General features: G+C 44.1%; 1 protein-coding gene across 2 annotated transcripts; it reads right to left on the reverse strand.

The window, feature by feature from the left end:
• Window positions 1–6,402: 6,402 nt before the first annotated feature.
• Window positions 6,403–78,565, reverse strand: C6H16orf89 (chromosome 6 C16orf89 homolog). 2 transcript variants are annotated; one of them, XR_012849668.1, is made up of 6 exons: window positions 78,424–78,565; window positions 60,800–60,868; window positions 34,536–34,640; window positions 23,145–23,220; window positions 7,237–7,323; window positions 6,403–6,544 (listed from the first exon to the last, which is right to left on the reverse strand). XR_012849668.1 is itself a non-coding variant. In XM_075831305.1 (5 exons), exons 1-5 carry the CDS (start codon window positions 53,259–53,261, stop codon window positions 6,538–6,540), a joined length of 309 nt encoding a protein of 102 aa, XP_075687420.1. In that variant the 5' UTR covers window positions 53,262–53,925; the 3' UTR covers window positions 6,403–6,537. The 2 variants fall into 2 exon arrangements, 1 of the variants encoding a protein (XP_075687420.1); XM_075831305.1 differs by lacking the exons at window positions 60,800–60,868; window positions 78,424–78,565 and adding an exon at window positions 53,228–53,925.
• Window positions 78,566–144,179: the final 65,614 nt, after the last annotated feature.

Raw genomic sequence — 144,179 nt, forward strand, 5'->3', positions numbered from 1 at the left:
ACAAAGTACCAAAAATAGAAAAGAGTGCTGTGAAAAGTGAAAATGAACCAACGAAGACTAAAGAGAGTAAATAAATAGAGATGCACAATCGTGGGGGTGCAAAGAGAAAAAAGGGAAGAATATCAAAAGATAAATAAATATAGATAAAGGAAAAATTTGTTAATATACAAGTAATAAACAAACACATGCAAAACATATATATGCTAAGATAAATAAAAATGTGTAAGTGTGTTAAGGTCTTATGGTTGAGAAAATTATACCGCTGCAGCTAACTAGCCACCAGCTGAATATGTGAATTTATATATATATAATTACGTGTGGTAATGGTGGAAATAGAAAAATATAAAAATATATATATTAACAGTGACAATATAATGAAGTCATTATGTAAATGGTGATGAATGGAAGTGAATAAGAAAAGCTGATGACAATGATGTCACAAGCCAATAAATGAATGTAAAACTAATATGTTGAAATATAACAATAGCTCTTAATGAAGAGGGAGAGGACAGAGGCCAATCATATCTTCAATTACTTATAATAAAGTTAAATGGATAAGTGAAAAACTTAAAGCGCCATATCCTCAATGTGTCTAGAAAAACCACTGGCGTCCTGCAACCAGTATTGTTAATACACAAGATGGCGCAGTGCCGGAAATGCGTCACTGGAATGCATAAACAGCCATAATGGAAAGATTGCGCATACGCAGGAAGAACATAATCACCGCGCATGTGTAACAACGTCACTGTCAAGAAAACAGTGCATACAAACTGCTGGACAATAGATGCTTTAGCCGCGCTTGCGGACACATAGCAAGTCTCCGAACATATATGGGAATCAGCAGTGTAATTAATTAATAGCATCATGAATCTCAACATTAAAACATTATATGGAGCAAGCCCATTTTAATGTCTAGGTGAAAAGCATGGTAAACTTGGAAGTATTCAAGCAACTGCACCAGATACAGGCATCTTGTAAAGGATCAGCCAGGCACAACTTCTGTGTATACGCCCATAGGTAATCAGTCTGCACCTGAGTCTATGTCTCTGAGACTGACTCCATCTTCCACCACTCAGGATGGCAGGCTTAGAAGTGGGAGAGGCTATCGCAGCCTGGCCAGACGGAGCTAGCTCCCGCCCCCTGTCTATTTATACCTGCCTTTCCTGTTCCTCCTTTGCTTGTGATTCTTCCCGTGTGGTTTCCTGGCCCTGCTACAGCTTCTAACTATTTGATCCTGCTCCATACTGACCCTGGCTTACTGACTACTCTCCTGCTCTGCGTTTGGTACCTCGTACACTCCTGGTTTGACTCGGCTCGTTCACCACTCTTGTTGCTCACGGTGTTGCCGTGGGCAACTGCCCCATTTCCCTTAGCTTTGTGTACCCTTGTCTGTTTGTCTCGTGCACTTACTGAGCGTAGGGACCGTCGCCCAGTTGTACCCCGTCGCCTAGGTCGGGTCGTTGCAAGTAGGCAGTGACAGAGTGGCGGGTAGATTAGGGCTCACTTGTCCGTTTCCCTACCCCCATCATTACATAATCACAAGCCCATATACCTAGTCTACCCTGGTCCCTGACACTACTATGGACCCCCTTGAGACCCTGGCTCAGCAAATGCAGGGTCTCTCGCTACAGATCCAGGCCCTGGCTCAGAGGGTCAACCAGCCTGAAGCTACCATGGTAGTGCCCCTCACCTCACCTCTTGAACCCCACCTCAAGTTGCCTGACCGGTTCTCAGGGGACCGGAGGACTTTTCTCTCCTTTCGGGAAAGTTGTAGGCTCTACTATTGCTTAAAGCCTCACTCCTCAGGTTCTGAGAGCCAGCGGGTGGGTATAATTATGTCCCGGCTCCAGGAAGGGCCCCAAGAGTGGGCCTTCTCCTTGGCTCCTGACGCCCCTGAACTTTCCTCCGTTGATCTGTTCTTTTCTGCTCTCGGACTCATTTATGACGAGACTGACAGGACTGCCTTTGCTGAGAGTCAGCTGGTGACCCTACGTCAGGGTAAGAGACCTGTTGAGGAGTATTTTTCTGACTTTAGGAAGTGGTGCGTAGCTTCTCGGTGGAATGACCCTGCCTTAAGGTGCCAGTTTAGGTTGGGTCTGTCGAACGCCCTGAAAGACCTGCTAGTTATCTATCCCTCTTCTGACTCCCTAGACCAGGTTATGGCTTTAGCGGTACGACTTGACCGACGTCTCAGGGAACGACAACTTGAACGTTTTTGTGTTTTCCCCTCTGACTCCCCCATGATGCCTCCCGAGGTCCCGTTGCTTCACTCTTCCACGGAAGACTCAGAGGTACCTATGCAACTCGGGGCCTCCGTGTCCCCCCGACAACGTAGAGAGTTCCGCAGGAAGAATGGTCTCTGCTTCTATTGTGGGGATGACAAGCATCAAGTGAACACCTGTCCTAGGTGTAAGAATAAGCAGCCGGAAAACTTCCGCGCCTAAGTGATCATCGGGGAGGTCACTTGGGCGCACAGGTATTTCCCGTAAATATGAAACGTAATAAAATCTTGCTTCCCTTTCAGGTCTCTTTTGGTGGTAGGTCTGCTACCGGCAGTGCCTTCGTGGATTCAGGGTCTTCTGCTAATATCATGTCTGTGGAATTTGCTATGTCTCTAGCTATGCCTTTGATTGATTTGCCTAAACCTGTCCCGTTAGTGGGTATCGACTCCACTCCTCTTGCTAATGGTTGTTTTACACAGCATACCCCTGTTTTTGAACTCCTTGTTGGCTCCATGCATTTGGAGCAGTGCTCTGTACTGTTGATGCAGGGATTATCGTCCGATTTGGTTTTAGGCCTTTCCCGGTTGCAGTTGCATAATCCCACGTTTGACTGGAATACTGGGGAGCTTACCAAATGGGGTAATGAATGCTTGACGTCATGTTTTTCTGTTAATTCTATTTCTCCCCCTGAGGAGGTGAACACGCTACCTGAGTTTGTTCAGGACTTCGCTGATGTTTTCTCTAAGGAGGCCTCCGAAGTGTTACCTCCTCATAGAGAGTACAATTGCGCTATCGAATTGGTACCAGGAGCTAAGCTCCCTAAGGGTAGGATATTTTATCTTTCTTGTCCCGAACGTGAAGCCATGAGAGAGTATATCCAGGAATGCCTGGCCAAGGGTTACATTCGCCCCTCTACTTCTCCGGTAGGTGCTGGTATCTTCTTCGTAGGGAAGAAGGATGGTGGTCTTTGGCCATGCATTGACTACCGTAACTTGAATAAGGTCACTGTAAGGAACCAATATCCCCTTCCTTTGATTCCTGATCTCTTTAATCAGGTTCAGGGGGCCCAATGGTTCTCTAAGTTTGATCTACGGGGGGCGTATAACCTTATCCGCATCAAAGAGGGGGATGAGTGGAAGACTGCGTTCAACACGCCCGAAGGTCATTTCGAATACCTCATCATGCCCTTTGGGTTGTGTAATGCTCCCGCGGTCTTCCAGAATTTCATAAATGAGATTTTAAGAGATTACCTGGGGGTATTTCTTGTAGTGTACCTTGATGACATACTGGTGTTTTCCAAGGACCTGTCCTCCCACATTGAGCATGTCAGGAAGGTGCTCCAGGTCCTTCGGGAGAACAAACTGTTTGCGAAAACCGAAAAATGTGTGTTTGGGGTCCAGGAGATAAAATTTTTGGGTCAAATCCTCACTCAGCCAAGGTCCAGGCTGTGGCAGAATGGGTCCAACCTGCCTCCCTGAAGGCATTACAGTGTTTTTTGGGGTTCGCTAATTATTACAGGAGATTTATTGCTAACTTCTCGGTCATCGCTAAGCCTCTTACGGACCTCACTCGCAAAGGTGCTGATCTCCTCCACTGGCCTCCTGAGGCTGTCCAGGCTTTTGAGGTCCTTAAGAAGTGCTTTATCTCGGCCCCGGTGCTGGTTCAGCCCAACCAAATGGAGCCATTTATCGTGGAGGTTGACGCATTCGAGGTGGGAGTGGGGGCTGTCTTGTCCAAGGGTACCAGGTCCCTCACCCATCTCCGTCCCTGTGCCTACTTCTCCAGGAAGTTTTCGCCCACTGAGAGTAACTATGATATTGGCAGCCGCGAACTCTTAGCCATTAAATGGGCATTTGAAGAGTGGCGCCACTTCCTGGAGGGGGCTAGGCACCAGGTAACGGTCCTTACCGACCACAATAATCTGGTTTTCCTAGAATCTGCCCGGAGGCTAAACCCGAGACAAGCTCGATGGGCGCTATTTTTTACCAGATTCAACTTTTTGGTTACCTATAGGGTTGGGTCTAAAAATATTAATGCCGATGCACTGTCGCGTAGCTTCATGGCCAGCCCTCCTTCGTAGGAAGATCCTGCTTGTATTTTGCCTCCTGGTATAGTCATTTCTTCTATTGATTCTGATTTAGTCTCGGAAATTGCGGCTGATCAAGGTTTAGCTCCCGGGAACCTTCCTGAGGACAAGCTGTTTGTTCCCCTGCAATTCCGGCTAAGGGTACTTAGGGAAAATCATGACTCCGCACTATCTGGTCATCCAGGCGTCCTGGGTACTAAACACCTCATTGCCAGAAACTATTGGTGGCCTGGGTTACCTAAAGACGTTAAGGCCTATGTCGCCACTTTTGAGGTTTGTGCTAGGTCCAAGACTCCCAGGTCCCGACCAGCGGGCTTACTACGTTCTTTGCCCATTCCCCAGAGACCTTGGACCCATATCTCCATGGATTTTATCACCGATTTGCCTCCATCTCAAGGCAAGTCGGTGGTGTGGGTTGTAGTAGACCGCTTCAGTAAGATGTGCCACTTTGTGCCCCTCAAGAAACTACCCAATGCCAAGACGTTAGCTACCTTGTTTGTCAAACACATCCTGCGTCTCCATGGGTCCCTGTAAATATTGTTTCGGACAGAGGGGTACAATTTGTTTCATTGTTTTGGAGAGCCTTCTGTAAAAAGTTGGAGATTGATCTGTCCTTCTCCTCTGCCTTCCATCCTGAAACTAATGGCCAAACCGAGAGGACTAATCAATCTCTAGAACAATATTTATGGTGTTTTATCTCTGACTGTCAATATGATTGGGTCTCATTCATTCCCCTCGCCGAATTTTCCCTTAATAACCGGGTCAGTAACTCGTCAGGGGTCTCCCCCTTTTTCTGTAATTTTGGGTTTAATCCACGGTTCTCCTCCGTTTCACCTGGTAGTTCCAACAATCCCGAGGTAGAGGTCGTTCATCAGGAACTGTGCACAGTCTGGGCCCAGGTTCAGAAGAACCTAGAGGCGTCCCAGAGCGTACAAAAAACTCAGGCTGATAGGAGACGTTCTGCTAACCCCTTGTTTATGGTCGGGGATCTGGTGTGGTTATCGTCTAGGAACTTGCGCCTTAAGGTCCCGTCTAAGAAGTTTGCTCCCCTGTTTATAGGGCCGTATAAGGTCATTGAAGTCCTCAATCCTGTCTCCTTCCGACTGGAGTTGCCTCCATCTTTTCGAATACACGATACGATGTGTTTCATGCCTCCCTCCTTAAACGCTGCTCCCCGTCCTTGGCTCCCTCGAGGGAACCTCCTGTTCCCATTCTCACCCCTGAGGGGGTGGAATTCGAGGTGGCCAAGATTGTGGACAGCAAGATGGTCCAACGTTCCCTCCAGTACCTGGTCCATTGGAGAGGATACGGGCCTGAGGAGAGGACTTTGGTACCTGCCCGGGATGTTCACGCTGGGGTATTGGTCAGGAAGTTCCACCTTCGTTTCCCCAATAAACCAGGTCCACTTAGAAAGGGTCCGGTGGCCCCTCATAAAAGGGGGGGTACTGTAAAGGATCTGCCAGGCACAACTTCTGTGTATACGCCCATAGGTAATCAGTCTGCACCTGAGTCTATGTCTCTGAGACTGACTCCATCTTCCACCACTCAGGATGGCAGGCTTAGGAGTGGGAGAGCCTATCGCAGCCTGGCCAGACGGAGCTAGCTCCCGCCCTCTGTCTATTTATACCTGCCTTTCCTGTTCCTCCTTTGCTTGTGATTCTTCCCGTGTGGTTTCCTGGCCCTGCTACAGCTTCTAACTATTTGATCCTGCTCCATACTGACTCTGGCTTACTCATTACTCTCCTGCTCTGCGTTTGGTACCTCGTACACTCCTGGTTTGACTCGGCTCGTTCACCACTCTTGTTGCTCACGGTGTTGCCGTGGGCAACTGCCCCATTTCCCTTAGCTTGTGTACACTTGTCTGTTTGTCTCGTGCACTTACTGAGCGTAGGGACCGTCGCCCAGTTGTACCCCGTCGCCTAGGGCGGGTCGTTGCAAGTAGGCAGGGACAGAGTGGCGGGTAGATTAGGGCTCACTTGTCCGTTTCCCTACCCCCATCATTACACATCTACTTCTCACAATAAATTTATCAAGACAAAACAGGCATATCTAATATCTTTCTTTTTTTTCTATAAGTTTTTCATTATGGTTCATTCCAAACACATTTGATAGGAAGGCACAGGACAAATAAATCCTTTTATATATATTTTTTTTACATGCATAACAATATTTGGATGATATTTTCCAACGACTCTTCTCTCACAATAAAGGATCTCTTCATATAGAGAATCAATATCTGAAACAAGACAAAACACACATATGTATAAGAGACAATTACAACAATATTTATATAAATTTCATGTATATATAAAAACAAGTAAATATACAAATCCAGCAAATACCCAGGAGGTCCATATAGATTCACCTGAAATCATGGCAAGCCGCTTATAGTATATGAGAAAATCAAATATGTGGGATATAGGCATAGTCTACATAAAGTCCCTTTGGGGACATTGTTTCTAAAGTGAAGATACACTCTAGTTCTTTTCTTTTAAGAGCCAATTCTCTGTCACCTCCCCGTCTGTTATAGGGCACTGAGTCAATTACTTTCAAACTTAATTGTTATGTATTGTGTCTGCACTCCAAAGTGTCTAGACACAGATAGATCACATCTTTTGGTATTAATATTGGACTTGTGGTTCCTCATCCTGAGGGTTACTTCAGTGGTGGTCTCTCCCACATATTGAAGGCCACAAGGACAACTCAATAGATAAATAGCAAACGAGGTCTTACAAGTGTAAAAACTTTTGATTTTAAAAGTTTTGCCTGTCTGCGGATGGCAAAAACGGTCACCCTTAATCATGTTGTTACACATATTGCATCCAAGGCAGGGATAACATTCCTGTTTAGGAGGGGCTAGAACGGTCTGAGGTCTCATAACCCTAGAACCAATATCTGCTTTCACCAGAATGTTTCTTAAGGTTTTACCTTTCCGATATGCTAACATCGATGGTTGTCGAAATTCCTGGAATGAAAAGGCACCAATCGCTTCGTAGAATATTTCCAATCTCCGAACTGGAGGTAGAGAAGGTACAGACAAAAGGTATTTGTATGCTCTTTTTTTTTTTGTTATCGCTTTGTTCCAACAGCAGTTGAGGTCTATCAAATTTTTTAGTTTGATCTTTGTAAATATCTAACATCTTTTTAGGACATCCTCTATTTAAGAATTTCATGCACATCTCATCTAGTCTAAGAGATAATTGATCTTCATTACTCACAATTCTTCTAAGCCTAAGGAGTTGGCTAAATGGCAATGACTTAACCATCGCTCTAGGGTGTCCACTATCATAGTGTAACAAACTGTTTCTATCAGTTTGTTTTTTTTAGAAAAGATGTCTGTAGTGAGAGTGCCATCAGATAATTGAATCCATGTGTCCAAGAATTCAATAGAAGAACTAGAAAAAGACATGGTAAATTGTATACCTGGACATATATTATTCAAAAAGACATGAAAACTTTTTAGTTCCTCAACAGAATCGGTCCAGATGAGGAAGACATCGTCTATGTACCGCCACCACCGGAAACCTTGACCAAAGTGGGGGAATACATAGATGAGGTCCTTCTCAATCAGCCGCATACATATGTTTGCATATGTGGGGACCATGTTGGACCCCATAGCCATACCCCACTTCTGCAAATAAAATGTATCGCCCACCACAAAAAAAATTTTGGAGTATACATTCCAGTAGTGCTCTTACAAAGTACATTTTTCTGTTTGAAAAGTCAAGTCCCATAAGGTAGTGAAGTATAGCTTCAACCATTATCTATAAAGGTATAGAGACTTCCCACATCAAGGACAGCAAGGATCGACTGGTCAGGGACCTGAAGAGAGCCAATCCTGGCCAGAATATCGGCGGTATCCTTGATGTAGGAGTCAGCCCCCATGGCAAATTGCCTCCAAATTTTGTCTAAAAACATGGCTGCTAGGACAAATAAGGAGTCACTACCTGACATGGTCGGGCATCCAGGTTTTTTTCCAGATCCTTGTGAATCTTGGGTAATAGGTATAACACCGGGGTAACCGGATGTTTAACCTTTCAAAAATTCACAAAGATCCTTGTCAATAACATTTTCCAATGTTCCAGTGAAACAGATAGTAATACCACACAAGATAGTTACTAGTTTACATTTCCCATATGTCTACTTTATGTTTGCATCGTTTCTTGAATGTCCTTTTATTTTTCTAGGACGTTACAAGGCTTAGAACTTTAGCAGTAATTTCTCACATTTTTAAGAAATTTTCAAATGGCTATTTTTTCAGGGACCTGTTCAGTTCTGAAGTGGCTTTGAGGGCCTTATATATTAGAGAGTCTTCATAAATCCCAGTTTTAAAAACTACACCCATCAAAGTATTCAAAACAGCATTCAGAAAGTGTCTTAACCCTTTAGTCGTTTCACAGGAATTAAAGCAAAGTGGAGGTGAAATTTATAAATGTCATTTTTTTTGCTGAAATTCATTAGTAATAATTTTTTTTCCTGTGACACAGATGGTTTTAACAGAGAAACACAACTTAGTATTTATTCCTCAGATTCTGCAGTTTTTTTTAGAAATATCCTACATATGACCCTAGTGTGCTAATGAACTGAAACACAGGCCTTCGAAGCAAAGGAGCACCTAGTGGATTTTCAGGCCTTTCTATTAAAAAATATTTTAGGTGCCATGTCAGGTTTGAAAAGGTCTTGTGGTGCCAAAACATAGGAAAAACTCTCAAAAAGACACCATTTTGGAAACTAAACCCCCTAAGGAATAAATCTAGGGGTATAGTGAGCATTTTTAAACCATAGTTTTTTTTTTGCAAAATGTCTTCGATTTAAGCCATAAAAATGAAAATCTGCCTTTTTCCAATAAAACATACAAGGTTTTTATTTTTACAAGGAATAAAGGAGAAAAAACACCCCAACATTTGTAAAGCAATTTCTCCCGATTACGGAAATATCCCATATGTGGTCATAAACTTATGTTTGAACACACGGCAGCCCTCAGAATGGAAGGAGCGCCATTTCGCTTTTGGAGCTCATATTTTGCTGGAATCGTTTTCGGTGCCATGTCGCATTTGCAAAGCACTTGAAGGACAAAAACAATGGAAACCCCTCAAAAGTTAAGCCATTTTGGAAGCTACGCCCCTTATGGAATTTATCTAGGGGTATAATGAGTATTTTGACCCCACTGATTTTTTCGCAGAATTAATTGGAAGAAGGCCGTGAAAATGAAAATCGAAATTTTTTCCCATAAAATGTAGTTTTAGCTTAATTTTTTAGGGGCTAAAGAAGAAAAAGCATTCCAATATTTGTGAAGCAATTTTACCTGAGCACGGCATTTCCCCATATGTGGTCATAAATTGCTGTTCGAACCCACAGCAGGGCTTAGAAGGGAAGGAGCGTTATTTGGCTTTTGAAGCCCATATTTTGCTGCAATGGTTTGCAATGTCACATTTGCAAAGCCCCTGCAGCCCCAAATCAGTGGAAACCCCCCAAAAGTGACCCCATTTGGGAAACTACACCACTGAAGGAATTTATTGATGGTTATAGTCAGCATTTTAACCCGACTGTGTTTTTGCAGAATTTAGTGTAATTATGCCGTGAAATTGAAAATGACATTTTTTCTGATAATGCGTGGAAATTTTCAATTTTTACTAGGAATAAAGGAGAAAATGCACACTAACATTTGAAAAAAATTCTCCCGATTACGGCAATACCCCATATGTGGTAATAAACTGCTGTTTGGACAAACGGCAGGGCTCAGGAGGGAAGGAGCGACATTTGGCTTTTGAAGCACAAGTTTTGCTAGAATAGTTTTTGGATGTCATGTCACATTTGCAAAGCTCCTGAGGAAACAAAACCCCCAAAAGTGGAAAAAAAAACAAAAGTGACCCCCATTTTGGAAGCTGAAGCCTTCAAGGATTTTATCGAGGGGTATAGTGAGCATTTAGAACCCATGTATTTTTGCTGCATTTAGTGGAATGAGGTAGTGAAAATGAATATCACATTTTTTTACACTAAAATGTTGAAATTTTTCATTTCCGCAAGGGATAAAAGAGAAAAAGCACCCCAATATTTGTAAAGCAATTTCTCCCGAGTATGTCAATACCCCACATGTGGTCATGAACTGCTCATTGGTCACACAGCAGGGATTAGAAAGGCAGGAGCGCAATTTGGCATGCAGATCTTGCTGATTTGATTTTTGGGTGTCATGTTGCATTTGAAAAACCCTGAGGTATCATCGTACAGTGGAAGCCCCCATTAAGTGACCCCATTTTAGAAACTACACCCCTCAAAGCATTTATCATTTGCCTGGACAAATGACAGGGCTCAGAATTGAAGATGCGCATTGGAGGTCTATTTTGGTAATTTTCACAGCATTGGCTCAAAATTGCAGGGCTCTGAGGTCAAATAGTAAAACAAACCCACAAGTAATGACCCATATCTTGGAAACTACACCCCGTAGGGCATATTAAAGGGGTGTAGTGAGCATTTTGACCCCAAGTGTTTTTTTATTAGAAATTAATGCGTAGCGGATGGTGCAAAGTAAAAATTGCAATTTTCAACTGATATGCCATTTTAGTGCACAATATGTTGTGCCCAGTTTGTGCCACTGAAAATAAATATCTCAAAAAAAGTTGAGAGGGTTCTCCCGGGTATCGTGATGCCACATATGTGGACATAAACTGCTATTTGGGCACTCTGTAGGGCTTTGCAGATTTTGCTTGGTAGTTTTTCTGCTTGGGGTATTGCTGGTATTTCAGTTTATAATGTGGGGGCATATGTTGGCTGTGCACAGTACATCAGGGCATAATAAGAGGGTTGAATAATGCGGTAAATAAATAATAATCTGCGGATGTGTGGCCAATGTCGCACTGATAAATGGTGCTCAATCTTATCCGCTTTTGAAACACTTTGCACATTTTGAGTTGCCATATTCTGAAATCCAGAACTTCTTTACTTTTTCTCCACCAAAGCTGTGTGAGGGCTTATTTGTTGCGGGACAATCTGTAGTTTTCAATGGTACCATTTTGGCTTACATGCAATTTTTCGATCAATTTTATTCCATTTTTTGGCAAGCAAGGTCACCAAAAACAAGCAATTTTGACAACATTTTTTACTCTTTTTTTTTTTTACAGTAATCACTGTGGGCTATAAATGACATTTTACTTTGTTCTGCGGGTCGATACGACTACGGTGATACCATATGTACACTACCGTTCAAAAGTTTGGGGTCACCCAGACAATTTTGTGTTTTCCATGAAAACTCACACTTATAATTATCAAATGAGTTGCAAAATGACTAGAAAATATAGTCAAGACATTGACAAGATTAGAAATAATGATTTTTATTTGAAATAATAAATGTATCCTTCAAACTTTGCTTTCGTCAAAGAATGCTCCATTTGCAGGAATTACAGCATTTCAGACCTTTGGCATTCTAGCTGTTAATTTGCTGAGGTAACCGGGAGAAATTTCACCCCATGCTTCCAGAAGCCCCTCCCACAAGTTGGATTGGCTTGATGGGCACTTCTTGCGTACCATACGGTCAAGCTGCTCCCACAACAGCTCTATGGGGTTGAGATCTGGTGACTGCACTGGCCACTCCATTACAGATAGAACACCAGCTGCCTGCTTCTTCCCTAAATAGTTCTTGCATAATTTGGAGGTGTGCTTTGGGTCATTGTCCTGTTGTAGGATGAAATTGGCTCCAATCAAGGGCTGTCCACAGGGTATGGCATGGCGTTGCAAAATGGAGTGATAGCCTTCCTTATTCAAAATCCCTTTTACCTTGTACAAATCTCCCACTTTACCAGCACCAAAGCAAACCCCAGACCATCACATTACCTCCACCATGCTTGACAGATGGCGTCAGGCACTCTTGCAGCATCTTTTCAGTTGTTCTGCGTCTCACAAATGTTCTTCTGTGTGATTCCAATCTTCCTCTGTCCAATGTCTGTGTGCTTTTGCCCATATTAATCTTTTCAGTTATGAGCCAGTCTCAGATATGGCTTTTTCTTTGCCACTCTGCCCTGAAGGCCAGCATCCCGGAGTCGCCTCTTCACTGTAGACATTGACACTGGCGTTTTGCGGGTACTATTTAATGAAGCTGCCAGTTGAGGACCTGTGAGGCATCTATTTCTCAAACTAGAGACTCTAATGTACTTGTCTTGTCTCTCAGTTGTGCAGCGGGGCCTCCCACTTCTCTTTCTACTCTGGTTAGAGCCTGTGTGTGCTGTCCTCTGAAGGGAGTAGTATACACCGTTGTAGGAAATCTTCAGTTTCTTGGCAATTTCTCGCATTGGAATAGCCTTCATTTCTAAGAACAAGAATAGACTGTCGAGTTTCACATAAAAGCTCTCTTTTTCTAGCCATTTTGAGAGAGTTTAATCGAACCAACAAATGTAATGCTCCAGATTCTCAACTAGCTCAAAGGAAGGTCAGTTTTATAGCTCCTCTAAACAGCAAAACTGTTTACAGCGGTGCTAACATAATTGCACAAGGGTTTTCAAGTGTTTTTTAATCATCCATTAGCCTTCTAACATAGTTAGCAAACACAATGTACCATTAGAACACTGGAGTGTTGGTTGCTGGAAATGGGCCTCTATACACCTATGTAGATATTGCATTAAAAAAACAGACGTTTGCAGCTAGAATAGTCATTTAGCACATTACCAATGTATAGAGTGTATTTCTGATTAATTTAATGTTATCCTCATTGAAAAAAATTGTGCTTTTCTTTCAAAAATAAGGAAATTTCTAAGTGACCCTTAACTTTTGAATGGTAGTGTATATAGTTTTTTTTATGTTTGGCAGCGTTTGCACAATAAAATCACTTTTTTATTAAATGATTTATTTTTTGTGTCACTATATTATGAGAGCCATAACTTTTTTATTTTTCATCAAAAAAGCTGTTTAAGGGTTTGTTTTTTGCTGGACAGGTTGTAGTTTTTATTAGTACTATTTTGAAGTACATGCGACTTTTTGATCACTTTATATTCTTTGTTTTGTGAGGAGTGGTGACCAAAAAAATATATCTTATTTTATTGTTTTGCGGTGTTCACCGTACCGGAAAAATAAGATTATAGATTTACTGTTTGGGTCGTTACGGACGCGGTGATCCAAATATGTGCACTTTTTTTAACGTTTTCATTTTTTTCCTATAATAAAAGACTTATTATAGAAAAAAAAGGCAGTGTTTGTTTTTTTTTAAAGAGGCTCTGTCACCAGATTTTGCAACCCCTATCTGCTATTGCAGCAGATAGGCGCTGCAATGTAGATTACAGTAACGTTTTTATTTTTAAAAAACGAGCATTTTTGGCCAAGTTATGACCATTTTTGTATTTATGCAAATAAGGCTTGCAAAAGTCCAAGTAGGCGTGTATTATGTGCGTACAACAGGGTGTTTTTACTACTTTTACTAGCTGGGCGTTCTGACGAGAAGTATCATCCACTTCTCTTCAGAACGCACAGCTTCTGACAGTGCAGACACAGCAGTGTTCTCGAGAGATCACGCTGTGTCGTCACTCGCAGGTCCTGCATCGTGTCGGATGAGCGAGGACACATCGGCACCAAAGGCTACAGTTGATTCTGCAGCAGCATCAGCGTTTGCAGGTAAGTCGATGTAGCTACTTACCTGCAAACGCTGATGCTGCTGCAGAATCAACTGTTGCCTCTGCTGCCGATGTGGCCGACACGATGCAGGACCTGGGGCAGGAAGTGAGTGAAGTCACAGCGTGATCTGCCAGAAGCTGGGCGTTCTGAAGAGAAGTGGATGATACTTCTCGTCAGAACGCCCAGCTAGTAAAAGTAGTAAAAACGCCCCGATGTACGCACATAATACACGCCCACTTGGACTTTTACTTTAAACACGCCCACTTGGACTTTTGCAAGCCTCATTTGCATAAATACAAAAATGGTCATAACTTGGCCAAAAATGCTTGTTTTTAAAAAATAAAAATGTTACTGTAATCTACATTGCAGCGCCTATCTGCTGCAATAGCAGATAGGGGTTGCAAAATCTGGTGACAGAGACTCTTTAATTTGAAACGTTTATTTTTACAGTTTTATTCCACTTTTTTAATGAACTTTTTATTAAACTTTTTGTTTTGTCCCACTAGGGGACTTGAAGGCCTGCACTTCTGATCTTTACTCTAATACATTGCACTACCCACGTAGTGCAATGCATTAAAGCTGTCAGTTATTCACTGACAGCAAGCCTATTAGGCCCCCAACTCTGCATAATGGTGTTCCATACGTGGCAGACCGGGAGGCAATTGTTAGGCCTCCGGTTACCATAGCAACGATCGGTAACCCTGCGATCACATCGCAGTGATACTGATCGGCCTGAAACCACTGAGATGCCGCGATCGCTTTTGATCGTGGCACCTAAGGGGTTAATGGCAGGGATTGGAGCTAGCTTTGTTCCCTGCCGTTACAGCACGGTGTCAGCTGTATCATACAGCTGACACCTGCGGCTGATGTCACAGGCTCAGCTTCTGAGCCTGCGCCATCCGGTTTCTGGGGACGGAAGCCTTTTAGGCCCTGCCTCCGAGAGGGATCTAACAGGTTTCGGTACGTGGCAGACAGGAGGCGATTGTTAGGCCCCTGGTCTGCCAAAGCAGCTATCGGAAACCCCACGATTACATTGCTGGGTTACGATCTGCTGGTAAACCCCATAGATGCAGCACTCGATTTGAGCGCGCATTTAAGGGGTTAATTGGCCGGATCAGAGGTTATTTACGGTCCTGGCCATGCAGCATAGTGTCAGCTGTAATATACAGCCAACACACGCTGGCGATGGTGTGGGCTCAGCTTCTGAGTTCGCACCAGCAACACAACATACAGTTACGTTGTGTTGCCTTAAGACCTTGGCGACAATAACGTAATAGTACGTTGTATGTCGCCAAGGGGTTAGGGATATTTATTTTTCTTTTAAATAATTTTTATTAGAAAATGCATAAGCAATTACAATGAGTCCGGATTCACACGAGTGTGCTCAGTCTGTGATATACAGTCTGCATGTCGACCGCATTTCCCGAACTGAACACATTGAAGTAAGCCGGGCTCCTAGCATCCTAGTTATCTATAACGCTAGGAGACCCTGCATCGCTGTGGAAAAACTGTCCCGTACTGTATTCATGTTTTCAGTACGGGACAGTTTACTGCAGCGAGGCAGGGACTCGTAGCGTCATAGATAACTATGACGCTAGGAGCCTGGCTCCCTGCACTGTGTTCGATCCGGGAAATGCGGCCAACATACGGACCATATATGACGGACTGAACACGCTCGTGTGAATCAGGCCTAAGTCAAAACATCAGTTAGCAACTTTTCCAGTTGGGAGACCATCCAACAAAGATAAATGACCACTATAACATTACAATGACAAGTCAGAACATACAGTGAAGGAAATAAGTATTTGATCCCTTGCTGATTTTGTAAGTTTGCCCACTGTCAAAGTCATGAACAGTCTAGAATTTTTAGGGTAGCTTAATTTTACCAGTGAGAGATAGATTATATATAAAAAAAAAAACAGAAAGTCTCATAGTCAAATTTATATATATTTATTTGCATTGTGCACAGAGAAATAAGTATTTGATCCCCTACCAACCATTAAGAGTTCAGCCTCCTCCAGACCAGTTACACGCTCCAAATCAACTTGGTGCCTGCATTAAAGACAGCTGTCTTACATGGTCACCTGTATAAAAGACTCCTTTCCACAGACTCAATTAATCAGTCTGACTCTAACCTCTACAACATGGGCAAGACCAAAGAGCTTTCTAAGGATGTCAGGGACAAGATCATAGACCTGCACAAGGCTGGAATGGGCTACAAAACCATAAGTAAGATGCTGGGTGAGAAGGAGACAACTGTTGGTGCAATAGTAAGAAAATGGGAGACATACAAAATGACTGTCAATCGACATCGATCTGGGGCTCCATGCAAAATCTCACCTCGTGGTGTATCCTTGATCCTGAGGAAGGTGAGAGCTCAGCCGAAAACTACACGGGGGGGAACTTGTTAATGATCTCAAGGCAGCTGGGACCACAGTCACCAAGAAAACCATTGGTAACACATTACGCCGTAATGGATTAAAATCCTGCAGTGCCCGCAAGGTCCCCCTGCTCAAGAAGGCACATGTACAGGTCCATCCATATGTAGTGCAGTGTATTAGAATAGCGATCAGAGCCTCCTGCCCTCATGTCCCCTAGTGGGACAAAGTAAAAAAAGTGTGAAAAAGTAAAAAAAAGTTGTGTAAAAATAAGAAAATAAAAGATTTAAAAGTAATAAAAGTAAAAGTCCCCCTTTTTCCCTTATCAGTTCTTTATTATTAATAAAAATATATAAATAAACAAATAAACTATACATAATTGGTATCGCCGCGTCCGTAACGTCCTGAACTACAAAACAATGTCGTCATTTATCCCGCGCGGTGAACGCCGTAAGAGAAAATAATAATAAACCGTACCACAATCACAATTCTTTGGTCACTTCACCTCCCAAAAAATGGAATAAAAAGAGATCAAAAAGTCGCATGTACCTAAAAATGGTACTGATCGAAACTACAGTTCGTTACGCAAAAAATAAGTCCTCGCACGACTTTCCTGATGGAAAAATAAAACAGTTATGGCTCTTAGAATAAGGTAACACAAAAAATTAATTATATTTTACAAAATGTATTTTATTGTGCAAACGCCATAAGACATAAAATAAAACTATAAACATCTGGTATCACCATAATCGTATCGCCAAGCAGAATAAAGTGAATATGTCATTTATAGCGCACGGTGAACGCTGTAAAAAAAATTGAATAAAAAACAATAGTAAAATTGCTGTTTTTTTAGTCACCACGCCACCTAAAATTAGAATAAAAACTGATCAAAAAGTTGCATGCACCCCAAGAAAACTACAATGGATTCCTCAAGGTCTCTAGTTTCCAAAAAGGGGTCACTTTTGGGGGGTTTCCACTGTTTTAGCACCACAAGACCTCTTCAAACCGGACATGGTGCCTAATAAATTAAATTAAATTAATTAAATGTCACCTCTACTTTGCTCTAAATTCCTGTGAAACACCTAAAGGGTTAATAAACTTTTTAAATGCTGTTGTGAATACTTTGAGGGGTCTAGTTTCTGAAATGGGGTGTTTGATAAGGGTGTCTAATATATGGGCCTTTCAAAGCAACTTCAGAACTGAACTGTAACCTAAAAAATTAAATAAAAATGAGGCAATACTTCGCTTCTTACATTATGCTGATAATGAGCAGCGCCCACCCCGAGATGACCCCAGTTTTGACCGTTTGTATAAACGGAGACCCCTATTAGACCATTTCAGTGCCCGGTTTTCACAGCATTGACCCCCGAGAAGTGTATTTCTATAGATGAATCCCTGGTACATTTGAAAGGGAGGCTTCAATTCCGCGAGTACCTGCCGGGTAAGAGGGCACGGTATGGCGTGAAGATGTATAAGCTGTGCGAGAGTGCATCAGGGTACACCTACAAATTTAGGATATATAAAGGGAAGGACACCAGTACTCAGCCCCCAGAATGCCCCCCTTACTGGGAGTTAATACAAAAATTGTGTGGGATTTGGTGCACCCACTGCTGGACCAGGGTTACCACCTCTACCTGGATAATTTTTATACCAGCGTCCCACTCTTCAACTGCCTCGCTTCCAGAAGTCCTGCGGCATGCGGCACTGCTAGAAGAAACCTGAGAGGCCTCCCTAAGACTCTGCTTGGGCAAACTCTCAGAAGGGGTGAGAGCAGGGCACAATCTAGCAGCAACATATTGTGTGTCAAGTACAAGACCAGGGAGATGCCACACCAGTACCCATGTACCTGTACGAGGTACCAGTACAGGGACCCCAAAACTAGACTGCATCCTGGACTACAATAGGTACATGGGAGGGGTGGACTTGTCAGATCAAGTCCTGAAGCCTTACAGTACTTCTGGAAGCGGGGCCACAGGCATCGTACCAGGGCAACACTTTTTAGGAGAAGTTCCTCAAACTGGCAAGAAGGGAAAAAGTCAAGAGGTGCAGAGTCTGCTATAAGAGGGGGATAAGGAAGGACACAATATATCAATGTGACGCGTGTCCCGAAAAACCAGAGCTCTGTATGAAAGAGTGTTTTAAAATTTAGCATCCATCCCTTTATTTTTAATTTACCCCAGTTTTACTCGCTCTGATCCACTTCGCACAGCTTACCCCTCCTCATCTTTCCCCTCTGAGCCCTGCTGTGTGCCCAGGCAGCTGATAACAGCCACATGTAGGGTATTACCGTACCCGGGAGAGCCAACATTACAGCTCCGGTGGCGCATGCTGGGCACAATATATCGGACACTGAATTGGCATATATGTATAGAAAATTGCAAATTTCACTCTGCACCAACTGCTGCACATTATCTTTTACACAATACCTGTGGGGTCAAAATGCTCACTACACCTCTAGATGAATTCCTTAAGGGGTGTAGATTTTAAAACAGGGTCACTTCTTGGGGGTTTCAACTGTACTGGTACCTTAGGGGCTTCTGCGTACAAGACTTAGCACCAGAAAAGCTCCAGTAGGCCAAATGGTGGTCCTATCCTTCTGAGCCCTGCCGGGTGCCCAGGCAGCTAATAACAGCCACATGTAGGGTATTGCCGTACCCGGGAGAGCCCACATTACAGTTTATGGGGTGTATGTCTCCGGTGGCACATGCTGGGCACAATATATCGGACACTGACATGGCATATATATAGAAAATTGCAAATCTCACTCTGCACCATCTGCTGCGCATTATCTTTTACACAATACCTGTGGGGTCAAAATGCTCACTACACCTCTAGATGAATTCCTTAAGGGGTGTCGTTTTTAAAACGGGGTCACTTCTCGGGGGTTTCAACTGTACTGATACCTCAGGGGCTTCTACACACACGACTTAGCACCAGAGAATTCCCAGTAGGCCACATGGTGGTCCTTTCCTTCTGAGCCCTCCCATGGGCCCAAACTGCAGTTTATCACCACAAATAGGGTATTGCCACACTCAGGACAAATTGGGCAACAAAATGCGGTATTTTATTCCTTGTGAAAATAAGAAATTTTGAGCCAAAACTACCTCTTATTGGAAAAAAAAATTTTTTTTTAATTCACAGCCCAATTCAAATAAATTCTGTGAAAAAACTGTGGGGTCTAAATGGTCACAACACCCATAAATAAATTATTTGAGGGGTGTAGTTTCCAAAATGGGGTGACTTCTGGTGGGTTTCCATTGCTTTGATACCTTTGGGGCTCTGCAAATGCGACATGGCACCCGAAAACCAATCCAGCAAAATCTGGGCTCCAAAGAACACATAGCGCTCCTTTCCTTCTGAGGCCTCCCATGGGCCCAAACGGCAGTTTATCACCACAAATGGGGTATTGCCGCACTCAGGACAAATTGGGCAACAAATTGGGGTATTTTATTCCTTGTGAAAATAAGAAATTTTGAGCCGAAACTACCTCTTATTGGAAAAAATTAAATTTTTTTGAATTCACAGCCCAATTCAAATAAATTCTGTGAAAAAACTGTGGAGTCTAAATGGTCACAACACCCATAAATGAATTCCTTGAGGGGTGTAGTTTCCAAAATGGGGTCACTTCTGGTGGGTTTCCATTGCTTTGATACCTTTGGGGCTCTGCAAATGCGACATGGCACCCGAAAACCAATCCAGCAAAATCTGGGCTCCAAAGAACACATAGCGCTCCTTTCCTTCTAATACCTCCCATGGGCCCAAACGGCAGTTTATGGCCACAAATAGGGTATTGCCGCACTCAGGACAAATTTGGCAACAAAATGGGGTATTTTATTCGTTGTGAAAATAAGACATTTTGAGCCAAAACTACATCTTATTGGAAAAAAGTTTTTTTTTTTAAATTCACAGCCCAATTCAAATAAGTTCTGTGAAAAAACTGTGGGGTCTAAATGGTCACAACACCCATAAATAAATTCCTTGAGGGGTTTTGTTTCCAAAATGGGGTCACTTTTGGTGGGTTTCCATTGCTTTGATACCTCTGAGGCTCTGCAAATGCGACATGGCACCCGAAAACCAATCCAGCAAAATCTGGACTCCTAAGAACACATAGCGCTCCTTTCCTTCTGAGGCCTCCCATGGGCCCAAACAGCAGTTTATCACCACAAATGGGGTATTGCCGCACTCAGGACAAATTGGGCAACAAAATGGGGCATTTTGTTCCCTGTGAAAATAAGAAATTCTGATCAAAAATGACATCTTATTGGAAAAATTGTCATTCTTTTAATTTCACAGCCCAATTCAAATACGCGCTGTGAAAAAACTACGGGGTCAAAATGGTAACAATAACCATAAATTAATTCCTTGAGGGGTGCAGTTTCCAAAATGGGGTCAGTTTTGGGGGATTCCTACTGTTTTGGCACCTCAACACCTCTCCAAACCTGGCATGCTGCCTAAAATATATGCTAATAAAAAAGCACCACCAAAATGCACTAGGTGCTTCTTTGCTTCTGGGGCTTGTGCTTTAGTCCACGAGCGCAGTAGAGCCACATGTGGGACATTTCTAAAAACGGAAGAATCTGGACAATACATATTTAGTTGTGTTTCTCTGGTAAAACCTTCTTTGTTACAGAAAAAAATTGAATAAAATTGAAATTCAGAAAGAAAAATGAAATTTGCAAATTTCACCTCCACTTTGCTTTAATTCCTGTGAAATGCCTAAAGGGTTAAAAAACTTTCTAAATGCTGTTTTGAATACTTTGAGGGGTCTAGTTTTTAAAATGGGGTGCTTTATGGGGGCTTTTAATACATAGGCCCCTCAAAGCCTCTTCAGAACTGAACAGGTACCTTAAAAAAAAGGCTTTTGAAATTTTCTTAAAAATATGAGAAATTGCTGTTTATGTTCTAAGCCTTGTAACGTCCAAGAAAAATAAAATAATGTTCAAAAAATGATGCCAATCTAAAGTAGACATATGGGAAATGTGTACTAGTAACTATTTTGGGTGGTATAACCATCTGTTTTTCAAGCAGATGCATTTAAATTCTGAAAAATGCTATTTTTTCTAAATTTTCTCTAAATTTTGCAATTTTTCTCAAATAAAGACTGAATATATCGACCAAATTTTACCACGAACATGAAGCCCAAAGTGTCACGAGAAAACAATCTCAGAATCGCTTGGATAGGTTTAAGCATTCCGACGTTATTACCACATAAAGTGAAATATGTCAGATTTGAAAAATGGGCTCTGAGCCTTAAGGCCCAAACTAGGCTGCGTCCTTAAGGGGTTAAGGTCATGGAGTGGCCTAGCCAGTCTCCAGACCTTAATCCCATCGAAAACTTATGGAGGGAGCTGAAGATCCGAGTTGCCAAGCGACAGCCTCGAAATCTTAATGATTTACAGATGATCTGCAAAGAGGAGTGGGCCAAAATTCCATCTAACATGTGTGCAAACCTCATCATCAACTACAAAAAACGTCTGACTGCTGTGCTTGCCAACAAGGGTTTTGCCACCAAGTATTAAGTCTTGTTTGCCAAAGGGATCAAATACTTATTTCTCTGTGCACAATGCAAATAAATATATATAATTTTGACTATGTGATTTTCAGTTTTTTTTTTCTATATAATCTATCTCTCACTGGTAAAATTAACCTAGCCTAAAAATTCTAGACTGTTCATGTCTTTGACAGTGGGCAAACTTACAAAATCAGCAAGGGATCAAATACTTATTTCCTTCACTGTATATCTAGAATGTTAAAGGCTCTACAGTACAGAAGTATGGTAACATTTAGGCCAGGTTCACATAGGTCAGATATGCTGCGAAAAACTACGCAGTGTATCCGACCCAGAAGCCGCAACACATTCCGCCCGAAAAACCGCAACACATTGTGGTGCAGTTTTTCGGGCGGAGTTTCCGCTGTGAAAAGCAGCGTTAGGAAAAAAATAACCTTTCATACTTATTTCGGCCGTAAACCATGGCGACGCGTCCCTCTGACATCCTGCATTCCGGCCTCCTGGGAAGACGTTTCATCCCATGTGACCGCTGCACCCTGTGATTGGCTGCTGCAGTCAAATGGGATGAAACATTATCCCTGGAGGCTGGGCTGGACACAGGAGCAGAGAGTTCTGGGTAAGTATATACATTTTCTATTTTTCTGAGTTGCGATTTTTGTGGAAGAATCTGTCTTTTGTTGAACTCCCCATTGAATTCAATGGGGGAAACACGCAATAGAAAAGCAGCGATTCTGCAACATAAGTTGACATGCTGCGGATCAAAAAAAATAATTATGATAGTTTTTTCAATGGGTTTTTTACGCAGCGCGTGGATGAGATTTATCCAGATCTAATCCACTTTTCTGCTACTGTAATACACTGCGGATTTTCCACAATGAAATCTGTTGCAGAAAATCTGTAGTATTTACGCTAAGGGTATGTTCACACGATGAGAGGCATTTACGTGTGAAAAGAAAGACTGTTAACAGCTGCCTCGTTTCACACGTAAATGCTCCTCCTCGTAATTTACGAGGCGTCTGAGACGCTCGTAAATCTTGAGCTGTGCTTCATTGAGTTCAATGAAGAACAGCTCAAATTACGTGGCAAAGAAGTGCCCTGCACTTCTTTGCCGAGGCAGTCCATTTACGCGTCGTCGTTTGACAGCTGTCAAACGACGACGCGTAAATTACAGGTCGTCTGCACAATATGTTGGCAAACCCATTCAAATGAATGGGCAGATGTTTGCCGACGTATTGTAGCCCTATTTTCAGGCGTAAAACGAGGCATAATACGCCTCGTTTACGCCTGAAAATAGGTCGTGTGAATCCAGCCTATGTGTGAACCTGGCCTTACACTGTATCTTTTCTTTACCTTACCTGAAAACATTCTCTCTTTTAACTCTTCTTGGAGTGCGATTTTTATTGGCAGCATTCTCTGAATTTAAATTGTGCCCTAGGATAAATTTTGAATAATATTACACACTCATTACTTCATTAACTATTTATGTATTTATAGCTGTTTACTCTGGGGATTTCTACTTTGGATAATCCAAAGTTAGAACTTTAACCGGTACAGGACCAAGTACTCGTTAGTTTCATGGCTATACATTTTTTATTTGTTGGGCTAGCGACGTGATTTTTTTTTTTTTATCTGTATAAATGCAGGTTTCTTTTCATTTGTACACACATTTTTTTTCATATTTAAGCATTTTTAGGCTTCTAGTTTAAATTTTTCTTTGTTAAAAATGCTTTTTTACTTCTTAGCTAATTTTTGTTCTGGTAATAATATAGTGATACCCTAAAAAAGACTTTTTTTGTGATGGTCATTGTCTACGTAAATTTTGATATATTACATGTTTTTATTAGGGTAATTAGATCAGGACTAGCGTTATGACAATGATTGTCTGGGGTAGTGTATCTTCGGAGTATTTGAAGTGTAATTTTTATTTTATTTATTTTTTGGGTTTTTTAACTTTAAATTTTTATGCTGATGGCCTCTCCCTTAAAACTTTAGTAAAGACCTTTGCGGGACATAATTATTTCATTTGATTTTTTTACACTATATTTTTCCACTCGAACTTTGCAGCCCAACCCCTGCCTCTATTTTATAGATTAGTAGCGAAAAACGCTTCTGTCTTCTCTCAAGGACCCCTGGCAGTCATTTTAACCTGCACCGTATATACACAGTGGTCGTCAACCGGTTAAGCTGGTCATACGATATCCAGCTGTTTAGACCCCCAGCAATCGGCTGTAATAAGTGGGGAATTAAATTTTCCCTGCATTTCCACCACAGGGTATACGCCAGTCTTAGACTGAAGATCACAGGATACGCCAGTCTAAGGACTAAAGACTGCTGGAGCAAGTGTTATAGCCCCCACTTCTCCCCGCCTCCAGTGCTTTATACTCACCACTACATGGCGTCCTCTAATCCCACGCCGCCCCCCTCGTTCTGCTTCTGCATTCCAGCGCTCTAGCCGCTGATGCGCTCCACAGGGTCCTACTGCACGCTGATTCAAGTGTTCTTAAAGGATCAGTGCGTGCCAATTTTTAAATCATCACCTGGACTACTATAAAAGCTCCTCCTGTTCTGGTAGTCATTGCCAGAGCAAAATTGGTTCCTTTGAGTTCCTAGAGTTCCAAAGTTCCTTGCTGTATAGTTTGATTACCTATTTACCGAACTTGCCTGTTTTTGACCACCCGTGCCTGCCGCCAGCCTTGACCTATTGCTAAGTTTTCCGAGACAAACCTCTGCCGTCTGCCCTAATCTGTTGCTTCATTTAATCACAGCTTCTACCAATGTCAACCATCACAAAGGGATAAATAGTGAAGTCCACATCTCGGTACAGGGGTTAAAGGGTGAAGACCGGGGGTTCCCTTAGACTCCACTCCTGGAGTGGTCCCAAGTCAAATCCCTTGGTGACAAGGAAGATTCACACTGCCCCCTGATGTCCCCACTGCAGCCCAGTCCTTGGGCTGTTGCTACAGTAAGATGCTAAAAATGTATTAAAGAGGTTTTCCCGAGGGGGCGTGGCTCAGACATGGCGGTGTGAGGACGTGTTTGTCCAGAGCTCCGGACTCACCCTGCAGAAAGCCGCCCGTTAGGGCTCACTTACCGATCCCCGACGCAGCATAACTAAGGGAAGAAGCCGCAGGAACCTCCCGGATGCCTCGGGCACCCCATCCATCGGCTGGTATCTCCGGTCCTCCTTGGACGGCACTCCACCGCGATCTTCTTCCTCTCCCCCTGTAGGCCGCACCCAGCCTCCGTCGCCTCATGGGATCTCGCCGGCTCCCTCATCCACTGGTCAGGCGCTGCGCGGCTGCTGCGCTCGAGCCCCTGGAGATGTCGTCTCAGGAGGGAGGTCAGTGTGTGGCAGGCTTTTCAGGGTCGGCTCCCCTGCCCCTGGCTGAGGCCTTCTCCCCTATACTGCCCCAGACAGCACCCGGACATGGGACATTTGAGGCGCCATTTGCATTGGCCGTACAGCGGCAACCGCCACCACAGGCCTGTCTGCTGTGTCAGGGTACGCCGGCCATCTTCATGGGGTCTATGGCCACGACGATACACACGGGGGAACATCAGACAGACTCGTCCCCGGGCCCCTCGCTATCAATGGAGCGGACCCTGGCAAAACTCTGGGAGATGATCAAAGTATTGCCCACCAAAACTGACCTGGATCTCCGCCTCACCCGGCTAGAGGAGAAACACGACAGGGCCATTGGCGCGGTCACACAGGAGGTGCGTGATCTAGCTATGAGGGTGGACACCTTGGAGCGCCAACACTCCATATCTGCAGTAGATATCTCGGTCCTCTCACAGTCCCTGGCCACCCAAGCTACGCAATTACGGGACTTCTCCCTGCATTTGGATGATGTAGAAAACAGGGGGAGACGTAACAACTTGAAGTTGAGAGGTTTGCCGGAGTCTGTACCCCCAGATGGACTTTATGATGCTGTGACACACATTTTTAATAAACTCCTGGACCGACCGCGTGATATGCCCTTTGAGATGGACAGAGTTTATAGACTGGCGGGCCCCCGGAATAGAGACGGCAACCGACCCAGAGATCTGATATGTAGAGTGCATTTCTACAAACAGAAAGAAGAGATTGCCGGAGAGCCTGGGAGAAGGGGGCTGTTCCCTTCAACGGTGCCGAGATTTCAGTCCTGCCTGATGTCTCGAGACTGACACTCTCCATGTGCAGAATTGTCCGCCCCTTACTGGAAGTGACAAAGGTGGCAGGCACAACCTACAGATGGGGCCATCCCTTTCACATCATCCTTTGTAGACAGGGGCTATCCTTTGCGGTCCGGTCCCCAGATGACCTGGAGGAGGCGTTCCAGTTTTTGGAGATCTCACCAGTGCGGTTACCGGACTGGACTGAACCCCCGGCACCGTTTGCTCTCAGAGGTGGACCGTTTCCAGAGTTCGTGTCTCATTTTCCGCCTCGTCCCGGAGCTGAGCTGCCCGTGACCCGACCTTCAGGGCGACAATCCCCGCACGGAGACCGTGGAGTCGGGCCCGTTAATATTTGGCCCCCAGGACGGCGTTCCCCGCGAAGGGATTGATTGATCTCCTGCATTCACATGTGGACAGTTAATTGCACTTTACCCCCTCCTTTTTCTTTCACAGGGTTCTCTGTGGGCGGTGGAAGATGACGTCGCTGGGGTTGCTTCGGTGACATTTGTACTTGATGCGGGTCAGGAGGGGGAGGTTTTACAATGGTTGAGGATGTTTCCACTGTTTAGCTATAAAGGGGAAGGTGGGCTCATGTAGTAGATGTAGCTTTGACGTAATTACTTGGAGATTTTTGTGTTATTTACTGTATTTGTGAGACACTGTTTTCCTGCACTGCTGTCTTTCCTCGTTCCCCATTAGGGTTCCGTGCGCTGTGTCGTGTTGGAGGCCTTCCTCTGGGACGACATAGCTCTCGTTGAGTATTGGAGGGATTTTGCATCGTGTTTCCTATCGCTGCTGTTCAGCAGCATCGTTGTAGGAGCTTTGCTTTTTCTTTCTCTTCCTCTCCCTCCCTTCCCTCTTCTGTCCATTCCTCAGTCCACTACCATGTCTGACATTACTGTTGTTTCTCTGAACGCACAGGGACTGAATATCCCCGAAAAGAGGTCCTCCATTCTCCGTCTTCTGTGGAAAAGAAAAGCACATGTGGCATTCCTGAAGGAAACCCGCTTTCGGGCTGACTGCATACAGAGGCTTATAGACTCCAACTACCCGGACGGGTATCACATTGTGTCCCCTGACTCCAAGACCAAGGGGGTCTCCATCCTGATTTCACGCTCTCTGCACTGGGAGCATGTGGACACTTGCACAGATGGAGCGGGCCGGTACCTCTTCGTGAAGGGTAAGTTGGATAACACACTGTACACTCTGGCCTCATACTATCTCCCTAACACTGGTCAAGTAGCCTTCTTGGAAAGAGTTCTTGGGGCGTTGGATGGCTTTCTGGAAGGCACTCTAGTACTGGGGGGGGGATTTGAATGTCACATTGGATCCCATATTAGACTCCTCACGAGGGCATTCCTCTTTACCCAGGGCGGCACACCGCCGTATACGACGTCTGTTGCATGAACACCAACTGGTTGACGCATGGCGTGTCCTGCATCCCTCGACCAAAGACTATACCTTTTACTCGGCCCCCCACAACTCCTACTCCCGACTCGATTATTTTTTTCTGCGTCACTCACACCTCCCTAGCTTCACATCGACCTCCATTGACGACATTACACTTTCTGACCATGCCCTTATTACTCTCACTCTATCTCGTCCTTCAGCTCACCCTCATTCTTGGCAGTGGCGATTGAATGAATTGCTCTTACATGATCCGACGGTGGTCTCGGATATTCGTAGGGATCTGGTGGAGTACTTTGACACAAATGCCACACCAGGGGTGGACCCTTTTTGTATCTGGGAGGCCCATAAATGCGTGGTGCGCGGTTCCTTTATTCGTGTTGGCACCAAACTTAAGAAAGAGCGGTCGGCACACCTTAGGGACTTACTGACTCGGATACATCGCCTGGAACAGTCACATAAGGTATCCCAGGATCGGGTAATGGGGGCGGAGCTGGGACAGTTGAGCGAGCAGGTTCGTTCACTCTGCCATGCAAAGGCGAGGGCCTCCCTAGTTAAATGTAGACAACACTTTTATGAATTTAGTAACAAACCTGGTAGGACCTTAGCTCGAGCACTTAGGAAGACCCGCTCACGTACCTATGTCCCCTATGTTCTGGGTTCACACAACAGACGTCTCCAGCTTCCACAAGACATATCGGAAGCCTTCCGTGCCTATTACCATTTATAATCTCCCACGGGCACCCCCTTCTTCGGAAGGTGGTGGTCACCTGGAGAAGATCGAGCAGTATCTTCGGTCATCGGGGATGAAATGTATTCCTCCTGAAGCTATTGCGGCCTTGGAGGCACCCATTACCCCGGAAGAGCTGTCATGGGCACTGAAGGACTCACCCACGGGGAAGGCACCGGGTCCGGATGGTCTGCCCCTACAATATTATAAGGCCTACCTGGAATTGCTCTCGCCCCACTTCCTCCGGGCATTCAATTCTATTACTGAGGGGGGCTCCATACCTCGAGACACATTGAGGGCTCATATTCCGGTCATACCCAAGGAGGGGAAGGACTCATCCTTGTGCCAGAATTATTGTCCTATTTCCCTACTTGATGTGGATTTAAAACTATTTGCTAAGATCCTGGCACAGAGGATGACTCCACTCCTACACAACGTGATACACAATGCCCAGGTGGACTTTATGCCCTTGCGTGAGGCACGAGATAATACAACACGAGCGATTATCTTGATGTATCTAGCGGCTGTTTCGACCGTTCCCACTTGTTTTCTGTCGACGGATGCAGAGAAGGACTTCGACAGGGTCAACTGGGATTTTATGCTGGCAACCTTGCGACATGTGGGCTTAGGGGCTCACATGATGAATTGGATCTCGGGTCTCTACTCCTCCCCATCGGCTCAGGTTAAGGTCAACGGGCACTACTCAACCTCATTTGCAATCACTAATGGCACGAGGCAAGGCTGCTCCTTGTCCCCATTAATTTTCATTTTATGTTTGGAGCCCTTCCAGTGCCATATTCGCTCCAATCCAGACATTGCGGGCGTAGGCCTGGGCGGTAGGGTCTATAAGGTCGCTGCCTACGCGGATGACCTGCTATTTTTTCTCACGGCTCCCAGGATTTCCTTGCCCAACCTGATGGCGGAGTTGAGTAGATACTCGAAATTATCCAACTTCAAGATCAACTACCAAAAGTCTGAGGCACTTAACATCTCGTTGCCACAGACCCTGGTCGCTGACCTGTCTGAATCCTTTCCCTTTAAATGGGCGAGGGACTCGCTTAAATATCTGGGGGTCCGGCTTCCCAGTGATCTGTCTCACCTTTACGCGGTGAACTTCCCTTCGCTTCTTCAACGTGTAAAGAGCGACTTGGACTCTTGGATGTCGGGTACCTTTACCTGGTTTGGTAGGTGCGCCATATTTAAAATGAATATTTTACCGCGGATTCTGTATCTCTTTCAGGCCCTCCAGATACATGTCCCACGTCCATTCTTTCAGTCTCTGCTGTCTCTTCTACACAAGTTTATCTGGGCGGGGAAACCTGCGCGTATTGCGCGTTCCATGCTTTTTCGTGCAAAGTGTGAGGGGGATGTTGGTCTTCCGGACTTTGTTTCCGACCACCATGCCTGCCACTTGACATGAATTCTGGACTGGTTTAGACACAGCGAGATTAAGGAATGGGTGTCCATGGAACAGGCTTTTCTGGCAGTCCTTCTACAGGCCTTACCGTGGTTGGGTAGACATACTCCCGTGGCAGCGCGGACACACCCGACGATCGGGCCCACCCTGGCAGTTGCGGCACGGCTCTTCCCTAGGACAGAGATCTCCCCGTCTCCCTCCCCACTGTTCCCAATTTTGGGTAACCCTGCATTTCCACTGGGGCGGGAAGGTGGTCCTTTCCTGCTTTGGTTGAAGGCAGGTAAAGGACGTGCTGTACACTTTTTGCAGGAGGAGAGGTGGATGTCTGGCGCGCAGTTACAGTCTCTTTCGGACCCTGCCCCTTTTTCTGCATGGCAGGTCGCCCAGCTACGACATTACCTGGCGTCGTTAGCTAATCTGGCGGCGTACTCGCGTGGTGGCTCCCCATTTGAACTTTTATGCACAGGCACGGGCACGGTGCGCCATTCGTTGTCCAAACTTTATGCACTTCTGATCTCGCCTTCCAATCTGTCTACCCCATCTTACCTGCTTAGTTGGGAAAGGGATTTGGGTCTACTATTCACTCCCGAACAAAAGGAGTGTCTGTTTACCATGACGCATAAATCCTCAATGGCCAGTAGATATCAGGAGGCAGGGTTCAAGATTCTGTCTCGTTGGTATAGGGTGCCTTCCAGATTGAATGCAATGATTCCGGCGGTTTCGCCATTGTGCTGGAGATGTGGTGACCATGTGGGTACGATCTTGCATATTTTTTGGGACTGCCCACTCTTGACTGATTTCTGGTCCGAGGTGTGGTGCATTTCCTCGAAATTCACGGATTTCCCCCTCCCGAGGTTGCCGGGCCTTTTCCTGCTCCATCTGTGTGAGATGCCTCTGTCTACGTATAGGCGCTCAGTTGTTCGCCACTTGGTGAATGCGGCTAGAGCGTGTGTTCCCGCGCTGTGGAGACAATCTTGTCCCCCGTCGGTGGGCATGTGGTGTGGCAAGATCCAGGAGATTATGAGAATGGAGGACCTCACGGCATCAATGAGAGGATCCCACGCCTCTTTCCTCAGAACATGGCGTGAATGGATCCGTTTTCAATCCTCTGTGGAATACAAGGCCATCATGGCCTCTTGACTCCTTACCTAGGCCCAATTGTGTCAGGTTAGTTCCTCTCCCTCTTCTTACTGTGCCCGCTGTTCTTTCTTTCTCTTTACTGTTTCCCCGCTCGACTACGGAGTATTATGCATCGCTGCGGGTTCAGGGTGCATATCTGCATTTCTTCCATTATTGTTCTGAGCGGTATACTGCCTTCCATTGTAATTTTTTGCACTTTTGTTATACAAGTTACTGGCCTGTGGCCGATGTCAATACCGACTTGGTTTGTACTAAGTATACTGTGTGTTTTTCTTTGTGCTTTAAAAACGAAAATAAAAGAATTTATAAAAAAAATTAATAAAGAGGTTTTCCCATCTTGAACATTTATGGCATATCCACAGGACACGCATCTGTCTCTAGAACGGGGCCCCCTAAACCCCGTTTTAGCTTACTCGGCTCTCACTGCCTCCCGACCACATCCTGGTTAGGCGGTCAGGAGTTAAGGAAACAGCCGAGCTTACTGAGCTACGCTGTTTCCATAACGCCCATAGAAATTAATGGGAGTTCCGGAGACAGCGCAGCATGGCAAGCTACCAAGCTCCGGAAACAGCATAGCTCGCCGTGCTACATTGTTTCAGTGACTCCCATTCACTTCTATGGGAGTTACGGAAATAATGTAACTCAGTGAGCTCAGCTGTTTCTGTAACTCCCGACCACCTAACCAGGAAGTGGCTGGGAGGCAGCAGAGCCCAGTAAGCTAGTACGGGGGCCCCGTTCTAGAAATACGTGCGGGTCCCAAAGCCTTGTTTGGTTCGTGATATACGGACCGCATTTCGGCGTCATTTCCCGGACCGAATACAGTTCAGGGAGCCGGGATCCTGGAATCATAGTTATGTATGACGCTAGGTGACCTTGCCTCTCCATGGGCATACTGTCCCCAGGGGGAGGCAGGGACACCTAGCGTCATACATAACTATGATGCTAGGGGGCCTGTGTTCGGTCCAGGAAATGCGGCCGACATGCTGTCCCGTATATCACGGACCGAACACGGCCGTCTGAGTAAAACCCATTTTGTCCCCTTGCAAAATGCTCTATTATGAAAAAAAAAAGCTACACATAATTGGTATTGCCGCATTTGTAATGACCTAAGCTATAAAAATATTCTGTTATTAAATCAACATGATGAACACACTAAATAATAAAATGAAAAAAAACAAAGCCAGAACTTTTTTTTCTGTTCATCCTGCCTTCCAAATAAACGCAATAAGAAGCGATCAAAAAGTTGTATGTACCACAAAATGGTACCAATAAAAACGACTAGTTGTCCTGCAAAAAATAAGCCCCCCTACAGCTATGTCAGAGGGAAAATAAAAAAATTTTATGGATCGAACATTATGGCAATTAAAAAACAAATACTTTTTTAAAAAACAGTGTTTTTATTGTGCAAAAATAGTAAAACAAAAATAAACTATTGGTAGTGCCATAATCATAACGACCTGAATAATAAAGCTATTATGTTTATAATGCCACATAATTAATGGCGTAAATTTAAAACGCAAAAAAGTATGGCCAATTTGCTCTTTTTTTTCCATTACCCTTCGGCAAAGTTGATAAAAGCTAGTCAATATATTATATCTACCCTAAAATGGTGCCATTAAAAAAGAAAACTCATCCCATGAAAAAGTTATGGCTTTTGAAATGTAACAATGAAAAAATGTCTGGTCATTAAGGCTCAAAATAGGCTTATCACTAAAGGGTTAATACGTGATGTATTCAGATCTCACTGGCCTCAGATGTTGTTTTGTCAACTAAATTGTGACCCAAAGATGATAAGCTCTTAGGCTGAGTTCACACTGAGTTTTTTTTGCAGGAGGAAAATCTGCCTCAAAATTCCGTTTGGAATTTAGAGGCAGATTTTGCTCTGCCTGCACGCCGATTTTCGCAGCGTCTTTCGCCTGCGGCTATTGAGCGCCGCGGGCCAAAAACGCAGCGAAATACGCTTCTTCTGCCTCCTATTGATGTCAATGGGAGGTCAGAAGCGTCAACGCCCAAAGATAGGGCATGTCCCTTATTTTTCCCCGAACGCCTCCGCCTCCCATTGAAATCAATGGGAGGCATTTTCGGCGCGGTTTCCACGTCAAAAAAACTCAGTGTGAACTCCCCCTTATAGTACATGAAAAGTAAAAAACATCTCTACAATACCTCTGTATCTTTATATAATATTCTTTCCATACAAAATTAACTTTGCTTTCTTAGACTCTGTGTATTTAAAAAAGGCAAAAGTTGAAAAAATAAATAATTATGTCTTCTTTCCTTGACTGCCAGCTCAAGTCCGCACTGTACATTTTTAATAGCGCAATTTTAAGTCCTACGACTGCCCACAGTAAGTTTGTGGCAGGCTTTAATGATAGGGGTTGTCTCATCAGACACAACCTCCCTACAAATGGAGCATGGGCAGCGAATAGAAAGCTTTACTGGGGAAGTAGCGGCCAAGCAAGGGAAATGTAGTATTACATGGCTGCCATTCAGATGTACTACAAGGACGGCTCGTGTTCGCCAGAGCGAGCGCTGGTCTTACAGAGTGACTCTCCGTTCTGGCTCAGAGTGGTGGCTCCCGAGTGGAGAAGCCTTGTCTATGATGTCCATGTGCCCTAATAGGCCATAAAAACATGGGTCGGTTCAGACTTCTTATAAGCCCAGTAGGAAGTCTCGAGAGATGATTTTTACGATGCCACAAACAAAATTAATATAATCTACAAGCAATTTAAAGTGTATATAACATTTCAGGTGACTTTTCAGAATAAGCTATTATATGTGTGTGCATCTGGAATAACACTATTTATGGCCATTTTATGACTTGTATGTGCCATTATTTAGCAGTTTTCCCCCTCTGCAGGCTCCATTTCTTAATTGTCAGTTGTCTCAAAGCTAGTGGGTGGAGCCTAATGGCTATCATGTCTTCTATACACTACACATAATAGAAGAGGAGAATCCTGCTCTCCTATTCCTATCTATCACATATATAGAATATGTTGCATGGAGGAGATTACACAACAGTAATGAGCAGTGTAGATGAGAATCCAGGACTAGAGTCAGCTTTACATCTTACCAGCAGCGTCTGTGTGTTTCTTTTTGCTCCTACTTCCTCCCCCTACTGACTCCTGCTCCCTCCATAGACTTACATGCAACATGTCTTGCTGAGTCACACTCGCTCTCTGCTCCCTCCTACTGCACCCCCTCCTCTTTCCATAGAAATGTATAGCCAGGCAGTGAAGAGACACACCTCCACCTTATGCAGTCGGTCTCCTCTGCTCTGATCAGCACAAGTTGTTTTAAAATTTAGTCTCCATTTAAGTACAATAAATAAAGTATAATCAGGTAATTGTTACCCATAAATTAGGGCAATTTAGCATTTTTGGGGCGGGGTTTGAAGGAGTTTCTGAAGTTCTTCTTTAATAAAATATAATATATAAAATAATAAATTATGATGAGAAAATGGTGTAATATTGAAATAAGTGAAGTCATCCATTTTGAAACATACTTTGCCTACATAATGGGTTATTTTTGTAAGATTGTACTTTTAAGTATTCCTAGCTGTTTATGATGGCAGGTGTTTGTGTCTATGCCAAACTATTTAAATGAGAAGCCTTGATCACTTAATTAGCTTACACAATTAGTGTGATGTTGATTTATGATCAAAATATAATTATAGAGCTTACTGATTAAATTGTAAGGCTGATCATTTCCCAATAATTAGTTGATTATACATTTGCTCTAAAAAATAGCTAAAAACAATCCTGTTTCACAAGAATTTTTTTTTACAATAAAAGGTAATTGGTAATGAAACAAAATTGCTGCACTAAGAAACCTAATGAAACATTTGTATGAACTATTTGTATATGCAGAGCTGAAAATGATGGCCATAAATCTTACCTATATCACCAAAACAGCCAATGATTGGATCTTGCCAGCTGATAATTTGATTCATCCATTCTAGTTTGTAAAAGTCTGAATACCCACATAAACCACACAGCATGACTGCAAGAAAAACAAATTAAAAACCTGAAAACATAGAAATTATCCACATTTAAGTGATTTTCTTTTTATGGAAAAAAAATATATAGAGAATGACACATTAGTTTTCTTCATCCCAACATATTTGATTACTAAGTAATTTCCTGCAAATTGGAGCATTAGGCATGGTAAAAAAACAAAAAAACAAAAAACATTAAGTACTACATTGTCCTGCCCTCTGATGTCACCCATGCTCGTTTTTGGAAAAATACTTTGTGTAGAGATATATAGAATATGACTGACATGATCGGAACAAAGCTTAAAGAGGCTCTGTTACCACATTATAAGTGCCCTATCTCCTACATAAGGAGATGGGCGCTATAATGTAGGTGACAGCAGTGCTTTTTATTTAGAAAAACAATCTATTTTTACCACGTTATTAGCGATTTTAGCTTTATGCTAATTACTTTCTTACTGCCCAACTGGGCGTGTTTTTACTTTAGACTAAGTGGGCGTTGTACTTAGGAGTGTATGACGCTGACCAATCAGTGACCAATCAGCGTCATACACTTCTCCCCATTCATTTAGTCAGCGCATAGGGAACCTGCTAGCCAGGACGGGATGTCTATTCACAATCCCAACACTTTGGTAACGTTTCTGTGGTACGTACAGCAGAGCAAAGTGTAATCTCGCGAGATCTCGCTGTAAATGACAGGCTACAGCGAGATTACGCTTGCTCTGCTATAAGTACCACAGAAACATTACCGAAGTGCCAGGATTGTGAATAGACATCCCGTCCTGGCTGGAAGGAATGTCTATTCACTGTCAGGACACTTCAGTAACGTTAATGTGTCAGTATAAAAGAGAGCACATACTGATCTAGCAGGATCCCTATGCGCTGAGGAAATTAATGGAGAGAAGTGCATGATGCTGATTGGGCGTTGTACAGAGGAGTGTACAACGCCCAATCAGCATCATGCACTTCTCTCCATTAATTTCCTCAGCGCATAGTCTTGGTCTAAAGTAGAAACACGCCCAGTTGGGCATTAAGAAATTAATTAGCATAAAGCTAAAATCGCTCCTAACGTGGTAAAAATAGATTGTTTTTCTAAATAAAAAGCACTGCTGTCATCTACATTATAGCGCCCATCTCCTTATGTAGGAGATACGGCACTTATAATGTGGTGACAGAGCCTCTTTAAAGTGAATATCCACTTTTTAGCATCATGCCAATTGTAGGTCCAAAATTCTGTACTGATTAATTTCTTAATATGTTTTTAACGTGATTGTAAGAATGGTTTATGAGCTCCAAATTCCCTGCTTAGCCCTACATCTAAAACAAAACGTTCTGGCCGCCTGCATCTGCCAATAGAGGGAGCATAAGAGCTTACTGCATATTATGTTATTATTCAGTTCAATGTATAACGGTATTCAGTAAGCTCCCGTGCTCCCTCTAGAGGTGGCTGCAGAAAGCCAGACTGTTATGCAGGGAATTTGGCGATTTGTATCTGAAAAACAAACTCTGATCTCTATAAAGAAATTAATCAGTGCAGAATTTTCAACCTATTTAGAAACAGAAAACAAATTATATTCAAATATAAAAGTTCAGTTTAACCCTTTAGCAACATGCGACGTAACTGTATGTGACAGCCACCAAGGGAGAGTATGGAGTGGGCTCACGGGCTGAGCCCGCTCTATACTCAGCGGGTGTTTGCTGATACATACAGCCAACACCTTACTGCAATGTCTGGGATCGGGTTATACTCCGAACCCAGCCGTTTAACCCCTTAGATGCTACATTTAATAACGACTATAGCATCTAAGCTGTTAGAAAGAGTAGGCAGTTACCTCAGACAGCCCAGTCTGTTTATGTAGAGGTGAGGGGGAACAGGAGGAGGGAGCAGTTGCAGAGAAAAACACAGACAGATACTGCTGCTGCTTCTAGTAAATGTTTTAATAGAATCCAGCACTGGAGAGAAATATAACACTTACTAGAAACATCAGCAGCATGTAGGACATCATACAGCATTAAGGAGCAGTGTAGCTGTGAATTAAGCACTGGGGTGAGATATAACAGTAGAAGCTGCAGCGTGTTTCTGTGTCTCTCTCTGTCTCCCTCCAGCAGCACCGTCATTTTCCTGTTCCCCCTTCCCCTCTACATAAACTTTTATGGGCCGCTTGTAACCTGATCCTTCAGTGAGCTGTCTACCTCTCTGCTTCACTATATACAGATTTTATCAATGAATTGAGAGTGATAGATCAGTGCAGGAGGCAGAGGAGAGTGGAAGGAGTGCCTGATAACTGGAGAAAGAGGCTTTTTTCCCTAATAAGATATGCTACAAAGTTTCTTTGCTTGTACTATTGATTTATAGAGAAAAAAAATAACGGTTACAATATTTTGATATGATTATATTTGTATAATGCCTACATGATGCAGTGTTTATTGTACTCGCTCAGATTAGTAAAACTATTTTCAACATCTTACTTCTGAAAGCTTTTAAGATTTCACCTAATTTAATAAAACCATTCAAGTATATCTTCCTTCCAATAAAACGGTAGTCATATATATATATGCATTGCATATTGTAAAACTTTAAAATCTGACAGGGACTAAAATAAAAAATAAAAAAAAAGTGAAAAGCTAAAAGATACATAAAAAAATCAATAACCATAAATTGAAATAAGGCAAAAATCTTAAAAAGCGCTCAAGGCTTCTTTCTTTCAGTACAAACATCTAAATACATGTGTAGAACATGAAGGGCTCCATTAGGAACTGTTACATATCAGATCTATCATATCCATTGTGGATTCTGTAAAATAAAAAAAAATCCATAGCTTCAACGTGAACAACGCCTAAGGGTAAGTTCACATGCAGCAGAATTGTTGCAGAAATTTCTGCAACTGATAAATCTGTTCCATACATCTGAATGGGGCTGTTATTGAGCATGTGCCTGGATTTCTACAAAGAAAAGATAGATATCAGCAGCACAACCAGCTGTCAAACTTGTACGGACCACAAATGGATCCCAACTTCAGGGGGGTGCACGCAGCGGATAATCCCTGGTCCAGGGAAAGAAGTAAATACAGAAACAAAGAAAGAGACCGCAGCAGTTCAATAGAAGAAATCTTTGTGTTTAATTCACCAAAATATCACCTGCCAAGCAGGTGATATTTTGGTGAATTAAACACAAAGATTTCTTCTATTGGAGTGCTGCGATCTATTTCTTTGTTTCTGGATTTCTACAAAGCCCATTCGGATGCATGAGAAATTCTGCAACAAGGGAGGAGATATATGAAATGCTCAGTCAAACTTTTCTGTATCTGCTATAGATTATTGTCGAGCGTGTTGCAATGCATGACCTAAGCTCTATGCCTGATTATAGACTATGGGGTACCCCCACTATCACATCCCCACAAATATTACATATCCTTAGGAGAGGTAATACATTTTACAACTTGGAAAAAACCTTTACATTTTTGGACACAATGAGGGGAAATACATTAACCCTTTAAGGACGCAGCCTAGTTTTGGCCTTAAGGCTCAAAGCCCATTTTTCACATCTGACATATTTCACTTTATGTGGTAATAACTTTGGAATGCTTAAACCTATCCAAGCGATTCTGAGATTTTTTTCTCGTGACACATTGGGCTTCATGTTCGTGGTAAAATTTGGTCGATATATTCAGTGTTTATTGGTGAAAAATTTCAAAATTTAGAGAAAATGTTGAAAAAACAGAATTTTTCAGAATTTAAATGCATCTGCTTCTAAAACAGACGGTTATACCACCCAAAATAGTTAATAGTTCACATTTCCCATATGTCTACTTTAGATTGGCATTGTTTTTTGAACATTCTTTTATTTTTCTTGGACGTTACAAGACTTAGAACATAAACAGCAATTTCTCATATTTTTAAGAAAATTTCAAAAGCCTTTTTTTTTAAGGTACCTGTTCAGTTCTGAAGTGGCTTTGAGGGGCCTATGTATTAGAAACACTGATAAAACACCCCATTTTAAAAACTAGACCCCTCAAAGTATTCAAAACAGCATTTAGAAAGTTTTTTAACCCTTCAGGCATTTCACAGGAATTAAAGCAAAGTAGAGGTGAAATTTGCAAATTTCATTTTTCTTGCTGAATTTCAATTTTATTCAATTTTTTTTCTGTAACACAAAAGGTTTTACCAGAGAAACACTACTAAATATGTATTGTCCAGATTCTGCAGTTTTTAGAAATGTCCCACATGTGGCTCTACTGCGCTCGTGGAATAAAACACAAGCCCTAGAAGCAAAGAAGCACCTAGTGCATTTTGAGTCCTCTTTTTTATTAGAATATATTTTAGGCAGCATGCCAGGTTTGAAAAGGTGTTGAGGTGCCAAAACAGTAGGAATCCCCCAATAGTGAACCCATTTTGGAAACTACACCCCTCAAGGAATTTATTTATGGTTGTTTTTACCATTTTGACCGCATAGTTTTTTCACAGCACGTATTTGAATTGGGCTGTGAAATGAAAAAAAAATTAATTTTTCCAATAAAATGTCGTTTGTGATAAAAATTTCTTATTCTCACAGGGAACAAAAGACCCCATTTTGTTGCCCAATTTCTCCTGAGTGCAGCAATACCCCATTTGTGGCGATAAACTGCCGTTTGGGCCCATGGGAGGCCTCAGAACGGAAGGAGCGCTGTGTGTTCTTTGGAGTGCAGATTTTTCTGGTTTGGTTTTCGGGTGCCGTGTCGAATTTGCAGAGCCCCAGAGGTATCAAAACAATGGAAACCCACCAGAAGTGACCCCATTTTGGAAACGACACCCCTCAAGGAATTCATTTATGGGTAATGTGACCATTTAGACCCCATAGTTTTTCACAGAACTTATTTGAATTGGGCTGGGAATTAAAACAAAATTATTTTTTTCAAATAATATGTAGATTTGGCTGAAAATGTCTTATTTTCACAAGAAACAAAATACCCCATTCTGTTGCGCAATTTGTTCTGAGTGCCGCAATACCCCATTTGTGGTGATAAACTGCCGTTTGGGCCCATGGGAGGGCTCAGAAGGAAAGGACCACCATTTGGCCTACTGGGGATTTTCTAGTGCGAAGTCATGTATGCAGAAGCCCCTGAGGTACCAGTACAGTTGAAACCCGCAAGAAGTGACCCGGTTTTAAAAACTACACCCTTAAGGCATCCATCTAGAGGTGTAGTGAGCATTTTGACCGGCGACCTACACCCCATAAACTGTAATGTGGTTTCTCCCGGGTATGGCAATACCCTACATGTGGCTGTTATCAGCTGCCTGGGCACACGGCAGGGCCCAGAGGGCGGATAAGCTGTGCGGAGTACATCAGGGTAAGTAAAATTTGAGTAAATTATAAACCAAGGGATGTATGATAAATTTTAAAACACTCTTTCATACAGAGCTCTGGTTATTCGGGACACGTGTCATATTGATATATTGTGTCATCCCTTATCGCCCTCTTATTGCAAACTTTGCACCTCTTTTGACTTTTTCCCTTCTTGCCAGTTTGGGGAACTTCTCCTGGAAAGTGTTGCCACCCTGGTACGATGCGTGTGGCCCCGCTTCCAGAAGTACTGGGTGCCCCCCCTTCCCGGTCCCTAAAGATTAGGTTCTTGATAATCACCTCTTGAAATTCCAGGAAAGTTCCCCTCTGGCCTGCACATCGACATAGCACGTACGCATTGTACAATACAATTTGTATGATGTGCACGGCCAGCTTCTTATACCACACCGCATGGCGCTGTAGGGCTTCAGGACTTGAGCTGACAAGTCCACCCCTCCCATGTACCTATTGTAGTCCAGGATGCAGTCTGGTTTGGGGGTGGCCTTTCCTTCATATATCCTAAATCTGTAGGTATACCCTGATGCACTCTCGCACAGCTTATACATCTTCACGCCATACCTTGCCCTCTTACCCGGCAGGTACTCGCGGAATTGAAGCCTCCCTTTAAAATGTACCAGGGACTCATCAATAGAAATACACTTCTCGGGGGTGTATGCTTGAGAAAACCGGGCACTGAAACGGTCTAATAGGGGTCTCCGTTTATACAAACGGTCAAAACTGGGGTCATCTCGGGGTGGGCATGGCTCATTATCAGTATAATGTAAGAAGCGAAGTATTGCCTAATTTATTTATTTTTTTAGGTTACAGTTCAGTTCTGAAGTTGCTTTGAGGGGCCCATATATTAGAAACCTCTATCAAACACCCCATTTTAGAAACTAGACCCCTCAAAGTATTCACAACAGCATTTAGAAAGTTTATGAACCCTTTAGGTGTTTCACAGAAATTTAGAGCAAAGTAGAGGTGAAATTTAAATTTATTTTTTTGTCCGAAAATCCTCTTTATACCATTTTTTTTATAACACAAAAGGATTTATCAGAGAAACGCAACTTAAGGGTATGTTCACACACACTAATTACAGATGTAATTCGGGCGTTTTTGCCCCGAATTACGTCCGAAAAATGCGCCTCGATAGCGTTGACAAACATCTGCCCATTGAAAGCAATGGGCTGACGTTTGTCTGTTCACACGAGGCGTATATTTACGCGCCACTGTCAAAAGACGGCGCGTAAATAGACTCCCGCGTCAAAGAAGTGACCTGTCACTTCTTGGGGCGTAATTGGAGCCGTTATTCATTGACTCCAATGAAAAGCAGTGCCAATTACGTCCGTAATGGACGCAGCGTTCAGGCGCCTGCACATGCCGTTACGGCTGAAATGACGGGGATGTTTTCAGGAGAAAACATCCCCGTAATTTCAGCCGTTACGGATGCTGCCGTGTGAACATACCCTCATAAGTATTGCCCAGATTCTGCAATTTTGAGAAATATCCCACATGTGGCCCTAGTGCGCTAATGGACTGAAGCACCGGCCTCCGAAGCAAAGGAGCACCTAGTGGATTTTGCGGCCTCTTTTTTATTAGGCACCGTGTCCGGTTTGAAGAGGTCTTGTGGTGCCAAAACATTGGAAACCCCCCAAAAGTGACCTCAATTTGGAAACTAGACCCCTTGAGGACTCCATTGTAGTTTTCTTGGGGTGCATGCGGCTTTTTGATCAGTTTTTATTCTATTTTTAGGTGGCGTGGTGACTAAAAAACAGCAATTCTACTATTGTTTTTTATTCTCTTTTTTTTACAGCGCTATAAATGACATATTCACTTTATTCTGCGGGGCGATACGATTACGGCGATACCAGATGTTTATAGGTTTTTTTTATGTCTTATGGCGTTTGCACAATAAAATAAGTTTTATAAAAAATCATTCACTTTTCTACCATTTACCTTATTCTAAGCGCCAAAATGTTTTTATTTTTCAATCAATAAAGCCATGCGAGGACTTATTTTTTGCGTAACGAACTGTAGTTTCGATCAGTACCATTTTTAGGTACTTTTTGATCTCTTTTTATTACATTTTTTGTGAGGTGAAGTGACCAAACAATTGTGATTCTGGTACAGTTTATTATTATTTTCTTTTACGGCGTTCACCGTGCGGGATAAATAACGAAATCATTTTGTAGTTCAGGCCGTTACGGACGCGGCGATACCAATTATGTATAGTTTATTTGTTTGTTTATATATTTTTATTAATAATAAAGGACTGATAAGGAAAAAAGGGGGATTTTTACTTTTAATACTTTTAAAACTTTTATTTTCTTATTTTTACACATCTTTTTTTACTTTATTACTTTGTCCCACTAGTGGACTTGAGGGCAGGAGGCCCTGATCGCAATTCTAATACACTGCACTACATGCGTAGTGCAGTGTATTAGAATTGTCAGCTACTCACTGACAGTAAGCATAGTGGGTCCTGACTTTGTCAGGACCCACTAGGCTTCCGTCTATGGCATAGCCGGACGCCATTGTTTGGTGTCCGGTTGCCATAGTCACCATCGCCGGCCGCTATCATGTAGCAGGCTGGCGATGGCAGCTTAACCCCTAAAAAGCCGCGATCTCTATAGAACGCGGCTTTTAAGGGGTTAATCAGCGGGGACACAGCGATCGGTCCCCGCTGTAGGAGCTGTGACAGCTGCTGTACGAGACAGCAGCTGTCACAGCTCCTGTATGTGTCGGAAGGACGGCCGAAACGGCCGTTACTCCCGAGACGTACTATTAGGTCATGGAGCGCGAACGATACAACTACCATGACCTAATAGTACGTCCAGGAGCGGGAAGGGGTTAAGACTGGTGGTACAAATGCCACTCAATCTTCTTACTAGACATGTTGCTGGGCCAAACAGAGAGGGAGCACCCTTTGGATTTCAGGGCACAATTTAATAAATTCTAGGACCCATATCATGCATTTAGAGGTATTGAGCTGCCTGAACAAAAAGAAACACCCAGAAATATCCGCATTTTAAAAACTAGACCCCTAAAGTTATTCGTCTAGTCGTGTGGTGATCATGCTGAGCAAATTTTTTTTAAAGGAGTATAATGGGTATTATTTCAGACACTATGGGTATATAATGTTTTCTTCAAATTCTTTTTACATTTCCACATGAAATAGAGGAGATATCTGGTTAACGGATACATGTTGCTATAGACGCATTTGCCTGTACTTATGACTATGTCCCGCATCTGTGCCATTATGATGTCATTGTGGACAGCATTCTATCCTAATATAAAATCAGTCAGAGAAAAAAGAAACTGTACTGGAGTGATGGGCAATATCCTCAAATAAATGGAGGAGAATGAATCCAACTATGTGGCAAACTAGAGTTTGTTTACTAGATAGAAGAACACCTGCAGGGCTGCCATGTTTTTGTTTTTTTCAGTGACTGGTTGTTTAACGTGTCTTTAGCTCCATCAATCCCTATATGAGGGGCGAATGTGACAAGTGATGTGGTGCACCATAACAGGCCCTTGCTCGGCAAGGTAGGAAATGCTATGTGCACAAAGCAACCAATCGGATAAAGTATATATATAAAGGGGCAGTGAGCTCTAAGTGGAGTTATTAAACCGGATTGTGTTGCTGTATGTGATATTGTGCGAAATAACTAGATTGAGTGCTTACAAATAGAAAATAGCACAACTGACACATTTTAAAAACCTTTTTTTTCTTTGCAGCTTCTTTCCTGCTGAGCAGCCGACTAGGGGGTTAACTCCTCTCAGGAGATATAAATTAGCCTGCGGGCCTCAGGTGAGCTTGCTCTGTTTTTGGGCTAGCTGAATTAAGTGGCTTGGGATGTAAGTGGGGTTAATAAACCGGAATGAAAAAGAGGAGTTAAAGTCCCTGTAAGTACTCTTCTTTTCTTTTACTTTTTTAATTGTTCACAGTTTTTTTTGTAACTGGGATAATGGATAGCAATCTGACTCCTTTCCATGGCCCTCCTTTTAGATTAGTCATCAGAATAAGATTCCCTCACACTCCTCTTCATGTCCGTCATACACGGATACTGGCTGGTGACCGGCTCATGCAGCTTTATGTGTACCACCCCATGTGTATAAAAATGGCTGGACTATTGTACTGAACAAACACTGTTACACTTTGTGTCTCCCTTATTTCCTCATGGATTGTAAGCTCTTGGGAGCAGGGTCCACACTCCTCAGGTTTGAATTGTAAATTAACTTTGTCACTATGTAATGTCTGATATTGTTTGTTTCATGTTCCCTTTAACCCCTTCCCGCCCAATCACGTACAGTTACGTGATTAAAACTGGTGTCTTACCGCCTTTTCATGTAACTGTACGTGATGGAGATGAAGCTGGCTCAGGAGCGGAGCCAGCGACATCACCGCCGGGTGACAGCTGTATGTTACAGCTGTCACCCTGAGGTATCGGCCAGGACCGGAGCGAGCATCCGATCCGGCCGATTAACCCCTCACATGCTGCGTTCAATAGAGATTGCAGCATGTGAGGAGTTTATAGCCACCGGCACCCCAGCTACGTGATCGCTGGGTTGCCGGTGGCTGCAAATGCGATCGGAGGGCTAATACTTACCTCCCGGTCCGCCAGTAACGGAAGCCTCCTATGCCCCGTCGTCGGCGGGGCCCAGGAGGCTTCCGGTACCATCGGCAAGATGGCGCCGGCTCAGCTTCCGGCTCAGAAGCTGAGCCGTCGTCATCAGCAGTGGGTGTCCGCTGTATGTTACAGCGGACACCCCGATCTATCGCCAGGAACCGGAGCTAGCTCAGATTCCTGGCATTAACCCCTTCGATGCAGCGATCCATTGTTATCGCTGCATCCTAGAGGTTTGTAGCAAATCGGCAGCCTTGCCACGCGATGGCAAGGCTAGCGACTGCTACCATGGCAACAGGAGCCCTAACAATGGACTCCTGTCTGCCATTATGTAAGCTGATTAGGCCCCGCCCAGAGGCGGAGCCTGATTGGCTTGCTGTTAATGAACAACTGACAGTTCCAATACATTGCACTACATAGGTAGTGCAATGTATTAGAACATCAAACAAACAGTTGGACAAAAAGTGTAAAAAAAAAAGTGTAAAAAAAAGTTAAAATAAAAGTTGTAAAACATACAATGAGGGTATTTTCACACGAGGGCGTCCGTAACGGCTGAAATTACGGGGATGTTTCAGCCTGAAAACATCCCCGTAATTTCAGCCGTAACGGCATGTGCAGGCGCTTGAACGCCGCGTCCATTACGGACGTAATTGGCGCTGCTATTCATTGGAGTCAATGAATAACGGCTCCAAATACGCCCAAAGAAGTGACAGGTCACTTCTTTGACGCGGGCGTCTTTTTACGCGCCGTCATTTGACAGCGGCGCGTAAATTACGCCTCGTGTGAACAGACAAACGTCTGCCCATTGCTTTCAATGGGCAGATGTTTGTCAGCGCTATTGAGGCGCTATTTTCGAACGTAATTCGGGGCAAAAACGCCCGAATTACGTCCGTAAATAGGCCGTGTGAACATACCCTAAAAGTTTCAAGTAATAAAATAAAACACAATCGCCCTTTTTCCCTTATCAAGTCATTTATTATTGAAAAAAAATAATAAAACCATACATATTTGGTATCGCTGCGACCGTAACGACCTAAACTCTAAAAATATTATAGGAAAAAATATGAAAGAAATCCTCCAGCTCACCTTGTCACGAGAAGGATGTAGGAGTCAGCACACGGATCCTCGTGTCGGCACACGCAGAAGATACAACAGAACCAGGGGAGTTGGAACCAGCGCTGAGAGTGTAGTTTTTTTGTTAAAACGGAAATCAAATTTCCAAGTTTAATTGATCTTGGTTAAAATCGAAGCACAGGGGCTACGAACAAAAATTAAGTGACAGGTAGGTGTAGTCCAGAGTACAGAGAGGAGGAGAGGATAGGCGGTAGACTACGCGTTTCAGACCCTCGCTAGGTCCTTAGTCATGGCTTATGATAAGTCTGACTGTGCAGTCTAGACCTATTTGTAGTCAGTCAGTCTTGTAGATAATTAATTAATTGCGGTTCACGGCCGGAGAGGAAAAGGAGGAGCCCCGTGGACCGCAATCTTTTGTCTGTTTCCTTGTTATAGAAGAATCAGTTGTACGGTATGCAAAGTTTTTCTATGTTGTATACCCGAAGATTAATTATAGATACGTGCGTAGGTTTGGATTCTATCTGAGAAATCCGCATTTATTTGTATATATGATCGTATGTTCTTGTAATCTAAACTTTGTTCATGAAAACAGGAGAATTCCGTTTTTATGTTTCGATCTAACTAAATTGTTTTAATATGTTGTTTCCTTTTTTCATTTTTTCAGACGTAACAAAGAATAGAAAATAGAAACAGAGGGGTTCGAAAAGTTTTGTAACTTCATGACTTCTTTTAGGTAACTCTATTTATTTAAAATTGTTTTTATTTGTCTGGAGTATTAGTGTTATGACAGAAAAAAATTCTTGTTTAGTTACCTAAAAGACGCGAGTGCGTCGGGAGACTGACTAAACAAGTGAGATAACGCCTACCATTGGAAAAAAATAATAATAAATGAAGAACTATTAAATATGTTTTAAAAAAGTAATAGAAAAGACGTGCATTTAAAATAATAAAATACTGGTGTTATATTTCTTGATATATGTCAGTATCTTAGTGTTTTAGTATTTAATTCATGTTTTCGGGTTTCGTTATTTATGATTTTTAGTTTATTTATTAGTGAATTGATATTGATAGAGCGACTAGTTTATTGGATATATTGACTTCTTTGTGGAACTGGAGAACTTCATTAATTCTATATATCCAGATCTATTTTTTGAATTTTTTGATTTTTAATTCGTATCGTAAACGCACTATTTTAAAATACATAGTTGTATAATTCATGTACGGGCAAGTTAGATGTTTAATTTGGTACTGTGAAGGTGATCTGTTACGTAGTTCAAAATCCATGTTATTTCTTTGATGTTTGGATTTGCGAACTTATATGTTTTATGTGATTTGGACGAAAGTATGTGAATTTAAAGTACAAAGCTGGTTTTGAATCTTCCGAACAAATGTGTTTAGTCGACTGTCTAAAGTATGGTAATATTCAGTCGGGGTCAGATCAAAGTGGTCTAGATGATCTCTTTTCGTTTTTATTGTCTTTTGATATTTTATTTTCTGTATTATTTTTGTTGAGGGAAAAAATCTATATTTAAATCATGTTATTTACTGCCAGTAAATTATTCTGATCAGATTTATCTATAGAGTCCAATTTTTTCTATCTCGTGAATCCCTACAGTACATTTGAAATACTGGGTTAGCACAGATATCACATATGGATTTAAATTAATTGATAGCGTGTTATGGATGGAAAAAACAAACAGATGTCAGGTTGTTAGCTTTAATAATGGAACATAAGGTCTTTTCTTAGATTTAAGCCTTTTGGAACCCTTGTTTGAAGGCTGAAGATCCAAAAAGCTTCTCTTGTTCGTGTTATGTGTTTAATATCCCCACCTCTTTTGGGGGTGTATATTTTTTCAATGGCATAACAGGAAAAACTGTTGATTGTTCTATTATGTTGAGTTATGAAATGTTTGGCTACATTCGATGTATTGAGGATGTTTGGGTTACGGATGTAGCCAAGATGTTCAAGGATTCTTGTCTTAAACTTTCTGTTTGTACATCCTATGTATTTCAAGTCACATATTGTGCATTCAATTATATATATGACCGAATCGGAGTTGCAATTAATGTAATTTTTAATAGCATGTGTATCAGTGTTAGCTGAATTTGAAAAAACCTTTTTTGGTATTACATATGAGCATACTTTACATGGATTGTTTCCACACTTAAAAAATCCTTTTTGTTCTAACCATGAACCTTTTGTTTTGATGGAACTAAAAAATTATGGAGAAAGTGTCGTGGCCAAAGATGGAGCTCTACGTGGGACTATTCTACATCCGTCCTTAAGGATGTCTTCCAGGACTGGGTCTTCTCTGAGCATGGGTAAGTGTTTGTTCACAATTCTTTTTATACTTTTGAATTGACTATTTTGTTGCAACACTAGTGTGGGTATGTTAGATGTTAATTTTGGATTTTTATTATTTTGGGACAAAAGGATGTCTCTGTTTTTCTTGGCTATTATTTTGTCTGCTCTGTCCAGAGACCAACGTGGGTACCCCCTGTTAGATAGTCTGTTATGTATAAGTTGTGTTTCAGTTTTAAATTGTGCATCTGAGCTGCAATTGCGTTTTGCTCTGCATAATTCGCCCACTGGGATCGAGACAATGGTCTGTTTAGAGTGGTTACTGCCTGCATGTTAGATGGTATTGCCAGCTGTTGGTTTTCTATAGGTTTTTGTATGTATCTGGATACCATCTTCTCCTTTTAGTTCCAGATCCAAAAATATGATGTTGGTTTTGGCAAACATATGTGTAAACCTAAGATTGTAGTCATTAGAGTTAAGGAAATCCACAAAATCTTTAATGGCAGATACATCTCCCTCCCATATGAACAGGAGGTCATCGATGTATCTGCCATACCAATTGATATTATCTCCAAATGGATTTGTTGTGGAAAAAATGTTTTTTTCCTCCCACCACGCCATAACTAAGTTCGCCAAAGACGGAGAAAATTTTGCCCCCATTGAGACCCCCTTTAATTGGAGGTAATATTTGGTATCAAAATAGAAATAGTTGTGTGTTAGTAAGAAGGTGAGAATTTCCAAGATGTATATTTGTAATGAGTCACTATAGTTGCTGTGTTTGTTCAGATGATATTCTATAGCAGCGTGGGCTACATTGTGCGGTATACTCGGATAAAGAGATGTAACATCACATGTTAACCATGTATATTCTTTTGACCATGTCTTGTATCTAAATGCACGTAGGACATCCTTGGTGTCTTTCAAAAAGCTTGGCGTATTTTGTGCGATAGGTTGTAAGAGGGAGTCTAACCATTCCGAGGTTCTTTCAGAGAAAGACCCTATTCCCGAGACTATTGGTCGCATGGGAGGAGGGATAATATTTTTATGCGTTTTAGGCAGAGCATGGAGTATTGGCGTAATTGGATGTTCTACGATCATGTAATCTGCTTGCTTTGATGTGAGGGAACCGCTATCTAATCCTGTCTTAATCAGGTTATTTATTTCTTTTTGAAAACCGATGATTGGATTTTGTTTTAGTATTTTATAGGTACTTTGGTCCGATAGTAGTTCCTCAATTTGCATTTTGTAATCTTCCCTCTTCATGATTGCAATACTGCCTCCCTTGTCCGATTTTTTGATAATAAGGTCCTCATTGTCTTCAAGCGATTTTTTTGCTTTTCTCAATTTACTTGGGAAATTGTTAGTTCCTTTTTCTTTATTGGTGGATTCATAAAGTAGTTGTAGGTCCTTTTCTATCGATATTTGAAAACGGTCCATTGTCTCAGTCCTAGATGTGATAGGGTAGAATTTGGGATTGGTGATTTTGAAGTTAGTTGAAGTGTATATGTCCTTTTTTATGGGTTCAGTATCTAAAGCTTCCAGGCAAAAAAGAGTCTTGGATTCTTGAAAAGATAGCGTATGTTCCAACGGATCTCTTATTCCCATTTGTGGTTGAAGTGCCACAGATGAATCAGTCGTTATTGTTGTTGCATATTCATTCGCTCCAATTGTATCCATCTCAATGGTGTGGAAGTGTCTTTTTACAGTTAGATTTCTGACGAATTTGTTAACATCTAGTAAAGTATTGAATGGGTCGAAGCTCCGTGTTGGTGCAAAATTGAGGCCAAGGGATAGAACTTCAGTTTGTTCTTCTGTGAGACTGGTTGTGGAGAGATTGGTGATACGCACGTATCTATAATTAATCTTCGGGTATACAACATAGAAAAACTTTGCATACCGTACAACTGATTCTTCTATAACAAGGAAACAGACAAAAGATTGCGGTCCACAGGGCTCCTCCTTTTCCTCTCCGGCCGTGAACCGCAATTAATTAATTATCTACAAGACTGACTGACTACAAATAGGTCTAGACTGCACAGTCAGACTTATCATAAGCCATGACTAAGGACCTAGCGAGGGTCTGAAACGCGTAGGCTACCGCCTATCCTCTCCTCCTCTCTGTACTCTGGACTACACCTACCTGTCACTTAATTTTTGTTCGTAGCCCCTGTGCTTCGATTTTAACCAAGATCAATTAAACTTGGAAATTTGATTTCCGTTTTAACAAAAAAACTACACTCTCAGCGCTGGTTCCAACTCCCCTGGTTCTGTTGTATCTTCTGCGTGTGCCGACACGAGGATCCGTGTGCTGACTCCTACATCCTTCTCGTGACAAGGTGAGCTGGAGGATTTCTTTCATATTTTTTCCTGTATTTCACTATCGGCTGAAAGATTTCCTCACGTGCATTTATCTTACTTAAACATTGGTAGGTGTCCAACCTCCATATTTATTTCTGCATCTTTGATGACAAAGGAAATTCCATTTTTTAGTACAGAGGTGAACTAAGAGTAACAATATCCACGATATATTGGAACAAGGACATTATTCAATGCATATTATATACTAAAGGCTTATTTCTATATTTTAACATTTTTTCATACTGGTGTTTTTCTGAAAAAATATTGTTTTGGGCTTCCATGCTACATATTTAAATGATGACGAATGAAATACAATATACTCGTGCTGCTTTGGCAGCAAAAGTTTTTGGTACGATGGATAACACTAAAGAAAACTGCTATGAAATGGAAGATCTTTTCCACACACTGGAAAAATCTATGATTCATGAAACAAAGGTCTGGTGGGACCTCACAACCTTAAAAAATTATTGTGCAAAAGACATGATTCCAAGAGGGTTACGTATGAAAAAAACAACTACTTTCAAATATTCGGAAACCTTTAGTACCGAATGGAATCAGATCCTCTCTGACTGTTCTATCAAATTAATGAAATTAATGAAATTGATTAAAGATGAAATTTCAACAACTAAAGAAAAATTTAATTTGTTTGCCAGCTCACCTAACTATGTCACATTAGAAACACGGACCTCCAACAGTATCGACAAAGTCGACAAGTCCATGGCGACAATCAAAAAAACTAAGTTCCAGAGAGATTTACGAGACTACGCCAACCAAGAAGTCTACAATTGGAGTAATAGAGGAAGAAATTACAATAAATTCAGACCGATTCTAAAACAACGAAAAAATTCAGGAAGATACGGTCAATACCAACATAGAGTAAGCTTCAGCTCCACTGAACCGGATTCGGGAGACGGTGAACATGATGATCTAGATTGCGACAATCCCAAAGAAAGATCAAGAAACAACCCCAGATTTGACAGAAATTATACGTCAAAAAACGAGGCAGGAGGGGCGGTCGCAAACACAAACCCTGTAGATCAAGAACAGAGTGTTCGCCCCCGCACCCGGAGGAACTACAACCTAACTCAAATATCACCAATCTCTCCACAACCAGTCTCACAGAAGAACAAACTGAAGTTCTATCCCTTGGCCTCAATTTTGCACCAACACGGAGCTTCGACCCATTCAATACTTTACTAGATGTTAACAAATTCGTCAGAAATCTAACTGTAAAAAGACACTTCCACACCATTGAGACGGATACAATTGGAGCGAATGAATATGCAACAACAATAACGACTGATTCATCTGTGGCACTTCAACCACAAATGGGAATAAGAGATCCGTTGGAACATACGCTATCTTTTCAAGAATCCAAGACTCTTTTTTGAGTGGAAGCTTTAGATACTGAACCCATAAAAAAGGACATATACACTTCAACTAACTTCAAAATCACCAATCCCAAATTCTACCCTATCACATCTATGACTGAGACAATGGACCGTTTTCAAATATCGATAGAAAAGGACCTACAACTACTTTATGAATCCACCAATAAAGAAAAAGGAACTAACAATTTCCCAAGTAAATTGAGAAAAGCAAAAAAATCGCTTGAAGACAATGAGGACCTTATTATCAAAAAATCGGACAAGGGAGGCAGTATTGCAATCATGAAGAGGGAAGATTACAAAATGCAAATTGAGGAACTACTATCGGACCAAAGTACCTATAAAATACTAAAACAAAATCCAATCATCGGTTTTCAAAAAGAAATAAATAACCTGATTAAGACAGGATTAGATAGCGGTTCCCTCACATCAAAGCAAGCAGATTACATGATCGTAGAACATCCAATTACGCCAATACTCCATGCTCTGCCTAAAACGCATAAAAATATTATCCCTCCTCCCATGCGACCAATAGTCTCGGGAATAGGGTCTTTCTCTGAAAGAACCTCGGAATGGTTAGACTCCCTCTTACAACCTATCGCACAAAATACGCCAAGCTTTTTGAAAGACACCAAGGATGTCCTACGTGCATTTAGATACAAGACATGGTCAAAAGAATATACATGGTTAACATGTGATGTTACATCTCTTTATCCGAGTATACCGCACAATGCAGCCCACGCTGCTATAGAATATCATCTGAACAAACACAGCAACTATAGTGACTCATTACAAATATACATCTTGGAAATTCTCACCTTCTTACTAACACACAACTATTTCTATTTTGATACCAAATATTACCTCCAATTAAAGGGGGTCTCAATGGGGGCAAAATTTTCTCCGTCTTTGGCGAACTTAGTTATGGCGTGGTGGGAGGAAAAAACCATTTTTTCCACAACAAATCCATTTGGAGATAATATCAATTGGTATGGCAGATACATCGATGACCTCCTGTTCATATGGGAGGGAGATGTATCTGCCATTAAAGATTTTGTGGATTTCCTTAACTCTAATGACTACAATCTTAGGTTTACACATATGTTTGCCAAAACCAACATCATATTTTTGGATCTGGAACTAAAAGGAGAAGATGGTATCCAGATACATACAAAAACCTATAGAAAACCAACAGCTGGCAATACCATCTTACATGCAGGCAGTAACCACTCTAAACAGACCATTGTCTCGATCCCAGTGGGCGAATTATGCAGAGCAAAACGCAATTGCAGCTCAGATGAACAATTTAAAACTGAAACACAACTTATACATAACAGACTATCTAACAGGGGGTACCCACGTTGGTCTCTGGACAGAGCAGACAAAATAATAGCCAAGAAAAACAGAGACATCCTTTTGTCCCAAAATAATAAAAATCCAAAATTAACATCTAACATACCCACACTAGTGTTGCAACAAAATAGTCAATTCAAAAGTATAAAAAGAATTGTGAACAAACACTTACCCATGCTCAGAGAAGACCCAGTCCTGGAAGACATCCTAAGGACGGATGTAGAATAGTCCCACGTAGAGCTCCATCTTTGGCCACGACACTTTCTCCATCATTTTTTAGTTCCATCAAAACAAAAGGTTCATGGTTAGAACAAAAAGGATTTTTTAAGTGTGGAAACAATCCATGTAAAGTATGCTCATATGTAATACCAAAAAAGGTTTTTTCAAATTCAGCTAACACTGATACGCATGCTATTAAAAATTACATTAATTGCAACTCCGATTCGGTCATATATATAATTGAATGCACAATATGTGACTTGAAATACATAGGATGTACAAACAGAAAGTTTAAGACAAGAATCCTTGAACATCTTGGCTACATCCGTAACCCAAACATCCTCAATACATCGAATGTAGCCAAACATTTCATAACTCAACATAATAGAACAATCAACAGTTTTTCCTGTTATGCCATGGAAAAAATATACACCCCCAAAAGAGGTGGGGATATTAAACACATAACACGAACAAGAGAAGCTTTTTGGATCTTCAGCCTTCAAACAAGGGTTCCAAAAGGCTTAAATCTAAGAAAAGACCTTATGTTCCATTATTAAAGCTAACAACCTGACATCTGTTTGTTAGAGATGAGCGAACCGGGACAACCGAACCCGGTTTCGGTCCGAACTTCCGGAAAAGTTCGGTTCGCAGCGAATCCGAACTTCACCGGGTTCGGCCGAACCCGTTTTGACCGAACCCGGTCAAAAATATTATACAAATCGGCAGCCACTTGTCTCTATCAATCACTGATAGAGAAAAGAGGCTGCTGATTAAAAATTAAATAAAAAGCATTTCATACGTACCTGGTCGTTGTCTTGCGGACGAGTCCCTCTTCTTCCTCCAGTCCGACCTTCTTTTCTGACGCGGCAGCCTGTGATTGGCTGCAGAGGCCTCTGCAGCCTGTGATTGGCTGCAGAGGCCTCTGCAGCCCGTGATTGGCTGCAGAGGCCTCTGCAGCCCGTGATTGGCTGCAGCGCTCACATGGGCTGCATCGTCATCAAGGAATGTCGGGCCGGATGTCGCGAGGGACACGTCACCAAGGCAACGGCCAGGAGACCGGACTGGAGGAAGCAGGGAGTTCCCGGTAAGTATGAACGTCTTTTTTTTTTACAGGTACTCTATATTGTGATCGGTAGTCACTGTCCAGGGTGCTGAAACAGTTACTGCCGATCAGTTAACTCTTTCAGCACCCTGAAGAGTGACTATTTACTGACGTCGCCTAGCAACGCTGCCGTAATGACGGGGGCACACATGTAACCACCCGTCATTACGGGGCCTCATGCACACGACTGTAAAAACACCCGTTATTAAGGGTCGTAATTACGACCCGAAATAGCGGGCCCATAGACTTCTGTTAGCCACGGGTACCTTCCCGTTTTCTCACGGGAAGGTGCCCGTGCCGTTAAAAAGATAGAGCATGTTCTATTTTTTTATTTTATGGGTCGTGCTCGTAATTACGACTCGTAATTACGAGCACGGCCGGCCACGGGCAGCCGGCCGCTTTTACGAGCCGTGCTGTCATTATAAGGGTATGTTCACACGACAGCGTCCGTTACGGCTGAAATTACGGGGATGTTTCCGCCTGAAAACATCCCCGTAATTTCAGCCGTTACGGCATATGCAGGCGCTTGAACGCCGCGTCCATTACAGACGTAATTGGCGCTGCTATTCATTGGAGTCAATGAATAACGGCTCCAATTACAGCCAAAGAAGTGACAGGTCACTTCTTTGACGCGGGCGTCTATTTACGGACGTCTGCCCATTGCTTTCAATGGGCAGATGTTTGTCAGCGCTATCGAGGCGCTATTTTTGGACGTAATTCGGGCCAAAAACGCCCGAATTACGTCCGTAATTAGTGCGTGTGAACATACCCTGTGTTCACACGCACTAATTACGGATGTAATTCGGGATTTTTTGCCCCGAATTACGCCCGAAAATAGCGCCTCGATAGCGCTGACAAACATCTGCCCATTGAAAGCAATGGGCAGACGTTTGTCTGTTCACACGAGGCGTATATTTACGGCGCGTAAATAGACGCCCGCGTCAAAGAAGTGACCTGTCACTTCTTTGGCCGTAATTGGAGCCGTTATTCATTGACTCCAATGAATAGCAGCGCCAATTACGTCCGTAATAGACGCGGCGTTCAAGCGCCTGCACATGCCGTTACGGCTGAAATTACGGGGATGTTTTCAGGTGGAAACATCCCCGTAATTTCAGCCGTTACGGACGCTGTCGTGTGAACATACCCTAAATTTTATAGCAGCACGGCCCGTAAAATAGAAAAATAGAACATGTTCTATTTTTTTAACGGCACGGGCACCTTCCCGTGAGAAAACGGGAAGGTACCTGTGGGTAACAGAAGTCTATGAGCCCGTTATTGCGGGTCGTAATTACGACCCGCAATAACGGGTGTTTTTACGGTCGTGTGCATAATGGGAGCACGGCTTGGAAAAACGACCGGCTGCCTGTGGCCGGCCGTGCTCCTCTCCTGAAATACTCTGTGCTGCCTTAAACTCTGTGGACAGGTCAGGATCCTGTTTCTTTTAAATGCTGCTAGGGAACCCGCTCGATCCACTATATAAGGCTGCGCTACAGTGCAGCATTTAAAAGAAACAGGATCCTGACCTGTCCACAGAGTTTAAGGCAGCACAGAGTATTTCAGGAGATGAGCGTGCAGATTCAGTGCTGCTGTGAACTCTGCTCTTACCATTACGTAGCTCTCAGTCTGTTACCTCTCCTCCACTACTGTCCTCAATAACACCTTCATGATTGGCAAGTCACCACGTAACGGTAAGAGCAGAGTTCACAGCAGCACAGAGTATTTCAGGAGATGAGCGTGCGGATCTTGTGCGCAGTGGTGACTTGCCAATCATGTGAAGGTGTTTTTGAGGACAGGAGTGGAGGAGAAGTAACAGACTGAGAGCTACGTAATGGTAAGAGCAGAGTTCACAGCAGCACAAAATATTTCAGGAGAGGAGCGTGCAGATTCTGTGCTGTTGTGAACTTTGCTCTTACCATTACGTAGCTCAGTCTGTTACCTCTCCTCCACTCCTGTCCTCAATAACACCTTCACATGATTGGCAAGTCACCACCCCGCACAAGATCCGCACGCTCATCTCCTGAAATACTCTGTGCTGCTGTGAACTCTGCTCTTACCATTACGTGGTGACTTGCCAATCATGTGAAGGTGTTCTTGAGGACAGGAGTGGAGGAGAGGTAACAGACTGAGAGCTACGTAATGGTAAGAGCAGAGTTCACAGCAGCACTGAATCTGCACGCTCATCTCCTGAAATACTCTGTGCTGCCTTAAACTCTATGGACAGGTCAGGATCCTGTTTCTTTTAAATGCTGCACTATAGCGCAGCCTTATATAGTGGATCGAGCGGGTTCCCCAGCAGCATTTAAAAGAAACAGTGTGTGTGTTTGGGTATGTGTCTTTGTCTGTTTTTGTTTTTATATGTGTGTTTGTGTATGTGTGTTTGTGTATATATGGGTGTGTTTGTGTATGTGTTTGTGTATATATGTGTGTGTGTATATATGGGTGTATGTGTATATGTTTGTGTGTAGATGTTTGTGTGTGTGTTTTTGTGTGTGTGTGTTTTTGTATGTGTGTGTTTGTGTATATGTGTGTATAGGTGTGTGTGTTTGTGTATATATATGGGTGTATTTGTATATATGTTTGTGTGTAGATGTTTGTGTGTGTGTGTGTGTTTTTGTATATGTGTGTGTTTGTGTATATGGGTGTGTGTTTATGTGTGTGTGTTTTGTATATATATGGGTGTGTTTGTTTATATGTGTTTGTGTATATGTGTGTGTTTGTGTATGGTTGTTTGTGTGTGTGTGCGTGTATATATGTGTGTAGGTGAGTAGAAGTATTGTTATTGTTCACATTGATAACAGTTTTTTTATGTTGTTGCAGATTTTGATGTACCGATTGGACTACATCTTCGATTCGTTGGACTACTGCGTAGATCTACGTTTTTTCAAATTTTAATAAAATGGTTAACGAGGGTTTTGTTGGGGATTTCTTATTTCAATAAAAAAGAATTGTCTTTGTGTTTTTTTTTAAACTTTATTAGTGCCTAGATAATGGCAGTTGGCTGATTGACAGCGTCCATTATTAAGGCGGTACTTAGTGTTAGCCGGTGCAGAGGCTAGCACTAACCACCCATTATTACCCCGGTACCCACCACCACCAGGGGTGCCGGGAAGAGCTTGGTACGATCCAGTACCCGACCATCTGTTGTGATGGTCGGGTACTGGGGCGGCCGTAGGCTGGTATTATGAGGCTGGGAAGGGACAAAAACAGTGGACCTTCCCACCCTTGTAATGCTAGGCTGCTGCTGCTGTGTTGTATCGGGCTGGTTATAAAAATGGGGGGGACCCCACGTCGTTTTTTTTTTTTATTTTAACAAATTTAACAATAGACGGGTCCCCCACATTTTTAATAACCAGCCATATACAAGGCCGCAGCAGTCTGGCATTACATGGGTGGGTTTTGTCCATTCCCAGGCTAATAACACTGTTGTATGTGGCTGGTTATGATAAATTGGGTGGAACCCCATGTATTTTTTAAAAAAAATTAAAAATAAATAATTAAAAAAAAAGACGTGGGGGTCCCCCCCACTTTTATAACCAGCCAGATACAACACAGCAGCAGCAGCCTAGCATTACAAGGGTGGGAAGGTCCACTGTTTTTGGCCCTTCCCAGCCTCATAATACCAGCCTGCGGCCGCCCCAGAGCCCGACCATCACAACAGATGGTCGGGTACTGGATCGTACCTGGCTCTTCCCGGCACCCCTGGTGGTGGTGGGTACTGGGGTAATAATGGTGGTTAGTGTTAGCCTCTGCACCGGCTAACACTAAGCCTCGCCTTAGTAATGGATGTTGTCACTCAGACAGCGCCCATTACTAAAGTGGTAGTAATAAAATTTGAAAAGAAAAAGACAAAGATATAGATAAAATATTTTATTGAAATAAAGCACCCCCAACACAACCCTCATTAACCATTTTATTGTAGAAAAAAAACCGTCATCGAAGTAGTCCTCGAAACCGACGTAGTCCAAACACCAAACCTGTAAAAAAAAAAAAAAAAAATGAAATAAAACATGTCGTAGGCTTAGATTCAGTTTAATGTGTGATACTGACTGTTATACCATGTATAGAAGCCTGCCACGAAGTTGACTTAGATACAGGGCGCCAGCAGACAGTATCATACATGGCCATACAGACATATATACAAACAAACATACATGCAAACATACATACATACATATATACAAACATACATACATGCAAACGATCATACATACATGCATACACACACACATGAAACCATACATACAAACATGCAAAGATACATACATACATATATATATACAAGCATGCACAAATATACATGCAAACATAAATACATGCAAACATAATTACATACATGCACATATATATAAACATACATGCAAACATACATGCAAAAAGAAAAACATGCAAACATACATGACAACATACATACATACATGCAAACATACATACATACATACAAACATGTATACATACATGCCAACATACATGACAACATACATACATGACAACATACATACATACATACATACATGCAAATATACATTCATGCAAACATACATACATGCAAATATATACATGCAAATATACATACAAACATGCACATACATGACAACATACATACATACATGCAAACATACATACATGCAAACATACATAAAATGCAAACATACATACATGCAAATATATACATGCAAATATACATGCACATATATACATACATGCCAACATACATACATACATGCAAACATACAAATATATACATGCAAATATACATACAAACATACATGACAACATACATACATACATTCATGCAAACATACATTCATGCAAACATACATACATACATACAAACATACATTCATGCAAACATACATACATGCAAACATACATACATGCAAATATATACATGCAAATATACATACACACATGCACATATATACATACATGCCAACATACATGCACATATATACATACATACATGACAACATACATACATACATACATGGCCAAAAATAATAATAATACGTTCATACTTACTTTCCTCCTGTCCGGCCTCCAGCGATGACGTTTCATCCATGTCGCCGCTGCAGCCTGTGATTGGCTGCAGAGGCGGTCACGTGGGATGAAGCGTCATCCTGACGTGCGTGACCGCCAGTACAGCCTGTGATTGGCTGCAGCGGCGAAAGGGATGAAACGTCATCGCTGGAGGCCGGACAGGAGGAAAGTAAGTACGAACGTATAATTTTTATTTTTTTATTACATTTAAATTGTATTTTCCGCGCGCCGATCATGTACTGTCAAGGTTGCTGAAAGAGTTAGTGCAGCCCATTAACTCTATCAGCACCCGAGACAGTAGCATGCTCGGCGCACGTAAGTGACAGGTTCGGTCCGAACTAGTTCGGTCCGAATCGAACTTTTTTGTGAAATTCGGCGAACTAGCCGAACCGAACTTTTGAAAAGTTCGCTCATCTCTACTGTTTGTTTTTTCCATCCATAACACGCTATCAATTAATTTAAATCCATATGTGATATCTGTGCTAACCCAGTATTTCAAATGTACTGTAGGGATTCACGAGATAGAAAAAATTGGACTCTATAGATAAATCTGATCAGAATAATTTACTGGCAGTAAATAACATGATTTAAATATAGATTTTTTCCCTCAACAAAAATAATACAGAAAATAAAATATCAAAAGACAATAAAAACGAAAAGAGATCATCTAGACCACTTTGGTCTGACCCCGACTGAATATTACCATACTTTAGACAGTCGACTAAACACATTTGTTCGGAAGATTCAAAACCAGCTTTGTACTTTAAATTCACATACTTTCGTCCAAATCACATAAAACATATAAGTTCGCAAATCCAAACATCAAAGAAATAACATGGATTTTGAACTACGTAACAGATCACCTTCACAGTACCAAATTAAACATCTAACTTGCCCGTACATGAATTATACAACTATGTATTTTAAAATAGTGCGTTTACGATACGAATTAAAAATCAAAAAATTCAAAAAATAGATCTGGATATATAGAATTAATGAAGTTCTCCAGTTCCACAAAGAAGTCAATATATCCAATAAACTAGTCGCTCTATCAATATCAATTCACTAATAAATAAACTAAAAATCATAAATAACGAAACCCGAAAACATGAATTAAATACTAAAACACTAAGATACTGACATATATCAAGAAATATAACACCAGTATTTTATTATTTTAAATGCACGTCTTTTCTATTACTTTTTTCACACATATTTAATAGTTCTTCATTTATTATTATTTTTTTCCAATGGTAGGCGTTATCTCACTTGTTTAGTCAGTCTCCCGACGCACTCGCGTCTTTTAGGTAACTAAACAAGAATTTTTTTCTGTCATAACACTAATACTCCAGACAAATAAAAACAATTTTAAATAAATAGAGTTACCTAAAAGAAGTCATGAAGTTACAAAACTTTTCGAACCCCTCTGTTTCTATTTTCTATTCTTTGTTACGTCTGAAAAAATGAAAAAAGGAAACAACATATTAAAACAATTTAGTTAGATCGAAACATAAAAACAGAATTCTCCTGTTTTCATGAACAAAGTTTAGATTACAAGAACATACGATCATATATACAAATAAATGCGGATTTCTCAGATAGAATCCAAACCTACGCACGTATCTATAATTAATCTTCGGGTATACAACATAGAAAAACTTTGCATACCGTACAACTGATTCTTCTATAACAAGGAAACAGACAAAAAGATTGCGGTCCACGGGGCTCCTCCTTTTCCTCTCCGGCCGTGAACCGCAATTAATTAATTATCTACAAGACTGACTGACTACAAATAGGTCTAGACTGCACAGTCAGACTTATCATAAGCCATGACTAAGGACCTAGCGAGGGTCTGAAACGCGTAGGCTACCGCCTATCCTCTCCTCCTCTCTGTACTCTGGACTACACCTACCTGTCACTTAATTTTTGTTCGTAGCCCCTGTGCTTCGATTTTAACCAAGATCAATTAAACTTGGAAATTTGATTTCCGTTTTAACAAAAAAACTACACTCTCAGCGCTGGTTCCAACTCCCCTGGTTCTGGTCTAAAAATATTATGTTATTTATCCAGCGCAGTGAACGCCGTAAAAAAAAAACTCAAAAACACTGCCATAATTACTGTTTTTTTGGTCACTGTCTTCCAAAAATTGAAATAAAACGTGATAAAAAAGTCACACGTATCCAAAAATGGTACCTATAAAATCTATACCTCGTCTCGCAAAAAACAAACCCTCACACCGCTCCATCGACGAAAAAATTAAAGTTATGGCTCTCACAACAAGGCGACAGAAAAAATACATTCTCTTTCCAAAAGTAATTTTATTGTGCAAAAAGTTATAAAAAAAATTCTATAAATTAGGTATCGCCGGAATCGTACTGACCCGCAGAATAAAGGTAACATGTAGTTTATAACGCGTGGTGAACGCTGTATATTAAAAACTAAAAAACTATGGCAGAATTGCTGTTTTTTTTGTCACCTTGCCTCCCAAAAAAGGATAACAAGTGATCAAAAAGTTGCATATACCCCAATATGGTACCAATAAAAGCTACAGCTCGTCCCGTAAAAAAAAAAGCCCTCATACCACTACGTCTATGAAAAAATAAAAATAGTCAAGGCACCAATAAGCCAGGAAATAAAAATATGCAGTTGTGCCGGCCCGAGGGGAACGTTTCTTCTGTTTCAAAAGGCGATGTATCAAGGCACTAAAATTAGAGAACCAGGAAGGGGAGGGCACCCGTATTATACCAGGACAACACTTTCCCGGCAAAATTCCACAAACTGCAAAGGTGTGGAGTGTGGACCAAAAGGGGGATAAGTAAGGACATTTATCAGTGCGACACCGGCCTGTGCAGAAAGGATCGATCACAGCGTAACACACATCTATGGATTAATTTATTATTTTTTTTACCTTATTATTATACCACCTGACTATGCCCCTGATGTACTCACATATGCCCCACATTATAAACGGAAACAACAGTGATACTCCAAACAAAACTATTACCAAGCAAATTCCACGCTCCAAAAGCCAAATGGCGCTCCCACCCATCTGAGCCCTACAGCATGCCCAAACAGCTGTTTACGTCCACATATATGGCATCGACATACCCGGGAGAACCCTTTTAACAATTTTTGAGGTGTGTGTCCCCAGTGGCATAAGCTGGGCACGACATATTTGACAATGAATTGGCATATCTAGGGAAAAATTGTAATTTGTACCTTCCGCAGCGCAATCATTTATGGAAAAGACACGTGGGGTGAAAATGCTCACTACACCCCTTAATAAATGCCTTGAGGGGTGCAGTTTCCAAAATGGGGTCACTTCTCAGGGGTTTCTTTTATTTCACATCAAAGCCTCTGCAATTGTGAACCAATACTTTATATGTCGCCAAATTAGGCCTCAATTTTACATGGTACTCTTTCACTCCTGAGCCCTGTCGAATGTCCAGGCAAAAGATTAGGGCCACACGTAGGGTGTTTCTAAAACCGGGAATCACCGCATAATAATTGAGAGCTGTCTTGTTATGGTGGCAGAAGCCAGGCACCACATATTGGCATATCTATGGAAAAAAATTTCATTTTCACTCTCACACATCGTGTGCACACGAATTTCTGCAAAACACCTGTGGGGTTAACGTGCTCACTACACCCCTAGGTGAATATCTTGAGGGTGTTGTTTCCAAAATGGGGTCACTTCTGGGGGGATCCACTGTTTTGGTTCCACAGGGAGTTTGCAAATGCGACCAGAAACCAAATGCAGCAAAATCTGTACACCAAAAGCAAATGGCGCTCCTTCCCTTCTGAGCCCTGCCGTGTGCCCAAACAGCAGTTTATGACCACGTGTGGGGTATTGCCGTACTCCAGAGAAGTTGCTTTACAAATGTTGGGGTTCTTTTTTTCCTTTATTTGTTGAGAAAATTAAAAATTTGGAACTAAAGCTACGTCTTATTGAAGAAAAAGGATTTTTTTTATTTTTACTGCCCAATTCTAATAAAATCTATGAAACACCTGTGGGGTCAAAATGCTCACTACACCCCTAGATGGATTCCTCAAGGGGTGTAGTTTTCTCAATGGAGTCACTTTTTTGGTGTTTTCACTGTTTTGTCCCCTCAGGGGCTTTGTAAATGCGACATGGCCTCCGCAAACCATTCCCGCTAAATTTGAGCTCCAAAAGCCAAATGGCGCTCTTTTCCTTTTAAGCCCTGCCGTGTGTCCAAACAGCCATTTATTACCACATGTGGGGTATTGTTTTACTCGGGAGAAATTACTTTACAAATGTTGCGGTGCTTTATCTCCTTTAGTCCTTGTGGAAATTAGAAAAAATTAGCTAAACCTACATTTTATTTGAAAGAATGTAGATTTTAATTTTCACAGCCTACTTCCAATAATTTCTGCAAAAAACCTGCGGGGTCAAAATGCTCACTATACCCCTAGATAATTTCCCCAAGGGGTGTAGTTTCCCAAATGGGGTCACTTTTGGGGGGCTTCCACTGTTTTGGCACCGAAAGAGCCCTGCAAACCTGACATGGAGCCTAAAATATTTTCTAATAAAAAGGAGGCCCAAAATCCCCTAGGTGCTCCTTTGCTTCGGAGGCCGGTGCTTCAGTCCATTATCACACTAGGGCCACATGTGGGATATTTCTAAAAACTGCAAAATCTGGGCAATAAATATTGAGTTGCATTTCTCTGGTAAAAACTTCTGTGTTACAGAAAAAATAGATTAAAAATGAATTTCTGCAAAAAAAAAATGAAATTTGAACATTTCACCTCTACGTTGATTTAATTCCTGTGAAACGTCTAAAGGGTTAAGAAACTTTCTAAATGCTGTTTTGAATACTTTGAGGGGTGAAAATTTTAAAATGGAGTGACTTTTTGGCAGTTTCTAATATATAAGGCCCTAAAAGTCGCTTCACAACGGAACTGGCCCCTGTAAAAATAGCCTTTTGAAATTTTCTTGAAAATGTGAGAAATTGCTGCTAAAGTTCTAAGCCTTGTGACGTCATAGAAAAATAAAATGACGTTCAAAAAACGATGCCAATCTAAAGTAGACATGTGGGGGATGTTAATTAGCAACAATTTTGTGTGGTATAACTGCCTGTCTTACAAGCAGATACATTTACATTTAGAAAAAAGCTAATTTTTGCAATTTTTCACAAAATTTTGGTGTTTTTCACTGATAAATATTGAATTTATCGATCAAATTTTTCCACGATCATAAAGTCCAATGTCTCACGAGAAAACAATCTCAGAATCGCTTTGATAGGTAAAAGAATTCCAGAGTTATTACCACATAAAATGAAATATGTCAGATTTGAAAAAATGGGTCTGGTCATGAAGGCCAAAATTAGCTCGGTCCTGAAAGGGTTAAATTGTAAAGTGCTGCGTAATATGTTGGCGCTATATTAATAAAGATTATTATTATTATAGCAAGATTGGAGGTTTTCTTCAGTGCACAGTTTGCCATATGTATGCATGACTGGAGCCGGAGTTCCAGGGTGAATACCTCTGTGGCAGATGTGAGCATGTTGTTCACCTTGAAGCTCGCATTAGAAATCTGGAAGAGCAAAATGCAACACTGTGGGCGATAGACCATCTTGAGCGGAGCATGCTGCTCACGGAGCACGCAGTTAGTGGGGTAGATCTGGAGGGTGAAGACATGTGTCAGCAGGATCAGGCAAGTAGCTGGGTTAATGTAGTTAGGGGCAGTAGAAAGGGGTCCAAGAAAAGGAAGGCCATTCCCGTTTCTGATATTCCAAGCAAAATTGCTAAGTTGGGTGATGATGCGAGGGTGTCGGTCTCAGAAATGGCAGACCTACTGGATACTGCTCTCACCCAACAGTCAGGAGAACAGCCCAGCTAGTAGTCGGCGGGATGGTAATGCAGGTAAGGCAAGACAATTAGTAGTTGTAGGGTTCTGATAAATGTTCGTGGTATTGTAAATCGTCTACCACCTTGACAATAATGGTTTGGCATGCGTTCTCCGTAAATTTAGGCAAAAAAACGAGATTGATAAAATATAGCTTTTACTAGATTTCCTTAAAACATAAGTAATTTGCGACATATGCGCATTAAAAACTTTTTGTTTGTCACAGCTGTATGCAAATTATTTCATGTGTTTTTCACAATATGCATTTTCAACATAATATTTATTAAGACAGCAAAATAAGTCCACCTATGTACGGTTTCCTAATCCATATAGTTTCAACAGTTGTTAACTTCAGAGGTTTCTCTCATAAATGCTTCGTTACTCTGTTTAGCATATAAGATATACAGGAAACATAATAACCCTCCTACCCCTTTTTTTGGGGATGGTGATGTTCCTTTTAGGAGTTATCTTTAAAGTTCTGGGTTTAATTGAACCTCTGATGTAAGGTAAAATGTCTCCGAACGCGTTTCCTCCTGACCGATTGATTCCTCAGGGGAGATAGGTCATCGGTGCTGCTTCATCCTATTTCATGGGAAGCTGCGTGAAGGTTAGATGTAGCTGTCTAATAAGGAAAATTGCTTCTGGTCAACAAGCATACTTGCAGTGGCAAGTAGTTAGCCTTCCAGTTTGGAAGCAGAGTATCAGCGTCTAGTCCTGACGCCTGCCGTCACTACAATGAGGAATTCCCTATCTCTTTTTATATCCGTTTCCTCCCCCCCTAAACCTCCCACTTGTGACACACCTCCCCTGTGACGTTTTAGGGGGGTGTATACTGAAAAGGGCGGAGACCCGCGGCCGCAGCCGACACAGGGAAGATTCCCTGTGTCAGAGGAGACCAAATCGCAAGCGTCGACCAGATGCCCCTGGATCGAGCTCCCAAAACATCTTTTAATAGTAGAGATGTTTATTACGTCTGCGTGGAGCGATGAACATCCTCGCTGTATGCAGACGCATTGTCCGGGGAACGGAGGTAACTCCGCCCCTGAGTGACTTTGCGGCCAAGGATAGGTCGCGATGTAACCCTAGCAACCGATCAGCTGTGCAGTCACAGGCGTCTCGTATAGACGCCGTAGATCTGCATTAGGATCGTTAGCAGAAATGACTGCCTCCATATAGGAGGGATCGGTCCGAGGGCAGAGAAGGGGTGGATGGGGGGGAGGATTTCTGTAATAGACCTTCTAAGTGTTATGGTATTGCGTATTTAAACGGATCCCAAGCATGTGGCACTCATTTATCCCTCAACACCAAAGACTGTCCAAAAATATTACGGTAAAGATTTGTTTATATACAAGGGAAATGGTTTTAAATACTCGGTGGTTTATGAATTAAAGGATATAAATTGGCCATGTTAAAAAATTGTAACTAATAGTTTCTGAAGTACGCATAATTTTAACATTGAAACGAGCATAAATTGCAGGGATGCGAAGTGTTTGCACCATTTTTATTTTATAACTTTATTTATTTTATTTTGTATAATTTATTAATGAATTGATTCTACCAATGGGACATGTACCTAGTTATTGGAGAGAAAAGAATGAACAATTGGAACATATGTATGGAATGGAATCAGATGAAACATCCAAAATCGAACTGTTCATTGAGTCCATTTGGTACAATTGATCTCATTTTAAAAATCCATTTGGACTCTCTCTGCAATAATATTTTGTCTAAGTCCCCTCCGTTCATAGAGGGCTGTAAACATTCCAATATCGTAAATTGCAGGCATTCCGGATCTCCTTTATGTTTTAAATGGACATGCCGGGAGACTGGTTTGTCCCTGTCATGCACGACATCCCCTATATGTTCGAGTACCCTCTTTCTAAGCTCCCTTATGGTTTTTCCAACATAATCTAAGGGGCAAGGACAGGTGATTTTATAAACGACATTTTTGGTACTACAGTTTGAGAAACTTTTTATAGGATAACTAATTCCTGTATGGGCACTCCGATTAACTTTAGTTACTTGTATGTATGTACATGCTTTACAGTGTCCACATTTAAAACATCCATCTATTTTTCTATTCAGCCAACATCCTTTCTTTTTTAGGGTGTTTAGATGGCTGTGTGTAACTTGATCGCCTATACTCCTCCCTTTCCTATAGGTGATCTGTGCCCTTGAGGTTATTGTTTCTCTTATGTCTGTGTCCATGCAAAGGATTTTCCAGTGCTTCTCAAGTATGCGCTTTATCGTATGATCCGCTAGGTCATAAGTCCCAATTAAGACGCCACCGAGCATGACGGGGCCCGTGCGGTCATGTGTAATTCGGGCAGCCATGAGACCCCTTGGAGCCTTGGGCCCCAGGCGGCCAACCAAACCGCCCTAATGATGATCCGCCACTCGGACTGCATCTATTGTGGATGTTAGTGCTCCTAGGACCAACATCGCTTGGTGGTCTGAAACTTTCGAGTGTCATTTGTCTTGAATCTATTACGAAACCTAGAAACTTTATGATTGTGGTTAGCTTGGACATTTCTCTGTTGACTAGGAAGCTGTGTAACCTCAGGGAGTTCAGAGTTGTCTGTAAATGAACTTGGAAAATACCTATAGATGGGGCCTTGATCAGCCAATCGTCCAGGTATGGTATTATGCATATGCCCTTGAGCCTGAGGGCTGCTTTCAACACCACTGCGACCTTTGTGAACACCCTGGAAGCAGAACTGAGTCCAAACAGCAGGAAGTGAATTGGAAATGCTGAACTTCTCCCAGCGGGATTGTCAAACTGAGGAACCTTCTGTGAGATGGAAAAATTGTTACATGCAGATAAGCGTCCTTTAGATCTATGGTTGAAAGATAATCCCCTTGTGATAGGACTGCTATGACAGACTGAATGGATTCCATCTTGAATTCTTTATTTTGTATATATTTGTTTAAATAAGTGAGGTAGATGACCAGTCTTTATTTCCCCCCCCCCCCCCCCCCCGCTTTGGGGACTGGGAAGACTCTTGAGTATATGCCTTTGTACTGCTCATCTGGAGGCTAGAGCAACTTTCTAAATAAACTCTTCTATAGGCGCACCACTGGACCAGTTGGACTTTTTAGATGAAACTTGTCTTGAGGGATACCGAGAAATTCTATTAAGTAGCCTTGACTGACCACTGCTGATACCCATCTGAGGATGTGAGATACTACACTTGAGCGAACTAGGCAAGCCTTGCACCCACTTTTAGAGGCTTGGCGTCAGAAATCCGACTTCTTTAAAGGACCTGCAGACCTTTTGTCACCAAAATGTTGGTTTCTGTTGTCGAACGTCCTTCTGAAGGAGCCAGTGTTGTAAGGTTTCTGAATTTGAAGCAGAAAGGACGAAACTCTTGACGTCTGGCTTCTCTGGGGAAAGAAAGTCCTTTATTTTCATTTAATCTTGTCAGAATATTTTCAATTTGGGGTCTGAACATACTTTTCGGATGGAAGGCTAGGGAGCAGAAAATAGACTTCAGTTATATATCTCCTTGCCAGAGATTGATCCATAAGGCTTGACATGATACATTAATGGCTGCCAGATTTTTAGAGGACAATCTCAGAGTGTACATCACAGAAGAACTAAGCTGCTGACTTCAACATAGGAATACTTTGTAATATTTCATCCCTAGGGACCCCCTCTTTGACGTCATTCACTTTGGGGCGGAAGTTCTCAAGAGCAGGAGGCCTCCGAGTCCTGTTTGTATACTGCGTTAATTCTCGCCCCAGGATCTACTTTTTTTCTGTTTTTTACCAGTCAGCTACCAGTAGTTTTTTTAGTACTGGATGTTCAAGGAGACATTTGCCCTTAAACCGGAAAAATAATAGAGAGCTTCTTTACCTGGCATGTCCTCAGTGGAATCTTTAACTTCCAGAGTTGATTTCACAGCTCCCAAGAGTTTACATATTCTATCTTGGTGGAACAGGTAACAATCCTCGGCATCACTGGCTAAGTCATCAGACCACACTTCTCCTTCAGATAACACCTGTTTAGTTTGGGGTGTGGCAGGAGATGAACTAGTATCAGATGGTTCTTCTGTTCTGCATTTAGCTTTGTGAACTGTAGAGACCTCGTTAAAGGCCACAGACAATTGGGTTTGGAACCAAGAAAAAAATGGAGTAGTTTCTGTATTATTGGATAAATCTACTTGTGAATCAAAGTAAGTTTCACACAAATCATTGCCCCAGTCTTCAGGAAGAGGCTGGGAGCATTTGGAGCACATTCTGTGCCTGGACTTTATGGCTCTTTTTCCTCCTGAGTAGAGATGAGCAAACTTATGAAAAGTTCGGGTCGGCTGGTTCGCCGAATTTCATGAAAAAGTTTGATTCGGACCGAACTAGTTCTGACCGAACCTGCAATTCAAGAAAGCCCCTAAAAATCGTGTATAACACTGTTTAAAAGCCCTAGAAGCCCCGTATAACACTCTTAGGTCACCCATGAGTGTATCCAAGTACTTTTGAGCTGTCTTTAACCCCTTAAGGACGCAGCCTAGTTTGGGCCTTAAGGCTCAGAGCCCATTTTTCAAATCTGACATATTTCACTTTATGTGGTAATAACGTCGGAATGCTTAAACCTACCCAAGCGATTCTGAGATTTTTTTCTCGTGACACATTGGGCTTCATGTTCATGGTAAAATTTGGTCGATATATTCAGTGTTTATTGGTGAAAAATTGCAAAATGTAGAGAAAATTTTGACAAAAATTGCATTTTTCAGAATTGAAATGCATCTGCTTGTAAAACAGACGGTTATACCACCCAAAATAGTTACTAGTTCACATTTTCCATATGTCTACTTTAGATTGGCATCGTTTTTTGAACATTATTTTATTTTTCTTGGACGTTACAAGGCTTACAACATAAACAGCAATTTCTCATATTTTTAAGAAAATTTCAAAAGCCTTTTTTTTAAGGTACCTCTTGAGTTCTGAAGTGGCTTTGTGGGGCCTATGTATTAGAAACCCTGATAAAACACCCCATTTTAAAAACTAGACCCCTCAAAGTATTCAAAACAGCATTTAGAAAGTTTTTTAACCCTTCAGGCATTTCACAGGAATTAAAGCAAAGTGGAGGTGAAATTTGCAAATTTCATTTTTCTTGCTGAATTTCAATATTATTCATTTTTTTTCTGTAACACAGACAGTTTTACCAGAGAAACACTACTAAATATGTATTGTCCAGATTCTGCAGTTTTTAGAAATGTCCCACATGTGGCCCTACTGCGCTCGTGGAATAAAACACAAGCCCTAGAAGCAAAGAAGCACCTAGTGCATTTTGAGTCCTCTTTTTTATTAGAATATATTTTAGGCAGCAGCCAGGTTTGAAGAGGTGTTGAGGTGCCAAAACAGGAGGAATCCCCCAATAGTGACCCCATTTTGGAAACTACACCCCTCAAGGAATTCATTTATGGTTGTTGTTACCATTTTGACCGCACAGTTTTTTCACAGCACGTATTTGAATTGGGCTGTGAAATGAAAAAAATGTCATTTTTTCCAATAAAATGTCATTTGTGATCAAAATTTCTTATTTTCACAGGGAACAAAATACCACATTTTGTTGCCCAATTTGTCCTTAGTGTGGCAATACCCCATTTGTGGTGATAAACTGCCGTTTGGGCCCATGGGAGGGCTCAGAAGGAAAGGAGCGCTATATGTTTGTTGGAGTCCATATTTTGTTGGATTGGTTTTCGGGTGCCATGTCGCATTTGCAGAGCCTCAGAGGTATCAAAGCAATGGAAACCCACCAAAAGTGACCCCATTTTGGAAACTACACCCCTCAAGGAATTGATTTATGGTTGTTGTTAGCATTTTGACCACACAGTTTTTTCACAGCACCTATTCCAATTGGGCTGTGACATTAAAAAAATGACATTTTTTCCAATAAGATGTTATTTTTTATCAAAATTTCTTATTTTCACAGGGAACAAAATACTCAATTTTGTTGCCCAATTTCTCCTGAGTGCAGCAATACCCCATTTGTGGCAATAAACTGCCGTTTGGGCCCATGGGAGGCCTCAGAAGGGAAGGAGCGCTGTCTGTTCTTTGGAGTACAGATTTTGCTGGTTTGGTTTTCGGGTGCCATGTCGCATTTGCAGAGCCCCAGAGGTATCAAAGCAACGGAAACCCATCAGAAGTGACCCCATTTTGGAAACTACACCCCTCAAGGAATTCATTTATGGGTAATGTGACCTTTTAGACCCCATAGTTTCTTCACAGAACTTATTTGAATTGGGCTGGGAATTAAAAAAAAATATATTTTTTCCTATAATATGTCATTTTAGCTAAAAAATTCTTATTTTCACAAGAAATAAAATACTCCATTTTATTGCCCAATTTGTCCTGAGTGCGGTAATACCCCATTTGTGGTGATAAACTGCCGTTTGGGCCCATGGGAGGGCTCAGAAGGAAAGGATCACCATTTGGCCTACTGGGGATTTTCTAGTGCGAAGTCATGTATGCAGAAGCACCTGAGGTACCAGTACCAGTGCCGAACCTGCCATGAGGCCAGGTGAGCCGACGGCCTCAGGCGGCACCACCTACCCAAATGGGGGGGGGCGGTATTTTCAGCCCGGGAATGGACCGGGGGGAGGGGCCATGCAGATGCGCCGAACGTCTGTAATACTCCTCCTCCTCTCTGACGCTGTACACAGTACATGCAGCCAGAGAGGAGCAATTCTGCAGGAGGAGCGACGAGCAGCACCAGCACCACGAGGTAAGTGCTTGCCTTGCTGGGACCGGGACGTGAGTATACTGCAAGGGGGGGCATTTTACCGACAGCAGAGGGCTCTATGGGGCTGGAATAATCCACCCCATAGAGCCCTCACATCACTATAATGGAACGATTAGTGTGGGTGGGGGAGGGTCTGAGCGTCTGACTGTCTGACTTACTGCAGAGAGCTCTATAGGGGGGATTCTGCCCCCACTTTAGAGCAGTCAGTCAGATGCTCAGACCCCCCTAACCTTCCAGTATAGCAACTAGTCAGGGCTCTATGGTGGGGGGATGATTCTTTCACCTGCCCACAGATTTGCATTTGAGTGCAGCATGTAATGGCCAGGGCTGCACAAACTCTGGGGCACTTTACATTTTTTTTCCTACCCTCTTTCCATACTTAGATATCGGTGCTGTAATATTTGGCGCCCGATATTTAAATAACCCCATGAACTGCCAATGGGGCGGTAATTGGCAAGGGGGCGTGTAACATCGCTGTGACACTGCCCAATCCGCTGCGGACAATGTCAACAGCAAGAGCTGGAGAGAGGAGATCATGTGCACACGCACGCTCTCACTCTTCAGCTCTCGGCAGGCAAGTACAAGACTGTGATCTCAGGTGAGAGATCAGTCTTGTCGTCCTTGTCTGCCGAGAGCTAAAGAGTGAGAGCGTGCGTGCGCGCACAGCTCCGATGCCATGAAACAGAAGAAGAAGAATTCACACTCTTCTTCTCCTCTTGTGTTCCTTAGTGGTGGCGGAGCTGCGCACACGCGCTCTCTCTCCAGCTCTTGCTGTAACGCTGACCGTAGCTGATTGGACAAAGTCACAGCGATGTTACACGCCCCCTTGCCAATTACCTCCCCATTGACAGTTCAGGGGGTTATTTAAATATCGGGCGCCAAATATTACAGCACTGATATCTAAATAACGAAGGAGGCTAGGAAAAAAATGTAAAGTGCCCCAGAGTTTGTGCGCCCCCCCCACCCCCCATTACATGCTGCACTCAGCTGTACATGTATGGGGAGGTGAAAGGTTCTCTTTAAAAGAAAGGTGTTATAATTTCTTATTATTTTATTTGATATGTTTTATTTTATTGGCCTAATTTTTCTAAATATTTTAATATGTTTCCGAAGGTAGCTATTTATTCATATGTTTGTACGTCTGTGGGGGCAGCCAACTTTATGTTTATTTTTCATACTGCTAATTTTTGTTTTGCAGGTTCCGCTGGACCATTTGGACTACGTCGTAGATTCGTTGGACTACTTCGCTGATTTAAGCTTTATTTATTTCTTTTTTTAAATAAAATGGTTAAAGTGGATTGTGTGGAACAGTTGTCATTTCAATAAAATAAATGTTTTTATGTCTCTGTTTTTTAATACTTCATTACCGCCTTAGTAATGGCAGCTGTCTGATTGAGAGCGTCCATTACTAAGAAGGGGCTTAGTGTTAGCCAGTAATAAGGCTATCTATCACTAACCCCAGGAGTACCGGGAAGAGCTGGGTACGATCCAGCACCCGACCGTCTGAAGAGAAGGGCGGGTACTGGGGTGGCCGCAGGCTGGTAATATCAGGCTGGGAATGGCCAAAAACCATGGCCCTTCCCACCCTGGTAATGCTAGGCTGCTGCTGCTTTATTGTATCTGGCTGGTTATGAAAAATGGAGGGGATCTCACGTAATTTTTTTTCTATTTCTTTTTTCTATTTCCCGCTATTTTTCATAACCAGCCAGATACAATGAAGCAGCAGCAGCCTAGCATCACCAGCGTGGGAAGGGCCACGTTTTTTTATCCCTTCCCAGCCTGGTAAAACCAGCCTGTGACCGCCCTGCTGCCTTACCGTCGCTTCAGATGGTCGGGTACTGGATCGTACTCCTCTCGCGGCAGTGAGAACTGGGGTAATAATAGGGGTTAGTGATAGCCTTTTTACTGGCTAACACTAAGCCCCTTAGTAATGGACGCTCTCAATCAGACAGCAGCCATTACTAAGGCCATAATAAAGTATTAAAAATAACAGACATAAGAAAAACTTTTTTATTGAAATCTAAACTCCCCCATGCAACCCTCTTTCACCATTTTATTTTTTTTTTAAAACTAGATCATCAAAGTAGTCCAATGAATCTACGACGTAGTCCAAACGCTCCAGCGGAACCTACCAAAAAAAAGCTGTATAAAAATTTTAAAAACTTACATTTGCCACAATAGAAACTAGAGGTCAAGGAAAAATAATTCCCCTTCATGTAACTCTGCTTCCTGTCAACTGAATAGTCATCCGCCAGCGGGAAATATGTTTCCCCATGGTGGAGTACAAAAAAGTCTAATTCCCAGGTGAGGCTTTCTTGTACTCCGCTATCAAGAAACATTTTTCCTACTGGCGGATGATTTTTCTGTTGACAGGTAGCAGAGTTTTTCCGCAGCCTTGTTAGGAGGGCAAACTCGCCAATTGCCCAGTGCCCCCAGAATGGGCTGCTACTCTTGGGCCAGTGCTGTGTGCTTGCCCCGCAGACTAAAATTTGCCAGCCAACCCCTGGCCATTGGCTCCCTGCTCCGCCGATTGCTCTTGTAGGCCACAGTCTGGTTTAGACCTGAGGCCTACAAGAGATCGGGAGCATGCTGATGACGTCAACTGCCCGGCACGATGACATCACTGCATCATGCCATCCACGCCGGGCCACGGAACTCAGTTAAAATTCATAAGTCTATTAGGTAATAAAAAGGGGGCATAAAAAAGTGGCATACAAAAGTGGGCATCCTTATTGTGGGGGCATAAAGCAGGCATTTGAGTGTGGCAGAAAAAGTAGCATTAGTAATGAATGGGGGCATAAAAGGCCGCATTACTACTGAGTGGAGACATTATTTCTGTGGGGACATAAAGGGGTATTAGTACTGAGTGGGAATTCTATTACTGGGTGAGGGCCCTAAAAGTGGCTCTATCACTGAGTAAGTTATAAAGGGGACACTAACACTGTGTAGGGGAACAAAAGTAGTACTTACTGTGTGGGGCCTTTGGGGGAAAAAAAGGGTGTGTGTACTATTACTGTATGGGGCACCTAGTATAGTATGTATAGGGAGTTTGTGTAGAGGTAGGGAATAGTTAGGGAGTGCGCTAGAAAAGCAAGGAGTCAAAGATATCTGTGTCATATTCTGCAGGGTTTAGGAAATCGTGTACGGGAGAAGTTGTCATTGCGGTCTTGGCTGGATAAAGAAGAAAAGGTGAAAGTGAGCGACTTCAATCTGAGAAGAGGTCACCTGTGAGTCACTCGATATAACTATACTGTAAACACTTATATGGTCTGCAGATATCTTGTGTATAACTGGCATCTACCGCTATAAGGTCACTGTATGGTGGTAATATTGGTCTATATATAGTGTTTTATTCACTAACAGTATGGTGGGGTTTTTTCTGACACTATGTTGTAGTAATATGTGATCATGGTTTGGTAGTTTTATTCAGTAACAGTATGGGGGTATTATTCAGTAACAGTATAAATGTATTATTCAGTAACTGTATGGAGGTATTATTCAGTAACCGTATGGGATATTATTCAGTAACAGTATGGGGGTATTATTCAGTAACAGTATGGGGGTATTATTCAGTAACAGTATGGGGTATTATTCAGTAACAGTATGGGGGTATTATTCAGTAACAGTATGAGGTATTATTCAGTAACAGTATGGGGGTATTATTTGTAATGTTGGTTTTACAATCTATGTAAATTACTGTGGTGTGGGCTGTGGGGAAGTGAGTGTGGCAGCAGATGATCAGGCTAAGAGACAGTCTGCAGCGTGGCATGTGATACACTTTGACATGTAGGTGATACTTACGTGTGGTATGTGGGCCCATAACTTGTGTACAGCCCAGGGCCAAAGATCATATGAATCCACCACTGGCATCAAGTCAGCACAGGCAGACCACTACAATACAGCAGGTAGAGCAAAGAAACCAGCCCAGGACGTGCCGCTTCGAAACAGCGCTAAGCGCGATCCGTCCTGGACTGGCCTGAATGTAATTGCAGAGAGTGATGCCACAAATGAGACTGGCTGCCGAGGAGAGATATGGGGCCGTGCAGGGCAGACTGTACTATTTGCACTGCACTGATTGGCAGTAAGAATAAGGGTATGTTCACACGAGGGCGTCCGTAACGGCTGAAATTACGGGGATGTTTCAGCCTGAAAACATCCCCGTAATTTCAGCCGTAACGGCATGTGCAGGCGCTTGAACGCCGCGTCAATTACGGACGTAATTGGCGCTGCTATTCATTGAAGTCAATGAATAATGGCTCCAATTACGGCCAAAGAAGTGACAGGTCACTTCTTTGACGCGGGCGTCTATTTACGCGCCGTCATTTGACAGCGGCGCGTAAATTACGCCACGTGTGAACAGACAAACGTCTGCCCATTGCTTTCAATGGGCAGATGTTTGTCAGCGCTATTGAGCCACTATTTTCAGACGTAATTCGGGGCAAAAACGCCCGATTTACGTCCGTAAATAGGCCGTGTGAACATACCCTAATTCTTTAAATATTTTCCATACTTCAAACAGCACTTTAAGGCTGTGTTCACACTGAGTTTTTTGCAGGAGGAAAATTCTGCCTCAAAATTCTGTTTGGGATTTCGAGGCAAATTTTGTCCTTCCTGCACGTCGTTTGCCGCGATTTTCACCGTGTTTTTCGCTCGCGGCCATTGAGTGCTACGGGCAAAAAACTCAGTGAAATACCCTTTCTCTTCCTCCCATTGATGTCAATGGGAGGTCAGAGGCGTAAACGCGCGAAGATAGGGCATGTCCCTTCTTTCTCGGGAGGCATTTTCGGCTGGTATTTGACGAGTTTTGCGGAGCGGTTTCCGCGCCCAAAAACTCGTCAAAATACTCCATGTGAACAGGGCCTAACAAATAAACATCAAATGCTTTCCTATTTAAAAAATGTGTATATTGCGTGTTTGATGTGTAAAGCTAGGAATGAGAAAACTCCGATAGATTTGGGGGGGGGGGGCGCCTTTTTATAGTTCGCCTCAGGCGGCAGACAGGCTAGGTTCACCCCTGACCAGTACAGTTGAAACCCGCAAGAAGTGACCCCGTTTTAATAACTACACCCTTAAGGCATTCATCTAGAGGTGTAGTGAGCATTTTGACCAGAGACCTACACCCCATAAACTGTAATGTGGGTTCTCCCGGGTATGGCAATACCCTACATGTGGCTGTTATCAGCTGCCTGGACACACAGCAGGGCTCAGAGGGGAAAGACGAGGGGGGATAAGCTGTGCGGAGTGCATCAGGGTAAGTAAAATTGGGGTAAATTATAAACCAAGGGATGTATGATAAATTTTAAAACTGACTTTCATACAGAGCTCTGGTTATTCGGGACACGTGTCACATTGATATATTGTGTCATCCCTTATAGCAGACTTTGCACCTCTTTTGACTTTTTCCCTTCTTGCCAGTTTGGGGAACTTCTCCTGGAAAGTGTTGCCGCCTTGGTACGATGCGTGTGGCCCCGCTTCCAGAAGTACTGGGTGCCCCCCCTTCTTGGTCCCTAAAGATTAGGTTCTTGATAATCACCTCTTGAAATTCCAGGAAAGTTCCCCTCTGGCCTGCACATCGACGTAGCACGTACGCATTGTACAATGCCATCTGTATGATGTGCCCGGCCAGCTTCTTATACCACACCGCATGGCGCTGTAGGGCTTCAGGATTTGATCTGACAAGTCCACACCTCCCATGTACCTATTGTAGTCCAGGATGCAGTCTGGTTTGGGGGTGGCCTTTCCTTCATATAGCCTAAACCTGTAGGTATATCCGGATGCACTCTCGCAGCTTATACATCTTCACGCCATACCTTGCCCTCTTACCCGGCAGGTACTCCCGGAATTGAACCCTTCCTTTAAAATGTACCAGGGACTCATCAATAGAAATACACTTCTCGGGGGTGAATGCTTGGGAAAACCGGGCACTGGAACTGTCCTGCCCCCACTTCACGCACCCCCGGGGTCTATGTGGAGCTCGACAGGCAGCTAAACACCTTCCTACTAGCCAATAAATGAGACTCGTTGAAAGTCTGTAGCTTTATTAACTGGTCGTAGGATTAGGGTAAAACTGAGGAACAAACAAGAATATACATGCCATTAGATTACAGCAATACATAAGAACAAGGCACATTGAATAAATGTACTACATATACAGGTAACAGGCTGATATATATTAAGCCTATATACAAATAAACAGTAGAGATAACAGTTATAGTACAGTATGAACAGTGTATGGCAGTACAAATACAGTAAAGGACCATACATGGCTGACCATGAGGCTAGGCCGAGCTTCACAACTACACCAACTGATATATTACAGTCCCATGTAACAGAGTGAATACTGTCCTAACAGTATTCCTGTGGCTGCTGATAGCCAGTAATATAAACCATCTATCTGCTTACCGACTATACTTGGACGAGAGGGATGGAATGAATCAAAATGGTCTTCTCTCAGAGCAGATATAGAAGAGACTGCCCTTCTTCTTCCCAGAATGCTTTTCACCTTCTCATGGGTGGGGAAAACAAGAAATTACACAAAGGAGGAAATTACTAACACTGGCCACTAGATGGCGCCTGGAGCACTAATTACTTGCATAGAAAATAACGTCACAAATCTCAGTCTATAACATTACGCCTATGAGCAGCACAGGAACGGTCTAATAGGGGTCTCCGTTTATACAAACGGTCAAAACTGGGGTCATCTCGGGGTGGCCACGGCTCATTATCAGTATAATGTAAGAAGCGAAGTATTGCCTCATTTATTTATTTTTTTAGGTTCCAGTTCAGTTCTGAAGTTGCTTTGAGGGGCCCATATATTAGAAACCCCTATCAAATATGCCATTTTAGAAACTAGACCCCTCAAAGTATTCACAACAGCATTTAGAAAATTTTTGAACTCTTTAGGTGTTTCACAGAAATTTAGAGCAAAGTAGAGGTGAAATGTACATTTTTTTTTGTCAGAAAATCCTCTTTATACCATTTTTTTTACAACACAAAAGGATTTATCAGAGAAACGCAACATAATACGTATTGCCCAGATTCTGCAGTTTTGAGAAATATCCCACATGTGGCCCTAGTGCGGTAATGGACTGAAGCACCGGCCTCCGAAGCAAAGGAGCACCTAGTGGATTTTGAGGCCTCTTTTTTATTAGGCACCATGTCCGGTTTGAAGAGGTCTTGTGGTGCCAAAACATTGGAAACCCCCCAAAAGTGACCCCAATTTGGAAACTAGACCCCTTGAGGAATGCATTGTAGTTTTCTTGGGGTGCATGTGGCTTTTTGATCAGTTTTTATTCTATTTTTAGGTGGCGTGGTGACTAATAAACAGCAATTCTACTATTGTTTTTTTATTCTTTTTTTTTACTGCGTGCACCGTGCGCTATAAATGAAATATTCACTTTATTCTGCGGGGCGATACGATTATGTCGATACCAGATGTTTATAGTTTTTTTTTATGTCTTATGGCGTTTGCACAATAAAATACGTTTTGTAAACAATCATTTACTTTTTGTGTTGCCTTATTCTAAGAGCCATAACGTTTTTATTTTTCAATCAATAAAGCCGTGCGAGGACTTATTTTTTGCGTAATGAACTGTAGTTTCGATCAGTACCATTTTTCGGTACATGCGACTTTTTGATCTCTTTTTATTCCATTTTTTGGGAGGTGAACTGAACAAACAATTGTGATTGTGGTTCGGTTTATTATTATTTTCTTTTACGGCGTTCACCGTGCGGGATAAATAACGAAATAATTTTGTAGTTCAGGCCGTTACGGACGCGGCGATACCAATTATGTATAGTTTATTTATTTGTTTATATATTTTTATTAATAATAAATGACTGATAAGGGAAAAAGGGGGATTTTTACTTTTAATACTTTTAAAACTTTTATTTTCTTATTTTTACACAACTTCTTTTAACTTTTTTTTTACTGTATTACTTTGTCCCACTAGGGGACTTGAGGGCAGGAGGCCCTGATCGCAATGCTAATACACTGCACTACATGCGTAGTGCAGTGTATTAGAACTGTCAGCTACTCACTGACAGCTACTCGTTGTCAGGACACACTAGGTTTCCGTCTATGGCATAGCCGGACGCCATTGTTTGGTGTCCGGTTGCCATAGTCACCATCGCCGGCCGCTATCGCGTAGCAGGCCGGCGATGGCAGCTTAACCCCTAAAAAGCCGCGATCTCTATAGAACATGGCTTTTAAGGGGTTAATCAGCGGGGACACAGCGATCGGTCCCGGCTGTAGGAGCTGTGACAGCTGCTGAACAAGACAGCAGCTGTCGCAGCTCCTGTATGTGTCGGGAGGACGGCCGAAACGGCCGTTACTCCCGAGACGTACTATTAGGTCATGGAGCGCGAACGATACAGCTGCCATGACGTAATAGTACGTCCAGGAGCGGGAAGGGGTTAAGGCAAAGTTAGTGTCAAAGTTACGCCAACATGTATGGCTGTAGGAAAACGGATGGGACACGGTGATAACTAACAGAAACCACTGCACTTGTGCATGTTGTATGCTTAATGCATTGTTAAAAAAGGTACAAAAATTAACCATTTTTGGCGGCAGATGCCTGCCAGGGTTCATACATATAAGGTGGTAAAAGAAGAAGCAATGGCTTTTGACAAGCCCTCCAAATATTTACCCTTTATGGTGGCAGATGCCTGCCGGGGTTCATCCATACATGGATGTAAAAGCAACAAGCAATGGCTTTTGACAAGCCCTCCAAAAATGTACCCTTTTTATTGGCAGATGCCTGCCGGGGTTCATCCATACATGGATGTAAAAGCAACAAGCAATGGCTTTTCACAAGCCCTCCAAAAATTTACCCTTTTTATTGGCAGATGCCTGCCGGGGTTCATCCATACATGGATGGAATGTAAAAGCAACAAGCAATGGCTTTTGACAAGCCCTCCAAAAATGTACCCTTTTTATTGGCAGATGCCTGCAGCGGGTTCATCCATACAGATACATGGATGTAAAAGCAACAAGCAATGGCTTTTCACAAGCCCTCCAAAAATGTACCCTTTTTATTGGCAGATGCCTGCCGGGGTTCATCCATACATGGATGTAAAAGCAACAAGCAATGGCTTTTGACAAGCCCTCCAAAAATGTACCCTTTTTATTGTCAGATGCCTGCCGGGGTTCATCCATACATGGATGTAAAAGCAACAAGCAATGGTTTTTCACAAGCCCTCCAAAAATTTACCCTTTTTATTGGCAGATGCCTGCCGGGGTTCATCCATACATGGATGTAATGTAAAAGCAACAAGCAATGGCTTTTGACAAGCCCTCCAAAAATGTACCCTTTTTATTGGCAGATGCCTGCCGGGGTTCATCCATACAGATACATGGATGTAAAAGCAACAAGCAATGGCTTTTCACAAGCCCTCCAAAAATGTACCCATTTTATTGCCAGATGCCTGCCGGGGTTCATCCATACAGATACATGGATGTAAAAGCAACAAGCAATGGCTTTTCACAAGCCCTACAGGCCTGCTTGTAGCAGACGGCAGTGGAGGTGTATTGGTGGTAGTAGAGGTAGCCAACGGACAGCAAGGGTGGTGGTAGTAGTAGTAGCAGCACATTAAAAGAGACTGGACAGTCACAGGACAAAGCCCTGTGGTGGGGCAGGCCTGCTTGTAGCAGATGGCAGTGGAGGTGTATTGGTGCTAGTAAAGGTAGCCAACGGACAGCAAGGGTGGTAGTAGTAGAAGCAGCACATTAAAAACACTGGACAGTCACAGGACAAAGCCCTGTGGTGGGGCAGGCCTGCTTGTAACAGACGGCACTGGGGGTGGATTGGTGGTAGAAGTACTAGCAGCACCCACAGCGGCACATTAAAAAAAGAGTGGACAGGACAGAATCCCGTAGTAGCAGGCGGCAGTAGCAGGCGGCAGCGACAGCAGCAGCAGCAATGTCAGATCTAATCAGTGGCATCAGGCACAGGGGTTTTAAAATCCTCACCGAGCCACGCTTGATTCATTTTTAGAAACGTGAGATTTTCTAAGCTGTTGGCGGACAATCTTGTTCGCTTAGGGGTGACGAAGCCCCCTGCCGCGCTGAATACCATCTCTGACGCTACACTGGAGGGTGGACAAGACAGTACACCCATGGCAAACTGGGCCAGTTTTTGCCAATGATCCAATCTGCTGACCCAGAAGTCCATGGGGTCTGGGATCAGCATTTCTGACAGAGAAAGGGCACAGTCCAGGTACGAGTGAACCTGGTTGTTTAGGTGCTGGTGAACATCCCTTTGGTGACTACGATGTGTGTCAGGTCGGGGTATTGGATGTAAAAATGTTGGCATCATATTTTCAAAACTGAATTGGCTGCTGCTGCCGCTGCTGCCACCTATTGCAGAGGTAGCTCTGCCAGAGGTGGTAGAACGATGACACAGTGGGGAGCGGAGAGTGGCCCCCCGGTCAGACATGCTTGCAGCAGGTGTTTGCCGTTTGAAAGCCGTAACAAGCTGGCTGCATAGCTTCTCTCGATAATAAGCCAATTTTGCCTCCCTCTCGAAAGGCGCAAAAAACTCCCCCATTCTGGCTTTATACCGGCTTTCCGCTGTTCGTACAGACGGTCCAACATGTGCAGGGTGGAATTCCAGCGTGTTGGAACGTTGCAAATCAGGCTGTGTTCTTGGAGATTGTTTTGACGCTGCAAGTCCAGGAGGGCGTGCTTAAATGCATACGAACGTCTACAGCGAACGCAAACCCTCCTGGACATGGCCAGCACACCCTTCAAACCAACATATGACTTTAAGAAGCGTGTTATGACCAGATTGATCACATGTGCCATGCAAGGAGCGTGTGTCAGGTGACCTAGATGCAGTGCAGCCACAACTTTCTTCCCGTTATCAGAGACAACATTGCCCAGTGTGAGTTTCAGAGGAGACAGCCAGCGTGCGATTTCCTCCTTGATGCACAGCAGCAGCTCCTGCCCTGTGTGGCTTTTCTCGCCCAGGCTCAGCAGGTGTAAGACAGCGTTGTGGCGCTTCACCTTGCACCTATGAAAAGAGGAGGGAGGAGGAGTGGAAGATACGCTGTGTCCTGTCGGGGACGGGAAGACCTCCATTGAGGAGGGCAAGGAGGAGGATGGTAGGCGCCTGGTGTCCGGAGTTGAACCAAAAAGATACAAGCGTGGAGGTGGTAATGCCTGGCATTGCTGCGGTGGTGCACCGGACTGCAAAATATTGACCCAGTGGGCCGTGAAAGACACGTACTGTCCCTGCCCATAGTTGCTGCTCCACGTTTCGACGGTGGCATGTACCCTGCTGCACACGGATAATTGCAAGGACTGGCACACCTTTTCCTCCACGTGCTTGTGCAAGGCAGGGATAGATGTCTTGGAGAAGTAATGGCGGCTAGGTATTCGCCACCTAGGCTGAGCACACGCCATCAATTGCTTGAAGCCGGCGGAGTTGACCAGGTGGTACGGCAGCGACTGCACCACCAACAACTTAGCCAGGTGTGAATTAAGCCGCACGACAAGGGGATGACTGGGTATTTATTGTTGCTTATTGGACAACGATTCCGTAATGGATAACTGACGGGACGTAGGAGGAGCACTAGATGACAGTGATGATGATGACAACGAGATGGTGGATTAGGCCTAGCTACTACTTAGATGACAGGGACTCGGAGCAGCAGCGGCGGCAGAGGGGTCTTCATTAGATGTACATGATGGTGGGGCATGTCGATTGTCCCACATGGCCTTGTGATGCCGCTCCATGTGTTTACGTAGAGCGGTAGTTCCTACATTGCTGCCCTGCCCACGCCTTACTTTCTGTTTACAGATACGGCACTGTGCCATGTTTTCGTCCTCCGGGAAGGTACAGAAAAATTGCTACACGGCAGAGTAACGTAAAGAGGTAGTACCACGTCGTCCACCACCACCACCACCACCACCCGAGCTTGCCCCTTGTCTGGTAGGCTTTTTTCGGGAGCCTACACCAGTAGCAGCAGTGTCGCCGTCACCGGCTCCTGAGCTGACCCTACCGCTGCAACGTTTTGCAGATTGACTTCTGCTTCTACCTCGGATTGGCTGTTCATCACTGCCAGTGCCGCCACTACTACCCTCCTCCTCTGACGCCGTCATCACCTCGTCACCTGGTTCCCACGTCCTGTCTAAAACAACATCATCATAGCCCTCCTCATCATCCCCGCCACTTCTGTCACTGTGTTGTGAATGTGATGTGACATCATGGCGGGCTCCATGCCCCCCCTCATTACTGCGTCTGCCACCACGGCTACAACCAACCCCCACTACCACAGTTATGCATCTCGGACACCGCTTCCACCTCCACCACCGCCACAACACACTCCGTTGTCTGACTCGCGGAAAACAAATCATCATCACTATGTTGTTCAGTATCTTCCTTCGCACCCGAGGAGATGTCTCTTAGGACTCTCAGGAAAGATGGCTTCCCGCTAGGAAGGGGGAGTGTAGACATAGATGATGGAATGGAAACCCTAGAAATACCCATATTACTACTGTCACTGTGCCAAGGAACTGTAGAGGATCTGGAATCCAACGAAACCTGGCTTGAAGCCAGATCGTCAGAGTCTTCCTGCTGAGATGACCGCGAGCCAGCCAACCAGTCCACAATGGCCGTATTGTCTAAAGTAACCCGCCCACCGGAGGAGATGGACAAGTCTGGCTTGCTGATACTGCTACTACTACCAGCAGGCACATGGCTGCTGTTACTAGTAGAACTGGGCACATGTCTTGTGCCACAAATGCTGGTACTGGGTCTGGCACCAACAGATCCAACATTTGGACTGGAAGAGGACATGGCATGGGTGTTTTTTCCTCTACCCCGTCCTTTCACAACCTTTTTTTTACCAGACATTTCTCTGCTGGAGTGCAGCAAGTTGAATCAAAACCCCTTCCCCTACTAGAGGAATGAGGCCCTTATAAAATATTATTGGACTGGCTGAAAATGAGTGACTGTGAATAGGTGGCAGTCAGTGTATGCTGTGACTTGTATAATAGCACCAAAGGCACTGGCTGTACTTAATTAGCACGTTGAATTAAACCCTTAGACAGAAATGAGGCCCTTTTAAATTATTATTTGGACTGGCGGAAAATCAGTGACTCATAAGGTGCCAGTCAGTCGGGGAATGCTGGGCATTATAGTACTACAAAAGCTGCCTGTATTGCAAGTTGGATGTTAACCCATGCAACGGGGATGAGCCCCTTCTAAAAGCTTATTCACACATTGGCTTGGCAAATGGCAATGAATGAGAATTTCTATCAGCCACTCTGCACTCAGGGAATGCTGGCAGTTGTAGTACTACAGCTGCCTGCCTGTATTGCAATTTGGATGTTAACCCATGCAACGGGGATGAGCCCCTTATAAAAGCTTATTCACACACTGGCTTGGCAAATGGCAATGAATGAGAATTTCTATCAGCCACTGTGCACTCAGGGAATGCTGGGTGTTATAGTACTACAGCTGCCTGCCTGGATTGCAAGTTGGATGTTAACCCATGCAACGGGGATGAGCCCCTTATAAAAGCTTATTCACACACTGACTTGGCAAATGGAGAATTTGTATTGCAATTTGGATGTTGATTGTTGAGGGTAGAGTAGACTCCCGCTGTAGTGGATGAGCCCCTTCGATTGCTGGATTCCTGGCTTTTAGATTCCTAAAGCTTTCCCTCACTGCACAGAGATGCTATCCCTACAGCTCCTGTCTCTAAAATGGCCGCTGAGCTCCGTGCATAGACTTTTATTGCAGGCTTGAGCCCGCCCCTATGCTGCCTCCCGATTGGCTGGGAGAGCCGTTTGCAAGGCATTATGGGGTAGCCTGATGTCAGGTGATATTTTGAAATCCTCCATTTTAGATCTAACATGTGGCAGGCGCCAAAATGTAGCCGGGTTCGGTCAAAACGGGTACGGCCGAACCCGGTGAAGTTCGGATTCACTGCGAAACGAACTTTTCACGATGTTTGGACCGAAACCGGGTGCGGTTGTCCCGGTTCGCTCATCTCTACTCCTGAGTGAGACATAGTGCTATACAATATGTTCTGCTGTCCCGGCACAGTGCTACTAAGGCTGGCACCATAATGGCTTTTTAAAAGTTGAATCCCCTCCTTCACATGATTGTACATACACATGACGTCAGACGCAGCGCCGTCAGAATCACCGGACGTATGACGCACGCAACGGCAGGCTTCACAAATGCGGGAGGCACAACAATTACATACACCTCCAATGACATAGGAGCGCGCATATGAAGGGACCAATGTCGGGCAAACATGCAGCACGCGCCAAACTTAAACCGACAAGTAAAGGCATCACATAGATATATAAATGGTATACATACCTGGCGTCTTGATAAGCCCATACTATTTCCTCCAGACTCTATTATGAACACGAGGGAAAGTATGTATACCACAAAGCAGTGACACACAGTGTTTGCTTAGAGCCAGCTGGAAAATCTTCAATGGCGTTCCATATAGCAGGATCCCTCGAGACCAGGGAGTGAAATAATCCTATTTTCTTCTGTATCTTCTACTCTTCTATCCAACAGAAGAAAAAAACACGTCTGATTTGTGTGCTGTGGGGTGCTTTATAGGGATTCAGACTGTCAACTTAAGATGCTAATTAACTCTCAATCTTCTGTCCAATGGGATTAATGGTAACGTAACCCTCTCTGTGCTGCCTGAAGGACGACCAAGAAATATATATATATATATATATACATACATACATGTCCGGCCTTAGCTATGTGCGACACGTGCGGTCGCACAGGGCGCCGGCCGCCATGCTGTAAGGGGGGCGCCAGTGGGTACGAGCAGAAGAGAGGAGAAATGTTCCTCCCTCTGCACTGCTGCGTGAAGTGAGCGCTGATTGGAGGAGCAGCAGGTGCTTCTGTCTGCTCCACCAATCGGCACAGCCTGTACTGCAGTGTCACACACACTCAGCACCTCACGCAGCTCCTTCCTGCTGTGCTGCTGCCCCAGTGAAGACTCCTCCACGGAGCTCCAGAGTCAGGTAAGAAGAGCAGCAGCTTTAGCTTAATCTATGTCTATTTATGTGCTGTGTTAGGGAGGGGGAGAGAGGGGGCTTTTAGTGATGTGTAACAGGATGTTTTTTGTTTTTTTAAAGATCGATTTTGTGGGGGAGGGGAGACTAGGTTAGAGGTACTTTGAGTGTGTATTTTTTACAGATCGATTTTGAAGGTGAGGGAACATTGCCCTAAATGCTATAGGAGTGTGGGGGATTCTTTATAAATGTATTTTGTGAGGAGGGGACTTCTGTATAGTTTATTTAGTGGTGTAGGAGCAGGGGCGTAACTAGGAAAGACTGGGCCCCATAGCAAACTTTTGACTGGGGCCCCACCTCCCCTGGGTGTCACACAACCCCCCCCCTTGTAGATAGTGCCTTTTTTACAGCCCCCCCTGTAGATAACGCCATACAGCCCCCCCTCTGTAGATAGCGCCACACATCCCCCTGTAGAGTAAGCCATACAGCCCCCCTGTAGATAACGCCATACAGCCCCCCCTGTAGGGAACGCCATACAGCCCCCCTGTAGAGAACGCCATACAGCTCCCCCTCTGTAGGGAACGCCATACAGCCACCCCCCTCCCAACAAAAATGTGACCTACAGTGTGTCCTACAAAAGACATGTATCCCCTCTCCACAGGATCTCCACAGGATAGGGGATACATGTGTGATCGCTGGCAGCGATAGGGAGAACGGGGGACTGAAAGTCCCCTGAAGTTCTCCATGACTAACCTGTGACTTCCGGCGTCTGCGCAGCTCAATAAAAATGAAAGGAGCGCTGATCACGCATGTGCACAAGCACGACCGGCACTCCATTCATTTCTACGGAGCTGCCGACACAGACCCCGGAAGTCCGAGGTTTGTGATGGAGAACTTCAGGGGACTTTCAGTCCCCCGTTCTCCCTATCAATGCCAGCGATCACACATGTATCCCCTATCCTGTGGAGATCCTGTGGAGAGGGGATACATGTCTTTTGCTCTATTTTGCGCCTTCAGGACCAGACACCGTTTAGCCATTTTTAGCACGTGTTAGTTAAATGACTATAACTTTTTTATTTGTTGGGCTAACGACGTGATTTTTGCCACGTTTTTTCCGTAGACAATGCAGGTTTCATTTTTTATCGTTTTTATACACACCTTTTTTGCTATTTTAGAATTTTTATTCATAAAGTTTGAAAATAATAGTAAAAAAATAAGCTTTTTTACGTTTGAGCTATTTGTTTTTGGTAATAACATAGTTTTACCCTAAAATAGACCTTTTATTTGTGATCGTCATTGTCTACCGTAAATTTTAATATATTACATGTCTATATTAGGGTAATTGGGTCAGCGCTAGCGTTACAACAATGTTTGGCGGGGGGGAACGTTTTTTTTTTGGGGTGGGTATTTTATGTGTATTTATTATTTACATTTTTTTTGCACTTTACTTTATTATTTTTTTATTACTATGGTCTGTCCCCCAAAGGTCAAAGAAGACCTTTGGGGAACTTTATATATTTTTTTTCTTTCTTTTACACCATGTTTTTCCACTGTAACTGGTGCTGCACAGCAGGGAAATCAGCCCTCTCATAGTGACGATTGTCACTAATAGGGCTGTGCTGGGTCTTGTTAGACCCAGCAACAGTCTGCCACTAACGGCACCCGGCGATCATGTGACCAGCCACATGATCACCGGGAGGAATAGAGACAGCGCCGCTGCTGCTGTCTCTATTCCTGTACACAGCGCGCATTGAGCGCTGTGTACAAGTGATCAGAGAAGACAGAAGCAGCTAAAGCTGCTTCTATCTTCTCCTCAGGGTCCCCGGCAGTCACTGACAGCCGGAGACCCGACATTCAGCTGCCCGATCGCGCGGGCAGCAAGTTAAAACCCGAGCCGTAGAAAGTCTATGGCTCGGGTTTTAAGGACCCTGACCGCTGGCCGTAAAAATACAGCCAGTGGTCGGGAACCAGTTAATGGCAGAGCGGGGAGATACCCCCCTGCTCTGCCGTAGTGTTCAGTGGCGTCCCGCTGTAGCAGCCATAGCGGCTGCTAGCGGAGCCTCCGGCCATGGTGGGGGCCGCTACTGCTGCTACGGCGGTAGTTACGCCACTGTGTAGGAGCTTATTATGAATCATGGGGGAGGGGAACTTAGCGTTATGTATGGGGAGAAAGGATTCTTTAGGGTACGACCCCACGGAGCGGCCCTCACACTGTCGCAACGCGGCCAACAACCGCGCTGGCACTATGTAGGAGTGGCTGTCCAATACCTCGTTAAGGGGTATTCCGGTTACATTCGCATGCGCACTGCCGCTCCATTCATTCTCTATGGGAGTGCCGGAGATAGCCGAGTGCAGTGTTCTGCTTTTTCCGGCGCTCCCATAGAGAATGAATAGGAGGTAAGTTGTTGTAATTTGCAAAATCGTGCGGCCATAAAGGGTGTATTAATTCATTGTGCGGCCATGAATTAATATACCCTTTATGGCCGCACGATTTTGCAAATTACAACAGCTTACCCCCTATCCATTCTCTATGGGAGCGCCGGATAAAGCAGAACACTGCACTCGGCTATCTCCGGCGCTCCCATAGAGAATGAATGGAGCGGCAGTGCGCATGAGCGTGTAACCGGAATACGTGCGGCCATTAACAGGCTGTTTGACAGCCGCACTGAACATGGTGCCGGCGTGGTTGTTAGCTGCGTTGCGACCATGTCAGGGCCGCTCTGTGTGGCCTTACCCTTAGGCTGGATTCACACGAGCGTGTGCCTTTTGCACACGCAAAAAACGCGGCGTTTTGCCTGCGCAAAATGCATTTGACAGCTGCGTGTGTCAGACCCGTATGATGCGCGGCTGTGTGCTTTTCGCGCAGCCGCCATCATTATGACACTCCATTTGGATGTTTGTAAACAGAAAAGCACGTGGTGCTTTTCTGTTTTCATTCATCCTTTTCACAGCTGTTGCGCGAATCAAGCTGTTCGCACGGAAGTGCTTCCGTGTGACATGCGTGGTTTTCACGCACCCATTGACTTCAATGGGTGCGTGATGCGCAAAAAACGCTCAAAGAACGGACATGTCGTGACTTTTACGCAGCGGACTCACGCAGCATAAAAATCACACACATGTCTGCATGGCCCCATAGGCTAATATAGGTCCGTGCAACGCGCATGAAAATCATGCGCGTTGCACGGACGTAATTCCCGTTCGTCTGAATAAGCCCTTAGAGATAATATTTGTGGGGAGAGCAACTTGATTATAAGGGTAGGAACACACAGGGTGGATACGTAAAACCACACAGTGTATACGTCCTGAGAACCGCAGGGAATTTCACCTGAAAAACGGCACCAAATTTTGGTGCAGTTTTTTGGGCGGAAAGACTGCAGAAATAAATTTTAAAAAAAGCTAATACTCCCAGCCGTGGTCCCTCTCTCTCTCTGAGCGTAGCCCGGCCTCCTGCGATGCTACGCTCAGAACAGAATACGCATCGCTATGACTACGGCCGGGTGTACTACCCTTTTTTTTTCTCATTAGAGATTAACGATAAGCAAAGTTTTTATCATTGATGTTCCCCTTTGTTAACACTGACCAAATATCATTATAATTGGTCAGAAACTGGCGAATCATGATGATAATTGGCTAAACTTAATAGGCCTTTAATGGGGGTATATTCAGGCTTAGTGCCTAGGGCAGCGTGAGTTGTAAATACGGACCTGCTAAAGACGCAGATACTATTCAACACTATAGCAGAGCAGGGAGGTATCTCCCTGACTGCGATCTACTAGGCTGGTGGTTCCCAGCATGAGGTTCCCATGAGAACCCTCCAGGGGTGCCGCGACACTCCTCTGGACAACTGCCACGGACGTGCTTTCTCTCCTCCTCCTCATAGCGCAAAGTGGATGTGAGGAGGAGGAGGAGATTTTTTTGCAGAACCCCTGTAGATGGCACAGGGGGGACTAAATGGACAGAGACGTCAGGGGCTTCTCCTGGAGTGGAATCCCCGGTCACAGCGTCGGCAACGCTGAGGACAGGAATTCTGCTTCAGGAGTTAGTTGCCCCTGATGTCACTGTTCATATATGGACAGAGACATCAAGCACTCCGTCAAGGAGCGGAATCCCCAGCCACAGGGAGCTACAGTGGCGCTATCTACAGGAAGGGAGTGCTACCTACATGGGGGCTGTGTGGCACTACCTACAAGGGTGTGTGTGGCACTACAAGGGATCTGTGTGGCACTACCTACAAGGGGGCTGTGCGGCAAGGGGGGGATTTGTGACACTACTTACTAGGGATGCACAATGCATCGAAACTTCGATACTGTGCATCCCCAAATGGTTCGAGCCACACAGCTAAGTATAGTAATACATGATGAATGAGAGCGGGGCTGCGGCTGTGTAATACAGCCATTGCCCCGCTCCTGAGTCCTGACAAGAGCGTGCCGCGAGGATGATGCGATTCGGCCAGCGCTGCACTAATGAGCGGCGGCACTGAAAACAGAACATGGCGGCCACACTGCAAAACACCCCCATGTTCTGTCTTCGGTGTCTGCGCCGCCACTCATTAGTGCAGCGCCGGCCGCATTACCTCATGCCGACTGCGCACGCACTTCTGTCAGGAGCGGGGCAATGACTGTATTACACAGCCGCAGCCCCGCTCTATAACGGCTGAGAACAGGGGCGTAACTAGGAAAGACTGGGCCCCATAGCAAACTTTTGACTGGGGCCCCCCTCCCCTGGGTGTCACACAACCCCCCCCCTTGTAGATAGTGCCTTTTTTACAGCCCCCCCTGTAGATAACGCCATACAGCCCCCCCCTCTGTAGATAGCGCCATACATCCTCCTGTAGAGAACGCCATACAGCCCCCTGTAGATAACGCCATACAGCCCCCCTGTAGATAACGCCATACAGCCCCCCTGCAGAGAACGCCATACAGCCCCCCTGTAGAGAACACCATACAGCCCCCCCTATAGGGAACGCCATACAGCCCCCCCTGTAGAGAACGCCATAGAGCCCCCCTGTAGGGAACGCCATACAGCCCCCCCTATAGAGAATGCCATACAGCCCCCCCCCTGTAGGGAATGCCATACAGCTCCCCCCCTGTAGGGAACGCCATACAGCCACCCCCTGTAGGGAACGCCATACAGCGTTCCCCCCCCCCCCCCGTGGGGAACGCCATACAGCGTCCCCCCTCCCAAAAAAATTCGACCTACAGTGTGTCCTACAGAATACATGTATCCCCTATCCACAGGATCTCCACAGGATAGGGGATACATGAGTGATCGCTGGCATTGATAGGGAGAACCGGGGACTGAAAGTCCCCTGAAGTTCTCCATGACTAACCTCTGACTTCCGGCGTCTGCGCAGCTCAATAAAAATGAAAGGCGCGCTGGTCACGTATGCGCACAAGCTTGACCGGCGCTCCATTAATTTCTACGGAGCTGCCGACACAGACCCCGGAAGTCTGAGGTTTGTGATGGAGAACTTCAGAGGACTTTCAGTCCCCCGTTCTCCCTATCAATGCCAGCGATCACACATGTATCCCCTGTCCTGTGGAGATCCTGTGGAGAGGGGATACGTGTCCTGTGGAGAGGGAGGGGATACATGTCCTGTGGAGAGGGAGGGGATACACGTCCTGTGGAGATCCTGTGGAGAGGGGATACATGTCTTTTGCGCCTTCAGGACCAGACACCGTTTAGCCATTTTTAGCACGTGTTAGTTAAATGGCTATAACTTTTTTATTTGTTGGGCTAACTACGTGATTTTTTGCAACGTTTTTTTCCGTAGACAATGCAGGTTTCATTTTTTATCGTTTTTATACACACCTTTTTTGTTATTTTAGAATTTTTATTCATAAAGTTTGAAAATAATATTAAAAAAATAAGCTTTTTTACATTTCAGCTATTTTTTTTTGGGTAATAACATAGTTTTACCCTAAAATAGACCTTTTACTTGTGATCGTCATTGTCTACCGTAAATTTTTATATATTACATGTCTATATTAGGGTAATTGGGTCAGCGCTAGCGTTACAACAATGATTGGCGGGGGGAACGTTTTTTTTTGGGGGTGGATATTTTATGTGTATTTATTATTTTAATTTTTTTTGCACTTTACTTTATTATTTTTTTATTACTATGGTCTGTCCCTCAAAGGTCAAAAAAGACCTTTGGGGAACTTTATATATTTTTTTCTTTCTTTTACACCATGCTTTTCCACAGTAACTGGAGCTGCACAGCAGCCCCAGTTACAGGGGAAATCAGCCCTCTCATAGTGACGATTGTCACTAATAGGGCTGTGCTGGGTCTAGTAAGACCCAGCAGAAGCCTGCCACTAATGGCACCCGGCGATCATGTGACCAGTCACATGATCACCGGGAGGAATAGAGACAGCGCCGCTGCTGCTGTCTCTATTCCTGTACACAGCGCGCATTCAGCGCTGTGTACAAGTGATCAGAGAAGACAGAAGCAGCGAAAGCTGCTTCTATCTTCTCCTCAGGGTCCCCGGCAGTCACTGACAGCCGGAGACCTGACATTCAGCTGCCCGATCGCGCGGGCAGCAAGTTAAAACCCGAGCCGTAGAAAGTCTATGGCTCGGGTTTTAAGGACCATGACCGCTGGCCGTAAAAATACAGCCAGCGGTCGGGAACCATTTAATGGCAGAGCGGGGAGATACCTCCCTGCTCTGCCGTAGTGTTCAGTGGCGTCCCGCTGTAGCAGCCATAGCGGCTGCTAGCAGAGCCTCCGGCCATGGTGGGGGCCCGTGCCGGCGGGCGACACGGGCCCCCTCATGCCGCGGGCCCCGTGGCAGCCGCAACTGCTGCTACGGCGGTAGTTGCGCCACTGGCTGAGATCAGAGAAACCGCTCATCTCTGCCGCTATTCTCCTGAATGCTGCGATCAAAGCTAACTGCAGCATTCAGGGGAAAGTGAGGAGGGGGGATTACCCTTGGATCGCGTCACAGGGAATTCCTGTGACACGATTGAGGGCCATACCATATATGGGCAGACAGCCCAGGGTCCATTGAAGGACCCCAGGGCCGTCTTACCATATTTCCTGTTGTTAGTGCATACTTAGGTATGTCCTAACAACTGCCTGTGTACTATACATACACAGGCTAATGTACTGGCATATATCTGATATATACCAGTATATTAAAGTTTAAAAATAAAGTAAAAACATAAAGTAATGTTACATTTAAAAAAATACACATACGCCTTTTTTACAATAAGCATTAAAATAAGTCTCAATACATAAAATATACACATTCGGTATTGGCGCGGCCGTAATAACCTGCACAAGAATTTTTGGGCGTCATTTATGATGTGTACGCTGTAAAAATAAAATTAAAAAAAACTTCTTTCACTTATTAATGTGAGGCCCGAGGTGTGATGAATTTAACCTCCATGTGCCTCAAATTAATAGTAATTAACCCCTATTAATGTGAGGCAAATGGAGGTTAAATTAATGTGAGGCAAATGGAGGTTAAATTCAGCATCACACCACGCGCCTCACATCAGAAAATGGAAGAACTTTTTTTTATTACTGTTGGCAAAGTATCGTTTTGGTATCGAAATTGCAATACTACACAAAGTATCGGTATCTAAGTCCAAATTCAGGTATCGTGACATCCCTACTACCTACAAAGGGGCTGTGTGGCATAACCTACAGGGGGCTGTGTGGCATGACCTACAGGGGGCTGTGTGGCACGAACTACAAAAGGGCTGTGTGGCACGACCTACAAGGGGGCTGTGCAGCAAGGGGGCTGTGTGGCACGACCTACAATGGGCTGTGTGGTACTATCTACAGGGGGCATCTGTGAGTGGAGGGCTGATGGTCATTTTACTGTGAGTGGCGGGCTGATGGTCATTTTACTGTGAGTGGGGGGCTGATGGTAGTTTTACTGTGAGTGGGGGGCTGATGGTAGTTTTACTGTGAGTGGGGGGCTAATGGTAGTTTTACTGTGAGTGGGGGCTGATGGTCATTTTACTGTGAGTGGGGGCTGATGGTAGTTTTACTGTGAGTGGGGGGCTGATGGTCATTTTACTGTGAGTGGGGGGCTGATGGTAGTTTTACTGTGAGTGGGGGGCTGATGGTAGTTTTACTGTGAGTGGGGGGCTAATGGTCGTTTTACTGTGAGTGGACGGGCTGATGGTCATTTTAGGGTATGTTCACACGGCAGCGTCCATTACGGCTGAAATTACGGAGCTGTTTTCAGGAGAAAATGGCTCCGGAATTTCAGACGTAATGGCAAGTGCAGGCGCTTTTCGCTGCGTCCATTACGGACGTAATTGGAGCTGTTTTTCCATGGAGTCAAGGGAAAACGGCTCCAATTACGTCTCAAGAAGTGACAGGCTTTTCTTTGACGCGGGCGTCTCTTTTACAGCGACGCTTTTGAGCCGCATTTTCGGACGTAATTCGGGGCTAAAACGCCCGAATTACGTCCGTAAATAGTGTGTGTGAACTCAGCCTTAGGGGGGATTCACACGAGCGTGATTTGCGTGCGTGCAGGGCGCGTTTTTTTCACGCGCCACGCACAGCCCAATAGAAGTCAATGGGGCAGTTCAAACAGTGCGTGATTTTTGCGCAACGTTTGTTCGCTGCGTACAAAACGCGACAAGTTCAATATCTCTGCGTATTTCGAGCATCACGCACCCATTGAAGTCAATGGGTGCGTGAAAATCACGCATGTCATACGGTGGCACCTGCGCCGAACGCGCATTTTTCACGCAGGACACGTTGTCTCTATGCTAAGGAGATTGAACTAACTAGTTGAAACCAGCAGAAAAGCAGGAAGTAGCTTAGAGAGCAGGTTTTCAAAAAGAGGCCAAACCGTTTACTACAGCACCACAAGCAGCTTGCAGCCATGCCTCGCCAGATGGATGTTGCTAAGCTCATCGCTTTAGTTCAGGAGCATCCGGAGGTATGGAACACCCATGCGGAGTCATACCTTGACCGCACAGTCAAGGAGGCAGCATGGGAGCATATTGCCGAGGCGCTGTTCGAGCAGGAGTGGGCCGACAGCCGCAACCGTGACCGCCAACGCATTGGTGAGTTTATATATGTGTGTCGACATATATGTGTATAATGACATCCATATTGCCTATTGCGTCCCTGTTGAATCAATGCCTGTCATTGGCAACGTTTCCGTTCAGTGGCATTTTTATAGTATCAGAAAGTAAGGTGTGTTCTTGTGTGGACGTGTGGTACAGTAGTTTATATGCACTGTCTGTGTGCGCAGTAACATCTGGTGTGTTTCTTGAATGATGTGTTCTTTATTATTTATACAGTGGAAGATGTAAAGAGACGGTGGCGAAGTTCAAGGGACCAGTTCCGGAGAGAATATGGTTCCGGCGGCCGCAGCGGAGAGGGTGGCACCAGGAAGCGCCGCTATATTTATTATGAGCAGCTGTTGTTCCTGCGGGAAATAATGGACATGCGACCGTAAGTACTCGTTGTTGTCCCTTTTTGCAAACGTGACCTCCCAAAAATGTCAGATACGCCAAAGCTGCTTTGTGTTTGCACAGTAAATAGTGTTCCTCAACTGACGTCTCCCCTATATTCTAGAACTAGCGACACTCTTGACGCGTCGGAAGAGGAGGCACGGGCCGAGTCTAGCCAGCTCCCCTGGTCACCCTAACCCCGGACCCCACCAGAGAGGATCCTGTCCCAGTCGCCTCAGCACCTGAAGCTGGGCCACCGTACCAAGTGGCACCTAGCCATGCAGCACCCCGCCGCAGACGCCATGTCAACCCACCCGCAGGTGCACAGTTGGACGCGCGTGTTCTGGAGTACCTGCGGCGTGCAGCTGATGAGGACAACTACGACTTTTTTTGTCGCAGCATGGCACCTATAATGCGCCGGGTACCAGTGCATAGGCTGGCGCGGCTGCAATCTAACATGCTGTCGCTACTCGACAGTGCTACACCCCCACTTAGTCCAGGGTGGTGCTTCACAGCTATCGAGCAGTGGCGTAGTGTCTTTATGCCCTCAACGGGGGTCCATTTGCCAGGGCCCTCACAACCTGCCCCTGGCATATCGTAGATGCCGCAATGTCCTCCAGGGCCAAGATACCACTCCCCTGGCCCAATGGCTGGCCCTGTCCGTCACTTCCCTCCATACTCCCTACCTACCCCAAGTTTACAGGCTCCCATGCAGCCTCACGGCTACCATACCCAGTATCATCCCCACTATGCTGTGCAGGAACATCCTCATCAGGCCCGGGGACAGCATAGTGGTGCTGATATGTCTGCTTACACCTCGCCGCCCCATGCCTATCACAATATGTAGGGGCGCGTGTGTTCTAAGGCCAAAAGTAAAAAAGCCATGACAGCCTAGGAATCCTTCCAGGTTACTTTATGCAATGCATCATGTTAGTGCCAATTTTTGTTGGGGTATGTTCTCCCGCGTCTGTTTTTTTGTGTTATGGAGTGTATGTGCAAATAACATAAACGCCAAAGTTTTATATATTTCACTCCCGTGTGGACAATCCTTCTGTTACATAGCTCACCGATTTCTACAGCCTCTACCGCTATGAGGTGCCATGGCGTAAGAGGTTTGGACGGTATGACATTTCTCCACCACATCTTTGAGGTCTTCGTTGATCGGAAGGGGTTTGGAATACCAGGAACTGAGGTGTTATTAGTATAGTTATTGTTTGCCCATACCTACCTTTACTCACGCAGAAAGGGGTGCTGACATATAGGGCAGGAAATCCTTTGTCTATACAAGAGGATGTTAGGTCCGGGAATTGTTGGCTTAAAAAAAGGGTATTCCAAACCCCTCCCGACCATTAAGCTCGCAACCCACGTCAAGGGGCCTCAAGTTTTGCGAGTCCCTAACCCTCCCCCCCCCAAACCAAAAAAGGACTAGAGGGATAAACAGACGTTCGACAAAAGAATACTAACTTCACCACACCTCAAATGGCTACGTTCTGCCAGGGTACATCTCTAGCCTGGCTGTCAAAATACTCAGCAAATTGATGGCGCACTCGCAGGCCAGATGTCGGTGGCCGCCCTGGCCGAGCAGCCTGGGCTCATATATTCCCCATCATGAGCGGCATCATGGATGCGGGTAAAGTTGTGCAGCACAACACAGGCTTTGATCACACATGTCACATTTGACGGCGACATTTGCATTGCTGTCATCAGGACCCTCCACTTGCTGGTCATGATGCCAAAGGCGCATTCCACCACTTTCCGTGCTCTGCCTAGCCGGTTATTGAAAATGCGCCTACGGTTATCCATGCCCCTCCGCGCATATGGACGCATGACTTGTCTGCTGAGGGCAAAACCCTCATCTGCAACCATAACATAAGGAACTGGTGGACCGCTGGTGCCAGGGAGGATGCTAGGCTCGGGAACATCAAGTTGGTTAGACATTAGACGCTGGCCCATTCTGGACGAGCGAAATATGCGGGCATCCGCAGAGCCTCCATAGGACCCGATGTCCACGATGGTAAAGCACAAATTACAGTCCGACAAGGCCAGCAAGACTATGGAAAAAAACTGCTTGTAGTTGAAGTATTGAGACCCAGAGTGGGGGGGTTTTTGGACACGGATGTGCTTCCCATCCAGTGCACCAATACAGTGGGGAAATTGAGTGTTGGTTTCAAACTGCTGGGCTATTCTAAGCCACTCTTGGGCCGTAGGCTGAGGGATCACGCTGCTCTTCAATCTCAGCCACAGGACCACACAGGTTGCTGGGACAATGCCGGAAATAGTGGACACTCCAAGAAGGAATTCGAAATGAAGGGAATGGCAGCTATTGCCGGTCGCCAAAAATCTACAGGAAATCAGGAACACAAACCACAAAGCCAACATGTTAGGTAGGACATGAAGCACCTAAAACAATGTGTAACCTGGATTAAGAAACAGCACATACCGTAAGGTGACAAGGAGATGCTCCTCTGGGGAAATACAGCGCCGCATGTTGGTGTCCTGATAAGCTATTCCAGGCCGAACCAGCTCCAGCAGCATATCAAAGGCAGGCACAGAGAGGCGGCAAAAGGAGCGAAATTTATCTGGGTGACGACGGAGGTCAGCATAGAGGGTATCAAAATGCCCTTTAGAGGTGTGTTGGGCCACTATTGGGTGAACCCACATCCTACCTGATCTCCGCCGGTGTGGCAGTAGCATGCTACGGCGTTGGCCAAACCTCCGGGATACCATCCATGCTAATAGGACACGGGCCAGAGAGCTAGGTGGCATCAATGCAGTGTGGTATACAAAGTAACCGCAAATACTCGTTTGAACACTGTGTTGCACCAAAAGCACACAAATTCAGAAACACAGGTGCACACATCAAGCAGGGGTGTTGCATTCTTGGCCTTTTTGTAGGCTGGCGTAAACAGAACACCTGCGTGCGTTTTTTACACGCGCAGGAAAAACGCATGTCTTACGCGCGTAATACACGCACACATGGTCCAAATACGCATGCCACACGCTGCTGACACGCGCGCAAAAACGCAACGCTCGTCTGAATCAGCCCTTACTGTGAGTGGAGGGGCTGATGGTCATTTTACTGTGAGTGGGGGGGCTGATGGTCATTTTACTGTGAGTCCCCGACAAGTGGTTTCCACCTCTGACCTCCAATTGAAATTAATAGTAGGAAGAAAATAGATGTGGCGCTCGTTTGGAGCTTTTTTTGCTGCGTCTTTTGCATTTGCTTCAACGGCTTAAAAAAAAACGCTAAAAAAACCCCATCAAATAATGCTGTCAATTCAAAAGCAGATTTTTGCTGCCTTACAAAAAACGCTGTGTGAACATACCCTAAGAATGTAGTGCTTATTTTTAGCTATTTTCTGTCTTTCTCTAAACAATTTTTGGTAGGGGGGCCCTGAGGATTTTTTTTTTTCCAGGGGTGGTTCAAGTCCAAAAAGGTTGGGAAACTCTGTAGCAGGCTACAGCGGCGCCTGCAGCCTATGAGGCGCAGGGACAGGATCCCTGCGCAGTAGGCGTGATGACATCTCTGGATCAAGCCGGCCTACGCAAGGATCCTGTCAGGTGGAGGTGGGGGGCAGTATGGCACTGTCTACAAGGGGGAGGTGGGGGCTGTATGTCACTTTCTACAATGGGGAGGTGGGTGCTGTATGACACTGTCTACAAGGGGGCGGTGGGGGGGCACTGTGTACAAGAGGGAGGTGGGGCTGTATGACACTACAAAGGGCAGATGGGGGCTGTATGGCACTGTCTACAAGGAGGAGGTGGGGGATTATGGCACTGTCTACAGGGAGGCTGTACGGCACAATCTACAGGGGGCACTTTCTACTAGGGGGGCTGTGGGGGCATTATACTCTGTGGAGGACATCATACTGTGTAGGGGCACTACAGGGGGCAATATAATGTGTGTGGCACTTAGGGGGCATAACACTGTGTGGGCACAATTAGAGGACAAAATACTGTGTCCTTGAAGGCGTTATAATATATTACATTATTAAATATTATTATTATACTGTGTGTGGGGCACTAAAGGGGCATTACACTGTGTGGGGCACTAAAGGGGCATTACACTGTGTGGGGGCACTATATAGGGCATTATACTGTGGGGAGGAATTATGCTTTTTTATGGGGCATTTTTTATAATGGCGTGGGGCGCCTAAAGATAATTTCGCACGGGGCGCCATCTACCCTAAGGCCGGCCCTGCATACATATATATGTATATATACACATACTGTACAGATTTAAATTAATACATCTGTAGAATATGTATGTATCTCATATATATGTACACTCATATATATATATATATATATATACACATTCATGAGATATATACTTACTGTATATTTTTTTTACTTGACACTTAAATTTAAAGACCCTTTATGGGCAATCTTTATTAAAAATGGATTATTTTATTTTGGGCTTAGACTCTAGTGCAGCACAATCGTCGGTTACGCATGCCATCATCCTGAGCTGACAGGAAGATCGCACACGCGCATAAAGAACTAAAATGAGGACATGCGCAGATGCCGCCTGAGAAGTGTCCAGTGGGCTTGCGCGGTTCCTGGACAAGTCGGAAACCAGTGCAAGCGCAGAAGAATGGCCGGAAGTTCCGGCATGGATGAGCTCAGTTTTCTAGCTCTCCATGTTGTGCGATACCATGGACGAGAGCGGCATGAACGCGGGGAATAGCAGTTTTTTTACCAGGGGGCGTGGCTTGACGGAATTGACGAAGAAGGCCGAGGAGCTGAAGACATTATATTAGTAAGTATGTTATTTTTCTTCAATAGACAATTTAAAAGCATTTTATAGTAAACTGACCAATCCCTTTAATGACCAAGAATTATATTTAGCTTTTTTTCTCCCCGCATTCCAAGTGTAGCGCCCATGGCCGCGGGCCGTCGGGTTTACTCACCTCCCGACGCCCGCAGCCATGGATCTGTGAGCGCTGGCATCCGTCTCCCTCCTAGGAAATGCCAGCGCTCACTTCCGCTCCGTTCGGCTGGGTCCCGTAGGGTGCGCGCGCAATTAGGAAATCGTCATCACCATCAACTGCCACGATTTCCTGGTCTATGAGAAGGCCCCTGGCCTTCTAATCCTTGCCTGAGCGTTGTTAGTCTTTCCCAGTCTGTCTCGCAAATGGTCCCTTAGTGTCTCCCGTTCCAGCTGTTACCCGTGCCCTGTTACCGTTCCTGTATTCCGTATTGTTCCTGTGCCTACCCGCGTTCAAGTGCCATCTGCCACGTCAAGTGTCATCTGCCACGTCAAGTGTCTTCTGCCACGTCAAGTGCCATCTGCCACATCAAGTGTCTACCGCTTCATTGGATACTGCCCGCCACGTCTGGCGCCACTTGCCGCACCTGCCTCCATCCGTGCTGAAGCCACAGCCACCGCCCGGACTATTTCAGGTACCCAAGCATTACTGTCTACCATTTACTTCTGCTTAGACTGTGACCTGGTCAGCTGCCTCCCCGCTACGGCGGAGCGGCCTAGTGGGTCCACAAACCCTTGTCCGTGACACCAAGAGTCATAACTTTTTTATTTTTTGTCCTCATAGCCATATGAGGACTTGTTTTTTGCAGGACGAGTTGTGTTTTTCCATTGCACAATTTTTGGGTGTATATATTATATTGATTTCTAAAAAAAAAAACATTTGCAAAGGAATTTTAAAAAACCCTGCTATTCCAGCATTGTTTTTTGTGTTTCAAATTGACGCAATTGACTATGCTGTGTAAATATCATTTTAACTATATTTTGTGGGTCAGTATAATTATTGCGATACCAAATATGTATAGGTTTTTTTATGTTTTACTACTTTTGCACAATTAAAACGCTTTTAAACAAAAATTATTTGTTTTTGCATCGCCGCTTTCCAAAAGTCGTAACTTTTTTATTTTTTCATCGATGTAGCCATATGTGGGCTTGTTTTTTGTGGAACAAGATGTAGTTTTCATTAATATTTTAAAGTACATGGGATTCATTGATTAAGTTTTATTTTATTTTTTTGGTGGGGGTCATTATATTCGTGGCAATACCAGAAATGTGTATTTTTTTTTTACACTTCTAGTAAATAAAACCACAGGTTCTCAATAAGATTAAGTTCTGGGGACCCAAAATTTCAATGGTTTGTTCACCAAGTCACTTAGTTATCACTTTTGCCTTATGACTTGGTGCTCCATCATGCTGGAAAATGGATTGTTAATCACCAAATTGCTCCTGGATCGTTTGGAGAAGTTGCTCTTGGAAGATGTTTACATTCTTTATTCATAGAAGTGTTCTTAGGCAAAATTGTGAGTGAGCCCACTCCCTTGGATGAAAAGCAACCCCACTCATGAATGATCTCAGGATGCTTTACTGTTGGCATAACACAGGACTCAAGTTAGCGCTTACCTGTTCTTCTCCAGACAATCATACTTCCAGATGTTTCTAACAGTCTGAAAGGCGCTTAATCAGAGAAAACAACTTTGCAGTCCAATCCCTGTACTTCCTGCAGAATGTCAGCCTGTCAATGTTTTCCTTGAAGAGAAGTGGCTTCTTTGCTGCCATTCTTGACACCAGGCCAGCCTCCAAAAGCCTTTGCCTCACTGTACATGCAGATGCACTGACACCTGCCTGCTGCCATTCCTCAGCAAGCTCTGCACTGGTGTTGAACTGTTCCCGTAGATAAATCCTCTTTAAGGGATGGCCCTGTTGGTATAAGCTGCTTTGTCCTCATTAATACTTTCTCCTGAGCTAACGAGAAGATCACTGAAATGATGTTAGCAGGTAATTTTGTTGCAGAGCTGAAATGCAGTGGAAATGGGGATTTTGTGATTAAGTTAATTCTAATGGCAATGAATGACTTTGCAATTGATTGCAATTCATCTGTTTCATCCCTTCCCTTTTTCCCATCCCTTGATTGAACTTTATGAACATATTTATTTTTTCAATCATACTATGTAACTCTTCATAACAATCTATAGTTAATGCAAATTGCCAATATAAAAACTGAAGAAGCAAACTTTGTGAAAATTTTGGTCAGTCTCAAAACTTTTGGCCAGAACTGGATGTACTCAGACTTTGCCCTAGGAACAGTCAAGGCTTCAATCTGGACCAGAGAATATGATTTATCTCCTTTAAAAAGTCCAAAGCTGATTTATAAACTTAGAGGCTAAGTTCCTAGTGGAGTCCACATTAAAACACCAATTAAGAAGTCATCATCAGCAGTAGGACAGGCTCTAGGTCTATGTGGGCCCTTGGGTGACACAGAGTTAGTGGGCCCCTTTACGGGGGAACTCACTGCGGCAGTAAAACAGCAGAAAACGGCAGTTTGTGCCCCATATAGAAGTTAGGTCCTGTTTATGCCCCCATATGGAAGTTAGGCTCCAGTTTGTTCCCCCATATAAAAGTTAGGCCTCCTTTATGTCCCCATATAGAAGTTAGGCCCCCAGTTTGTGCCCCCATATATACAGTGCCTTCTGTAGATAATTCCACAGTGCCCTCTGTAGATAATGCTGCAGTGCCCTATGTAGATAGTGCCACACACACCCCTGTAGATAGTTCCGCGCACACACACACACACACACCTTTGTAGATAGTGCCACACACCCTCCCTGTAGATAGTGCCATTGGGTCTTGAGCGTTGCCGACGCTCTTGCTGGGGATTCCTCTCCTGGAGGAACCGCTGACCTCACTGTCCATATATGGACAATGACGTCAGGGGCTGTCTCTAGGAACTGAATCCCCGGCCAGAGTGTCGGGATTCTGCTCCAGAGAGTAGAGATGATGATGTCGTGAGGACTCCTTCTTGAGCACGAAGTGATGTGCTTCCGATAGCACATTTTTGGAAGTTAAGGAAAACGTTCGCTTGGCTGAAATTGTATTTTCCCCAAATCTGAAGGCAGCACTTTAAGGGTTAATTAGCCTGCACATTTTCTCTAGGACAAAAGAAACTTACATGGTAATAAGCAGCATAATAGATTGACAAATTACCTTTATAAAGCCTTCCTCCACGAGAAAACACACCTGTAATAACAAGCAAAAAAAGGGAGGGATATGGTGCTGCCTTCAGACATTCAGGTAATAAATACATTTTCTACCCTTCGTCCTCAGGCAGCACTTGGAGGTATTCATGGAGCAAAAAAAAAAAACGGGGGGGGTGGGATTAAATAGAAATGCCTTTTTAACCCCTTAAGGACGCAGCCTAGTTTTGGCCTTAAGGCTCAGAGCCCATTTTTCAAATCTGACATATTTCACTTTATGTGGTAATAACGTCGGAATGCTTAAACCTACCCAAGCGATTCTGAGATTGTTTTCTCGTGACACATTGGGCTTCATGTTCGTGGTAAAATTTGGTCGATATATTCAGTGTTTATTGGTGAAAAATTGCAAAATTTAGAGAAAATTTTGAAAAAATTGCATTTTTCAGAATTTAAATGCATCTGCTTGTAAAACAGACGGTTATACCACCCCAAATAGTTACTAGTTCACATTTCCCATATGTCTACTTTAGATTGGCATTGTTTTTTGAACATTCTTTTATTTTTCTTGGACGTTACAAGGCTTAGAACATAAACAGCAATTTCTCATATTTTTAAGAAAATTTCAAAAGCCTTTTTTTTAAGGTACCTCTTGAGTTCTGAAGTGGCTTTGTGGGGCCTATGTATTAGAAACCCTGATAAAACACCCCATTTTAAAAACTAGACCCCTCAAAGTATTCAAAACAGCAGTTAGAAAGTTTTTTAACCCTTCAGGCATTTCACAGGAATTAAAGCAAAGTGGAGGTGAAATTTGCAAATTTCATTTTTCTTGCTGAATTTCAATTTTATTCATTTTTTTTTCTGTAACAAAGAAGGTTTTACCAGAGAAACACTACTAAATATGTATTGTCCAGATTCTGCCGTTTTTAGAAATGTCCCACATGTGGCCCTACTGCGCTCGTGGACTAAAAGACAAGCCCTAGAAGCAAAGAAGCACCTAGTGCATTTTGAGTCCTCTTTTTTATTAGAATATATTTTAGGCAGCATGCCAGGTTTGAAGAGGTGTTCAGGTGTCAAAACAGTAGGAATCCCCCAATAGTGACCCCATTTTGTAAACTACACCCCTCAAGGAATTCATTTAGGGTTGTTGTTACCATTTTGACCGCACATTTTTTTCACAGCACGTATTTGAATTGGGCTCTGAAATGAAAAAAATGTCATTTTTTCCAATAAAATGTCATTTGTGATCAAAATTTCTTATTTTCACAGGGAACAAAATACCCCATTTTGTTGCCCAATTTGTCCTTAGTGTGGCAGTACCCCATTTGTGGTGATAAACTGCCGTTTGGGCCCATGGGAGGGCTCAGAAGGAAAGGAGCGCTATATGTTTGTTGGAGTCCAGATTTTGTTGGATTGGTTTTCGGGTGCCATGTCGCATTTGCAGAGCCTCAGAGGTATCAAATCAATGGAAACCCACCAAAAGTGACCCCATTTTGGAAACTACACCCCTCAAGGAATTCATTTATGGGTAATGTGACCATTTAGACCCCATAGTTTCTTCACAGAACTTATTTGAATTGGTCTGGGAATGAAAACAAAATTATTTTTGTCAAATAATATGTAGTTTTGGCTGAAAATTTCTTATTTTCACAAGAAACAAAATACCCCATTCTGTTGCGCAATTTGTTCTGAGTGCCGCAATACCCCATTTGTGGTGATAAACTGCCGTTTGGGCCCATGGGAGGGATCAGAAGGAAAGGACCACCATTTGGCCTACTCGGGATTTTCTAGTGCGAAGTCATGTATGCAGAAGCCCCTGAGGTACCAGTACAGTTGAAACCCGCAAGAAGTGACCCCATTTTAAAAACTACACCCTTAAGGCATTCATCTAGAGGTGTAGTGGCCATTTTGACCGGAGACCTACACCCCATAAACTGTAATGTGGGTTCTCCCGGGTATGGCAATACCCTACATGTGGCTGTTATCAGCTGCCTGGACACACAGCAGGGCCCAGAGGGGAAAGACTAGGGGGGATAAGCTGTGCGGAGTGCATCAGGGTAAGTAAAATTGGGGTAAATTATAAACCAAGGGATGTATGATAAATTTTAAAACACTTTCATACAGAGCTCTGGTTATTCGGGACACGTGTCACATTGATATATTGTGTCCTCCCTTATCCCCCTCTTATAGCAGACTTTGCACCTCTTTTGACTTTTTCCCTTCTTGCCAGTTTGGGGAACTTCCCCTGGAAAGTGTTGCCCTGGTACGATGCGTGTGGGCTCGCTTCCAGAAGTACTGGGTGCCCCCCCTTCTTGGTCCCTAAAGATTAGGTTTTTGATAATCACCTCTTGAAATTCCAGGAAAGTTCCCGTCTGGCCTGCACATCGACGTAGCACGTACGCATTGTACAAAGCCATCTATATGATGTTCCCGGCCAGCTTCTTATACCACACCGCATGGCGCTGTAGGGCTTCAGGGCTTGATCTTACAAGTCCATCACTCCCATGTACCTATTGTAGTCCAGGATGCAGTCTGGTTTGGGGGTGGCCTTTCCTTCATATATCCTAAACCTGTAGGTATACCCTGATGCACTCTCACAGCTTATACATCTTCACGCCATACCTTGCCCTCTTACCCGGCAGGTACTCGCGGAATTGAACCCTCCCTTTAAAATGTACCAGGGACTCATCAATAGAAATACACTTCTCGGGGGTGTATGCTTGGGAAAACCGGGCACTGGAACGGTCTAATAAGGGTCTCCGTTTAGACAAACGGTCAAAACTGGGGTAATCTCGGGGTGGGCACGGCTCATTATCAGTATTATGTAAGAAGCAAAGTATTGCCTCATTTATTTATTTTTTTAGGTTCCAGTTCAGTTCTGAAGTTGCTTTGAGGGGCCCATATATTAGAAACCCCTATCAAATACCCCATTTTAGAAACTAGACCCCTCAAAGTATTCATAACAGCATGTAGAAAGTTTATGAACCCTTTAGGTGTTTCACAAAAATTTAGAGCAAAGTAGAGGTGAAATTTACATTTTTTTTTTGTCAGAAAATCCTCTTTATACCATTTTTTTTATAACACAAAAGGATTTATCACAGAAACGCAACTTAATACGTATTGCCCAGATTCTGCAGTTTTGAGAAATATCCCACATGTGGCCCTAGTGCGGTAATGGACTGAAGCACCGGCCTCCGAAGCAAAGGAGCACCCAGTGGATTTTGAGGCCTCTTTTTTATTAGGCACCATGTCCGGTTTGAAGAGGTCTTGTGGTGCCAAAACATTGGGAACCCCCCAAAAGTGACCCCAATTTGGAAACTAGACCCCTTGAGGAATCCATTGTAGTTTTCTTGGGGTGCATGCGGCTTTTTGATCAGTTTTTATTCTATTTTTAGGTGGCGTGGTGACTAAAAAACAGCAATTCTACTATTGTTTTTTTTTCGTTTTTTTTTACAGCGTTCACCGTGCGCTATAAATGACATATTCACTTTATTCTGCGGGGCGATACGATCACGGCGATACCAGATGTTTATAGTTTTTTTTTATGTCTTATGGCGTTTGCACAATAAAATACGTTTTGTAAACAATCATTCACTTTTTGTGTTACCTTATTCTAAGAGCCAGAACGTTTTTATTTTTCAATCAATAAAGGCGTGCGAGGACTTTTTTTTTGCGTAACGAACTGTATTTTCCATCAGTACCATTTTTAGGTACATGCGACTTTTTGATCTCTTTTTATTCCATTTTTTGGGAGGTGAAGTGACCAAACAATTGTGATTGTGGTACGGTTTATTAATATTTTTTTTTACGGCGTTCACCGTGCGGGATAAATAACAAAATAATTTTGTAGCTCAGGCCGTTACGGACGCGGCGATACCAATTATGTATAGTTTATTTGTTTGTTTATATATTTTTATTAATAATAAAGGACTGATAAGGGAAAAAGTGGGACTTTTACTTTTATTACTTTTAAAACTTTTATTTTCTTATTTTTACACATCTTTTTTTAACTTTTTTTTTACTTTATTACTTTGTCCCACTAGGGGACATGAGGGCAGGAGGCCCTGATCGCTATTCTAATACACTGCACTACATGCGTAGTGCAGTGTATTAGAACTGTCAGCTACTCACTGACAGCAAGCATAGTGGGTCCTGACGTTGTCAGGACCCACTAGGCTTCCGTCTATGGCATAGCCGGACGCCATTGTTTGGTGTCCGGTTGCCATAGTCACCATCGCCGGCCGCTATCGCGTAGCAGGCCGGCGATGGCAGCTTAACCCCTAAAAAGCCGCGATCTCTATAGAACGCGGCTTTTAAGGGGTTAATCAGCGGGGACACAGCGATCGGTCCCCGCTGTAGGAGCTGTGACAGCTGCTGAACAAGACAGCAGTGTCACAGCTCCTGTATGTGTCGGGAGGACGGCCGAAACGGCCGTTACTCCCGAGACGTACTATTACGGCATGGAGCGCGAACGATACAGCTGCCATGACGTAATAGTACGTCAAGGAGCGGGAAGGGGTTAAAGCACTTGCGGCCAATAGCTGAATCTCTGACAGCGGTAATGTCTAGCTTGTAGTATCTTCTGAAAGGTGATGAAGTTGCCCAGGATGCTGCTCTATAGATCTGTTTCAGAGGTGCTTGCTAACCTTTGCGAGGACTTTGGAATTTTCGAAATATTGATTCTTCTACTCTAAATGTTTGACATTTGTAGGTAAATACTGTAGATACTGTTCTTTTAACATACAGAAGGTGTAACATGGATTGTTCTACATCCTGCAGGTCCCTTTAGAACAGGGGTGTCAAACTCATTTTCATCGAGGGCCACATCAGCCTTATGGTTGCCTTCAAAGGGCCGATTGTAATTATAAGACTGTATAAATGTAACAGCTTGCTTCAGGCTGGGTTCACACGACCTATTTTCAGACGTAAACGAGGCATATTATGCCTCGTTTTACGTCTGAAAATAAGGCTACAATATGTCGGCAAACATCTGCCCATTCATTTGAATGGGTTTGCCGACGTACTGTGCAGACAACCTGTCATTTACGCGTCGTCGTTTGACAGCTGTCAAACGACGACGCGTAAAAATACAGCCTCATCAAAAGAAGTGCAGGACACTTCTTTCAGACGTAATTTGAGCCGTTCTTCATTGAAGTCAATGAAGCACAGCTCAAAATTTACGGCTGTCCGAGAAGCCTCGCAAAATGCGAGGAGGAGCAATTAAGTCTGAAACGAGGCAGCTATTTTCTCCTGAAAACCGTGTCATTTCAGACGTAAAAGCCTGCTACCGTGTGCACATACCCTAACTGTTAAGGATTTATGCACGGCCAAGATACAATCTCGATGTGGGAGTAAACCAGGGTTGCCAACCTCCACTTCAGTCATTTCTGGACGACTGAGCCTGTGCAGTGTGCTAGGAGTGACTCACCAATCACAGCTCCGTTTGCAGCTTTCCCTCGCTAACTTAGGTGATGCCCCACATAAAGAGACAGTCTTTGAAGGACATAAAGACCAATATAACCACACACATTTACGTGATAAATCAGGATTCATACTCCTTATTAGCAACAACCATTGTATTGAGGCTTTTAAAAAGGTTGTACTCAACCAATTGGATCTTATAAATGTGAAGAATAAAGGAAAAAATTTAACCTCCGCAGAAGAAACAGCGTTGAGAGATTTAGAAAAAGATCTTAAGGTGATAATAAAACCTGCGGATAAAGGGGGGGGGATTGTTATTTTAAATAAATCTGATTATGACACTGAAATGTAGAGATTACTGTCAGACTGTGTTACCTATAAAAAACTAAAGAATAATCCTACTGAAGTTTTCAAAAAACAACTGGAGAGTCTCCTTCTGGATGCAAAAAAGAGGGGGATTCTAAATGACCGGGAATTTGAATATTTAAATATAAAACATCCCAAGATCCCTGTAATTTATTACTTACCTAAAGTTCATAAGAATAAGACCAATCAGCCAGGTCGGCCAATTGTAGCCGGAATAAATTCGCTAACTAGTCGCATCTCTGAGTATATTGATTGTTTCTTGCAAAAATATGTTGTTGCTAGTAGATCCTATGTGAAAGATTCCACACATGTAATCGAGGAGTTAAATGTCAATAGAGACACTATTTTATGCACATGCGATGTCTCATCATTGTATACCTGTATACCTCACGAATTAGGGATACAGGCTGTAGAACATACTCTTGGTATGGATAAAAATATGACTCCTGAACAAGGTCGTTTTATTATAGACCTCATTAGGTTTAGTTTAGAGAAGAATTATTTCTGGTATAATTCAGACTATTACCTTCATACTGCCGGTACTGCTATGGGCGCTAAATTTGCACCAAGTTATGCAAATCTGTACCTGGCAGTCTGGGAAGATTATTTTATTTACTCTAGCAATAATCCTTTCTGTGAATTCATAAAGTTGTACAAACGTTACATAGATGATGTGGTTATCATTTGGGAAGGAACAACATAGAATTGATTAACTTTCATAGATTATATTAATAACAATAAATGTAATCTGACCTTTACTTCAGAGTATGATCAAAATAGACTTAGCTTTCTGGATTTGGAAATTTTTATAGAAAACAATGTACTATACACCAAAAATTATTTCAAACCTACTGACTGTAATAGTTATATTGAATGTTCAAGTTGCCATTTTAAACCTTGGCTTCGGAATATCCCAAAAGGGCAGTTTAACCCCTATCCGCACCAGGATGTAACTGTCCGTCCTCGCGGGAGGTAACTTCCCGCACGAGGACGTACAGTTACTGAGTTTTTCCCGGTGCACACTGTCGGCGACAGTGTGCACCGGGAACCGGGAGGTCAGCTGTTGCCGACAGCTGACACTCCACTCTTGCCGACCAGCGGTCCTTTGCCGCTGGTTTCGTCGAATTAACCCCTTAAATTCGGCGATCAGGTGCAATCGCCGAATTTTGGGGGTTTCTAACATATCGGCAGACCCCGGTCCGAAATCGCGGGGTTTGCCGATAGTTACTATGGCAAACGGAAGCCAAACAATGGCTTCCGGGTCTGCCATGGACGGAAGCCCATCAGGACCAACCTTCGGCTGGTCCTGATAGGCTTCCTGTCAGAGTAACAGGAAGTCACTGTGTTGTTCCCGATGGCACACTGTCGGCGACAGTGTGTATCGGGAACTTGGAGATCAGCTGTCCCCGACAGCTGACACTCCAGTGTTGCCGATCAGCGGCTCATCGCCGCTAATTTCGGCAATTAACCCGTTACATGCGGGGCTCGATTGTGATCTCTGCATGTAGCGGGTTTATAGCGCATCAGCAGCCCCCATGCAATCGTGGGGGCTTCTGATGCTTGTGATGGCACCCGGGGGCCAGACAACGGCCCCCGGGTCTGCCATGTATTTCAGCCTATGAGGATCAGCCTCTGCTGATCCTCATAGACCAACTGTCAGAGTGACTGTGACGTCACACTGACAGTTGGAATACATTACACTGCCAAGGTAGTGTAATGTATTCTAGCAGCGATCAGAGCTGCAGGTCAAAAAAATAAAGTGTAAAAAGTAAAAAAAAGTTAAAGAGGCTCTGTCACCAGATTTTGCAGCCCCTATCTGCTATTGCAGCAGATAGGCGCTGCAATGTAGATTACAGTAACGTTTTTATTTTTAAAAAACGAGCATTTTTGGCCAAGTTATGGCCATTTTTGTAGTTATGCAAATGAGTCTTGCAAAAGTCCAAGTGGGTGTGTTTAAAAGTAAAAGTCCAAGTGGACGTGTATTATGTGCGTACATCGGGGCGTTTTTAATACTTTTACTAGCTGGGCGCTCTGACGAGAAGTATCATCCACTTCTCTTCAGAACGCCCAGCTTCTGGCAGTGCAGATCTGTGACGTCACTCACAGGTCCTGCATCGTGTCGGACACATCGGCACCAGAGGCTTCAGTTGATTCTGCAGCAGCATCAGCGTTAGCAGGTAAGTCGATGTAGCTACTTACCTGCAAACGCCGATGCTGCTGCAGAATCATCTGTAGCCTCTGGTGCCGATGTGTCCCCGCTCGTCTGACACGATGCAGGACCTGTGAGTGACGACACAGCGTGATCTCTCGAGAACACGCTGTGTCTGCACTGCCAGAAGCTGGGCGTTCTGAAGAGAAGTGGATGATACTTCTCATCAGAACGGCCAGCTAGTAAAAGTATTAAAAACGCCCCGATGTACGCACATAATACACGCCCACTTGGACTTTTACTTTTAAACACACCCACTTGGACTTTTGCAAGCCTCATTTGCATAAATACAAAAATGGTCATAACTTGGCCAAAAATGCTCGTTTTTTAAAAATAAAAATGTTACTGTAATCTACATTGCAGCGCCTATCTGCTGCAATAGCAGATAGGGGCTGCAAAATCTGGTGACAGAGCCTCTTTAATAAAAATGTTTTATAAATGTGTAAAAGTAAAAGGTTTTGTTTTCCTATAATAAGTCATTTATTATAGGGAAAAAATGAAAACGTTAAAAAAAAAGTACACATATTTGGTATTGCCGTGTTCGTAACGACCCAAACTATGAAACTATAATGTTCATTTTTCCGCACGGTGAACGCCGCAAACAAAATAAACGGAAAACTGTCAGCATCACTATTTTTTGGTCACCACCCCTCCCAAGATATAGAATAAAAAGTGATCAAAAAGTCGCATTTACACCAAAATGGTACCAATAAAAACTACAACCCGTCCCGCAAAAAAATAAGACCTCTCACAGCTTTTTTGACGACAAAATAAAAAAGTTATGGCTCAGAATAGCGTGTCTCAGAAAATATATTATTTTATAGAAACTTAATTTTATTGTGCAAATGCTGCAAAACTTTAAAAAAAGTATACACATATGGTATCGGCGTAATCGTACCGACTGGCAGAATAAATTAAAACGTAATTTATTGCGCACGGTGAATGCTGTAATAAATAAAGAATTGAAAGCGCCAAAATCGCTGTTTTTTGGTCAACTTCGCTCTAAATAAGATCCTGAGGGGTCAAAATGCTCACTATACCCTAAGAAAAATTCCTTGAGGGGTGTAGATTCCAAAATAGGGTCACTTTTGGGGGGTTTCCACTGTTTTGGTCCCTCCGGGGCGTTGCAAACCCGACATGGCACTGAAAACCAATTCAGCAAAATCTGCGCTCCAAAATCCAAAAGGCGCTCCTTCCCTCCTGAGCCTGTGGGTCCAAACATCAGTTTACAACCACATATGGGGTATTGCCGTAATCGGGAGAAATTGCTCTCAAATGTTGGGCGGCTTTTTCTCCTTTATTCCTTGTAAAAATGAAAAAATTCTATGTTTCCACAGAAAAATAGGTGATTTTCATCTTCACAGACTAAATCCACTAAATTCTGCAAAAAAACTGTGGGGTCAAAATGCTAACTATACCCCTAGAAAAATGCCTTGAGGGGTGTAGTCTCCAAAATGGGGTCACTTTTTGGGGCTTTCAACTGTTTAGGTACCACAAGACCTCTTCAAACCTGACATGGTGCCTAAAATATATTCCTAAAAAAAGAAGGCCCCAAAATCCACTAGGTGCTCCTTTGCTTCTGAGGCCGGTGCTTCAGTCCATTAGGAGACTAGGGCCACATGTTGGATATTTCTAAAATCTGCAGAATCTGGGCAATAAATATTGAGTTGCGTTTCTCTGGTAAAACCTTCTGTGTTACAGATTTTTTTTTTATTACAAATGAAATTTGTAAATTTCCCCTCTACTTTGCCTTAATTCCTGTGAAACGCCTAAAGGGTTAAAACACTTTTTGAATACCTTGAGGGGTGCAGTTTTCAAAATGGGGTGATTTATGGGGACTTTCTAATATAGAAGGCCCTCAAAGCCACTTCAGAACTGAACTGGTCCGTGAAAAAATGGCCTATTGAAATGTTATTGAAAATATGAGAAATTGCTGCTAAAGTTCTAAGTCTTGTAACGTCCTAGAAAAATAAAAGTATGTGAAAAAAAATGATGCAAACATAAAGTAGACATATGGGGGATGTTAACTAGTAACTATTTTGTGTGGTATTACTATCTGTTTTACAAGCAAATACATTTAAATTTAGAAAAATGCTAATTTTTGCACATTTTTGCTAAAATTTGAAGTTTTTCACAAATAAATATTGAATTTATCGACCAAATTTTTTCACTGACATAAAATACAATATGTCACGAGAAAACAATCTCAGAATCGCTTGGATAGGTAAAAGCATTCCGGAGTTATTACCACATAAAGTGACACGTCAGATTTGAAAAAATCATCTGTGTCCACAAGATCAAAACAGACTGTGTCATAAAGGGGTTAAAAGGATAAAGAAAAACTGTACAAAAATAGAGGACTTTGATGTAAAGTCACAAGTTATTAAATCTCGTTTGATTGAAAGGCATTATGAGGAACAGAGGGTGTCGTTAGCATTGAAGGAGGTTAGAGAAGAAAACGCAGTCCATTCTGGCAATAACATCAAAAAAATTGATAATTTTCATACAAAGAGAATTGATGATAATGATAAAACATTAAGGGTTCCGTTCTTTACCACATATTCCACAAGTTCTTCATTGATACTAAATATTATTAGAAAAAATTGGCATATTGTAAGGAACGATACTGTTATAGGGTCTAGGTTGCCCAAAAATCCTAGTATTGTACATCATAGGGCACCAAATATAAAGGATAAAATTACTCATAGTTTTATAAAAGCTCCTACAAAACCAATTACTGCCACAAAGGGATTTTTTTCTTGTAACAAGTGTAAAGCTTGTAAAGGAGTGGGGTATAATAAAAGAAAGGGGAATGTTACCTTTTCTATGGATGCCGAAAATAAAAGAAAATATGAGATCAAACATTTTACAACGTGTAATACTAAAGGGGTTATATACTTATTGCAGTGTCCCTGTGGGCAGTTATATGTAGGACGCACTGCCCGCAAATTGAAAACTCGAATAGCAGAACACTGTAATAACATCAGAAAAGGCAAGATGGACCATAGTGTGTCAGCACACTACTGTAAATTCCATCATAAAGATCCCAGGGACACTAAATTCTTTGCTATTGAGACAATTGATAATCATTGGAGGGGGGAGGATTATATTAAAACAATGAGCAAACAAGAAAGTTTTTGGATCTATAAATTAAAAACTCTTCAGCCCTTAGGACTCAATTCAAACTTCGAATTGAAGTGCTTTTTATAAAAATGTTTTGTTTTTTTTGTTTTTTTTTCTTACAAGTACTTATTAATATTGGTGAGATATCATCTGATAGATATTCTGGTCCATATTGATAGTTCCATGTTATGAAAACAATTATGCAAAAAATGCCCTATGTATAGTATTAGTAAGAGACTTGTTCACACATAGCATTTTGACCAAGGGATCTTGTCTCAGCAGAACTCAATTGTTCTGATTAGCTGCAGCTCATTGAAGCTCTGGAGGTTTTAGGGTATGTTCACACGATGAGAGGCATTTACGTGTGAAAAGACAGACTGTTAACAGCTGCCTCGTTTCACACGTAAATGCTCCTCCTCGCATTTTGCGAGCCGTCTGAGACGCTCGTAAATCTTGGAGCTGTGCTTCATTGAGTTCAATGAAGAACAGCTCAAATTACGTGGCAAAGAAGTGTCCTGCACTTCTTTGCCGCGGCAGTCCATTTACGCGTCGTCATTTGACAGCTGTCAAACGACGACGCGTAAATGACAGGTCGTCTGCACAGTACGTCGGCAAACCCATTCAAATGAATGGGCAGATGTTTGCCGACGTATTGTAGCCCTATTTTCAGACGTAAGACGAGGCATAATACGCCTCGTTTACGTCTGAAAATAGGTCGTGTGAACCCAGCCTTAGAGATTGGTCACAGATCAGACTAAGGGTATGTGCACACACACTAATTACGTCCGTAATTGACGGACGTATTTCGGCCGCAAGTACCGGACCGAACACAGTGCAGGGAGCCGGGCTCCTAGTATCATAGTTATGTACGACGCTAGGAGGACAACTGTCCCGTACTGTAATACGGACGTAATTAGTGTGTGTGCACATACCCTAAGTGGAAAAATAGAGAAAGAAAATATAAAACAACTAATAAAATATAAATAGATCAGACTAAGTGGAAAATTAGAGACAGAAAATATAAAACAACTGATAAAATATAAATAAAAATCAATATAATGGATATGGGATGATCTGTGGAATCTAACCAACTATAAAGGTGGCAAATAGGCTGGTTTAGCATAATATATTATATTTTTTACTTTTTAAAGAGATTAGGCATTTTATATAAAAATAATAATATTTAAAAGTGTGTATATATATGTATACGATTATGATGGTAAGATCAGATTATCTCTATATATTGCAGAGATCATTATGGGTGTATATGGTTTTTTTTAACCATTTTTTATGTATGTAAATTTATGTAAGTTTAAATGTTATGCGGCTATATAAACCTGTTAATTAGACACGTCACACATGCCCCAGAGGAAGCCGGAAGGGCGAAACCCAGGGTCGGGCGAGAGTGTTTGGCGTGCCGCCTAGAAATTTTAAAGATTTTTACTTACCTTGATGCTTTTATTTCTTGTTATTTCTGTGAGTATGGCTTAAACTTGGAGTGGAGCAATCTTTTTTTCAGAGGGTGTTGCACTATGTGTCTTCCTTTTTCCATCTATTAGAGACATAAGATCCTTTTCCTACCAGGAGTTCTTTGAATGTGGAGAGAGACAATAAGGAGCTTGGTGGAACTACAAGGATAAGAATTACCATCCACACCCTCATTGGATTGTGGATTGTCCACTGCATTTTTCTGGGAGAGAGTGTCCATACTGAATGATATTGGACTGTTACCAGCACCGTCTGAGCGGTAAACTTAACTGTACTTTATATATGTCATTTAGGGTATATGTTGGATCATACCCAATTTAGTTTTGCCTGCTCCGGTCTGAGAGAGATTTTGTGGGTATTTGAGCCAAGAGAAACCATCATTATATTCGTCCTTTTTATCTGTTGGTCTATGGATTTTTCATGTTTTCTACTGTGTTTTTATTATGTAATTCAATAAAGATTTCTATTTTTTCATATACTTTCTGTCTTTATGGCATCTGTTTCTTGTAGGTTTATATATGTCATAACTGGTATTGTCTGGGCTCGTATCCAATTTATATTTATATATTGTTCTGATTGGTTTCCTGTCTATTCTCTGTAGCTTTGTGCCCCTTTTTCCCATCTCTGTGGCCCCATCAGTAGTTATTTTCTCATTATTTTCTATTATATTTGATTTATATATTCTGTATTAATAAAGACAACTTTTGTATTTTCGTATATACATTGTTTTTGTGGTTAATCCTGCTTTCTTTTGGTGGTTATCATATAGGTTCTGTGAATTTCACGCCTTCATGGAGGTTTAATATAGGCTTTCTATTGATTTTATTATCTTTTTTTTACAGAGAAATCCTCTGCTCATATGGATTTTAGGAAACGTGACAAGGATTAGTTCACTCAATTAGGATACATATTTGGAGAAAACTCTGGTGTTTATACAGAGACAAGTAATGTGAAGGAATTGAAGGTTATAATATGTGATCTTTTGGAAAAAAAAACTCACCAAAGTATGGTGGAATAAGGCAGCTTTGGAAAATTATTTACGAAGGGACATTATCCCTAGAGGCCTCCGGATGCAAGTGTTCCTCACTCTAGGAATAGAGGATTCTTCATTTGTTTCATGGTGGGAAGATATTCTCACCAAGTGTTTTCGCACACTTGTGGAAATTCTCATTGGAGCAGATCACAAATCTTTAGAGCCTTTTGAGAAAGTAATAGACACACCGAGTGATAAAATTCAACAGACCTTGTCAAGTGAAGAAATCATCACTTTTGACAAAGTTGTGAAAGACGAGGTACTTAAATGTGAAAAAGAGGTGAAAAAGACATTTCAGCGAGACTTAAAGGATTATCAAACCAAGAGAGTCTATCGGTGGAATACATTTCCCACTTCAGAGGAAGAATGTGGGGATAATTTTTTTAGACAGATGCAGAGGGCTAGAAATTGGAGACAATATGGTGGTTCCAACTATAATCTGCATACACCCACAATAAAACGAAAATAAAAGAGAATAATTAATCTATCCAAAATTATCCTCATCATCCCCCAGATAGAAGGTCTTAGCAAAGGCCTGTCCTTCTCTCCTACAGGGAAATTAAATTTATTTACTGCAATTAAAGATTGACAACTTTTTGCACGTAAATTACTTTAAAAAAAAACATTTTTTAAGGGACAATATGATCACTCCTTACTGGCTGATTGGCTGATCTTGAATCACTTTTGGCTAAACAAAGGAGATATCTGATCCACAATTGCCCCTGTATCTGTGTCGTCGATCTCAACATTTCCCCCCTTTATCATTATGTCCGCCTGTGGATATTTTTGTCAAATTTGTTAAATGAGACCTAGAACAACTCAGGGGCCTCGACACATTATAATCTTAGTCTGCTCCAGATAAGGGCTACAGACGTATTGAAGGGACTTAACCCCTTGGAGACACAGCCAAATTTGACCTTGTGGACGCAGCCTATTTTTTCAAATCTGACGTGTCAGTTTATGTGGTAATAACTTTGGAATGCATTTACTTAACTTATCCAAGCAATTCTGAGATTGTTTTCAAGTGACATATTGTACTTTATGTTAGTGAAAACATTTGATCGATAAATTTAATATTTACTTGTGAAAAACACAAAAATTTAGAGAAAATTTCCCAAAAATAGCATTTTTCTAAATTTAAATGTATCTGCTTGTAAAACACATAGTAATACCACACAAAATATTTACTAGTTAACATTTCACATATGCCTAATTTATGCTTGAATCGCTTTTTGAACGTCTTTTTATTTTTCTAGGACGTTAGACTTAGAACTTTAGCAGCAATTTTTCACATTTTCAAGAGAATTTCAAAGGACTATTTTTTCATGGACCAGTTCAGTTCTGAAGTGGCTTTGAGGGCCTTATATATTAGAAAGTCCCCATAAAAGACCGCATTTTGAAAACTGCCCTCATGAAAGTATTCAAAACAGCATTTAGAAAATGTTTTAACCCTTTAGGTGTTTCACAGGAATTAAAGCAATGCAGAGGTGAAATTTACAAATTTCATTTTTTTTTTGCAAAATTCATTTGTAATAAAAAAAAAATCTGTAACAAAGACGGTTTAACTTGAGAAATGCAACTCAATATTTATTGCCCAGATTCTGCAGTTTTTAGAAATATACCACATGTGGCCCTTGTGTGGTAATTTACTGAAGCACCGGCCCCAGAAATAAAGGAGCACCTAGTGGATTTTGGGGACTCCTTTTTATTAGATTATATTTTCGGTACCATGTCAGGTTTGAAGAGGTCTTGTGGTGCCAAAACAGTGGAAACATCCAAAAAAAGACACCATTTTGGAAACTACACGGGAATACCTCCATATGTGGTCATAAACTGATGTTTGACCACATGGCAGCCCTCAGAAATGAAGGAGCACCATTTGGCTTTTGGAGCTCAAATTTTGCCCGAAATGGTTTTCAGGTGCCATGTCGCATTTGCAGAGCCCCTGAAGGATCAGAACAGTGGAAACCCCCTAAAAGTGACCCCCATTTTGGAAACGACACCCCTTATGGAAATTATCTAGGGGTATAGAGAGCATTTTAACCCTATAGATTTTTTGCAGAAATAATTTAAACTTGGCCATGAAAATCAATTTTTTTTCAAAGAAAATGTAGGTTTAGCTAAAGTTTTTCATTTCCACAAGGACTAAAGGATAAAAAGCACCGCAACATTTGTAAAGCAATTTATTCTGAGTAAAACAATACCCCATATGTGGTCCTAAACTGCTGTTTGTACAAAGGGCAGGGCTCAGGAGGTAAATGGGGCCATTTGGCTTTTGGAGCTTAAATTTAGCAGGAATGGTTTGCGGAGCCCACGTTGCATTTGAAAAGCCCCTGAAGGATCAAAACAGTGGAAACACCCTAAAAAAAACAGATTTGGAAGCTACACCCCTTATGGAAATTACCTAGGGGTATACTGATCATTTTGACCCCACAGGATTTTTGCAGAATTAATTGGAATTAGGTAGTGAAAATGAAATTCTTATTTTGTTTTTCACATAAATTGTAGTTTTAGCTTAGTTTTTTCATTTTCACAGGGTCTAAAGGAGAAAAAGCACCCCAAAATTTGTGAAACAATTTCTCCTGAGAATGTCAATGCCACTTATGTATTGCTAAACTGCTGTTTAGGTACACGGTGGGGCTCAGAGTGGAAGGAGCATTTTTTTTGGCGTGCAGATTTTTCTGGATTGGTTTTCAGGGGCCATGTCGCATTGGCAAAGAACCTGAGCAATCAAAATAGTGGAAATCCCCCAAAAGTGACACCATTTGGCAAAATACACCCCTTATTGAATTTATCTAGGGATATACTGAGCATTTTCACCCCACAGTTTATTTGCTGAATTAATTGGATGTAGGCTGTGAAAATGAAAATCTACATTTTTTTCCCCCATAACATGTCGTTTTAGGTTAGTTATTTTCATTTTCACTAGGTTTAAAGGAGAGAAAGCACACCAAAATTTGTGAAGCAATTTCTTCAGAATCGAAGAAGCATTTTTTGGTGTGCAGATTTTGCTGGATTGTTTTTTAGGGCCCATGTCGCATTGGCAAAGCCCTGAGGGATTAAAACAGTAGAAACCCCCTAAAACAGACCCCATTTTAGAAACTACACCCCTCAGGGCATCTACAGATGCAGGTAAAAATAAGTAATATTTTTGGCGGGGTATTGTTGGTATTTTAATTTGTAATTTTGGGGGCATATGTAAGCTGTGCGGAGTGCATTAGGGTATAATAAGGTGGTATAAAAAAAGGGTACATGAATAATAAAACTAATAATTCATAGATGTGTGGTACACTTTTAAACACTCCTTTATGTACAGGCCAGGTTTTTCTGGGCAGGTGCCACACTGATAGGTGGTATCCCTTCTTATCCCCCTTTTGGAAGACACTCTGCACCTTTTTTGGGACATTCCCATCTTTGCAGTTTGGGGAACGATGCTGGGAAAGTGCTGCCCTGGTACAATACCGGCGCCCTTGCTTCCAGCTGATATGCTTGGTCCCTCCCCTTCATGGTTTCCAAACAGAAGTGCCTTGAAAACCACCTCTTGAAACTGAACAAATGTCTCTGTCCAGCCTGAACATCGGGATAGTACATTAGCGCTATACAATTCCCCCTGTACAATGTGCACAGGCACTTTTTTGTACCATGCCCTTGTCTTCCGCATTGCACTATACGGCTTCAGCGCTTGTCCTGAAAGATCAAACCCTCCAATGTATTTACTATATCCCAAGATGCAATCTGGCTTGGGGGTCACTGTACTGGTACCTCGTACAGGAACAGGGGTGTTGCCGTTCCAATGTATTGTGGTCAAGAGAAGGACATCCCGCTTGTCCTTGTACTTGACAAACCACACGTTCTCGATGCATAGTGCCCTGCTCTCACCCCTTCTGAGACTTTGGCCAAGCAGAATTTTAGGGAGGCCTCTCTGGTTTTTGCCCATGGTGCTGCATACTGCAGTATTTCTGGTGGAGAGGCACTTAAATAATTGGATGCTGGTGTAGAAGTTATCCACGTAAAGGTGGTAGCCCTGGTCCAACAGTGTGTGCACCAAATCCCACACTATTTTCCCACTAACTCCCAAGACAGGGGGCATTCTGGGGGTTCAATCCTGGAGTCCTTCCCTTCATAAACCCGAATCCTGTGGGTGTACCTTGAGCTGTTCTCACACCGCTTGTACATTTTTATCCCATATCTCACCCTCTTACTTGGCAGGTATTGGTAGAATTTTAGCCTCCCCTTAAAATGTACAAGGGACTCGTCTATTGAATTGTTCTTTTTTTCGGGGGTGTATACTTCTTGAAATTTGGTGTTAAGTGATCAATGACTGGTCTGATTTTAAATAGGCTTTCATATGTGGGGTCATCACAGGGCGGGCCCTGTTCATTATCATTATACTGCAAAAACTTTGAAATCGCTTTCAAAGCCAGTCCGGTTCATGGTTATGCGGTCAATTGGGGTGTTGTACAAAACATCTTTACTCCAGTACTGCCTAATCTTTGGCTCCTTCACTAGACCCATATGCAATATCAGGCTCCAAAATGTCCTCATACCCGCTGCATCTACAGGGGTCCACCTGAGGGGTCTGGCATATGATGACATGGGGTTCTGGGCAATAAATTCCTGGGCGTATAAATCGGTCTGGGTCACCATTAAATTCACAAATTCCTCACTGAAAAAACCTTTAAAAAATATATTTCTGTGAGGCCTTCAGTCTCAAAATTAATTCCTGAGTTGCCCATGAAATTTGGTATCTGATGCTAATCATTTACGGGGGCAGGGTTCCACATGAGCTCAGTAATATGGGGGGTTTCCTCAGCTGTTGTTCTGGGGCACCTTTGCAGGGGTTACTCATCACCGGATGATGGGGATGAGGACGAGGAGGAGCACAAAATGTATGGGGCAAATTCCTCTTTTTCCTCGCTTGCCGAATAAGTGTCGGACACCAGGAGGGCGTATGTCTCCTCTGTTGAATAGATCCTTTGGGATGATTGGGACATTTGTATTAGGGGGGTGTGTAGTGTTTCAACAGGTGTAATACTCAATTTATTTTTACACAGAGGGTTGTGTGTGTTGTCTTTTACACGTGTATAGATGTACAGAATAAAAAAAATGTGGAGAATAAAAAGTACATAATAAACTACAGTAAAATTTTTTTTTAAATATGCCAATATAAAAGTGCAAAAAAAGTTCTGACTTCCTGACACTAACAAATTATCCCTAATATACTAAAGTAAATTTAGACTAAAACTATAAAGTTATGCTATGTAAAATTTAGTGAACGAACTTCAGTAAAAACCAAACTGAACGTCCGTCACTAACTGACGCTAATCCTGTAAAGCACAGGCCGGACTGACCCTGGCTGTAAAGTCCGTGGCTGCGGGCTGTCAGCTCCAACCTCCCCCTGACAGCCGCAGCCACGAGTCGGCAAGCGCTGGCCCCAGCCTCCTCCGCAGGAGACGCTCGCGTCCACTCACCTCTGCTGGATATCGTCAGGTCAAAGTTCGTCCATGAGGTCCGGTGCGTGTGCTGCACCTTTAAGCGCGCGCACTGGTCCTCATAGACGAACTTTGACCCGTGAGTACCCTGGACTATAAGAGGGGTCCAGCCCCCTAGTTCTATGCCTGAGCGTTGTTGTGTTCCCTATAGTTTGTCTATGCAAATGGTCCCCTAGTGTTTCCTGCTCCCAGTGTTTCCTGTTCCTGTTCCCTGTATCCTGACCTAGTGCCGTGCTTGCTATAGTCGTGCTGTGCTGGATACCACGCCTGTCTGCTTCTCCATGCCTGACGTCCACCCGCTGCCTAGTTCCTGCCAAGCTACTGTCCGTGCTGCCACAGGTACCCTATATACTATAGACTCTGACCTGCACCCGGTTGGCCAGCTGCCTTACTGCCAAGGCGGTACAGCCCAGTGGGTCCACAGACCCCCCCCCTGACAGTACGCTCAGGCCATGGACCCCGCTGGTCGGTTCAAGAATATGACGATGACACAGGAGATGAGAGCGGATATGCTGGACCTCCGGTCTCGACAGGACCAACTCCTCCAGGCGTTGAACATTCTTGCACGTCGGCAGGAGGCACAAGCTGCCGTTCCTCTTACTACACCTACTGGCAATGTGGATCCTCAGTCTACACCTCTTGGCAGTATTGACCCACGTGTTTCTTTGCCACTTCCTGACCGCTATGATGGAGAAGCAAGAACCTGTCGTGGTTTTCTTAATCAATGCCAAATCCACTTCAGCTTGTATGCTAGGACATTTTCGTCTGATGGTGCCAGGGTCGCTTTCATCATTTCTCTCCTCACCGGAAAGGCTCTTGCATGGGCAAACCCTATCTGGGAGAGACAAGGACCAGAGACCCGTGACTTCCCTGCCTTCCTCCGGGCTTTTCACATGGTGTTTGAGGAGCCTGCAGCGGCTTCTTTGATTAACCTGCGCCAAGGAGACAACTCCGTGAATGAGTACGCCATCCACTTCCGCACCCTGGCAGGAGAGCTCTTATGGAACAATGAGGCCCTGGTGGCTGCATTCTGGCATGGACTATCTTCCAGAATTAGAGACGAACTTGCCGCCCGGGATCTGCCGTCTACCCTGGATGACCTCATCCTTCTATCTGCCCAGATTGATATACGGATCCGTGAACGGATCAATGGGAGGGAGCCCTTCCTAGTCTGGTCCCTACATTGCAGCAACCCCTGCTGTCCTCAGACGTCGATCCTCCCAAAAAGTCGGTAATACGGATCAGTATAAGTTATCTACCCAAGAGAGACAACGCAGACGCATATCTGGCCATCTGGTACACCTGTGCCCCCAAAAATACCAAAACCTAGGGTCGCTTGGAGTGACGACATTGGGTAAAGATGGACTTCCGACTAAATTGTCCATACCTGTGACCATAGTGTGCGGTGAGAAAACGCATCAGGTCTCTGCGTATCTGGACTCTGGATCCGCTGCTAATTTTATCCGCAGAGATCTGGTGGACCTTCTGCAATTACCCACCACCCCTCTGGAGAGCCCATTGACAGTAGCTTCAGTAAATGGACTACCTCTGCCAGATCCTGTCTTAGCTGTGACCAAGCCGCTGAGGCTTCAAGTGGGAGTTCTCCACTCCGAACTTCTGCCTTTCTATGTCCTACCCAAAGCTGTTAACCCTGTGTTGCTGGGCCTGCCTTGGCTCCGTCTGCATGCCCCAGTTCTGGACTGGAATTCTGGAGAGGTTCTTCAGTGGGGCCCTGAGTGTCAAGGTCGTTGCCTGGTGCGGATTCATTCGGCTCAGCCTTCGCTGCCTCGGTCTTTGGCAGGATTGCCGAGTCATTATGCTGCATTTTCGGAAAGTCTTCAGCAAGAGGGAGGCGGAGACATTGCCTCCACATCGGGCGTATGACTGCCCTATTGAACTGATTCCTGGTGCATACCTTCCCCATGGTAGGGTATATCCTCTCTCCTTGACAAAGATTACGTCCATGTCCGCCTATGTGAAAGAGAACTTAGAAAGGGGCATCATACAAAAGTCTTCCTCCCCGGCAGGAGCCGGGTTCTTCTTCGTCAAAAAGAAAGATGGCTCTCTTCATCCTTGCATCGACTACCGTGGTCTCAACCAGATCACGGTGAAGAATAAATATCCGTTGCCACTGATCTCCGAACTGTATGATCGTATACATGGTGCAAATTTTTTTTCTAAACTAGACCTGCGTGGGGCTTACAACCTTATCCGGATTCGCCAGGGTGATGCATTTAACACCCGTGATGGGCACTATGAGTATCTAGTAATGCCCTTCGGCCTGTGTAATGCTCCCGCGGTCTTCCAGGAGTTTGTGAATTACATTTTCCGTGACCTCCTCTATGTTTGTGTTGTAGTCTACCTTGATAACATCTTTCTCCCCAGATCCTATGACACACCACAGACATGTCCGTCAGGTTCTGCTACGGTTAAGGGAGAATCGTCTGTACGCCAAGCTGGAGAAGTGCATGCTTGACAAAGATGCTCTACCCTTCCTGGGCTACATCGTCTCGAATTGACGTCTCGAGATGAACCCTGAGAAGGTAAAGTCTGTCCTGGAGTGGCCACATCCTCAAGGCTTGAGGGCAATAGAGGGCTTTTTGGGATTTGCTAACTTTTACAGGCAGTTTATTCCGAACTTCTCCTCACTGACTTCTCCCATCTCTAAGCTTACTAAGAAGGGTATGAACGCCAAGGTGTGTACTCCCGAGGCAGAATCCGCATTCAATAGCCTGAAGTGTGCCTTCACATCAGCCTCTATCCTCCATCATCCGGATGTCTCTCTGCAGTTCTCGTTGGAGGTGGACGCATCCTCTGTCGTTGCTGGTGCACTCCTGTACCAGAGAGGTCCCAAGGGAAAGTCAAGATTATGCGGATACTTTTCCAAGCTCTTCTCTTCCGCAGAACGCAACTACTCAATTGGGGATCGAGAGTTACTGGCCATCAAATTGGCTCTGGAAGAGTGGAGACATCTACTAGAGGGCGCAGCTCATCCGATCTTGATTTTTACGGACCACAAGAATCTGACCTACCGCCAGACAGCCCAACGGCTGAACCCTCGTCAGGCCGGGTGGTCACTGTTCTTTGCAAGGTTTCAGTTTGAGCTTCTTTATTGCCTGGCCGACAAGAATGTGAGGGCCGATGCCTTGTCCAGATCTTTTGAGACAGAAGACACCATTGAGAGTCCACAGAATATTATCGATCCATCTTGCATTGTCTCGATCAATCCCCTGTCAATGGGGGACATTCCTCCAGGGAGGACTTTTGTGCGCCTGGCTGATCGTGGAAGAATCCTCCGCTGGGGACACTCCTCTAAACTGGCAGGTCATGCGTAGTTATGTAAGACCCGGGATTTGATTGCTCGTAATTTATGGTGGCCCACTCTGCCCAAGGATATTGTGGACTTAGTTTCTTCCTGGGCTGTATGTGCACCCACTCCAGACCTGCTGGTCTGCTCCAGCCATTGCCTGTGCCCAATGCTCCCTGGCAGCGATGGACTTTATCACGGACCTGCCTCTCTCTGCTGGATGCAGTGCTGTCTGGGAGGTGGTGGACCGGTTTTCGAAGATGGCCCACTTCGTTCCTCTGACCGGTCTTCCTTCTGCTCCTCAGTTGGCCAAGTTATTTATTCAACACATCTTCCGCCTGCACGGCTTGCCACAGCATATTGTTTCTGATCGGGGGTTTAGTTCACCTCGAGGTTCTGGGGAGCCCTCTGCGGACTTCTTGGCGTGAAGTTGGACTTTTCTTCTGCCTACCATCCTCAGTCTAATGGTCAGGTCGAGAGGATTAACCAGATTTTGGAGAACTACCTACGGCACTTCACCCCCAAACACCATGAAGACTGGGTGCAGCTTCTCCCATGGGCCGAGTTCTCCTACAATAAACACACCGGCGAGTCTACTAGGAATACACCGTTCTGAATTGTCTAGGGCCAGCACCCACAAATTCCTCTTCTGGTGCCTGATACTTCCGAGGTACCTGCAGCTGACTCCACATTCAGAGACTATTTGCAGATCTGGCAGCAGACTCGATCCTCCATCCTAATGTCAGTGGACCACATGAAACGGAAGGCTGACACAAGGAGAAAGAGCCTCCTCGGTTTCTTCCTGGCACTAAGGTCTGGCTGTCGTCTAGGAATATCCGACTGATGGTGCCGTCATGTAAATTTGCCCCCAGGTTCCTCGGGCCATTCGAGGTCCTGCAACAGATCAACCCTGTCGCCTACAAGCTTCGGCTGCCACCTACCCTCAGGATTCCCAACTTCTTCCATGTCTCCCTCCTGAAACCAGTGATCCTGAACTGCTATTCCAAGACTCCCAGCCCTGCGGTTGCCTCCAGCGGCCACCTGGGACATCTTTGAGGTCAAGGAGATCTTGGAAACCGAGAGAGTGAGAGGAAAGACTTTTTATTTGGTGGACTGGAGGGGGTTCAGCCCTGAAGAGAGGTCCTTGGAGCCAGAGGAGAACCTCAATGCCGCTACTCTTCTGAAGAAGTTTCTCTCTCACTCTGGTCCCAAGAAGAGGGGGCGTAAGAGGGGGGATACTGTAATGTTCGTGGCTGCGGGCTGTCAGCTCCAACCTCCCCCTGACAGCCGCAGCCACGAGTCGGCAAGTGCTGGCACCAGCCTCCTCCTCAGGACACGCCAGAGCTCGCTTCCACTGACCTATGCCGGATCCCGTAGAGTGCGTGCGCGCTCGTGCCCATTCTTAAAAGGGGCAGCGCGCGCACCGGACCTCATGGGCGAACTTTGACCCGTAGTACCCAGGACTATAAGAGGGGTCCAGCCCCTTAGTTCTATGCCTGAGCATTGTTGTGTTCCCTATAGTTTGTCTATGCAAATGTTCCCCTAGTGTTTCCTGCTCCCAGTGTTTCCTGTTCCTGTTCCTGTAACCAGTATCCTGATCTAGTGCCGTGCTTGCTATAATCGTGCTGTGCTGGATACCACGCCTGTCTGCTTCTTCACAACTGACGTCCACCAGCTGCCTAGTTCCTGCCAAGCTACTGTCCGTGCTGCCGCAGGTACCCTATATACTATATATTCTGACCTGCGCCCTGTTGGCCAGCTGCCTTAATGCCAAGGCGGTATGGGCCAGTGGGTCCACAGACCCTTCGTGACACTGGCACAGTGGAGAGTAGGCCATACATGACGGGATGCACAAATGCCGATCAGTGATGGCAATCACTGGTCAGTGCTCAGTGGTTGCAGGATGCACACAGGAAATCTGTGCAGGTAGAAAAAAAACAGGCCAAAAAAACCCTGCGTCAACAAATTACCACTGAGGCTGATTGTAGACTTTGCACCCAGTGGCTGCAGGGTGCACACAGGTAGATGGTGCTGTAGAAATAGGCCCAAAATAAAAAACCCGAGGCCAAAAGTGTAGGAGGCAGCCGAAGCTTGTACGACACAGTATTGATCTGTAGCAGAATCTCGAAGTGTCCAAGGAACCTAGGAGAAAACTTGCAAGATGGCACCCTCAGCCGGATATTCCTGGAAGACAGTCAGACCTTTGTACCTGGAAGAAACTGGGGAGGTTCTCGTATTCTAGTGTCTGCCTTTCTCTTCATGTGGTCCACCGCCAGCAGAATAGAAGATCGTGTCTGCTGCCATATCTGCAGAAAGTTCCTGAAGGTAGAGTCGGCTGCAGGCACCTGGGACATAGAAGATCCAGGCAGGGGTATTCGAGGATGTTGGCCGTAGACGATGAAGAATGGACTGGAGGTGGTGGACTCACTGCTATGGTTATTATAAGAGACCTCCGGCCACGGGAGCAGCTGCACCCAGTCATCATGTCGTCTGGAGACAAAGTGCCGCAGCTAGTTCTCCATAATTTGGTTAACCCTTTCAACTTGTCCATTGGACTGAGGATGGTAAGCTGAGGAGAAGTCCAACTTTACACCGAGTAGGCCGCAGAGCGCTCTACAGAACTTTGAGGTTAACTGGACCCCTCGATCCGAGACAATATGCAGGGGTAACCCGTGCAGACGGAAGATGTGTTGCATGAAGAGATCAGCCAATCGAGCAGCAGAAGGCAGGCCAGTCAGAGGAACAAAATGAGCCATTATAGAAAGACTATCCACCACCACCCAGATCACACTGCATCCTGCAGAGAGAGGCAGATCTGTGACAAAGTCCATAGCAATATGCCGCGAGGGGGCATCGGGCACAGGCAGTGGTTGGAGTAGACAGACTGGTGTGGAGTGGGCAACTTTGTTTGCTGCACACACCGTACAGGAGGAGACCAAGTCCATGACGTCTTTGGGCAGCTTGGGCCACCAGAACTGACGGCAATTAGGTATCGGGTCTTACGGGCACCCACGTGACCTGCCAGCTTGGAACTGTGACCCCAGCGAAGGATTCTTAATCTGACTGCCAGATGTACAAAAGTTTTTCCCCGAGGAATGTCTCTAAACTGCAGAGGGTTAACAGAGTAGATGCAGGAAGGATCGATAATATTCTGTGGAGACTCCACAGTGTCCTCTGTCTCAAATGACCTAGACAAGGCATCGGCCCTCACATTCTTGTCGGCAGGTCGGTAGTGGAGTCCGAACCGGAACCGTGCAAAAAACAATGACCACCTGGCTTGACGAGGATTCAGCCGTTGAACCGTCTTTAGGTAGGTCTAGTTCTTGTGGTCCGTGAAGACCAGGATAGGATGAGCTGCGCCTTCCAGTAGGTGTCTCCACTCCTGCAGGGCCAGCTTGATGGCCAGTAACTCCCGATCTCCAATCGAGTAGTTGCGCTCTGCGGAAGAAAACAGCTTGGAGTAGTAACTACATACCACCGTCTTGCCTTTCGAACCTCTCTAAAACAATAGTGCACCAGCACCAACAGAGGAGGCATCCAACTCTAATGAAAACTGTATAGACACATCAGGGTGATGAAGAATAGAGGCTGAAGTGAATGCCTTTTTTAAGGTTTTAAATGCGACTTCCACCTCTGGAGCCCATACCTTGGCATTCATACCCTTTTTAGTGAGGGTGGAGATGGGGACTGTCAAAGAAGAGAAGTTGGGGACGAACAGTCTGTAGAAGGTGGTAAATCCCAGGAAGCGTTGTATGGCCCTTAAGCCTTGGGGACGTGGCCACTGCAGGACAGCCTTGACCTTTTCAGGGTCCATCTTGAGACCCTGATCAGAGATGATATAGCCAAGGAATGGAGACTTCTCTTGGAACACACACTTCTCCAACTTGGCAAAAAGATTATTCTCCCTTAATCGAAGCAACACCTGGCGGACATGGCCCTGATGAGTCATAAGATCTTGGGAAAAAAATCAAGATACCATCAAGATACACCACAACACAGACATAGAGGCGATCACGAAAAATGTAATTCACAAATTCTTGAAATACTGTGGGAGCGTTACACAGGCCGAAGGGCATGACCAAATATTTGTAGTGTCCATCACGTGTGTTAAATGCAGTCTTCCACTCGTCACCCTGACGGATCTGGATTAGATTGTAAGCCCCCCGCAGGTCAAGCTTGGAAAATTTTGCCCCACGTACATGATCAAAGAGCTCCAAAATCAACGGCAAAGGGTACCTGTTCTTCACCGTGATCTGGTTGGGGCCTCGGTAGTCAATGCAGGGCCGAAGGGATCCATCCTTCTTTTTGACAAAGAAAAACCCGGCTCTGGCCGGGGATGAAGACTTTTGTATGAAGCCCTTCTCCAGATTCTCCTTAATGTAGGCCAACATAGACTGGGTCTCTGGCAAGGAGAGAGGGTATACTATACCGAGAGGAAGGGATGAATCAGGAACAAGTCGATAGGACAATCGTATTCTCGATGTGGTGGCAATGTCTCTGCCTCCTTTTTATTTAAGACATCAGCTAACTAAGAGTAACAAGGAGGCAACCCTGCCTATGACTGATGCGGAGAAGGCTGGGATGGATGGACATGCCCCAGACAGCGTTCAAGACACTTGGAACCCCACTGGAGAACCTCTCCGGAGTTCCAATCCAGGACTGGGGCGTGAAGACGGAGCCAAGGCAAACCCAGCAGAAGGGGGTTGACGGCCTTGAACAGTACATACAGGGAGATGAGCTCAGAATGAAGAGCTCCCACTTGAAGTCTTAAAGGGAATGTGTTGCCAGCAAAACATGTTTTTTTTTTTTTTAATTAAACATTTAGTGTGTAGGTGATTAAACATTGTTCAAATTTTTTTTATTTTTTTCACGAGTCAGGAAATATTATAAATTAGATTCTAATTTATAATATTTCCCATTGCTGGTCACTAGATGTAGCTATTCCCAAAATTGCAGCATTGCATGTGGTAAAGCAACCACATTGCTTTTTGCTGCAAAATTGGGAAAAAAGAACTCACTCTAGTGAGCTCTGAGAATCCCCCCCTCCTTTATCCTGGCTAGTGCCGGGATAAACGAGGGGTTTGAACGGTCTAACCACCTCCACTGTGTGTCGCCATTTTTTGAGCTAACACACAGTGTAGAAGGTTTACATACAGTAGTAAACGCACACAAACACGAACATACATAGAAATCTCTTACCTGCTCCTGCCGCCGCGGCTCCCTCCGGCCCGTCGGCTCCGTCTGCTGCCGCTGGTCCAAGTGCACAAGTCCGGAAGCCGCGACCGGAAGTAGTAATCTTACTGTCTGGCCGCGACTTCCGGTCCACAGGACAATGGCGCCGGACGGCGCGCATTTCAAATTGGACTGTGTGGGAGCGGCGCATGCGCAGTTCCCACACAGACGGCGTACACAGAAGTGGATGGGACGGGACCCGTTCGCAGTCCCTATGGGACTGTGGCTGCCGTATTCCATGTCTGTATGTGTCGTTAATCGACACATACAGAAATGGACAAAAAAATGGCAGCCCCCATAGGGAAGAAAAAGTGTAAAAATAAGAAAAAGTAAAACACAAACACACAAATAAATATAAACGTTTTTAATAAAGCACTAACATCTTTAACATATTAAAAAAAAAATTGTGATGACACTGTTCCTTTAATGGCTTGGTCACAGACAATACTGGGTCAGGCAAAGGCAGTCCATTTACCAATGCAACGATCAACAATCTCTCCAGCAAAACAGTAGGCAATTGAAGAAGATCCACAAGGTCTTGCCAGATGAAATTGGCTGCAGAGCCAGAGTCCAGGTAGGCAGAGACTGGATGAGGTCTCCTCGCCAGCGACGATGGTCACAGGAATAAACAGTTTGGAAGAGAGTTCTCTATTAAGTGTAGTAGCGCCCAGGGTTGTCTCTCGAACCAATCCCAGGCGTTGGGGTTTCTTAGACCTCTGGGGACACAGACGCGCGACATGGCGAACGAGGCCGCAATACAGACAGAGTCCAGAAGTGCGCCTGAGCTGTTTTTCTTGAACGGACAGTTTAAGCCGATCCACCTGCATCGGAACCTCGGGCGCAGCAGAAGAACAAGGCAAGAGGGGTTTCTGGAAGTTGGGCGCCAGTCTAGGAAGCGTTTCTCCTGTAGAATCTCTTGAGATCTCTCTACGAGCCTTATGTCCACACGGGTAGCCAGTAGAATCAGGTCATCCAGGGCAGCTGGGAGATCTCGAGCAGCCAGTTCGTCCTTGATCTCAGGCGATAGGCCATGCCAGAAGGATGCTACCAAGGCCTCATTGTTCCAGGACAATTCTCCTGCCAGAGTCCGGAACTGGATAGTGTTGTCGCCCATGGAGGCGTCCTCCTGACGCAGGTAAAAGATAGCAGTGGCTGCCAACGAGGCTCGCCCAGGCTTCTCAAATACAGAACGGAACAACCGCACAAACCCCTGGAAGTTTCGGGTCCCTGTTGTTCCCAGATTGGATTCGCCCATGCCAGGGCCTTGCCGCCGTATAGAGATATAATGAAGGCGAACCTGGCTCTGTCCGAAGGAAATGCTCGGGTGTGCAGAGTGAAGTGGATTTGGCATTGATTCAGAAACACCCTGCACGAACTTGTGTCTCCATGGAACCGAGGTGGCAATGGCAGCGAGAACCGAGGATCTGAACTGGGACTGCCAGGAGGTGTAGCAGGAGGGTCGATTGGACGAGCTTGAATAGGAGTGGTGACGGAAGTAACTAGCGCACCTAGCTGCTGTGTCATGGAATCTACCTCCACAAATAGTTGATCCTGTCGTGCTTGCAGATTGGGAGGATGACAGGCTCTTGGCTTGGCCAGCGGGGTCCATGGCCTGAGCGTACTGTCACGGCGCGGGGTGTGGACCCACTGGGCCGTACCGCGTCGCGGGGTAGCAGCTGGCCAACAAGGTACAAAACAATGTCTATATTTCAGAACGTGTACCTGAGGCAATGTAGACAGTAGCGGAAGACTCGACTTGACTTTCATTGTAGATACGATAGCACGGGATACAGGGTACGGGCATCAGGAACGTGTAACACTGGGAACTGGAAAACACTGGGAGACCATTTGCAAGACAAACTTAGGTATACAACAATGCTCAGGCAAGGAACCAGTGGGAGGAGCCCCTTTTTATAGTCCAGCAGCTATTTGGGCTAATAATTGATGGGTGACAGCTGGACGCGTACTGACCCATTAAAGCTGTGCAGGCGCGCGCGCCCTGCAGGAATCAGTCCGAGGACCCGGAAGTGAGTGCCGGCATCTCCCTGGAGGGAGCCGACGCCGTGGAGAGAGATGTCCATGGCTGGGGCCGTCAAGGGGTAAGTCTGAACGACGACCCCCAGCCATAGACGTTACACCCCTCTTTGTCCTAACGAAGCTGTCGGCTTCAAACCCTTCCTTGAATAGCGTGAATTTTAGCTTGCGGCTTATTTTGTTTTGATTTTAATTTTTCTTTTCTTTTTCATTTGTTCATTTGTTTATAGTATTTTCTGGTAGCTGTGGAGTTGCTCATATGTCTACTGGTACCAACTATCTTTAGATTTCAAGTTCTGATCCTCACAACCACAAAATCTCTTTCCTACCATTAGTATCAAGCAACATTCTTAAGATTCTCAAAAAGAACCTGGGAAAAAATATTGAAGAAAACCTGCAATAACTTCAGAATTTCATCTATATCCGGCATATAAGACGACCCCACACTTTTGACATTTTTTTAAGGGTGTAAAAAGTCGTCTTGTACGCCGATATATACGGTAATCATATGCTATTTTCTTCATGTGGCTATTGTCATTAAGTCTTAGGACTTGATGGTATTATGGCTGGTGTAACTGTATATTATATTGTGTATTGCAAGTTGCAGGTCTTGTATATAACACTCTACCATTGTTTCAGAACTTGATGTCATTATGGTTGGTATAACTGTTTATGCACTGTACACTATATTATGTGCTGTAGGTCACGTGTTTAACATTTCACCATTGTGGGACAAATTTATATCGCTTTATGTAACTCATATAATCTTTTCACACTATATACTTTTCACCATTAGCTCTACTGTATAGTCCAAGATTTCTTGGGGTCCAGTACTTATTCATCCATACATTTTTTTCAGGTCTTAAAATACATATAAATATAATTATATCTATATGGGTACTGTTATATAGTGCAAATTTTTCACACTTTATATTCAATATACTGTATTTTTTTTTGCATCCAGCTTTATATTTATTTTCATTATTTGTCACTTTGTTGTACTATATATTTTTTTTTTCTTCACTAATATGTATTTACACCATGTTCTACAATAGTGATCTGTTTCATCTGGCTGGTTTTTAGATAATTTTTATGTCTTAAATACCCTGTACATTGTTAATTACCTGAGTAATGTTCTCTTTAAAAATCGCCATCATCACATATGATATATATATATAACATATTTACTAGCCTTTGTTCTATTAAATTTGTAGTTTTGGCATGCAGTTTGCTCATCATGTTGGATTTGCGCCGGTTTGGACTACGTTCAGGTGGAAGGTTTAGCTCCGCTACCTATAAGTAAACCCCTCTATTTTAATTTCATTACCTCCTGACAAAGTTGCAGGTCAACGAAACATGCGTTGAGGTATCTCTTTGACAGGACCATTCAGTATGTCTCAAGGTTATTCCGTGCTCTAACTTGAGCCTCTGGCTATTGTTTTTCCAGACCTCTTTACAGTTCCCCATTCTTGTATAGGCTGATTTATTTATAGCTATTATGCTTCTCATATTTCCAAAATAAGATTATTTAAGCTTACTGCTGTTTGTTCACATACCTATCCACCCTGGGGCATAACTAGGAAACACTGGGCCCCATAGCAAACTTTTGACTGGGCCCCCTCCCCTGGGTGCCACACACAGGCCAGCCTAGTAGATAGTTCCCCCCTGTAGACAGTGCTATGCAGCCCCCCCTGTAGACAGTGCTATGCAGCCCCCCTGTAGACAGTGCCATACAGCCCCCCTGTAGGCGGTGTTATACAGCGCCCCCTGTAGATAGGGCTATACAGCCTCCCACTACAGTGCTATACAGCCCTCACTGTAGACAGTGCTATACTTTCAATTATCAAAAAGAGGGACAATCGATGCGGCGCGCAAGGCAATTTTTTTTCTCTTTTAAGCCACGCCTCAAATCCCACCCAATCCCCACCTATACACACCCGGTTCAGCCCACTGGGAACCAGTGGCATAACTACCGCTGTAGCAGCCATAGCGACTCTTATGGGGCCCGTTGCAAGAGGGGGCCCGTGCCGCCCGCAAGCATGGGCCCGCGGGCCTCCCAATGGCCAGGGGCTCCACTAGCAGCAGCTATGGCTGCTACAGAGCGACGCCAATGAACACTACGGCAGAGAAGTATATATCCCCGCTCTACCATTAAAGGGGTTTTTCCTACAAAACACATGTATCATCTATCCACAGGAAAGGGGATATGTAATGGCAGGAAGGAGGTGAAGGGAACAAGTGAGCCCTAATCTACCCACCGCCCTGTCCCTGCCTACTTGCAACGACCCGCCCTAGGCGACGGGGTACAACTTGGCGGCGGTCCCTACGCTGTCTAAGTGCAAGGGAGTACAAACAGGGAACACGCAAGGGAATACAGTAGCCCACGGAACGCCGCGAGGAAACGGAGCGGTGAATGAGCCAGTCAGGATCAGGAAGTAGTGGAGTATACAAACGGGAGCACGGAGCAGAAGCAAGCCAGGGGCAGAGCAACGCAGGATAAACGGAACTGAAGCAAGGCAGAAGCACGGCAGAAGCAGGCTGGAGCAAGGCAGCAGTGGGGCCAGGAATCCAAGAAGAATAACAAGCAAGGAGGAAGAGAAAACGGCAGGTATAAATGGACAGGGGGCGGAGCTAACTCTGACTGACCAGGCCGCGATAGGCTCTCCCACTCCTGAGCCTGCCACCCTGATTGGTGGGAGCAGGTGTCAGTCTCAGAGGTCTGGCCTCAGGTGTCGACTGATTAATCCTGGGAGTATACCCAGACGTAGTGCCTGGCAGATCCTTTACAGTACTCCCCCTTTTATGAGGGGCCACCGGACCCTTACTAAGAGGACCCGGTTTAGTGGGGAAGAGAAGGTGGAACCTCCTGATCAATACCCCAGCGTGAACATCTCGAGCAGGTACCCAAGTCCTCTCCTCCGGCCCGTATCCTCTCCAATGGACCAGGTACTGGAGGGAGCCCTGGATCATCCTACTGTCCACAATCTTGGCCACCTCGAATTCCACCCCCTCAGGGGTGAGAACGGGAACAGGAGGTTTCCTCGAGGGGGACCAGGACGGGGAGCAGCGTTTCAGGAGGGAGGCATGGAAGACGTCGTGTATGCGAAAGGATGGGGGCAGCTCCAGACGGAAGGATACAGGGTTGAGGACTTCAATGACCTTATAAGGTCCAATAAATCGGGGAGCAAACTTCCTGGACGGGACCTTAAGGCGCAAGTTCCTCGACGACAACCACACCAGATCCCCGACGACAAACCGGGGGTTAGCAGAACGTCTACAATCAGCCTGAATCTTTTGTACGCTCTGGGACGCCTCTAGGTTCTTCTGAACCTGGGCCCAGACTGTGCACAGTTCCCGATGAACGTCCTCTACCTCGGGATTATTGGAACAACCAGGGGAAACGGAGGAGAACCTAGGATTAAACCCGAAATTACAGAAAAACGGGGAGACCCCTGACGAGTTACTGACCCGGTTATTAAGGGAAAATTCGGCGAGGGGAAGGAATGAGACCCAATCAAATTGACAGTCAGAAATGAAACACCTTAAATATTGTTCCAGGGATTGGTTAGTCCTTTCCGTTTGGCCATTAGTTTCGGGATGAAAGGCGGAGGAGAAGGATAGATCAATCTCCAACTTTTTACAAAAAGCTCTCCAAAATAAGGAAACAAATTGTACCCCTCTGTCCGAAACGATATTGACTGGGGCCCCATGGAGACGCAGAATGTGTTTCACAAACAAAGAAGCTAACGTCTTGGCGTTAGGTAGTTTCTTAAGGGGCACAAAGTGGCACATCTTGCTGAAGCGGTCTACTACCACCCACACCACCGACTTGCCCTGAGATGGAGGCAAATCGGTGATAAAAGCCATGGAGATATGGGTCCAAGGTCTCTGGGGAATGGGCAAGGAACGTAGTAAGCCCGCAGGTCGGGACCTAGGGGTCTTGGACCTAGCACAGACCTCACAAGCGGCGACGTAAGCCCTAACGTCTTTAGGCAACCCAGGCCACCAATAGTTTCTGGTAATGAGGAGTTTGGTACCCAAGATGCCAGGATGACCAGATAGAGCGGAGTCATGGTTTTCCCTGAGTACCCTTAGCCGGTATTGCAGGGGGACAAACAGTTTGTCCCCAGGGAGGTTCCCGGGAGCTGAACCTTGATCAGCCGCGATGTCAGAGGCTAAGTCAGAATCAGCGGCAGAAACAATTATACCAGGGGGTAAAATACAAGCAGGATCCTTCTCAGAAGGAGGATTAGCCATGAAACTACGTGACAGTGCATCAGCCTTAATATTTTTGGACCCAGCCCTATAGGTAACCAAGAAATTAAATCTGGTAAAGAATAGTGCCCAACGAGCTTGTCTAGGATTAAGCCTCCGGGCAGATTCTAGGAAAACCAGATTCTTGTGGTCAGTAAGGACCGTTACCTGGTGTCTGGCCCCCTCCAAGAAGTGACACCACTCTTCAAAAGCCCATTTAATGGCTAAAAGTTCGTGGTTGCCAATATCATAGTTACACTCCGTGGGCGAAAACTTCCTAGAGAAGTAAGCACAGGGGCGGAGATGGGTGAGGGAGCTGGTACCCTGGGACAAGACGGCCCCCACTCCCACCTCGGACGCGTCAACCTCCACAATAAATGGCTCCCTTTGGTTGGGCTGAACCAGTACGGGGGCCGAGATAAAGCACTTCTTGAGGGTCTCAAAAGCCTGGACGGCCTCAGGGGGCCAATGGAGGACATCAGCACCCTTGCGAGTGAGGTCCGTAAGAGGCTTAGCGACGACCGAGAAGTTGGCAATAAATCTCCTGTAATAGTTAGCGAACCCCAAAAAACACTGTAGCGCCTTCAGGGAGGCAGGTTGGACCCATTCCGCCACAGCCTGAACCTTGGCAGGGTCCATGCGGAATTCATGAGGAGTGAGGATTTGACCTAAAAATGGTATCTCCTGTACCCCAAACACACATTTTTCGGTCTTCGCAAACAGATTATTTTCCCGAAGGACCTGGAGGACCTTCCTGACATGCTCCAACAAGGTACAAAACAATGTCTATATTTCAGAACGTGTACCTGAGGCAATGTAGACAGTAGCGGAAGACTCGACTTGACTTTCATTGTAGATACGATAGCACGGGATACAGGGTACGGGCATCAGGAACGTGTAACACTGGGAACTGGAAAACACTGGGAGACCATTTGCAAGACAAACTTAGGTATACAACAATGCTCAGGCAAGGAACCAGTGGGCAGAGCCCCTTTTTATAGTCCAGCAGCTATTTGGGCTAATAATTGATGGGTGACAGCTGGACGCGTACTGACCCATTAAAGCTGTGCAGGCGCGCGCGCCCTGCAGGAATCAGTCCGAGGACCCGGAAGTGAGTGCCGGCATCTCCCTGGAGGGAGCCGACGCCGTGGAGAGAGATGTCCATGGCTGGGGCCGTCAAGGGGTAAGTCTGAACGACGACCCCCAGCCATAGACGTTACACCCCTCTTTGTCCTAACGAAGCTGTCGGCTTCAAACCCTTACTTGAATAGCGTGAATTTTAGCTTGCGGCTTATTTTGTTTTGATTTTAATTTTTCTTTTCTTTTTCATTTGTTCATTTGTTTATAGTATTTTCTGGTAGCTGTGGAGTTGCTCATATGTCTACTGGTACCAACTATCTTTAGATTTCAAGTTCTGATCCTCACAACCACAAAATCTCTTTCCTACCATTAGTATCAAGCAACATTCTTAAGATTCTCAAAAAGAACCTGGGAAAAAATATTGAAGAAAACCTGCAATAACTTCAGAATTTCATCTATATCCGGCATATAAGACGACCCCACACTTTTGACATTTTTTTAAGGGTGTAAAAAGTTGTCTTGTACGCCGATATATACGGTAATCATATGCTATTTTCTTCATGTGGCTATTGTCATTAAGTCTTAGGACTTGATGGTATTATGGCTGGTGTAACTGTATATTATATTGTGTATTGCATGTTGCAGGTCTTGTATATAACACTCTACCATTGTTTCAGAACTTGATGTCATTATGGTTGGTATAACTGTTTATGCACTGTACACTATATTATGTGCTGTAGGTCACGTGTTTAACATTTCACCATTGTGGGACAAATTTATATTGCTTTATGTAACTCATATAATCTTTTCACACTATATACTTTTCACCATTAGCTCTACTGTATAGTCCAAGATTTCTTGGGGTCCAGTACTTATTCATCCATACATTTTTTTCAGGTCTTAAAATACATATAAATATAATTATATCTATATGGGTACTGTTATATAGTGCAAATTTTTCACACTTTTTATTCACTATACTGTATTTTTTTTTGCATCCAGCTTTATATTTCTTTTCATTATTTGTCACTTTGTTGTACTATATATATTTTTTTCTTCACTAATATGTATTTACACCATGTTCTACAATAGTGATCTGTTTCATCTGGCTGGTTTTTAGATAATTTTTATGTCTTAAATACCCTGTACATTGTTAATTACCTGAGTAATGTTCTCTTTAAAAATCGCCATCTTCACATATGATATATATATATAACATATTTACTAGCCTTTGTTCTATTAAATTTGTAGTTTTGGCATGCAGTTTGCTCATCATGTTGGATTTGCGCCGGTTTGGACTACGTTCAGGTGGAAGGTTTAGCTCCGCTACCTATAAGTAAACCCCTCTATTTTAATTTCATTACCTCCTGACAAAGTTGCAGGTCAACGAAACATGCGTCGAGGTATCTCTTTGACAGGACCATTCAGTATGTCTCAAGGTTATTCCGTGCTCTAACTTCAGCCTCTGGCTATTGTTTTTCCAGACCTCTTTACAGTTCCCCATTCTTGTATAGGCTGATTTATTTATAGCTATTATGCTTCTCATATTTCCAAAATAAGATTATTTAAGCTTACTGCTGCTTGTTCACATACCTATCCACCCTGGGGCATAACTAGGAAACACTGGGCCCCATAGCAAACGTTTGACTGGGCCCCCTCCCCTGGGTGCCACACACAGGCCAGCCTAGTAGATAGTTCCGCCCTGTAGACAGTGCTATGCAGCCCCCCCTGTAGACAGTGCTATGCAGCCCCCCTGTAGACAGTGCCATACAGCCCCCCTGTAGGCGGTGTTATACAGCGCCCCCTGTAGATAGGGCTATACAGCCTCCCAATACAGTGCTATACAGCCCTCACTGTAGACAGTGCTATACTTTCAATTATCAAAAAGAGGGACAATCGATGCGGCGCGCAAGGCAATTTTTTTTTCTCTTTTAAGCCACGTCTCAAATCCCACCCAATCCCCACCTATACACACCCGGTTCAGCCCACTGGGAACCAGTGGAATAACTACCGCTGTAGCAGCCATAGCGACTCTTATGGGGCCCGTTGCAAGAGGGGGCCCGTGCCACCCGCAAGCATGGGCCCGCGGGCCTCCCAATGGCCAGGGGCTCCACTAGCAGCAGCTATGGCTGCTACAGAGCGACGCCAATGAACACTACGGCAGAGAAGTATATATCCCCGCTCTACCATTAAAGGGGTTTTTCCTACAAAACACATGTATCACCTATCCACAGGAAAGGGGATATGTAATGGCAGGAAGGAGGTGAAGGGAACAAGTGAGCCCTAATCTACCCACCGCCCTGTCCCTGCCTACTTGCAACGACCCGCCCTAGGCGACGGGGTACAACTTGGCGGCGGTCCCTACGCTGTCTAAGTGCAAGGGAGTACAAACAGGGAACACGCAAGGGAATACAGTAGCCCACGGAACGCCGCGAGGAAACGGAGCGGTGAATGAGCCAGTCAGGATCAGGAAGTAGTGGAGTATACAAACGGGAGCACGGAGCAGAAGCAAGCCAGGGGCAGAGCAACGCAGGATAAACGGAACTGAAGCAAGGCAGAAGCACGGCAGAAGCAGGCTGGAGCAAGGCAGCAGTGGGGCCAGGAATGCAAGAAGAATAACAAGCAAGGAGGAAGAGAAAACGGCAGGTATAAATGGACAGGGGGCGGAGCTAACTCTGACTGACCAGGCCGCGATAGGCTCTCCCACTCCTGAGCCTGCCACCCTAATTGGTGGGAGCAGGTGTCAGTCTCAGAGGTCTGGCCTCAGGTGTCGACTGATTAATCCTGGGAGTATACCCAGACGTAGTGCCTGGCAGATCCTTTACAGTACTCCCCCTTTTATGAGGGGCCACCGGACCCTTACTAAGAGGACCCGGTTTAGTGGGGAAGAGAAGGTGGAACCTCCTGATCAATACCCCAGCGTGAACATCTCGAGCAGGTACCCAAGTCCTCTCCTCCGGCCCGTATCCTCTCCAATGGACCAGGTACTGGAGGGAGCCCTGGATCATCCTACTGTCCACAATCTTGGCCACCTCGAATTCCACCCCCTCAGGGGTGAGAACGGGAACAGGAGGTTTCCTCGAGGGGGACAAGGACGGGGAGCAGCGTTTCAGGAGGGAGGCATGGAAGACGTCGTGTATGCGAAAGGATGGGGGCAGCTCCAGACGGAAGGATACAGGGTTGAGGACTTCAATGACCTTATAAGGTCCAATAAATCGGGGAGCAAACTTCCTGGACGGGACCTTAAGGCGCAAGTTCCTCGACGACAACCACACCAGATCCCCGACGACAAACCGGGGGTTAGCAGAACGTCTACAATCAGCCTGAATCTTTTGTACGCTCTGGGACGCCTCTAGGTTCTTCTGAACCTGGACCCAGACTGTGCACAGTTCCCGATGAACGTCCTCTACCTCGGGATTATTGGAACAACCAGGGGAAACGGAGGAGAACCTAGGATTAAACCCGAAATTACAGAAAAACGGGGAGACCCCTGACGAGTTACTGACCCGGTTATTCAGGGAAAATTCGGCGAGGGGAAGGAATGAGACCCAATCAAATTGACAGTCAGAAATGAAACACCTTAAATATTGTTTCAGGGATTGGTTAGTCCTTTCCGTTTGGCCATTAGTTTCGGGATGGAAGGCGGAGGAGAAGGATAGATCAATCTCCAACTTTTTACAAAAAGCTCTCCAAAATAAGGAAACAAATTGTACCCCTCTGTCCGAAACGATATTGACTGGGGCCCCATGGAGACGCAGAATGTGTTTCACAAACAAAGAAGGTAACGTCTTGGCGTTAGGTAGTTTCTTAAGGGGCACAAAGTGGCACATCTTGCTGAAGCGGTCTACTACCACCCACACCACCGACTTGCCCTGAGATGGAGGCAAATCGGTGATAAAAGCCATGGAGATATGGGTCCAAGGTCTATGGGGAATGGGCAAGGAACGTAGTAAGCCCGCAGGTCGGGACCTAGGGGTCTTGGACCTAGCACAGACCTCACAAGCGGCGACGTAAGCCCTAACGTCTTTAGGCAACCCAGGCCACCAATAGTTTCTGGTAATGAGGAGTTTGGTACCCAAGATGCCAGGATGACCAGATAGAGCAGAGTCATGGTTTTCCCTGAGTACCCTTAGCCGGTATTGCAGGGGGACAAACAGTTTGTCCCCAGGGAGGTTCCCGGGAGCTGAACCTTGATCAGCCGCGATGTCAGAGGCTAAGTCAGAATCAGTGGCAGAAACAATTATACCAGGGGGTAAAATACAAGCAGGATCCTTCTCAGAAGGAGGATTAGCCATGAAACTACGTGACAGTGCATCAGCCTTAATATTTTTGGACCCAGCCCTATAGGTAACCAAGAAATTAAATCTGGTAAAGAATAGTGGCCAACGAGCTTGTCTAGGATTAAGCCTCCGGGCAGATTCTAGGCAAACCAGATTCTTGTGGTCAGTAAGGACCGTTACCTGGTGTCTGGCCCCCTCCAAGGAGTGACGCCACTCTTCAAAAGCCCATTTAATGGCTAAAAGTTCGCGGTTGCCAATATCATAGTTACACTCCGTGGGCGAAAACTTCCTAGAGAAGTAAGCACAGGGGCGGAGATGGGTGAGGGAGCTGGTACCCTGGGACAAGACGGCCCCCACTCCCACCTCGGACGCGTCAACCTCCACAATAAATGGCTCCCTTTGGTTGGGCTGAACCAGTACGGGGGCCGAGATAAAGCACTTCTTGAGGGTCTCAAAAGC

The sequence above is a fragment of the Rhinoderma darwinii genome, chromosome 6 (assembly GCF_050947455.1).
Source record: "Rhinoderma darwinii isolate aRhiDar2 chromosome 6, aRhiDar2.hap1, whole genome shotgun sequence".
Taxonomy (NCBI): domain Eukaryota; kingdom Metazoa; phylum Chordata; class Amphibia; order Anura; family Rhinodermatidae; genus Rhinoderma; species Rhinoderma darwinii.

Coding starts and splice junctions, on each gene's coding strand:
- C6H16orf89 (XM_075831305.1), bottom strand. CDS start 53,261: ATGTCTTCCAGGACTGGGTCTTCTCTGAGCATGG. Junction 34,641..53,227: donor TGGGTCTTCTCTGAGCATGG/GTAAGTGTTTGT, acceptor TTTTTCTTGCAG/TCATGCTGTGTGGTTTATGT. Junction 7,324..23,144: donor AAAAGAGAGAATGTTTTCAG/GTAAGGTAAAGA, acceptor CTCTACCTCCAG/TTCGGAGATTGGAAATATTC.